Source organism: Sander lucioperca, chromosome 16 (assembly GCF_008315115.2).
Source record: "Sander lucioperca isolate FBNREF2018 chromosome 16, SLUC_FBN_1.2, whole genome shotgun sequence".
Lineage (NCBI taxonomy): Eukaryota > Metazoa > Chordata > Actinopteri > Perciformes > Percidae > Sander > Sander lucioperca.
In genome coordinates this window covers 30,729,945-30,874,123 of record NC_050188.1, presented here as the reverse complement: position 1 = coordinate 30,874,123, position 144,179 = coordinate 30,729,945, and the positions used below count along the sequence as shown (strand labels likewise).

Sequence of the window (144,179 nt, the reverse complement as noted above, 5' to 3'; positions counted from 1 at the left end):
TTATCCGCAGGCTGTTCGCATGAACCATACATATATCAGCCTGTTCTCATGAACCACGAAAAGTTAATCACTATAATTTGTAATAAGTATTCAATGTTTTTTTCGCTGTATGCACCACATCGACTGCTGCTGTATAAGAACGTGGCTGGCCGCATGAGGAGGAGGTCGGAGTGGATGGGTGGGGGTTAAAACACAGGACTTTCATGCCAGGGAGCGGAGTTTGCTTCCTGGGGAAATGCACAATCTTTTTCCTAAACTTAACTAGTTGTTTTGGTGCCTGAACTTAACTTTCGTCGCGGCATAAAGCTCACTTTTTCTGGTCTAAACTTAACCATAATGTCCGCTGAAAGGACCGGCAGCTCGCAGTGTTCTGTACCCAGCTCAAAGTCACCAATTCTCAGGTAACTGAACCACCAACTACCGCTGATACAACGGTGCACCATGCGGAGCACCATACAGGGCACCATGCACCTAGCTGGCGTCGCAGATCTCTGTAGCGGCTAAACCAAGGGGGTAAGCCTCTCCTCGGACCGCGAACCTCCTATGGCGCCATTTTAATGCTACAAAGCCATCACCCCCCGTTAGCATTCCATTGACTGCCATTCATTTTGGCGCCACTTTGACAGCTAATAACTTTACATCTGAAGCGTTTAAAGACTCTATTTGTCCATTGTTTATTTCTAAAGAAACACGACAATGTATAAAAGGCTCCATTACCTTGTACTTCACGTTATGGCTCCGTAGCAGACGTTTTTATAAAAATAGGCTAACGATTGTGTCATAACCACGCGACTTACTGTCGCATAGTAGAGGAATTACCGTATAGTACAGGAGAAGCGCGCAGGCAGTTTCGTCTCACATTAGTTGTTTAAGTGTAATTACTAATGTTAACTAGCATTTTAGTTAGCAATAATTAGCTTGTGCCTATGTTATCTCCTTACATATACCTACGCTCTCCGTCTCTGCAATATTGGGAATGATTGAGATCTCTCTTGGCACAGCTACCAGAAGACTTACAACTTTCAGACACGTTGCTCACGGCACATTTACGTCGTCTCTCTCAGTTGGAGGCTGCGCAGTAACGCTCAGCGCTCACCGGAAAAGTGCTTCTAACGGCCTTCACTGGTCTCCGTCCAGAGCAGCGGGATCTGTTGGTCCAATCTTATATACAGTCTATGGGCTAAACACATCTACTAACTTCCGCTGATACGGCTGAGCTATGACGGCGGTCTGTGGCCGGCGTCATCGAGCTCATAGCCAGCCACTGTAGCCGGCGTCACGTGACCAGCCGGGAGTCTGATATTTTACGATTGGTGTGCATACGTACATATCATACGAACCCGTTCATGAGATTGCGTTGTATACATATACGTAGCTACGAAAAGTGAAGCACTAAAATAAGCAAGCATTCCAAGTTTTTTTTGCCACACCACAATACTGAAGCTGTGTAAGAACGCTATGGGCCGCGTAGGGAGGAAGTTGGGGTGGATGGGTGGGTCATAAAACACAGGGCTTTCAAGCTGGGAAGCTTTCAAGCCGGGGAACGGAGTTCGCTTCCCAGGGAAAACAAAGGACTTTCACCCAGGTTTATGAGGATAGGAAGATGGATAAACTCTGGATATATTCATAATTTAACCTCTTTCAAATCCTTAATAAGAAGTGAGACTCTCTCTCTTTCTCTCTCGCTTGCTCTCAATTTCTTATTCAATTTGCTTTATTGACATGACAAAATCAATACATGTGTTGCCAAAGCATAGGAAAAAACCAACAAGGAGTAAATACATCTGCAACTATTTATAACAATGATGATATCATTGAAGATAAACAAATACTGTGCATGTCCCTCAATAAGTAGCATGTTGACAAGAATAATAATAGTCAAAACACAAATTATAATGCTAATATAAACATATACAATTCTCAGTAATTATTTTTGCTGTAGCAGGAGAAGACGTATTTAGCTGCTAGCCATGCCATACGCCTCAGGGTATAAAGTGAAGCCAATATTTTCAAATCTTTGGAAATATTTGATTATGTGTTTGTATTTCGGACATGTACATATTACATTGATTTCTTATTCTCTCTCTCTCTCTCTCTCTCTCTCTCTCTCTCTCTCTCTCTCTCTCTCTCTCTCTCTCTCTCTCACTAACTCGCACAGACACTCATGCGCCTCGCCGTCAAAGGTAAGCTTTTATTGAATGATAAACTGATCAAAAATATGTATTAAACCGATATCAGTGTCAGAATCACACTGCTATATTTCATGCATTGACGACATCAACGTATCAATCGGACCGGCGTACGCATGCTTAGAGCTGGAGAGGAGCGCATGTACACATTGTACTATTGATGAAAATCATCTGGAAACGACCGCGCACCGCCTTGCATTGGTGTTCATGTAAAAAAAAAAAAAAAAAGTATATAAAAACCGCTTTTATCAAACAAAGCTGCAAATTGCAGAGCTAAGTGAAGAAGACATGAGTGTGTGACGACGCTTTGCAAGGTAAGGCAGCCCTTAGGGGAAACAAAAGATTAAATATGTGATCAATTCAAGAATGCAATTCCATGACAACGCTGTTTAGTGTTTGTGAAGATGTCAAAGGAACAGGAGATGCAAACATCACATAGGGCAACATGGTTACTATAAACTTATTACCACAGAAACTCAATGTATATGAATGATTATTACGCAGTGATTTTCCCTTGAGGAAATAATCAGAATAAATTATAACAACATCAACTTGACGAATATGTTTCAAATCTGTGCTGTCTTTTGTTAGAGGACTGTGGTAGTATGTGCAGAATCTGCTGTGCAGGCGGAAGGTACAGAGTGGGCTCCAGCCGGGAGTCTGGATTTAGATTTCTCTGACTGACTATTGAATATTTTTAAGGGGAAGCAAACTGATCCTGCTTCCTAACTATTCAGCTTCCCTTTGCTCCAGCTGGTGTTTGTGCACAATATCAATATATTTGATTCACAACAAAAAAAGATGAACTACTCTCTTTCTCAACATCCCTTTTACTTTAATACGCATGTTAATGTGTAGCCAAATAACACAGAAAGGTGTGTCTTTGTCCTATTGTGTATTGTATAGTTTAAAGGGAACACAAGGCACACAAAAATCTTTATAATGGTCCCATAATACTCCTGCAAAATCCGTTTATCTGTGAAACTCAATATTCTACTAAAATGTTTTCATAAAACATTATGTATCCCTTAAAATCCTTTATATTTAAGTTATCAAAGTGTAGTATTGTTTATTCTAAACACAGAGAGAGAGAGAAATGGAGAACAAATCTTAAAATTGTCCTCATAATGTGGTTCTGTAAAGTGGCATCCATAAAATCTTTCAACATTTTCCTAAAAATAGACATTTTGTACAGTATGTATGGTATTATAGTGTAATAGTTTCTTGAACAAAGTACACAGGACCATACTATCACGCCTCTGATCTCTCGATAGACTTGGTGGCTTGATGGTGGCTCACCAATATGGTATGCACCTATTATAATCATCAGCAATGCTCCAACCGGCTCCTCCACAACGTCCGTGTTCTGCTGCTGCTCTGTATTCACGGCTGGATTCATACCGTTTGCTGAATTCATGATGCAAAGCATGGCTGATTTGTCCTTGAACTTTCATCCTCTGCATTGTGCATTTGTGCTGCCACTGGCGAGCCTTTCTGGCATGTGTTTGTTCCATGTTGTGCTACAGGAACCTGCCTCATACATCTACACTGTCAGCCTGAAAAGCAGGTTTATTTAGGGGGTTTGAGCACAACATGAGAGTGTCTGTCTGAGTTCCTGTTTTTGTATTGTTTGTTGTCACTGATTGCAGGCCCTCCCAGGGGTCCTGCAGGGCTTTCAAAAAGAAGCAATCAGACGAATGCTGAGTGTGAAATAACTTTTCCAGCAGCAGTCCCCTAATGACCACTAGATGGGCCGTCCAATAAAACTCTGCAGTGAGAAAAACTATGAAATTCTCTGGAAAAATGACATTTTTGTAGGCCAACATGGAAGTTAACATCGCTCTTGTTTACTCGATACTCGAACTCATTCCCACAGCACTTTATAAAGCTTTCCTGTAACAAATTGCCAAAATGATGAGGCATGTTGTATTTGACATGAACTGCTATAACTTTGGAACACGCAATGCAATACATATTAATTCAGAGCAAAGGTTTCTCACAATACATTTGAAAATAAAAAAATGTAATTCATTCTTGTCAAAACCCACAAAACTCCCTGACAGGATTTAGATTAGATTTTTTTTTTATTCATAAATCAGCGTTTAGTATCAGTTTGACATTGTTAGCGACAGTCTGTCTGTAGATACTGTCTGCAGTTGTATGGGTCTGAAATACTGTGTAAATATCTGATCTTAGAGCGATGCAGTTACCCTAAGGTTTTGTCACAATTTAGACTATTTCTGTAATATGCTACTGGGTAAGAGATGGAATTCAAAACATTCATCCACTGATGGCAAAAACATCCATAACCGTGCTTTCAGTAGTTTGCAATAATCACAAGCATTTTCACTTATAAAGATGTCTTTTAGATGTTAAAGAGCATGTTTGCTTAACTGACTAGAGTCTCAGCCTGTGACGCTGTGTTGCTTGCTCATCCCACATTTTACTCCATCTAGCCCGGAAACCAAAATCTAAACTTCAGCACTTCTCTTTAGAAACCCGACAGTGACATCACGGATGACACATCAGTGCTTTCTCTCTGTCTATGGGACCCAAACAAATGATATGTTTAAATGCTACATGAGCAAACTTCACACTTTGCCATTTTCACTGGGACATTTTTTCAAGTTTAAAGGGTTTAACCAGCCAAAAATCATGCAAGGCAACATTAAATTTCTTATTATTCTCTGGCGGGGGTGGAGGTGTTGAAGAGTTTCAGCCAGCGTTAGTGTGTGCTGTTTTCTCTGGATGGACTTGTTGCTCACTTGCTGCCATGAAAAGCTTTGATTTCTGCCTGTAATTTTGAGTCATTACGTTCTGTTCACTGAGAACAGTTCCTGTTAGTGACTCCACAACAGCAGAATCTGGAGTCTTATTTAAAAGGGATGCAATAGGAGACTCTTCTCTGTTGCAACCCCCCAGTTTGTGATTTCACATAATAAGCTGGGCGTGCTTTTACATAAAAAACTGAGTCCATCATCGCTGGTGATTTTTGTCGGGTTTTGTCTTTTTGAAAGATCATTTAATTGATTCCAGTGCATCCTAAGCATTTCTTAAACTATTCAAATCTAGTCATATTTTGCCTACAGGGGCGTCAGTGTTAATATTTCATCAAAGGAGAGGCAGCTGCATAGGCAGAGACTGTAACCATAAGTCACACCTTTCTTGCTGTTAATCTTTCACCAACAGTACAGACTGGAGGTCTTCATGGGTCCTTGTGGTTTTTATTGACCAAGACCCAAAGCGGAACCCAAGTGCGACCAGGTCCAAATTATTATCAATTATCTAATCATGTCCTTGGAGGTTTCCTGCTTGTCATGGGTCTTTTGTCTGTGTGTCAATTCCCATATGGCCATCAGCTTTGATCACATGAGTTGGCCTAATTATCCTTAAGTCTTTTTCGGACAGGTTCTGATGGTTCAGGGCCTTTTTGAACTAGATCGTAATTTATTCAGAATTTATGTAATTTGGTTTGTCGTCAAGTTTTCCACAGATCTGTTTTGTGTCGGTTCCAAACATTTTGGACAAAATGACAAAATGGGCAACAAGTCCTCGAAACTAAATGACAAGATAGGTTGTTTGTAATTGCCTTCCAGAGCGACCGGTAGCATTTTTTTGATCTGACACTTCCATCCGCAGGACAACAGTGCTTGACAAGGCTTTCCGAACACGGCCGGACTGGGATAATAATTCAGGCCAGGAATCTAACAGCAGTCCACGGCAATACCCAATGTCTGTAAAGGGAAGACTCGTGGGTACCCGTACCCTTAGAACCCATTTTCATTCAGATATAATGGCCTTGCTCGTTTTCCCTCGCCAAAATTTAGCATAACTTTGGAGTATTATTTAGCCCCATTCCCGGCAAGCTAGCATGACATGATTGGTACCAATGGATTTATTAGATCTTAGCTTAGCCAGCTTCCAAAACAGTTACCAAAGATCAATATTATATTTACTAATTTGACTATGAGGGTTATGGTTTGTTCAGGCTTTTGATTAAAAAACAACTCTGTTAAGTGTAGGAAAAGATCATGGCTTGGGGTTTAAGAAAATACTTATAATTATGGTAATGGTTAAAGGAAACAAACTTTGATCGTCCATAGGAAATTGAAGCCAGCAGCGGTCTCCCACGTCAAAGTTACACACTTCCTTAACCCCTTTTGCCACCCAAACTTTGTCTTAATGCAGATTTGTTGCTGTATAAACTCATCGCAGTAGTACAACAGTCATATCTCACAAATCTGGGAAAGGTCCTTAGTCAATGAAATGTTGACGTCTGTCGCATTTAGGCATTAAAAATGGAGTACTGATGCTGTCGTTTTTCTTGAGTCTCCAAAGGGAGTTTGTGGTCAGAAGTGCCTCTAGATTCGCTGTTGACGGAATCCCCTGCTGTGTTGCTGTTAACGCCTTTCATGTGGATTTTTGGTGCCCTGCAGTTTCGGCAACAGCTTGCAGAAAGAAAACGTAGCAAAGCCTGACCCTTTGTCAGTGCCGATAGGGATTTTCTCTTAAGGAAAAACTCTGCTTGTTGAAATGTGGTGTGTGGGTTCAGGCAGGAAAGCAGTCGCTCTGCTGAAATGCCTTAAGCAAGGCATCGACTTCCTACTTGCCCCGGACCTTCCAGCTTTGAGAAATCTGTACTGTGCATTTCAAAGCATAAAACGGTAATAAATGCTTGTGATTAAGCCATCGCACCAACAGGAAGAAAGTTGGATGGATGAAACGTGCCGAGACACTGTGACACAGTGCTAATGACTCACACGTCTGTCATCTCTCCTGTGAATGTTCATTCCTCGTGTACTGTATGCAACTGTGTACATCCTGAACATAAACCTGTGTGTGTGTGTGTGTGTGTGTGTGTGTGTAAATCCATCATCTTTTCTACACACCAATGAAATTCACATGCATTTTTTTTTTCAATCTCAGCAAAATTGTCTCAGCTGTTACATCCATCCCTCTACTCCCCCAACACGCACAAACACACACACAGGCACTCGCCAGCTCCACCATAGACTTTGGAATTCACTGTTGCCATGGCAATGGAATAGAGCACGCTCTCTTGCATCGCCTGTTCTTTTCTATTGGTTTATATCTCTCTCTCCCTCTCTCTGTAGAGGCGAACCAGCTTCTCTTGTTTGACAGGGGGCTCATTTTCTCCCATCGGCATCAGGTTTTTTATTTGTTTGTTTGTTTATTCAAAGACATATTGTCATCAAAAACATGTTTGTATGGGAGATGCTTCTGTCTGGTTTCAAGGCTCATGACACGTTCGTTAATCGAATGCATCCTTTTCCCCCCTTTATCTCCTCTTCTCATCTCTTCCTGTCACTCTTTCTTATCTCGTTCTCATCTTCTCCTTGTCTTTGGCTTCTCTCCCTCTCTTTCTGTCTTTCCTTTCACACTCTCATCTGCTCTTTACCCCCCTCCGCCTCTATCTTCCTTCTCTCAGTGGCTAAGATGACTGCCATGACAATTCAATGAGAGGAGAGGACACCAAGTGAAGTATCCCCCGCTTGCTGGAAAGGACACACAGAGTGTTCAAGGTAAAGAGAGGAGAGGGAGAAGAAGAGAGGAGGAGGAAGAAAGAAGGTATAAGAAAAGAAAGGAGAAGCAGAGGAGCGAGGGAAAGGGAGAGAAAGCGAAGGATAAACGGTGGATGGAGGCGGCTCGGACCGGGGCTACGGAGCGCTCTTCACCGACGAAGAAGAAGAACAGCAGCAGCATCAAGGGGGAGAAGAGATGGAGGCGAAAGGCAGAAACATGCCCTCAGGTAACACACACACACACACACACACACACACACACACACACACACACACACACACACACACACACACACACACACACACACAGAGGCACACGTGCATGTGCATACACAATCGACAAACCACCGGATGCACATGTGGATTCTTGTATGCACACGCATAAGTGACACATACAAACATGTTTATAGATATTCACATTGAAACACACACAAACAAGCATGGACAAACACGATTGTGCAGGAAACCACACACACACACACACACTGGAGTGCAGATGTTAACAGAGGTCTGGATTCAGAGGGCAAGTGGTTTTGATTAATCTGCGCTGGCATTTGTGTAACCAAGCTAAATGTTTCCTCTTATTTAGAATGGAGATGACTGAAGGGAGTGCTGCTGATACATAGTCAGTTAACAACATTCAGGGAACATGCTGTAAAGAACTGAATTAGTGGTGGTTTAATTGAACAGCTATTGCAATACTGAAACCTAAAATGTCAATCTGTTTTCATTATGTTGATTTTTACATGCAGTGTTACTCTGGACAACGGATTTTTTTTTTTTTTTTCAAATGCAAAAAGTAGCCTTGATTGGTTGGATCTCATACATTTTTTGACGAGGCTAACCAATCAGGATCAAGTAAAGCCAGGATACTAAGTGCTGTGTCACCCCTTTTATTGTCTACACTGGATGCAACTAGGTTTAGTTTTTTATATATAAGACCATACAATTTTAGGGTTGACCCTAAGCCTTTAAATTGAATTGCCTGAACTGGCTTTGTCACTGCAACTTAAAGCATATTGACACACTTAGTCCAGTTTTTGTAAAAACTATACAATTCAACATACCCATCTATGTTCATCAATGTTACAGCTTGTTGCAACGCAAAAAAAACAATGACTGACTAAAATTAAAGATTGGTGGAGAACAGTTAAGAAGATCTCAGTGCGGGCGCCTGGGTAGCTCACCTGGTAGAGTGCGCGCCCAGTTGTAGAGGTTTACTTCTCAACGCAGCGGCCACGGGTTCGACTCTGAACTGCGGCCCTTTGCTGCATGTCATTCCCCCTCTCTCTCCCCTTTTATGTCTTCAGCTGTCCTATAAAAATAAAGGCCTAAAATGCGCAAAAACAAAACAAAAGAAGACCTCAGTGTCTATTTAGAGGGTTGTACTTAATCAGAAGCCTTTGTTCGTATCCCAAAAAAGATGCAAAGATGTGACTGGACCAGTCCAGTGTAAACATGGAAGAAGCCCCTATTACTGCCATGTTGTCAGGTTAATGTGCTGCTCAAGTTTAGACTTCACTTTAACATAAAGCAGGGTGGTAAAAGAGTTTAATTTTGAAAAACGTGACACATTTTCATTGTGTCTCAGGACAGAGGGTGTCGTATGCTGTACGGAGATACAATGAAGTTGATCGCAAATGAAATTGACTTGATGTAATTTAGCTGATCACTCAAGCATGTTTGAAATCTGACATTATCGCCTTGACTGAAGTTCTGTAGACAAACAGAAAATGTAACTATTTAATGCCACTCTGTATAAATACTTATGATGGTTTTTCCAACTCAACTGTAATTTGAAATTTACATTTTTAATCTACAAAGTTTTTTGTTCAGAGACACTTTAGGAAGTTTCCGTGCTGCTGATGCCTCCTCTCACCATCTCGTTCACTGATGATAAATCAAATGAAACAAAGCAACATTTTGATACTGGATACAAACACCACCAAACAACAAGTTTAGGGTTTAGGTTTAGTTAATTTCCACAAATGATTACATTTATAGATACAGATAGGAATACAGATTCGGAAGTGAGAAATAGACGAACAAGCAACTTACAAAAAAGGTTTAAGTAAAGGAAAAATTAGAAACAGGTACCCAGCCCGTCCTTACCCGGAAAACGACCATGTGGGTCGTTTTTGCAAGCAGCTCAAAACGACCCACAAATACGTTTCTTGTTGGGCGGCGACGTCTCGTGGCTGCGTCGTCTCATGGCTGTAGTAATTATCGGAGCGCAAACCAGTAAGTGAGGTGACAAAGTATAAGAGCGCCAAATTCCGCGTGGGTGGTGGATGGGTCAAACAAAAAGTAAACTGTAATTTTGAAATGAACCGAGTTTCTGTGAAGTTACGTTACATCCTCATTTTAGTAGTTTCACATGACTCACCTAACCCTAACCCTGACCCAAGTATTTTGATGCCTAAACTTAACTAGTTCCGTTTCAAAACATGATTAAACCGCCACCGTGCGGCAGTAAATAGAACGGTCGTATGTGTCATTTTGGGAGTCTTTGGAAATCGACCTATAATGTCGTTTATGTATGAGGATGTGTTGCAGCTGTTATAATCAGCTGGCTACCCAGACCAAATTACACCATGAAAAAATGGTAGACAATACATCAACACAAGTATAGCATTAAGTGCATTACAATGAATTTAAAAAAGAAAAAATCAAACATAAAAAAATATATATATTTCTAGACTTAAAACTATTCATCCTCTGTCGGATTGGTGTCACTTTACCACCAAGCGCAATGATGTCTTTCTGCAGTCATTTTGGGACTTACCTGCAGCAGGCGGGTCAATTTCAGGGTCGGAATACCAGTGGTCTCTGTTATTTTGGGATTTGTGTTGCTATGGAAACACCCCTCAAGCCCGCAGAATAAGCCAAATAGTTTAAAAGGCTGGGATTGATATTCTTTGTGCGTTCAATTGTTTACATGTGTGGAACGGATGAACAGAACAGATATCACAGCCCATTTAAATGGTTTGAAATCCTATTGAGGCACTAAATGATTAAATGATGCAGATCCGCCCTCCCTCATCTCTTCCTTGAATGTTTTATTTGTTTCCTGAACTACAACAGACGTGTTGTATCTCAATTTCCCTCTTGTCATCCCTCTCACTGTTCATCTCTCAGCTTCGATGTATGTCTCGTCTCTCCTCTTTCCTCTCCTCTCCACTCGTCTCTTCTCGCCTCATCATCCACTCCTCTCTTGTCTATTTTACCTTCCTGTACATAAACCTCTGCACCCTGCTTCCTTTTCTTTCTTGCTCCTCTGCAGTTGCCCTGTGGTGTCTTTGTTCCTCTCCGTTTCACCTGAAGTCCTAATTGATCTTATCAGCAACTAAATTCCAAATGTTTCTTTTAAACCTGCAAACTCTGTTCATATTAACGTCTCTAAATCTAGGTTTTGACACAAAATGTGCCCTTCCTGCTGTGACAATCCACTGATCTATAAAGTAATGGATTTTCTAACTTTATTTAAATTTTCCTGGGGAAACTCATTGACAGACTTATCAGGGAGCATTTTATATGTCTCCCGGCAGCCCATCTTCCATCCTCCACTGTTCATTTCTATAATATTGGATTTTGTTTTTACTTTTGTTGATGCATGAGGTTGGCATTTTGTTCTTCTGCTGTGTGCTGCCAACATTTATTTACCGCTTCAGGCTGTGTACACTGTTTTTTTGATTTAAAAAGCGCTCCAGTGTGCTCACCAAGAATACAATGGAAAGACTCAACCCCTCCAGCAGCTCCCACCAGTCACCCATGGTAGCCCATGGGGGACAGTAGTTCTATTAATGCATAAATATTTGACAGTTCAATGCATAAATTGTGATCAGGGTGGACTGCAAAAGTGGTTACATGCCATACCTTTAGCATTTCATTGTTAATTTCAAACTCTGAGGGCATTTTTTTACTTTGTGGAAATAAATGACGTAAGTAAAAGTCTGAATATTGAAATGCATGGATTAATTAGCTATGTTAGTTACAGTCTTGAAATCAATAACCTGAAGGCAAACAGTGATTGATCCGTATAAGGTGACCATAACCTTAGTACAGGTTAAATAATCAATAACTTATTACAGTAGAGACCTGAGACTGACATAACACACTGTAAAAAATAATAAAAATAATAATCCATAGAAAAACAGATAATGTCCTGGCAGAAAATTACCAGTACCTTTTCCGTTAAGTTTACGGACATTTCTGTCAATCCAAAAACGGAAAATTTTGTGATTTACAGTATATCCTCTGTACCTTTAAACGGACATTCATGTTAATCCAAAAATTCAAAATACATAAAAACACCTCATTACAGATAATTCCTTCATATTAACACTGTATATTAGCCCCTATTTCTACGGACTTTTCTAACAGTGCAGAATCTCTCCTGACACCACAGCTGGAACCGACAATAAGATCTCAACAATAAACTTACTTTTGTCCATGTGGAAAACATTTTAAAAAAGGCCTTTCCTGTAACTTGTTTGACATGTTACAGGAATGTTTTTTAAATTTTCTTCAGCATCAAACATAATCGTAATCACATCATGTGGTTAATTGTTGTCAGCACATCCATGATTACTGTGCAAACAGGACTTAAAATTATTCAAGCCAATGTACTTTTTAAGACACTCTGTATCCTCCACCCCACCTGTGGCATCTGCCATCTGGTGTCCAGTGTCACAGCACATTTAAAATGTCAAAGTAAAAAATACTCAAGACAGAAAATGTTTTTATGTCGTGATCGACCTCTGAAGACCTTTCTTTTGGAGGTTATGCTGCAGTAAATCAAGAGTTATTGGTGGATAAAAGGGTCGAGAAGGAGAAATGTTCAGGTGCTTGTGATGCAACTCCTGCTAGACACAGGGTGATAAAGATAATAGATTATGTAACAGCATCTTTTTTCTCAGAGTTGACAATGCACCTCTAAATTGTTGATGAAAATTTAACATCAATAGTTGGGTGACTCTAGATGACTTATAGAGATGTTCCAATACCATTTTTTTCTTCCCAATACCGAGTCTGATACCTGAACTACACATTCCTTTTAAGCAGCTGTATATACTACTAACCCTGTATGGATGCGATGTAATTGCTATCATGAACAAATACACACAGAATGAATGCCATACAAATGAATTGTATTATGTATCCGATACTGGTAACTAGTGACTTATGTTATCCTGTAGAAGCAGCATTATGGGAACGTGTTTCAGCTCTCTATGTAGATTGATAGATGTAGATGGATCATGAATGATACATCTAATAAAACCAAACAGAAATCTACTATAAAAGACTACAGCTGTGGTATACAGATATAATAAACAGTTGATTAGTAATGGACCACTAATGATGAAGATTCTTTAAGTAAACATACTGTAAAGAAGAAAAACAGCACTAACCTTGAATCATCAAAAAATGATATTAATTCTAGTCACCAACGGTTACTTGGCATTAGTCTCACATTGCCAGACCTTCCTCCACAGCGCTGAGAAGGAGGGTCAGGCTAATCCAAACAGCATTCTGGGATGGGAGAAAAACGTGCTCTGGTTTATTGGCATTTTTTTAAACCAATCCTAATTGTGTTGGGCAGTGCTAAGCGCCGGACGGAGCAACGGTGCCGCTGAAAAACAGCCTCAGGAAGGAACTTGTTTTGGTGGAACGTGTTCGTTCAAATATTGTTTTAGTCGTGCAACAGAAAACTCAGATTGGACAGATAGTCTAGCTAGCTGTCTGGATTTATCCTGCAGAGATCTGAGGAGCAGTTAACCATAGTCCACCGGAGTTTAGAATGCCAACACAAAGAAAGAGGAAGGTGACAGACATCCGGCCAAAATGAGGGACATTAGGCGGAATTTCCAGCAGCACCTGAACAATCCCGGAAATGAAACCGGAAATATACTGCTTGGCATAGTTTGAACCAAAGCTTTCTCATGTGTTGTATGTACTTTAGACATCTGATTTCCGTGTCTGTTGTCTTGTCAGATATCAGTTTCCTTCCGCGCCCAGCGATGGTGTGGTGTGAGCGGGGCATCCAGGTGCTGCTGACCACCATGGGAGCGTTCGCGGCCTTTGCCCTAATGACGGTAGCTATTGGTACAGACTACTGGCTGTACGCCCGCGCCTTCATCTGCAACAGCACAGCCAACTCTTCCCAGGAGGACTCCAACAACAAGGACAAGAAAGACCCTGGGGCACTTACCCACTCCGGCCTCTGGAGGATCTGCTGCCTGGAAGGTACAGCTGGTCGTATGTACTGTATGTTCATGCATGTGAATCTGTGGGAGGCTGTGGAAACCTTTGGATACGTTGGGGGTTGTGTGTGTGGGCGTGCGTTTTCTCTTGTGCTGGTCACTGGAGGGTCTTGTTGAGGTCAGTGTGCTCATCAGTGTAATCAGAACAGACATTAATAGGTGTTCTCTTTGCACATAAACGCACACACAATCTATTGTTCTCCTTTTGTTTATTCCTCTGTTTTGTTGATCTGCTCTTTAACCTTTTTAATTCGTTATGAAGGTCAGTTATGAGAATGATTGGTAAGGTGCAGGTTTTAAAATGTCGCTGTCAAATAAGCTAATGCCTGTGGAACTAAGTTTATTTTATTTATATAGCACTTGCACGAACACGTTTGCACCAAAGTGCTTTACAAAGACGAAAACATATGTATACAAGCATAAAACACACATATAAACATAGATAATAGGAAATACAAGAAGATTCTAATAGAAACAACACGTATTGAAACCCATGAAATCCGACAAAAAAGAAAAAAGATTAGAAACCAGGTTAAACAAAATGAAAAGCCAGAAAATAAAAGTGTGTCTTAAGGCGTGTCTTAAAAACATTAATTCTAGCTTGAAGATCATGTGAAAGGTGAGAATAAAATCTGATGTGATCCCCTGTGTTTACATTACTGCTCTATTTTGGCATTGTTGCAAAATCCCGATTAGAGGAATTCAGGCTGTGTGCATCTGAGCTTTACCTCATTGTCCCCTGCTGCACTTGTTCTTTTACTTGCATGCAAGGACACAAACACTTACAGGTATACACTCATGCTATACATTCAACATGAAGCTCATCACAATGCCCCAGAGCTCAGATATGAGTGGTGACTCATCCAGTGACTGATCAAGTAGTTTTCCTGCCTTGCTGCAGCTGACAGGCAGGTTTTAATAGGACAGGACAGATACAACACTCTAACACATATACAAGATGAGGTTTCCAGGCCGCAGCGTTCTCTTAAAAAGGTTCTTGTGTGTTTAAGGTGCGACAAGTTGCATTTTAACACCAGTGAATTACCACAATTATGTTGAGGCATATAATCATCATAAACAAGACAGCAGCAGCCTTTACACTGCGTTTGTTTCCTCTGTGTGCAATCAAAACTGACACGAAAAGAAATCTGTTGTTTTTTTAGCTTCAAAAGTTTTTTTTAGATGTATTTATTAGTAGGATAACCCCTTGAGATGAATCATCTCATTTTTGAGTTGGTCCTTAAAACAATGAAACAGTAAATACAAAACACAAAATACATTCACAAATACATACATCACTCCCAAGCCTAACTGCTCCAACAACAACTGATCTCCCCCTCCCCCATATACACACAAGTAAAAACACAGTAAATGTGCATGCATCCCAAATATGCTGCTATTTTAGTAGACGCACAAACAGGAGCCAACTCATAAAATAAATAAATAAATCAACAGAATGAGTTCATCACGTTTAATAGTTAGTTTGTATGGAAAGACCTCTTGTTGTTTGTGGTGTGACATGCATTGCCAGGTTGTCATATACCTGTCTCATTGACTTTTGTTGTTGCCTGGCAGCTTCTTTACAAATCATCCAATGTGTTACTAGTACTTTGCCCTTTCATGCCAATCCACTGTCTACTGGTAGCCTGGTCCTATCAGACTCTCATACATTTCATTTGTACAGAGTGTGTGGCCACTCTCCATTGACAAGTGTTAACTTCCTAGAAGGCGGGTACTCTGTTGAAGTCAGATATTTGGCCGGAGAAAACCCAAAAATATACCGCAAACCCAGTACTGAAGGAAAATGAAAATTGAGCGGAAGTACTTAGGAGGGCGGAGCCAGGCTAGTCTACTGGGCCCATTTGTTGGATTTCTCTGGTCCTTTTAGATTAATTATTCGGTCCCATTGCGTCCATGATGTATGCTATAGTCTGTCTTGAAAAGATCAGATTTTGCTTCAGGTTTTCCTTGGCTGACTTTTGTTTGTTTGAGTGTGTGTACTCAAGTGTCCTTTCCACATTTTTTTTCATGTCTTTATTGCAAGAGAAATCTCTCTTTTCCTCTTGGTGGTTTTTTTTTGTCCATGAGATGCATAAATAGCTGTCATGGTAAACAAATAGTCCCTCTCAATAAAATGTAAGTGTGCAGATGCAGTTTCTGTCATGATTCACAAGACAAAACAGAATCAGGCTGCTGTTCTTCCAAGGCTAAAGCATTATGTATGTCTAGAAATGACACATGGTGGAAGGAGTGAAAAGCCATCTAACTGTACATTACAGAGAGGAGGAAATATTCGTTTAAAAGGAAATTACAGATTGTGATTGTTAATTTGATTCTAGCTTATTTGGGCGTCATGAAAGAATCATTTTATCTCCAAGTCAGGAGATAAAATTCCATAGATTCAAATAATTTGCCTTCGTATCCAATCACTGCCATTCTTATAAAGATTATATTTTTAAAGGTTTTGTATAGCTATGCTGGCGGCATGACTCAAGGGATAATAATGTTGGTCGGTCGGTCGGTCGGTCGGTCGGTCGGTCGGTATTTGACTTTGGCCCAGACTGAAATATCTCAACATGGATTAACATGAAATGTTATACATAGGTTCATGGTCCCCAGATGGTGAATCCTAATGACTTTGGTGATGCCCTGAAGTTTCCCCTAGCGCAACCATAAGGTTGACACTTGCGGTTTTGAGTGAAATATGCAACTATTGGCTAGACTGCCGTGAACTTTGGTACAGATAACTAGTCGCCCTCAGGGTGAATTCTCATAACTTTGGTGATCCGTTAAAGTAATGATCTCGAAGATCTCCGCTTCGTTCTTTTTGGCAGCACCTATGGCGATAACCAGCAATTGTAGGTGTGTTTTTTGGATCTCACTTTCACTTTCTTTTTTTTTTAAGTTTCATCAGTCTTTGCTCTTTTCTTTGTTTGTTTGGTCATAGTAACCGTTTACTGACAACGCTAGCAGGGACCAGAAAAAAACAGTAGGCCGCTTCACACGCAAGTGAGTTGAAAAGCGAGTCTGTTAGCTCTGCCTACCCTTTCTGGCGGACCAAACACTGCTTGGTGATAGAAAACTAGTGATTTTTCCCGGGAATGTTGCCACAGACACCCAGTTCAAAATACTTACAGTTCAAAATGTAAGGGCTTTCATCAGCAGGCCAAAGGCTCAACCACCATTGTGTGTTAACTCATTCGACAATAGATAGTGACTTAACAGGCATTTGTTTAAATGACGATTTTACAGATTATTAACTTTAACTTTTCATGCACCATCAGGTCAAAACTTTTATGTTTTCCAACACTTTGATCAAATACCTGAAAAAACTGCATTCAGTCCCAGCTGTACTTTTGTTAAATTAGCATGCTATCATGCTGAACATGGTAAACTTTAAACCCGCTAATCATCAGCGTGTTAACATTGTCAATGTGATTGTTAGCATTCTGACCCCTTACCCCTAACCTTAACCCACTCTTAATCAACAACTATTCATCAGCTATTTGTCTGATCGGGGGATGGTAATACCACCGAGGCATCTTAATGAATTCTGTTGTACAATCGCTCATTTTTTCTTACAGACCCTTAGAGCCCGGGTCTTTCTTGCTCTCTTAACCTTCCACTTTTTGTATCTTATTGTTTTGCTTTCTCGTCATTTGTTCATCTGACTGTCTTGTCACAGCGTAAACATCTGTTAGCTTGTTTACTGCTATCTTCATCTCCTTCATTTCTCTCTCTCTCAATCTCTATTTCTCTTTCTGTTCTCGTGCCATTTACCTTTCTTCCTCCTTTTTTTTCTCCCTCCCCTCTCACCATTTTTCCTTTTTCTTTCTGTAATTGTTGGTCGTTCCCATGTCTGTCTTCACTTTCTTCCCCATTATTTTCTCTCTGCCTCATTCTCCTCTTCTCAGTTGCTTTTTTACCATTTCTGCCATTTCTGTCTTTTACCGATCTTCCTCTCTTCCTCACCCTCTCCTCCTCTTCCTCTCTGTTGTGTTTCAGGCTTGAAGCGAGGTGTGTGTTCCCAGATCGATCATTTCCCAGACGACGCTGACTACGACCAAGATTCTGCAGAGTATCTGCTGCGTGAGTGACACACACGCATTTACAAATGAACGTCAGACACACACACACACACACACACACACACACACATTTTGCCTGCACTACACACGGTATGCATACACGCATCTGAACAGAACACAACACACATTCACACACTACAGGCTCCATCACATACGGATACAGGAAGGACAGAAGGGGATGGTGGGCGGACATCAATGCACAGATGTCAGATTCAAGCAAAGTGTTCGTGGAGGTGTGTGTGTGTGTGTGTGTGTGTGTGTGTGTGTGTGTGTGTGTGTGTGTGTGTGTGTGTGTGTGTGTGTGTGTGCTTAAATGCCCAGGTGCTTGGGGTTGGGAGTCTGGGGGTGTACAGAAAGCTTTTTTTTCACAGATGGATTGAAAGAACAGCCTTCACTAATGGATTATTCTCAGCTCAGGATTCAGGTTTCACATCCTGCCTCCATTGTGATAGCAAATTCTGTTCGTACAGCCCTTAACCTTTTGGTTTACAAAGTATATGTTCCATCGATATATTATATAAAGATATCTATTTCCGTGAAGGAGGCTGCAATGCTACTATAGATTTCCATGTCTGCTTTGCTGTTCAACATTGACTGAACATGAAGTATTTTACTAAACCAAAGGCTGCACAATCTTTTAGATTTCTTTTAGTAATAGAACATGTTTAAAGTCAGAGTAATGGACATCCTTGGGGTACATGCTCCAGATGTTTTCAATTTAAATGAGTCATAGCCAAGTTGATGGGGAAACAGTGAAAAGGTTAAATGACAAATGCCTTATCTCGCAATGTTAAGAAATCTTTTTAATAAAATTTAAAGCCTCTTCCATTGGTCCATCAACACACTTTCCACCAAAGCACACTGAAATCTATTAACGAGTTTTTGACATGCAACTAACAATTTTCATTTAAGGTTAATCTGCCATTTATTTTATGTATTAATAAAGAAATACAAGCATTGTTTTGTTCATGAAATGTCAAAAGATAGTGAAAAGAAATTCTCAGAGCCCAAAGTGACATCCTAAAATTGCTTGTTTGGCCTTAACAAAAGTCCAAAACCCCAAAATAGGACCTAAAGTTCGACCTCTTTGGAGGAGTTAATTATCACCTGACTTATTATTTGGGGTTTGTCCCCTGAGCAACCCAAAGTTCAGAAAATCACCACAACCCTCCTACAGCTCAGCAATCTTTCTTATCAGCTACTCATCTATAATCAATACATTGTGCTGAAGAGACAAACACCACCCACACAGTCCCTTTTCCTCTTAAACAACAACTTTAGAGAATAATTTGCAACCAGTGTTTGACATGTCTGACAGAAGCTTCTGTGAATATCTGCTTATCCCAGCATTATATTTCCCCTTCAGAGCCAAACGAAAGCTAACACAGCTTGAAAAGTCACCTTCAGAAGTTGAAGGCTCTGCGTTTCCACATGTCCCTGCCAGAGCTATTCAGCATTTTAATCTCCTATAATGTCTCTCTATGTTATCACTTCTGCTTAAATATTTGAGGTGTCTGCAGAGGAATATCAGGGGAGGGGTTTTAGGTGATGTAATGCAACCTTTTGCAGTCAAACTGAAGGTCCTGAATGGTCTTTGTGATGGTCATGCATCAGTGTTGTAGTCGAGACCACCTAAACCGAGACCAAGTTGTCACCAAGGCCAGAGTGTGTCGAGACCAAGACAAGACCAAGACTTTGGGGGGTTGAGACCGAGTCAAGTCCAAGACTAGATTTGTGCTAGACAGCCAGGGCTTCTTCTCCTGTCTCCTGCATTCACTTTTTTTTGGGAGCGTGTGTAAAGGGGGCAGAGAGGGGGGGGTTTACGGTAACAAATTTCAAACTAGATATGAGTCAAGTTATTGGTTGCATTTGCAAGTTTTAACACATAGGCCTAAATCAGACAATGCACAGGCAATTTAGCGAAATCCCTGCAGTTGTGGTTTTGACCGGTCTTGAAATAAAATCCAGAGACAAGACGAGACCTTCAAAAATGTATCTCGAGTATTACAACACTGTCATGCATCCAATCTAAAATGTATGGACTCAAACACTGAGTATTACAGCAGTTTAAAATTGCAATTATATAAAGTTTTGTGACTTGCAAGATGCAGTTCTTCAAAGAAATCAAAGTCAAGTCAAAGAAGCCAGGCTATTCTAACTTTGTGTCCCTAATATGGATCAATCTCCAAAAACACTGGATCCTACATTTCTAATGATTAAATCTAAGGGGTCATCCCTATGTTCCCCGGGTCCTATGCTCCCTGGGTTAGGTTTAGGGGGTTAGGGTTAGGGTTAGGCCTATATGGCAAACAGCCCGTAGGCCTACATAGGCCTATTTGCCATGGAATTTGGCAGTAATGGTGGAAAAAGTAACAGACCAGTGAACATAGGACCCTTTTTTTGAAAAAGGGTCCTATGTTCCCCAGTCTCATACAAAGAGGGGAACATAGGACCCAGGGAACATACGACCCGGGGAACATAGACATGCTCCCAAATCTAATACTGCATGTTCGTGAGACCCTCTTTGCCTGACAAACCCCCGACGTCTTTAAAACTCTATGCCCCAGTTTTTAATGCAAGCTGTTCACATGTGTTGTCCTCCAAAGCCACATTAGTTAATAAATATTTTGTAGGAGAGTGTTCCAGAGCCAAGTAGTAGTGTCAGCTATAGCACGTCTTGGTAACACTTTTTCTCTCCGGCGTGTCACAAGGCTGTTAACTTTGCACCTTCAAATGGTGTTGAACCTCAAAACACTCCTCACTAATTGTACTACATTAGAAAAATATAGACACAACCAGGTTGGTAATAACATTTCAGTGCACATGTCAATGTATCTGTGTCCTCATCTGCAGGTGTGGTGCGAGCCTCCAGCATCTTCCCCATCCTCAGCGCCATATTGCTCCTGCTGGGTGCAGTGTGTGTTGCTTCCAGTAGCTTCTACAAGAGCAAAAGAAACATCATTCTCGGTGGAGGGATCCTCTTTGTAGCTGCAGGTAAGACTGCAGCTTTGTTGTGGTTTTGAAAGAGACCTCTGTTCTTTGACTCACAGCTTGGAGATAAAGTTTCTTGTGGGTATTCTTGCCGTTAAGAGGGTTAGAATTCTATTAAAATGGGAGCTCATAATCTGCTTTAGTATTTTAGCTCTGCTTGGACCTGGTCCTCCGGTAACGTTAGCAGTTAGCGTGTCTTAGCATGGCGGCGTTAGCACCAGTCTGGATCACTTCACCGGCTGTGTCTCATTTTTATTGCAAGTAACTAACTTGAATACTTATTATAATTTAATGCGAGCACATGAATGTTGAAATGATTGAAAAATGCCCATCCCTACTACGTTAGCCATGATATAAATTAATGAAGCTCAACGCTTGCCTGTTTAGGAGGAAATTAGCCAAGTCGGCGTCTTTTTAGGCTCTAAGCTGTCTCCATCTTTTAAATGCATCTCCAATATTTACTCATGTTTTACCAACGTCTCTGGTAATGCAGCTGTTTAGAAAGATGCTGAGATTTTTTTAGGTGAGGTAGAATTAATCTATCTCCATTAATCCAGTTTGTTTGGTTGCTGCTACCATTGCTGCAGCCTGTTGGCAAAATCGACAGTTGACAATAACACACAGGTGAAAAATAAAAACAGACATTCCGTCCCGGAAGGGAAATTTCAAAGGAGCAAATACTGGCTTTAGCATTATTGTCAGAAAACATAGTATTACAACTTATGTTTCCTTAATATATGATGACATATTGTGATCATTTTCAATTAAATACAGTAATTGTTTTACATATTGGACCTCTAAATCTACCAGTCTAAGACAGACAGACTGATAGAAGAGGTTCTTATGTATGATATGCAGATTGATTTTCATATTGCGCCTGCCTCTTCTCTGTATAATTGTTGAAAACTGTTTTAGTATCCCTGCCTGGAAAACAATTTAATAAAGCTGCAGGTTAATGTGTCTCAGAGGAGCACTTACAGTAGAAGTCTTGTATATTTCCTCAGGCCTCAGTAACATCATCGGAGTGATCGTGTACATCTCAGCAGCACTGAGCGACATCTCCCCTAAGAAAGATGAGGACAAGAAGTGGCACTACTCCTACGGCTGGTCCTTCTATTTTGGTGGCCTGTCCTTCATCCTGGCCGAGATGGTGGGCGTCCTCGCTGTAAACATTTACATCGAGAAGAACAAGGAGCTGCGCTGCCGCTCTCGCACCGACCTCTTCAAGAGCACCACGCATGCCATGCTGCGATTGCCCAGCTACCGCTTCAGACGACGCTCTCGCTCCAGCTCGCGCTCCACCGACCCACCGCGCTCACAGGAGACCTCGCCCATTGGCACGTCCAAGACCTTCAGCCTGCCGCCCTCTGCTCCACCCTTCTCCGTGGCCACTCTGCCAAACCCGCACCATACCAGCAGCGGTGGAAGTGGAGGCGGCGACATCTCCATGTACACCCTAACGAGGGACTCCAAGATGGGCAGCCTGGGAGGCGGCGCTCCACCTCTCTACGGCACAGTGGACCGCGCCACACTGTACCAACTCCACAACTACTTTCCAAAAGATTCCAGCGGCAGTGGTGGAGGAGGAGGAGGGGCGATAAGCAGTGGCACACTCCCATCTCACTCCAAGTCCAATTTGGCGGCGGCGGCGGCTGTAGCCCAGAATGCAGCACCTCTGAATACCTCCACGTCCGCCGTCACACCGGCCCAGCCGGCTCCGATATCTACAGCCACCATGGAGAGGGACAGGGGCAACATGGGAACCCTGGACCGACTGACGGCCAAAAGAGACAGGGATAGCAACTCAGATACACTTAACAGGAAAACTACGCCAGTTTAAAACTAAACCTCAGAGAGGCGGGAGAGAGGGTTTAAGAGACGTTAGAGATATCTGAGTTGAGAGAGAGCAAGAGTAGGGCTGAAAATGTGTGGGTGACACTTCAAAGGTAATGTTTCTGTCCTTGAGCCTGGGGTATCTAGCTGCCATAATTACTTACCAATATCATTAACAGTCATAGAGCACCTGAGATTATGTGCAAATTCATGACAACTGCCTTAAAATGGTCATGACTTTAGCTACCAACACTTGTTTTTGAGTTAATTATACAGCAATGGTGCAGTGGAGGCTTCGGCATGAGGAAAATGGTTTTTCGTTGATGCACAAAATCACACACACACAACTGGGAGCTTCCCAGTAAAACCAGTCTCCTGCTGCTGGTTGGGGGTGAAGCGCCTTGCTGAGGAGGCGGGGGAGCTCAGTAGTTATTTACTCTCCCCTTCTACAATTTTTTTCAGCTGCTGTGGGGATTTAAAGCAACACTAAAGCACTATTCCTGCTTCGGTCCCCCTACAGGTTGGAAGCGGGATTGTCCATTACATTACATTATGCAAGTTTGCCAGATCGGGTAGCGAATCTGTATTTCGAATGAGACATAATGAGACATTACGACAGCGGTAATGGACAATTCCACTTCCAACCTGTAGGGGGACCGAAGAGGAAATGTGCTTCAGTGTTGCTTTAACTACAATTTCACATTAACAAGAAGGGACTACTGAGCTTTCATTTTGTGATTTGTAAGTCACCAGACATCTTGGTTCAAATTGAACTTGTTTAAAAGTGAAAGTTTTTACACATTTAGACGTCCAGTTTGAACCTGGAAACCACCAAATCTGGAGAAAAAAATGCTTTCTGTTATTCTAAAACTTTTAAACATAATAAATAATTATAAAAAAGTTGCCAGATGGCATAAGCCACAATTCTGTTACATTTCTGTTTTAAAGAGAACAGAAAGCCACAGACGGGTACATTCAGCCAAGGAACAATCTGCTCAGTGTGGAGCTAACTGCCATTTTAAGGTCAACAGTAGCTACCTAACCTCAGGTCCCAAGAGAGTGACCTCAGCCATAACCTACTGACACACACACACACACACACACATGCACACATCAGAAGAGGCTGACACACTGTGAGCCCATTTATTTTTCATTGTGTGTCAAAGGTAATTACAGCAACAGATGGGCATTCTCCTCACTCCTACAGAAAGGTACAGCCATAGACTTCAAGCTTCACCCTGTACGCCTCCATTACACCACTGCCAGTTGTCACAGTTTGGTCAAACACTGCTACAAATGTCCATCTGAACAAGTAACTTCGTCTGACATTAAATTCCTTGAGTCTTTGTTCCCATGTGTGAAATGTTTGCAGAATTCTTGCCAAATGGAAGTCGACTGCTCTTCTTGTTTCCGAGGATGATTTTACTAAACAATAGGAATTGCATGAACAAATGTTCAGCATTCAAATTTGCAGTCAGACTTAAATTAAGCCTGTTATTAATTAACCCTAAAGCCAGACGACAATGTCGATATTGGAGGCCTGTGACCTGAAGCCAGTTCTGGTCTTGTGTATTATAGTCGGATGTATACGGCCATCCACCGCCATGAACTCCGTGCCCTCATGTTCCACCCAACACATTCTCACTCCCAATGCGTCCCAGAGCTACGCTTGGTCAGGTGCCTTTGATGTTGTTACTGGCGCAAAAAGTTTCCTTTAGCGTCTAGCCCTATGGCGTCATTTTTCGATGCGCTTGGTCAGGACTCCTGGCGTCACTTTTTGACGCTCTGGGTTGGGACGTATGTTTAACTGACATGCGCCACAAGAACGGGACAGGTTTAGGAAAAGATTTTGGGTGGGGTTACAAAACGGACGTTTCATTGACAGGCGGGACAAGAACGGGATGCAAACCCCTGTTCTCCTGGGTGAAAGGCCTGTGTTGTTTAACCCATCCACCACCCCGACCTGCGTCCTTATGCAGATTTTCGGTCTTGTATTCTACTCGCTACCATTGGCGCTCTTAATACCACGTCATCTTACAGCGTCACGGTTGTGCTACTGCTATGCCAATATCAAGCGCCAGTATTTGGCGAGTTGGGAATAACAACTGGTTGTTCCACCTGACTAAGTAAAGAGCACTGGACATAAATCATGAGGTGCCTAATATGAAGTACGGTAAGTATATTAGAAGTTACGGTGGCCTGTAATGGACACAAACGTAACAGTAGCTACCTTTTTATTTTGAAAGAGCACAGTTAATAAATCATATTGCAAGATATCCCTCACTGGCTTGAAAACAAAATAAGCTGCAAAGCCAGTCACTTGTAAATCACACCAAACCTCATTTGTAAGCAGTGCAGCCAATAGTTGAGCTCCTGGGGTTAAAAAATGGTTTCAAACCCAGAAATGTCACTAGCTGACCAGGTAATTCTTTAATCACTGCTCATTAATTATGGTTATTTTGTGTCATCGGACAGTATAACTGTTGCTAAATGCACCTTTAAGGTTGATGGAAGTACTTGTAAAGATGGACTTGTGATGTTTATTTGCCAGATGTGATTCCAGGGTTTGTATGACTGTTTATGAAGATGTTTCGGTACCAAAGGCTACAAGGCAGCATTCATTAAGTGTTCCTACAAAGGGCTGCAACCACGGGTAAAAGGGTGGGGGTCAAATCAGTTTACACTCAGGGGGTGGACTTTTAGTTTGAACATAGATCAAAAGATAAACATGTAAATCCTGTTACTCTGATATAAAATATATTAACCATTTTATCAAACAGAGTTCCTGAATTAGTCCTGAAGTATAACACAAAGTTAAGCACATTATGGATTATTAACTGAGTGATAAATGATCTTAATATAATTTCTAACTAAACAATTTTGAGTGCAGTTTCTATTTTTGAGGACATTTCAAGGAGATGAAATTCTGTAATGGATGTACTGCAAAACATTTTGGACGGAAACCCTTCACATGTCCTAATTCTGATTATTGGACTAAAATACTGAACTCTGAATGCACTTCTGGATCAGCTGTGTTTGCAAAATGAATTCAACCCAACCCTGGTTGACGACAAGTTGGAGGAGGAGGGAAAGTGAAAAGAGCACATCAGCTGGCTTCAGTTCCCCTTCCCGCCGTCTCTCTTTTAGCTATAACTATATACTATTTCTCAAAATAGAAAATTAAATGTATTATTGAGTATATTATCGATCCATTTCCTTCAACAAAAGCACATAATGTCTGTACATGGTAATCTTTGGGTTGTTTTTTCATTCTGAGTGATTGATTATCATCTCTAGGTTACATGAGATTGTAACTCCTTGAGCATTAATATCATGTTGCTGGTGTTCCTATGATCGTAATGGTTATTGCAGGGTATTTATACATTTTGAAAACTTTTCTTTTTGTAATTTTTTTATATTCCTTTCGAGGGACTTTTAAATTTTCTTTCTCTTGCTTATGTACACTAATGTTAGTGGTGTCACGTGGGAAGCATGTGCACAAAAGTGATAACATTTATTTGAGCAGGGAGAGTTGACTGAGCGTGCATGCTCTTTATCAGCAACAACCTGCTTCACCTTTATTCAAACATTTAATGGCAACCGCCCAGTAAAACCAGTCTTCTGCTGGTTACTGAGCGGCTATCCTGGAACAGCTGGGGGCTACGTGCCTTGCTCAAGGGAATATTGATAGTTTGTCATTATATTTCCTCCATCTTGGTTGTTCTAATGGGCAGCTGTGTTGTCCATTTTGTTTTTCAAATCACTCTAAACGTTACTGTGTACATTATTCTTTACTGTGAATGATATGTGCGCTGATTTTCCTGTCTATTTTGTGTACTTGCTCTCGTACTTCTTTTTCATGAATCATTTCTTTTTCGTTCTTAGATTTTTTTTATTCAGAAAAATATTTTTTCTCTTTTCCTATTGTTTTTTTTCTTAAATCTTCTCTATTTCATAATTGTCCTTTAATTTATCCTTTTCCGTTTTTATTTCAGCTTTTTTTTTTGTTGTTGCTCTCAAGTTTTTTTAAATAGTTCTCTATGGTTGCTCTTCTATCATCATTTTGTCTTCATTTCTTTGCAGGCTATTGTTTTTTGTTTTTTTTCTACATTACATTACCAACGTAGCCTAATAATCAGTGTTTTTTAATGTTCTGACTAGTGTATAACTGTTGGCGATAGAATTTATATTAATTAATTTATTTTCGTGGTGGTATGTATAAATATTCTTAATGTTATATGACTTCCTTACACCTGTAACTTTGGGCTATGAAGGCTCCGCGCCTGCCTGTGACATATTGTTAGTAGCCTAAGTGCTGGGAAAGTGGGCTGAATGTGGTCTGTATTGGTGTTGTTAGTGGTTTTTCCATGGTAAACAATAAGTACAACAAAGTGCATCAGCCTCATGCTTCTGAGAAATATATGAATTGATATTAAACCACAAAACACATCCTAAACTTATAGTTTACCTTTTGTAAAGTGTTTGTGACAATAGGGTCCAAAGTGGACGTTCTGTTCCTTTGTTTTCAGTTCATATTCTGATGTGAAAGCCATGTTAAATCCAGCGTGAGTCGCCAGCTCCTTTTCCCAACACTTGGGCTACTGACAGGAGTCAAACCTGAACTCTTCAAAACGAAAAACTGGTATATTTCCACTCAACAGACCGATTCATGTAAAGGATAATACGGAATAGGGGAAGCAATACAATATACTGATCCTCGCTGGAAAAGACAAAAAAATATACTGTAAGGTATATATAGATATAAATATATAGATATATTCATTAAAGTTCTATATGAAAATTGGGTTGTGTCATGTGAATTATTGAGTTCTGTGTTGATGCACCAACAACTTCAAGGTGTCAGTTTCTCCTATGACTATAGGTGGAAATCAAGGGGGGGTTAGGACCCACCCCATCTGAGGGTTGTCCCCCCCTAATACAGATGATACTGTGTCATTTTAATTCATTATAAATTAAAAACTATGATTTTGAATCATGAATCCTCTATATTAGCGAATATAATGTTACCTAGCTTGTGTGGTAGCTAGGCATACTATGTAACTTTTCCCTCTTCGGTCCCCCTACAGGTTGTCTCATTGGAACTACAGCTCGCACGGCTGTAGTTACAATGAGACAACCTGTAGGGGGACCGAAGAGGGAAAAGTTACATAGTATGCCTTTAATAGCTTGTTGGATAGTTGGTTAGCTAACTTGCTAATTCCACCCAACATGCTTTCACTGGTTACAGAAAATGAGCCGGCTGGCTAGTTAGCTAGCTTTTTTGCTTGGGGGTTCAGTTCTCAGTTCAGCATCATCCGTATAACTGAAAAGAATCACTTCATCCGATGTTTGAAGTGGATTAAAAAGCCATGTCAGCCTACTTACTGGAGTTCCACAACTACACATATCCTCTACAACTGTATAATTGTGGTTGTATTGTGTGTGTCCTCTTCGAAAATTGCTCTTGAGAAATTTATGTTTATTGTCCCCCCCAACAGTTAGATGAGATTTATGCCCATGACCATTATAAAAATGATTCATATGAGTGTTTGAGATAGATAGATAGATACTGTGAAAAAGAATAATTTGAAAAATCTGACCTAAAAAAGGAAACGGAACAGACAGGCAATAATTAAGACTGTGCTGTGTCTTAATAATGCTGAGACGTCTTCTCTGGAGAAAAACACAGGGAGGGACTGTCCCAGGGGAAATGTAACCGTTTTTAATACCGCTGACAATAGATCTGGTGGCAGAGCACAGTGGAGACGGAGATGTGTTTGGTTGAAGCAGCGAGGAATGTAATTTTGGTGTCAAAGTTTTAATTAGTTGGCCTCTCTTTCTGGAATCCTCCTGATGCTACAGTGCTGTCTCCGTGTCTTTGTGCAGCAGGAACAGGCAGCTTCTACTGTACAAAGTGAACGTTTGCCCCTGCATTTCTGCACCATGCAAAGACACAATAATCCAAACGTTTCTGACTGCAGTGACTGACATTTTCCTATGAACACCTGCTTGTTCTTCTCAGTTCAACTACTCTGTTTCATGACTGAACAGAGACTACTGCAGTGAAGAAACTTGGTGAATCTGACATTATATAATACATCGAGGAAAGGGAGAGCATTTTATAGATTGTCTTCCTTTTTTTCACAGCCACATAAGGAAGCCATATGCCCAGGGAAAGCAGGTTGAAACTGATTTTTTTCTCTTAAACAGAAAGCTCAGATACAGCTGCATTTTTTAAATTGTGAGCATCATGTCAATGTGTTGATCATTAGGAATAGGTAATCACAACATCAGTGGTGTTTGATTGGAAAGCTATTTTGAGCATAATTAGGGATGAAGCGATGCAATCTTTGTCAACTCAGCTGTTTGGATACAGAGTCAAAGATCTAAGATGAAATGTTCCCTTCAGAGTAATGCAAAGTCATTAAACCAGAAAGATTAAGGTGGCTGATGGTTAGACTGGTTAAGTTGAACTGTTGGTCACGGGGCTAAGGTTAAGGTTGGGGTTCGTAACCATTAGCTGTGCTCTCATTAAAAAAGCTAATTTAAATGTTTAAAAAAAAACTGAAGAAGCTGAAAGTAATTAAATAGTTTAAAGTAAGCAAGCAGCTCATTGTGTGCAGGTTTAAACGAGCCGTCAGGACTTTCGTACGGTTGTGATGTCACAACTATACAATATACGTTATAGGTAAAAAGTGCCGCTACAGTGCCGTTACAGTCATTCCCCGGCTACAAGGAAGGTGCAGAGACACCAAGAGCACAGATGCAAAAGACTGGAAAACGCTGACCAATAAGAGACGACTGAGCTTTTTCAGGAGGAAGGCTGAAAAAGACAGGTGCTAAAACACGTTTCAGACTGTATGAGAATAATTATGTTGTTGTTAAAGTTCTGTTCTTTTTGAACATTAAAGCATGTAAACATGTTCTAGTAGAAACACAAAATACAAGCCTGAACCTGAAAATGAGCATAATATGGGACCTTTAAGAAAGCTAAACACGACATGGTGTACAGCTTTACTGCCAAATATGTCGATATATGAAACTGTTTTCAAACTGCAAACAAGGTCAAGTATTATCTTAATGTAAAGACTACGGAATGAGCAGGCTGGAACACTAATGAGCATGGACACGAGGAAGTAAACCTGGAAGAGAAAAAATAATCATTTCTTGATGTATGCATATGGTGAGCTACCTTTGATGGGCTCCATCTTGGAGTTATCCATGGCCCACATTGGTGGATATGTGCGAAACGAAGAACACATAATTGCGTGTTTCCCCAGACAGTAATCATATCACCATTGCGTGACCGATGTCCAGCATTTAATGAAACCCTTCACAGCGGAGCGATGTCTACACTGGGGTTCTCCCATGGTGCACCTGGCTCTTCTGTATTATTATGTCTGCACAGTTGTCGCACACACAGTACAATACGATAATAGCTACCACCTTGTGTCAGCTTTCATGAGTCAACAGGAATCTGCCACCTGTGAAGACATTCTGCATTTTAATTTCCTCTCTTCATTCAGTCTGATGCTCGCTGTCCGGCTGTCTCTCCTCCCAGGGCTCTTTGGTGGTAAAGAGTGCAGGCCTGTAGTCACTGATAACGGCTCCAAGCTCGCTGAAAGACGTCCATATGCCGGTGGGGAGGTCTGTCAGTCAAGATTACACTCTCATTTCCTCTTGTCCTCAAATCCTTCCTCACTCCCAGAGAAAGAGATCCCACGGCAGGAAACCTGGGCAACACTGTCTCTCATGAAGACTCAAACACACAACGAACTTCATATACAGGTTCACACATTATTTCTGTTTCAAATGATTTCAACATTCATCTTATAAATCTTGAAACTGCAGACTACAGGTATTTCTATTAGGATATGACATTTAACTGACAAATGCCATCTCGTGAATTCCAACAAATGTATTTCTTGTGTATTGCAGGAATTCTACTCTTATAAATTAAAACATAATGTGACATTAAACATTTCCATTTAAACAAACAAAATCACAATTTAAGGATACATTCATTCATGTGTAGAATCTGGATGTCATGGTTGTGGTTTTCAGTTGTGGTTTTATTTTGTCAATTCCCCTGTGTGGTACTGTTTCCCTGTTATTTGTTCATGGGTATGTTTTACCTGTGTTCTCTGTTTTGGTTTCCTAGTTCCATCCTTGTGTATGTTTTCATGCTTCAGTTTCCTGTTTTACTTTGTAGTCTCTTTTTCTCCTGTGTCATGCCTTGTTTTACTTCCTGCCTTGTGTGTTTTCCCACCTTTGTGATTGTCTGCCCCGCCCTGATGTGTTCCACCTGTTCATCAGCCCTCTTGTCACCTGTCCCTCGTTACTACCCCTGTTACCTTGTGGTAAGATACCAAATACTTGATTGCGCTCAAAATGGTACTACTGTTTCTTCTTAAATTATAATGAAATGTATAGAGAAAAACAGTAGCCCAATGTGCCCATGAAGATTAAATTTAGTATGATAGGAAAAAAAGTTTAAAAAAAATTCCACAGAACAGCTGAAGACATGAAAGGGGCGAGAGATGCAGCAAAGGGCCGGAGGTCAGAGTCAAACCCGCGGCCGCTGCGTCAAGGAGTAAACCTCTATATATGTGCGCCTGCTCTACCAACTGAGCTAACCCCGCCACGAGAAACAGTAACATTTTATGTTTACACCGATTTTGAAAATGTCTTCAAATTCGTGCTGAGGCAAGTCCAGAGAAAAGGGAAATTCACAATTTCAGTTGCGGCAACAAATGGATTAACACTGAATCACTAAGTAAGTAGCTTTTAGCAGTGGAGCCATTATGAGTTCAAAATCACAGTTTAATGTCTGTAATGCCTAATTTTACCATCAACAACAGTCTCTCTCTCTCTCTCTCTCTCTCTCTCTCTCTCATGATAAACTGTTTAGCTATATATACTACAGTGTGGTAGAGGCTGTGGGGAGGGGGGACATGGTGTGAGGTAGAGTCAGGTGTTTGGAGACATCAGTTCATGTTACAGTACTGTGTGATTTTAGACAGATCCAAAGAAGTGTGTCGAGGCATATCAAAGTTTTAGTTGAAAATGTTTTCATTGGTCAAACTACTGTAAATATAGGTGGGTAGCTAAAAAGTGGAGAAAAAGAAAAATAACGCTGAATTTGAGGTTTTAATCCTTCTTGCATTCCTGTCTGATTTTAATCAGTGAAGAGCAGCATATTCAAGTGTTTGAATACATCATGAAATATTTGCTCCTTTTTTGTTCTTTAGTAAATGTTCAAAAACAAATGTCTAAATATAACTTTCAGGGTGAGAGAAAATTTCAAGGCAGGAGATAATGGTGTAATAACAAGCTTTATTTTCCGAGCTGTAGCTGTGAGAACCTTTTGCTTAAATAGGTTGGAATAACACAACATTAACTTTTTATGAGCCAAGAAAAACACATTTGTTTTCAGCTTCGTGACAATGCTTTTTTTTTTTTTTTTTTTTTAAATGGTTTAGTTGGCTTTAGAAGTAAAAGATTTTTTACAACCCGGAAAAAAACAAAACATTTAATCTTTAAATTAAGAAATTCAAAATCTCCTAATTTGGAGATACTTTTTTTTTTTTTGGACAGCAGTTTGGAAGAGGGAAGTGAAACACGATGCGAATCAGGCACAACATTTAGAAAGCACAGGAAGATGATTGTATATGTTTATACGTTTACCTGTATTTGTGTGTACAACTCCTCAAACAGTCACATTGTGGGGACCTACCTGCAAGATAAGGATAAATATGTGGTCCCCACAAGGTTTAACTTTCAATTTCAGGGTTAGGGTTAAGCATGCAGTGGCCGGGGTAACGGTATGAGCTTCCAGGAACTCAAAGACTACACATTAAACAAAGTTTAATTAATTCATGTAGCATCAAGACTCTCATGCTCACCTAAAGCTACATGAAGATTAGCAAAATGACATGGATCATGCAAAAATAATAATACCAAAATTAGATAGATTACAGTGAAAGTTTGCCCTGACCTGTGTAAATACACTGTATGTTTGTTCTCTACTGTACTGTAGGTCTATGGTTGGAGCCCTGCCTTGTTTGTGAGTGTATTTATTTATAAAGACATCTGATATCCACTCACACATGAAGCTGTAGTTGTAGATGAGCTTTAAAAGGTGCAAGAAAATCTTTTTTTAGCTCACTACTTATTTTTTAATTTACGACGGATGTGTAGACGTGTGTGACAATACTAATTTAACTGCGTTGGACAGACGTGCAGTAATAGTGTCTTAGAGCTGGACGCTGTTTTGTTTGAGTTGGACCGTAATATCCATTTGGCTGTGTGTTCACTGGTGTAACTGTCAAGAGACCAGTTAGGAACGTCCAACTAACCTCCCCCACACACTTCTGTCCTGGGTTTAAGCCAATAAAGCTGCAAATAGTTAAGGGCTTAATATCAGTTTTCATACAGCCGTTCCTTGTCTGGTTCTCATATTTATAGGAGGAGTGTATTTTCTTTCCGGTGGATTGAATGACATTAAGTGTGTATTGCTTTTAGGAGCTGGCTCAAATCCAGGTCTGATTGTGCACACACTGTGCAGCATTAAAGTATTAAATAATCAAATTATGTAGAGCAAACTAGTGTAAACACTGAATAAAAAAGCATGTAACTCATGTAACTTTCAAACAGTGTTACTGTGCAGAGGTCACTGACATTCAGCCAGGTCAGTTAGGTCTGGCACTCAGCACCGTGATATGTGAGCAACATGAGACAGGTTACATAGCTCTAAAGAGAAAGATCGTCTATCCTCCATCATTCCAGTGGAAAATAAATGCTGATTCATTATTAGACATGACAAGGGGAAGGAGCTTTGTAACAGGAACCGCATATGTCTCAAAATATTTAGACTGTTCTTCTCATGGTGTTTCAACCTTTTTGCCAAAAAACAACATTGATATTGGAGAAAAAAAATTAAATCATCCAATATCTTGTTTGTTTGTTTTTTTTACTTCTTCGTTGTTTTGCACATGGTAACTATAGACTTTATATAAGTACAAACATAACAGATGACTATGACATAGTTTAGGAAAGCTTGTGGATATGGTAAATACATGATGGTTAAGGTGTGGCAAGGTTAGGGCAACTAAAACCCTTTGTTCAAGTGAAAGATCATGTTTACAGTTTGAATAAGTGAGAAGATTGTCAACTAACGTGTCTGTGACGCAAACTCCCCAGCATGAGTGTCGGATACGTCACATACCCATCTACCACCCTGGCCATGGACGCATTACTTACTACGCTGGCAGATCTAGGGACACTGGGCTTGGTATTTGCTACCATATGTTTTTATCCCACCAGTCATCAAGTTACTTACTAACACGACTTACTGTTGGATTATGTGGGTTGTATTTACAATATTTACACTATATTGGAACTTAGGCATTTACTCTAGCAGCAATTTTCTCCCACGCAAATTCTCTCTCTTTTGCAGCAGCCGCTGTGTTGCTTCTTTAACGAAATACATGTTCAAACTCGCTGTATGCTGCCTTTTTATAGTGGTGGTGCACACGCTTAACTCTTAGTGGACCTACTCCAAGTTGATTGAACCAACTGAAATCAGCTGTTCTGGAACCGAAAACTCAGAGTTTCCCATCTCAGGTTAAATCAACTCAGAGTTCAGGGTTAGACTCAGAATTTGTTAAACCTCCTTCCTGAAACGGGCCCCTGAACTTTATATTGATGTTTTGACAGGCAGCGGGACACTAACGTGTTTTCTTGGTGGCATCACAAGCAGACAAAATGGCTGACATAAAATGGCTGACGCAGTGATGGATTGTTTACTGATAGACCACTGGAACTAGCCAGTTTGAAAGATTTTATACTTAACAAGCTCACAGTGTCCAATTATCCCTCAGATCAACATGACAGCTGCTGTGAGTAAAAACACAGGGGGGAGGAGGAAGTGGGTTGGTAGCCCACTTTGCTGACACAAAACAAAAAGTTGTAGGTTCAACAATTTGAGATCTGTGCTCAATTAACTTTACTACTTCTCATATTAATTTCAGGAGGATCTTTTGATTCTCTGCGGTGCGTTGAAGTGGATTGGATGACGTTGGGAAGGTATGACGTCAGGGGTTCAGATAAAGCAGGTTCAAATTATGCTCACACACTGTGAACACACGCCGTGTGCCTTACCATATTTGTGCATTCCAGCACAAACAGGGAAGGTAGGCTACGTCACGTAAGTAAGCGGACACGTGTATTTGAACAAGTGAATTTGAGTGTGTTTGTGTGCACAGCTTGTCTCCAGGTTTGTGTTTCTCCTGCCACGTCAGTCCCTATTGGCCACGGTCTATATTTAGCCAGGAGGTCGCCGCCAAACAGCATGGGAGACGCTTCAGAGAGACGTGAGCCTGGAAGTAGGTCAGCATTGTGACTGAGATGTGCTGTGAGCAAGATATCAAGAACCCAACCAGTAGGAACGTTAGCACAAGAAAAGGAGGGTGGAAGAGGACCAGAAAACCCTGAGTCAGAGCAATTCAAACACATTTGCAATCTTCTGTGTCATACAACTATTCCACAAGTTGACCAAAGTCCATGAAATGGTTGATTGATATCAAAGTAACAATGATATTGATATATCACTGCATACCTGTAATTTACTTTTCATGCTGCCTTTGGATGTTGTTGGAAATATCAGACTTATGACTTGAGCGTTCATGACTTGTATTAAGAAGAAAATAAAAGGCCCATGCTGGTGGTCTGGCAGTCTAACTATGTACTGTATCATATAACGCAACATCCAGAGTTCAAATTTAGCTGGGACCTTTGTTGTATGTTCTCAGCCTCTTTCCCTCCTCTTATTTCCTCCTGCTCTTCACAGTTCACTCTCTTATGAAGGTGAAAATCTAATATTCAAAAGATTATCGTAAGGAAAGTTGGAATTTCCTATGATCATCAAGTAGCTGAGATGTGATCTTTAATTGGCAGAGAATAGATGGAAAATGTTTAAAAATGACTAATTGTTTTTTTTAGTTTTTTTCATCATAGTTTGAATTCAAATGGTTAATTTCTTTATAACTTAGAAACTTTATTTAAAAAGTATATGTTGCAAATATATTGGTATATAATAAGAAGTGGGTGTAGTGTATCTGAGTCTGGGCTTTATATTTAGTTGATATTTTTAATCCCAGTGTGACACACAGGTCTGGTGTTAGACGAAGAGTATTTGTTTCCTTGTTTCATTTAGCCTGTTAGGATTTATTACAAAGAAAACAGGAATTGTGCCAAGCCAGTTTGGCATCGTTTCCACTCCATTTCTTTATTAAACACATATTGTACGTAGCTCGTTGTGGCTAAATCCAGATGGTACTTTCTTTGCAAAAATGTTAAAGTTTACCACAGCTTCTCCACTACCTTGCCAGCTGATACATTATTAATGTCCCACCTGCTGTCATGGGTCAGCCAGAACAGAGATGGCAGCAAGGAGTAAAACTAACCAGCTGCACAGAGGACGGAGAACAAGTCCCTGCAGCACCTGAATCCAATCTGTTTTAGCCTTGTATTTAAAGCCCTGGGATGTTGTTGCTCAGTGCTTGTTTTTGATTTTTATTGATGACACTGTGTCACTCTGTCTGTCAAGTAGCCTTTTGGTTTTAGAGCCTTGCCTCTGTTTAGAAGTTTACCCTTTCATTTTGACTACCGATACAAACACCTGTCACTTTATATGCACCTAGCACCCCATTCAATTAGACTTTCCTGCACTTGCTGCTACATTAAAAGCTGCTCAACAACCATTAGGTTACATGGCACACATGGGCTGACGGGGAACTCCTTAATTGGGCAGCTTTGATAATGTGTTACTATAGCTGTGTTTAAAGAAGTTGAAAATAAGCATATGTCAGAACTGCTACTGGACTTTTTATGAGTTTGGGACTAGTTTACTTGCAGAGATTTGTGAATATTTCAGAAATACATAATGAAAATTCTATATGAAGACTAATTGTTCTGAGTACTGGTATTTTGTTAAGCTTCCTCAGATTTAAGACTTTTTAAGACTTTTTTTTTTGTAAGACCATTATGAATTAAATTTAGACCTATATCACAACATCAAAAAATTGGAAAAGTAAATGCAGAGTCACAAATTACTTGCAAGTAAATGAATTTATTCAAATCAAACATAGTGCTTGGACCAGGGCTGGAGTGCCAGATACTTGGCAGAAGTGGCTGATGGCTGTCGTTTGCTGGAGACCCTTCACAGCAGTTAGATGTTTCTCACTTTTTGCATGAGACTCCAGCGCCCGTAAACCCAACATTGCCAGTTTAATTGCTTTCTTGCATAAGAAGCAGTACATTAGGCTTTAAATACGTTGTTGGCAACTGGCTTTAACCAAGCCCTAAATTCAGTTTTTATAAGCCAGGTATCGCTTAACTTGCACTTCCCCATACCTGTATAATAGAATCCATTTTATGTCTGTGGGACAACCGGAAAGAGACTCGCGCCAATAACACAAAAGATGATTGGCTGCGATATAAGTTGCACGTTGTCTCATTTGTAGTCGTAATACAGCGAATTATATTTGGACGAGTGAAAGAACTACAACAGAATCAAAATCAAAGATTCTAAAGCGCTGCAGGAGCATTTCAATGAGCATCAGAGGTAGCGTTACAAAGAGGTAGGAAAATAAAGACCTGTTTAAAATTATTTAAGAACTAGAACACCAATACCAATACTTTGTAAGGCCAAACATTTTGATTTAGACATTTTCTACTTTTTTTATATTGTTTAAGACCCTGTGGAAAACCTGGTTTTACATTTAAAACTGATACAATTCCAACAAAAACCCAAAGAGGACGTTTCAAATATGTAGCAAATAGGTGAATTTTATCTTCTCAAAGTGGGACGGTTCTTAAAAAAACGCTTTTGAGAAGGCAGCGACTGTAAGCCGAGAACGTGTTGAGAGTGCAGAATAAGAGAGAAATGGAACCTGAGAGAGGATTACATTAAATATTCATGTCGTGTTTAATAATAAAATGAAGTCATTCATACTCAATCGATTCAGACCAAAAAGAAGTAGAGACGGTTCCCCTTCCATTCAGACATAGAGGCACTTTGTTCTAACATTACTCATCCAAGAAATATTGAAGATAAAAACATGGCAGCGTCTCACACTTTTAGCTAATTTAACACTGTTTACCTACTATCTAACATAAATCTTTACAATGATTTCTAGTTGTATCAATTTACACAATGTAGCACCTAAGTTACACTTAATTTAAAGGCCTCTTCTTGCAGCAGCCCTCTTACCCATAGATTACGTTCCCATACAGCTAAATTGCATTATCAATTCCGTTTCGAGGGAACCTTCTTTTGTCGTGCATTACGTTCGTCTTTCATGTATCAGGGAACCGCTGTTCTTGTACAGTGTGAAACCAAAAGTCAACGTTGACTTGTTTACGTAACATACTGAAACTTTTTTCACTTTTTGATGTCTGTTACATTCAAGCCATTGCCAAATGAGTTGCTACAAAGGTTATTAAGACTATCAGCTCCACACAACTCTATCTATATTTCTCAGTATGGCTACGTTCAGAAGATTGTGTCATCCGGCGACTCTTGAGTGAAGATAATTACCTCTTCGGAAGAGTCCATGTTTTTTTAATCCCCCGGATCCTCCTTGGCTACTAGCAACTGCGTGGAGGAGGGGTTGGGGGCGGTGCACGATCACGGAAGGCTTGTGTCGTGTGGACACGCCGACAGTTTTGTTATTACTTAGAATTCCTCATGGGGCGATAGAAACTATGCACTATAGCTTTAAAGAATAACTACAACTAGTGCTTCTACCCTGGAAATTCAAAAAATGCATCTCTGAAAAAGGAGCAAAAAAGATCTGCACCTGTAGTTACTTAAATTGTGTAAAAACGTTAACCAATCACTGCAACGCAGTCCACTTGAAAAGAACCAGTGAAATGCCTCCTTGCCCCGCTGTGCGTACTCTACCCCGCCCATGTACGATCCTGAGCTCAAGCATTGCTAACAGTAGTCATTTGTGTTCTGTATGATAATAGCAGGTGTTTGCTCACCAGTGAGACATGAAGTAAAATTGCGGTCCTTTCTCCGCTCTGAAGCAGGGACGCAGCGGTGCTCGTGCACGTCTGGGGGAGGGGTTGGACGGAGCCCCGAGGAGATGCTACTTTCAAATCTTAATAGCTTTTCAACATTACCAACCCTGCCTTTTAAATTAACTTGCGTACATAACTGAAATTACATGACATATATACTTATATATATATAATATATAATTAAAATTATAAAATTATAATTTTTTTTTCTAAACCTAACCAAGTAGTTTTGTTTCAATTCACTAAGTTAACCAAGTGTTTAAAACCGAGACCGTTTCACAACAAGCGCCAGTCGCTGGGAAATGTATCACATATTGTTGCATTTCGAACTACTAGATCATTTCCATTTTACTTGGAGGACCGTTTCACAACTTATGTCGGTCACTGGAAAATATGTTTTCCTCGAAACGTAATTGAGAATGCAGTTCTGTTTTATTGGAACGTCATTTTTAGGAGACATGGTTGCTTACAGTGAATGCTGTATCTACTACACAATGTATGTGAAATATGATAATGTTAAAAAAGACAAGTTGTGTTCATCATTACATTTATGACCAGACACATAATTAATATATAGCTTGAAATAAATGAATATAGATGATAAATGAAAATGTATTATACCATTACAAAGTTAGACTATGACTATGCAGGGATTGTATTTCTAATAACTATTTATCTCAATATACTGTAAATTTATGAACAAAACATCCATCAAACACAGTAGAAATGCAGCTCTGCAGAAAGGACATACATATTTATTTTTTCACACATCAGTGAGGAAAAAATTGTTTCTTTAACAAGGATCTCAGAATGGAGGTCAATAAACTGTTCGGTTCATTCAGTGTAGCTTTAATTACTGTTTAAGGTTCTTTTGGTAATGGTTTAAATTAACAGCAATAATAATAAATGTACTCTTTAAATATGGATAGAAAAATTAAGTAGCCAGCATTTTTATATTCATCATTATGACATGCTTCATAAACATATTAGCATTCAGGTTAGCCAAATGCTAGGTTCGCATTGCCAGACCTATTTCCACAGCGCTGTGGAGTAAGGTATGGCTCCTATACATTCCAGAATGGGAGAAAAAAAAAACGCTCTGGGTTGCAATACAGTAACGTGAGCTATTTAAATTAGCTGGATACATGGTTAAACCTCATTTGCTCATTGTTTATCACGTGTGTATTTTGTCCACAGCAATCCCCACCCATCGGTCCCAAAACGTGCCAGTTAGATAGTAAATGCCATAAACTTTGTAAATCTTAACAACCATTCCCCGAAAGAACAAAGCAGCCCTGCCTTGTTGCACGATTAAATATTTCTTCAAAACTTGCCATTTTCAGCGTGTGGCTTGCTAGCTTGAAGGTTGTTGTTGTTGTTGGAAAAGCTGTGTCGCTGTGGGACAGCGTGGGACATCCGGCGGAACATTCAGCAGTGCTGGACGTGAGGCAATTATCCTGTAAAAGTACTGTCGTTAATCCAGACTAGCCAAATGCTAACATGTTAGCTAGCCTTCGAGCAAATGACTAACATTCAAACTGTTGACTTGAAACTGCTTCTTTTAGCTGCTACACAATATAAAACATTGTTTTTGTTAATTATTGTTTGACAATGAATTCAAATCAAAGGAGTGGAAAAGCTAGTATTTCAAAAAAGTGAGCATTATGCAAGGACTTATCAATTTGTTGAATGAACGAAGAGTAAATTGCCTCCAAACCCTGCAGGATAGTAAGACAATACAGGACTGTTTCCCAACCACATCTGAGCAATAAAATCTCCATACTTGTTTCCACTTAAAGGGGTATTTTACTGTAGCTTTTAGCACCTAGCTGTCTCCATGTTGAGGAACAGGTTAAACATCAACAATATAATATAATATATAATATAATGTCTATAAGGTAAGGGGAGCCAGAATGATTTACTGGACTGGATTGATTTAACAAAAAAGATATTTCATACTAACAAGAATATTGTAATGACAAGATAGACAGCTAGGTGTTCTGTGCATTTCAGTGAATCTCCCATCACTCTCCCATAAACATGCTCGTGATTCCTTTAAGTTCACAGAAAATGCGATCTTTCTGCCAAGACGTCTTTGGGAAACACCCACGCCCCTCTGCACCCTCCCTCCCTCATAAACAGAAAGGGCAGATAAAGTGCAACACCACCTCCAGGTCACTAGCTGCTGCTGCTGTCCTTCTGAGGGAGACACCTCTGCCAGGGGCTGTAGGGCAGCGCCAGCAGCAGGAAGAGGATCCCTCCCACGATGAGGACAGCCGCCGCACAGCCAATGCACGACACCGACCAGGAGAGCTCGTGGTGGAGAGGAACCGTGTGGTCGCTGGCCAGGAAGGCCAGGACGGACAGATGGAAAACCAACAGAGAGAGAAGCACCAGGACACCTGTGAATGAGACATTGGACACTGTCCTAATATTTTCTAAACAAATGAGTCCACAATCGTCGGCCCCTGGCAACCTAAAGAGCTCATCTAAAAACAATGTGTGGAGTCTCTCATTGCCAGACCTTACTCCACAGCGCTGCGGAGTAAGGTCTGGCCCCTAAACAGATAAATATTAAATTAAGTTAACTGTTCACACAATAGCGTTACCTATTAAATTAACTGGATATATGGTTAAATGTCAATCGGTCCCAAAACGTCCCAGTTAAATAGAAAATGCCGTAAACATATTCTTTATAAATCTTTAAAATCATTCCCTGAAAGAACCAAGCAAGCAGGCCTGCCTTGTTGCATGATCCAATTTTCTTTAAAACTTGCCATTTTCAGCATGTAGCTTGCTAGCTCAAAGTTTTATGTTGTTTCCCGAAAAGCACAGAGTTTTGCAAAGCTAGGGGCATCCGGCAGAATATCCGGCGGTGTCGGATGTTCTGACAATTATCCAGTAAATGAACTGTCGTCGATCCAGACTACCATGTTTGTTGTTGCCACTACTGACCTGACAGAATAAAGCAGACAGACGCTGGCTTGAGGAAGAAGATGATATTTTTACTGAGACACATGACGATGCATATGGCCCCCATCACCATCAAGAACAGGCTGAACAGGGCCAACATGGCTGTTGCTACATTCAGATCTGCACAGGGAAGGAGAACAACAACAACAACAACAACACAATTCTCACATTATTAGGAACACGTGTGGTTTTTGGAACTGGACTGATGACTAATCAAAGGGCTTTTAAGTACTTCTGGGACAAATCATTTCATAGGCATTATAGAGAACAGATGTTACTATGTATAAACAGTTTTTTTGAAAGCCTGAAATTTCTCAAAACTCTGCAACCTGCCACAACGCAATGCCACATCAACCGTCGATGCATTGCATTAACAAATCAAATCTGTGCAAGTGCACATTCCTGGTAGACTAATTTGCAACATGAAGTGTTAATCTTACAATAGCATAGAAAGACTGTCTCAAATAATTATTAACATCTGAAACCTGCAAACTATTGGATATATTAACTTATGGATTGTATTTCATCTTCACATGCCCCCTTTCTTTCCCACGCAGTAATATTTTCAGTCTGAAAGTGGTTAATTGCGGGCATGATACTTCTACAAAGATACATGTAAACATATCTGTGGATCTACGCAGAGAAGGGGGTTATGGGTAAAGAAGAGCTGATGCACAAACCTCCCAAATCTCAACAATCAAAATTGGTTAATCCGGCTAATATAAAAGTATAAACGAAATATCCCTTAGTGACACCCATGCCCGTTTGCTTACGCTCAAGTCAAGTCAATTTTATTTATATAGCTCAGAGTTGAGGATCAAAAGATTTTGTGATTGTTCAGGTTTTTGAGAAGGTCATCCTCCTCAATAGATTTTTGAAGATCATTCAACGCAAGAAAATGTATATCAACTTGGTTTTCGTGGATGTGATACGGTAAAAGTGTCTCTTCATGATTCCCCTTAATTCCTCATTTTTATCACAAACGATTTACATTAAGTGAGATATTTGTGATCTCAAATCACAACAAACAACTCTAGTATGTATTTGATACACTTGTATACTGTATTTATTAAATCACTACAGTGTGATAGTGATGTGGCACCGGCAAACAATGAGATTTAAATGTACGTCTGTCTTTCTTCATTCAGCGTATGGCACTGTGTGATCTTAATACATTATGAAGCTGCCAGTGAAATGAGAGGTTAGACGGCAGCTCGGAGACACTTGAACGCAGAGTAGGCGGAATAGATTTCAACCACTCACAGAGCAGACAATGGCCAACCTGAAAGAGTGTGGCGAGGAGGTGAAGGGAGACCCGAGAGAAAAGGAAAGGACAGAGAAAGGCAGAGATAAATCGTGGGAGAGATGACAGACAGGGGACTGAAGAATAAAGAAAAGAGCATCAGAAGAGGAAGATGAAGGGGCAAAGAGCAAGGCAGAGAGTGAGAGAGAGAGAGAGAGAGAGGTGGAGAAGAAGAAAAGAGGTAAAGAAAGGAGGGAGTGGGCGGATAAGGTAGGAAGGTGAGAGGCCACGAGAGCCGAAAGAGGTTTGTGACTCACTCTTCTGTGTCGTCTTCTGAAACATCACAGCATTTTCCCCCGTGGTAAAAAACTTGAAGTAGGTGCAGTTTGATTCTGAAGAAGAAAAAGATGGGAGGAAGAGAAACAGCTACTGTAAATAAGAGTAATCTGCTGGAGTTGCACACAATCTTTATCAGGTCAAGTCAACTTTATTTTCAGTTCTGCAATATGTGCCAGACATTCAGAGCAATGGAAAATCTGTTTCTCTCCGACCCACGGTGCAATAAGGACAGGTACAAGTATAATATAAAAGTAATATATCCAAATAAAAAATAAAAAAGATAAGTAATACTGTATATACAATTTAAAAAAGGTAAAAAAAAAAAAATTGTAGTATATACAATGAAATAATAAATTCTAAATAGTGCAAATGTATGGCAAAACCGAAACAGTACAGAAAACTAAAGACATGATGAACAACTTATTGACATTCAAGCAGCCACATCTCTCTCAGCCCTTTACACTTTAGGTTCAGCAATTCTCTATCAAACATAATCAGCCGTGAACGACAATAACGAACTCAAGGTGACAATCCAATGCTTCCTGCTCAATTAGCATTCTGCCGTCCTGATGATGTGTTACAGTAATTAGAGTTTGGTCGTCAAATAGAATGTGACACCTCTGTCTGTTCCCTTGCACATTTGCGCACACGAGCAAGCAAAACACGCACACACATCACTCCTAATTAGTGTGATCAAAGCCGCATCCTCAGAGTATTCTGGTTTTTTTTCTTTCCCACGATAGCTATCAGCATTACATTATTTGATACAGGTCATGTAAACAGCATATTCTGGTTGGCTATTCCGAATGAGGCCTTTTTCCGAATATAGCATTTTCTGGTTAAGACGTGGGATATGCCGGTATTATTCAAGGTTTTAGAGGCCTTCTTTGGACTGCAGCGCATTCAGAATATGCGTCTCAATCAGAGTTTTTACTGCATGCTTATGGTCAGCTCTGTGCGTTGCTGTAGTTGCTGTGGTTGCTGTACACAAACCAACCAACCAACAGTTTGCAAGGCTGCAGACCCGATAAGAAGGAGAAACACAGCTTCTTTTAAACGTTATCAAAGACATGGATATCAACAGCTTTTTGGATATGCGCACACATTGCTACGTCGACCTTTTCAAGAAGCTGGTTAAAGAAATGAAAGAGGGAGGCTGTGTTCGCACTTTCAAACAAGTCTGCCGTCACGGGTAAACTTTGAAAAAAATCTTATTTTGCATGGCTACATGTAAACAGGATTATTAGTGGAATATTTACTTTCATTCGCCATGTAAACACCTTAGTTGGAATATCGTCTTTTTCGGAATAAGGGCAAAAACCGGAATATTATGTGCATGTAACTGTGTAACATTTATCATTCCTATGTCACTTTATAGAACAATGTTTAATGATGTACTCTGTACACACTGGTGGTGGGTGGTGATGGCACAGTGGATGTGACACATGCCTTTGGTGTGGAAGATCTGGGTTCAATTCCCACTGCGATACATCAAACAATGTGTCCCTGAGCAAGACACTTAACCCATATTTGCTCCAGAGGCGTGTAACCTCTGACATATAGAGCAATTGTAAGTTGCTTTGGATAAAAGCGTCAGCTAAATGACACATAATGTAATAACGTAATACTCAATGCAGTTACCACTATGGAGTGGCAGAATTATAAAAGTCCAGTCACTACAGTACAAACATGTACTACTTTAATCCGGTAAGAAGAGGCCTCTTGGTATTTCATCCCAACACTGACATTTAAAACTGGGCACTTTTTATCCAACCATGCAAATAGTTTTTCCTTATATATCCTTTTCATCAATGTTGGATATACTGGACTGTCTCCCAAAGGCCCACTATTGCATTGCGCTACTTGGCCATTGCGAGATTTATCCTACAGTACAACCAATCTACTACTATCTACTGTACAGTATGTCTATTTTTTTAAATGTTAAAAAGTCCTTGGGCACACTGCAACCTCATTAACTACTAAGCCAGTAACCCTGTGAATCTTTCTCACTTGTTTTGCTGAAAGTCAAACGGGTATCTTTGACTGAAATCAATGACGAACACACACAGAGAGCTCTTGGTGGACTTTTCTGTCTGTCTCTGTTATGTGAGTCATTCTTCAAAAGGGTGCTCATACAGGTGAGTCATGGAAAAGGGGTGGAAATACTGCAAATAGCTTTAATAATCGTTTTCCACACTCTACCACAGTTAGACATCCAACTGTCATTTTCAACCCATAGTCCTTTGTTATTTCCATTAGCTGTTCTTGCACCTGTAATGAGAAACCTATAAAAACTTAAGAGTTAAATGGTATAGTTCGGAAGTGGGATTGTATGAGGTAGCCTACTTATCCATCTACAGTCAGTGTATTACCTACAGCAGAACACAGGAGTTGCTGGTCTGCCGCTGCCTCCATCGGCTAGTTAGTTTGTGTTATTGTGTCACTTTGGTGTTCTAAAAGGGTTAGAAAAATAACAAACTACCAGCAACTCCCGTGTTCTGCGAAGAAAGAAATTAGCACATGGGTGAAATTAGCCTTCAGGGTTTTCTTCCAGAAAGGGTGTATTTAAACCCAAACCACTATTTTATTCTTAAACCAAGTAGTTTTGTTGCCTAAACCTTAAGAGATTTCTGGCAGAAAGCCCTGAAGTCTAACTGCCCCCATGTGCGTCTGGAGGCTTTGACGAGAGCATAGATAAAAGCTTCAGGTCCCCCTGCTGAAACTTAATCAGCACTGAAAATATTCTTAATATAGCGTACACTTCAACCAATATTGATCTTTCTAGGTGGGCCTTTTTTAAGGTGTCTGAAATACTTGTAGCTGCTGCCCCCGTCCACAGCAGTACATTGCTTTGCATCTGTCGGTCCTCCTGCCTGCTTCTCCAAACTGAGGGCATGCCGACTTCCATCTACAAAGACTATGGAGAAGAAGCTCATACAGTACACCAGAGTTCAAAACATCTGAACTATCCCTTTAAACGAGACTAACAACCTACAACTCGAATAAGATGGTGTACAGCAGCAGAACTGGGCTTTTTCTTAACTTAGTTAATTACATTTTCATATTTTTTTGTAGTATTCTATAGTATAAGCAATTTTCTTTGTTGCATATCTGAATATTGCTTTGTGTGTCTGGTTTAGCAAATGTATTTAGTGGGCTATACTGCTGTCTTGGCCAGTTCTCCTTTATCAGGGTCTTATTTTTTCATGTAAAATAAAAATAAGATGGATAAATAAATGGTTAGCGAAACCTTGGCAACTCTGAATACAAATTAAAAATCACTTATTTAGACACCCAAAACAAAATGATGGGTATTTTTGCCCAAGAGCTGAGGACTTCCAAAATCCAAATGATGTTTCCCTTCACCCAAAAGCAACTTGTGGACTTGTGTTCACTCAGACTATGTAACAATGATTCAGGCAGTTAGTCAGCCAGAGCATTCATCCAGCCAGCCATCAAACAGGGAGCCAAGCATCATTTGTCTAGCCAAAGAATCAGGTAGACCTCTCATTCATGCTAACTCACTCCCTCAAACTGAGCTGTCCAACAAGTTTGACAAACGTCCAGTCGGCCAGCTGATATGTCAATCATCAGCTTATAACTCCCTTCCTCACACAGACCAGCTAGTCTGGCTATCACCAGACCAAGCTCAATCTTTTAAGATTGAACATTAGTCTGGGGAGTCTGCTCTGTATTTTCTACTGCACAAGAGGTGTGATCAACTGACATAGTTCAAATGACTCTTGGCAATGACAATGGGATAGTCCTTCAACCAATCACACCAACGATCCGGGTGACGTAGCAGCGACAGCGGCATCAGCGGTTTGCTGCACTTCGGTGGCCACTATGTTGAATGTAAACAAGAAGCTGCTTGGTCACTTCTCTATCGTCATCGTGTTAAACCCGCCAATAGCGCGCCAGGTGGATAAGCCAGTTTGTGATTGGTCCCCGCAAAATTGTAACGGAAGCAGGATAGATAAACGTACAGGTTTCCAGCCTGAGCTGCAGGGCGAAATCAAATCGCCGGCAGATCGGGCTGGGTTTACCCAGTCTACAGACCAGCCAGCCGCCATCATAAAAGTTAGACAGCCATCCACCCAGCGGGTCAGTAGATTTATGAGTCACCTCCGGGTAGATCAGCAGGTCCACAGCTCTCTCTCTCTGGGTCAATATCAGACACCCACAATGTCTTTGTGCAGCCCTTCCACAGGCCGTAGTGAGCTGTCAGGCAAGTCTGCAACATCAAAATCAGAGAGGTTTGTTTTAAGACAACATCAGCATCAACATTCTTTTATACATCACAGTGTTTAGCTTTATACACCAAAAAGTGATTTATGTCTAACAGGAAATTACTCTTTAGTTGTGGTTTTTGTCCTTGTGTTTCTTTCATGTCAGTGAAAAGAATTAAGTCACACACAGAAGTTCCAGTTTATTGTTATTTCCAATATTTCACCTGGTTGTTATAGAAACTCTTTGACGGTGCCAGCTCCACCCAGAACTCTGTCCCCACCCCAAGGACTGTCAGGACTACGCCCACGATGGCCACGAAGAATGCCAACTTGATCTGGTGACAACACAATAGATAAAAGTATGCTAATGTTAAGAGGAAATCTGAAATTACAAAACTGAATCACAAAGAAATTGAAAGAGCTGGCAAGAGCAAGTCTACATGCCCATAGTAGTAAGCACCATGTCTAGCTTTTTATATATATGTATACATTTTATTTGAATTTACTCCCTCTGACATTTCTTTTTACAGCTTTTAGTCCCCTTGCACCCTCCTTTTCTCAGGCACTTACAACAATCATGCTCTTGCCGTCATTTATTGTCTGTGGGAGTTCAGTGCATAGGGGATGGACATTGGAACTGGTCCATAAAGTGCTGTGATACACACAAAGAAAACAAGAGATCTAATTAATCAAGATGAGCTTAGAGTAGATATCCTACAGTAATGTGCAGTGAGGAAGTAACAATACTGAAGGGAAAGAACAATCTCTGAATGTTTAATGTCCTCAGCAGATGAATATCAACCCCCAAACAAGCAGTTGAGATGTGTGGGTGGCTCTTGTACTTCTGTGTGGAGAAACAGTAAGGACTTTTTGGCTGGTTATTTCAGGTATGCATTATCTTTAGAATACTAGAGTAGGGAATTAAGGACCTCTAAACTATTTATATACAGTATGTGTGGGAAAAATGTCAAAGTGAAACAGAAGAGCTTGACATCTCAGCTGACTAAGTCAACTTAGAGCAATTTAACGCATTCTCATTACCGACTTTATACGATATCGTACGAAAAGTTAAGCACACCAATTCGTATGATATGCTACGAAATTAGGCGACCACCGGCAACAGAGCAGTTGCTAGTTGAGTTAAGCCGACAAAAGGTGACTTTGAGCCAGGTACAGAGCACCGCGAGATGACGGACATCACAGTTATGTATGAAAAAGTGAGTTAAGGTTAGGCACTAAAACGACTAGTTAAGTTTAGGTAAAAGGTCGTGGTTTGGATTAAAACACTCCCGAGGAACAAACACACGTTTCCTGGGTGTTCTCCCCAGGAAGCGAACTCCGCTCCCCTGCTTGAAAGCGCTATGTTTTATAACCCACCCATCCCCCTGACCTCGTTCTTATACAGCAGCAGTCAATGTGGTGCATACAGCAAAAAATACATGGAATACATACGAATTACAGTGCATTACTTTTCATAGCTATATGTACGAATGGTTCATGAGAACAGCCTAAGCATTTATATCCCTCCTGCAGATTACTCACATGGTTTTTACAACATTTTATCTCCGTAATGTCAAAGACCTGCATTTGACATTTTGTAAGTACTTATTTTCTAACAACAGAAGTCCTTCAACTGCTCTTGTGGAGTGTTCCCTGCCCTTTGGACGAGCCTGATTTCAGTTGAAAAAGCAGCTGAATGACTGATGGGTTCCATTAGCTCCAAAGTATTTTCATACAGCCTAAGGGGGAACACACATTCACACAATATGAAAACAGTCACCTTCCCTTCCTGGGCCTCACTCATGGCGTGTCCTGCTGACGTCGTCCTGCGGCGCTTGTTCCCCCCACCGCGTCCAGTCATGAGGCCGGACAGACCTCCTCCAGCACCCTGGGGTGCTCCTACTGTTGCAAGCGCCGTTCCTGGCGGTGCCATGCGGCCGTCATCATCGGCCATAGAAAAGGCAGACCACATGTTGTGATGAAATAGAAAACAACTAAGACAGCTGAGTGGTGTTTAGTTTAGCAGCTAAGTTTGCCTTGTGCTTTGCCCTCGACAGGGATGGTTAAAAAAGAACAAAAACAGAGGAAAACTGTTGTCAGTTTGTGCCCATTTAAAAAAAAAAACAGGACAAATACCTGAGACAGTATAAAAGTAAAATAATGTCCAACAGGTGTATCTGACAGAAAGGAAGGAAAAGCACAGGAAGAGGTAGAAATATGAACCTTAAAAGAAAACAATGTGATAAGAACAGCGGAAAAAAACGGTATACAAAAGCAGAATAAAAAAGTTGAAATCCAAAGAGTCTTCTTGGTATCAAAAACTAAACATACTTCTGTGAAAAACGTTCTTAGACAAAGGCAGGAATCAGCCTTCTCTTGAGAAAAAGCCCCAGAAAAAATGGCGGTTTTGACGACGGATGCAAAACTGATAAATGAATCATAATGAAAAAAGAAAAAAATGACAGAAAATGTGTGTAGAAAAATGCAGCCGCTGAGAGTCTGTAGAGGTAGAAGTCAGGAGTGGATGAAGTGATGTAACCTGGTGATGGAAATGGAAAGAAAAAAAAAGGAGAAAGTAAAAGTAACTAGAAGGCATTTATATACATAATGCCCTTAGACAGATGTTCTGGTCTTTTGCACAAACTTCAGTTTATAAAGAACAGATATGTATAGATGGAGGAATTATGCAGGCGTAGACATTGCTGCACATTTAATGGTACAAAAATAAACCAAGAAGCAGTATCAATCAATGCTAGCAGTATTAGCACTGTGCTTTCTCCACTGATATACCACGTCAATCAGAATTAGCTTTGTAGAGATAAAGTAGAGAATCATACTGTGTCTGTGTACACGTACGTGTTTCACATGTGTAGACACACTTGCATTTATAGGTGCATAAAATCTCTTTAGGCCAGAATTTTGGACCCATGTGGATGTGAGCGATATGGAAAATAACTTCACTTCTTTGGGAATTTCCATCTTAAATTTGTTATGAGAACTGTAACATTCATTTTTCAACAGGAAAAAAAACATAGGTGTGAGGAAAACAACATGAAAGACAAACAGAGACACAGACACAGTTGTTTAACTCCAATAAGGGTTGCACGCTGGCCGGGGGCAAGTAAAACGCCACGTCGGGCAAGTAAATATAACATCCCGTAACTGCCACGATCTCACTTAAAACTGGACCGATTTCAAAGATTGTTGTTCCCTTCAGTCACTTAGACACAAAACATAGTAAAGTAGGGTCCAGGTTGAAAAAAACGGTAGTTACCCTTTATCTATGTACGTGCCTCGCATTTTGATTTTGGATCACAAGGTGAAAGGTCACCTAGCTACTGCACCATTTCTTTCATAGACCTGGGAAGGTGCTGTGTTTCTTAAAAAAAAAAACAGTTGCATATTGAGATACCATCACACTGCAGGCAAAATTTGAGATAAGAACATATTAAAATACAGACTGCAAAAACATATCACTAAATACCCTCTTAGTTGCTGGTTTGGGATATATCCGTTTACAATCTTTGATGACATCCATCTCTTGTTCTTATGCCAAATGAATGTAATGTAATGGAGTGCATGGGGCAAATGGGGTGTGGACCCCTTGCTGCCAAAATCATCAAAATGTCAAAGACTGACAGGTTGCCAGAACTCTAATGGGTCCAGTAACTTTAGAGTAAAAGCATTTGTTCCTCTGTAATTGGGCAGTGTGAAAACAAACAAGTCAGATCTAAAAAATGTAAGAAAATAAGTCTTTCTATTTTAGTCTATGTAAACCAAAGACAGTAACTGTACGTATCATCCAGAATTCGGAAACTTCCTCAGTTGAAGCTTCTGATAGAAGACAAGCTTCCTCCAATCACAAATAATTATCTGTGCTGTCTGTTCTGCTTTTTTCTATCAGAACAGAAAAGCAATGTAAAAGCACTTGCAGCATAGTGGAATCACAATCAGTTGTCTATTTTGAGATGTTATGTGACCGCAAAACACAACAGAAAAAACACTCAGCGTACTGTATCATAACCTGCTGTCTATTCTGAGACGCTTTGTGGTACCTCAGCGCACACAAAAACACTCATCATGTTCAAGCCATAGCCAATTATCTATTCCGAGAAGCTCTGTGATGGAGAAGTCACGCAGATACGCTGCCGATGAATTGAATCTTAAGTCCTTTATGTCTGTAGGGTGAATGAAGCAGCTGTCCCGCTGCATTCCACCAGGATGTGGTGACAACAGACATGACATGCCGTCCTCCCTCTTGTTAGCAAAAATGAAACACATTCCCTGGGGAGAGCACATAACTTTGCTTTCCCATCACAGTCTGTCTTGTTAACAAGCTAACAAGCTACAGAGTGGAAGTTTAGGATCGTTTTCCGGCAATGTTCTCCATGGAATACAGGTAATAAGACAAAACGGCACAGTGTAATACATAAAAAAATACACTTTCACACATATTTAACTCATACCCTGTTAGTAACTCACACCTTATCAGTTCAAACACTGACACGGCTATTTAGATTCAGTCACCAAGTACCTCATTAAGAGAATCTGCAGGTACATTTATGCTGCAGTAGTGCACCAGTAAGAAATGTACCAAATCCCAACTGGTTGTTAATAATAAACAAGATGCTTCATGTACAGTAGTACAGTGGTTCTCAAGCTTTTTTCAATAATGTACCCCCTTTGAACAGTTTTTTTAAGCCATGTACCCCCTAACCAGTGCGAATAATTTTTGGTAGAAAAAAAAAAGTCTCTATAAAGAGGAACAATACAGCGATGTCAACGACAGATTTACTAAACAACAGCCTTGTATCTGGAAAACATTTAAATGCTGATGAAAAAAGGCGACAAAAACGTAAAAAAAAAAAAAAAAAAAAGAAAAAACGACAAAACCACGATAAAAAGACGGTACAAAGAAGGAAGTAAGGCAAGAATAGGTCGAAAATAGTAATAAAAACTTCAAAAACAAAACACAGTAGAAAGAAGGAAGGCAACACTAGGGCGACAAAAGTGACAAAAAATTCAAAAAAGCGACAAAAACTTTTAAAAAAGCAGAAAAAAACTTTGAAGAAAATAAGACATTAGAATAAGACATTAGAAAAAAAAAACTTCAAAAAAAGGTGACAAACTTTGAAAAAAGCAACAAACTTGGAGAAAAGAAGACAGTAGAAGTAACTACAGCCTTGCAACTGAAAAACATTTGGCAAAAAAATGTCACGTACCCCCTTCAGTCCTCCAAAGTACCCCTAGGGGTACACGTACTCCTATTTGAGAACCACTGGTGTAGTCTATGCAGTAACCCCAAAAGAAATTACTTAAGTCATCATTCTATTTAAGCCTAAAAGAAAGTCTTTTTGTCACAAATACTGTGTAAATGTAAAAAAGTTTTTTTAAGTCCTTTGTCTTGACCCCTGAGTGTAGACATTCAGTTTTACCATTTGAAAATATTAGGGCTGTCAATCGATTAAAAAATGTAATCTAATTAATTACATACTCTGTGATTAATTAATCGAAATTAATCGCATACATAATTAATGGTGCATGAACCGATACTTTTTAAGAAAGTAAAAAAAGAAAAGAAAAAAAAGGGTACTAAACAACAGTTGGTGACATTAAAGAACGGCTTGTTTATTGCTAAGGCCATATGGTCAAAATTAAATGATTTAATAATAATGTATAACAGTAACATTAACTTATTTCACTAGTAAATTGCTGTTGAACGACAAAAACAACAACCAGATAGGAAAAGGACATTTACAACAACTTCAAATGCACCACGAGGCTGTAGTTTACCAGTTTCATTGAGCGCACCGTCTGTGTTGTTTTTCCGACGGTCGCTGCAGATTGTTACATACCGGTGTTGAATCCTCTACAGTAAAACACAGTCACACTTTACACCGTTTAGCGTTAGCTGTCAGCATTGTAACCGTGTTTAATCCAGCTACTAGCTAGCGGTAGGCTAACGTTAGCTGCTGTCGAGTGTAGTGTTAACTAGCTAGCGGTAGGCTAACATTAGCTGCTGTTGAGGATAGTGTTAACTAGCGTCACAGGCAGCGGTGTTTGTGTTGCCTGTAACGTCTTCAGAGCACCAGAGAGAAGTGCAGACATATCAGTGGCACCAGATTTTCGTCTGTATGCAAACGTCAATATGGAATGGATTAATCTGCGTTAATTTTTTTAATGCGTTATTTTTTCTCTGATTAATTAATCGAAATTAACGCGTTATTTTGACAGCCCTAGAAAATATTCAAATTGAATAAAAGGAAGAAGGCTTATATTTCAGTTGGGTAAATGTTAAATTAATCTACAAATATTTGAGATATTTAGACAAACTGAAATCATTAGATTTGACAAAAGAGAATTAAGAACTTATCCACTCAAAGCAGTTGACAGCATGTCAATAAAAGATTAATTGTTGCTTAATCTTCACTCAAAATGGTCATTGCAGTACAAATTTTAAACATAACTGAGTAATTGATTTTTTTTTTTTTTTATTCTAAGGATATTAGGATAATATTATTAGCCTACTAGTAGTAGAAGAAGAAGAAGTTATACAGGTAGTGTCGTAGTGATAGTAAAACACATTCTCACTCCCAACTTGTCGCATACAGATGCTTTGGTGTAATTTTTCAACACACAGAGTAGGGCTAGGTTTAGGTAGTGGTAGTAGGTGCCGCCAGAAATTCCGCCGGATGTCCTTCTTTTCGGCCAGATGTCCGTTACCTTCCGCTTCTTTGTGTTGGAATTTTAAACTCAATTTATGACTGAGGACTATCAACTGCTCCTCAGATCTCTGCAGGGTAAATCCAGACAGCTAGCTAGACTATCTGTCCAATCTGAGTTTTCTGTTGCATGACTAAAACAACTTTTAAACGTACACGTTCCACCAAAACAAGTTCCTTCCCGAGGCTATTTGCAGTGGCACTGGGGCTCCATCCGGTGCTTAGCAACGCCCAAGACCATTGTGATTGGTTTAAAGAAATGCCAATAAACCACAGCACGTTTTTCTCCCATCCCGAAGTACTGTGTGGACTAGCCAGACCTTCCTCCACAGCGCTGTGGAGGAATTGTAGGTCAATGCTGTTTTCCAAAGAGATATGCAATGAATGAGGTAGGCACTGAGCATCTTGTTCAAACGCACTTTGGCAGGCACATCAAACCTGCAACCTTTCTGTTAGAGACAGCATGAACTACTCTTCAACTGGAACAAACAACTGCAATACTGATGTTAACAATACTACTGTCTGTATTTTTCACTACTGGGTTATTATGTGCTGTATTGAATTTATTAGCATACTGTTCCTGATAAGTCCAACACTAAAACCAGGGTTGTATATATTAATAAATAAATTGGAATATGTCAAGGAACAAATATATTTCTACTTAATACATATATAAAACCACAGTAAACAACCAAGCAACATTCACATCTGTCATTACAGAACAAGTTAGTTAAAGTATAAAGTTAGTGGTCAAGAATATGAAAGCATTTAGTAAATGTTGCTGTCCTTACTCATGACATCTGACCATGGCTTTCTTTATAAGGCATCCAATTGGCCTCACTGGAAAAGTAGCATTGAAGCATGAGGAAGGAACTCATTACAGCGGCTGTCGCCAGCGACAAACACTCTTTAAAAAGTTCACTCTCTTCTCACTGTCTCCAAGAATATGTCAAAATGGAATTTTGCTCTGAGGAGAAAGTTCCTGCGTTATGTCAAAGCAAACTGGACTCCATTAACACTTGCAACGTTTGAAGAAGAAGCCATTTCAGCTTTATTCACCCCACTAGCTCAACCCCCCCTCCCCCCAAACAGTTTAGCAGACAAACAATATCATGCTAAAATTAGACACATTAGTTTTATTTTTTCCCTCTTTAAGAGGTGCTGCACGCGCGCTCCACAACGCTCGCCGCCACTTCACACATATCACAACAATGGTATTAACAAGTTGCTGACCTGGTTTTTGTGTGTGTGCTTCTGCTCGGAGTGACTGAGGGCAAGGCGAGGAGAGGGAGTGAGCGAGGGAGAGAGAGGTGGGCGGGTGAGGGGGGGAGGGCAAAAGAGGGTGGAGGTCCAAGTAGGAGTCGGTGTTACGTCCGAGGGAGGATGGGGGGTTTATTTAAGAGTGCACGTGTGTGTGTGTGGAGGTGAAAAAGAGGATCAGCTTATACCCTAAGTGTATGTGTGTGTGTGGGTCTGTCTGTCTGTCTGTCTGTCTGTCTGTCTGTCTGTGTGTGTGTGTGTGTGTGTGTGTGTGTGTGTGTGTGTGTGTGTGTGTGTGTGTGTGTGAGGAATGCAGTAGCTTCTGAAAGTGAATCTGTTTGTTTATGCTAACGTGGACAGTTGTGCTGGACAAGTCTCATGGCTTGAAAATGTACTTGTGTAGAAATGTGTCACACCACACCGACACACACACACACACACACACACACACACACACACACACACACACACACACACACAGACAACACCAACACCTTATCTGTGTGTGTACGTGCATGTTATGCCTCCCTTCTATCTATTTTTGCCCCCCACCTGTTAATGACATTAAAGCCGACCCAGGGGAAAAGGCTGCAGCAGGGGGGCTTGTGTCAGCTCGACTCTGGCTGGGAGGCTCGTGTCTGCGGCCACCGCTACGATCCTGCTGATTGAAGAAGTAATTGTAGATTCATCACCTCGAAAACAAGTTACACTGTCAGGTTGGCTGCCGGTTGGCTCGCATGGTCAGATGTCGGAGCTGTGAGATCGATTCCAACCGGACAGTGAAACCCTCACACCATCACAGCCTGCTGACAAATGCAATGCAGCAGTTTATCCTCATTTTGTTACTAAAAGAAGATGTCTTTAAAAAATGTTGTAACAATCTAAAACTTAACTTTATAATGTTTACAGTGCTGTGCTCCATTAAGTGGACTATTCAGATGACACTTAAAGAAGATACATTATGGAAAACTAAAAATGTCTATTCTAGGGGTGGATTGGTGTGATGAAACTAGATGCTCTAAATATGCTATTTTGACCTGCCACGTCATATTAGGGGGGAAATGGCAGTTCCAGTACTATTCACATACAACAAAACTGCATTCTCAATTCTGACATATCACAAATATGTTTCTAATCAAGTCTGCTAAGAAAGGACGTTGGGGTGGATGGATGCGTCAAACAAAGACAGGACTTTTACCCAGGAGGCCGCTGTTTTTGTAGCCTGGAAATCCAGACCCAAATCCGAAAGATTAAGGGTCTGGCATTGAATAATGAAAATGGCCCAACTTGAGGGGCGGCACCAAGCATGCATTTTAAAATCTCACTGCACTGCAATTGGATAACACTACGACCAATCACAACAATACACAGGGTGACGTATCCAGAGCCCAGCTCGGCTACAAGGGCATAGTTAATGAGCATCATTACTGAATGCCAGAGTGACTCGCTGAGCAAATTCAAAATGTGCTCTCGCGAGAACTCTGGATTTCCAGGGTACCGTTTGTGTTCAGCATGAAACCAAAAGTCAACGTTGACTTGCTTATGTAACAAACTTAACCTACGTAACATACCTAACATGCTTAACTTATGTACGTATCTTAAAGTGGCTATAAGTAACTTTCAATTTGTGTTGATTCTAGCGGCCCCTTTGGACAAAAGCGGTAGTGTTTTTACCAAACCTGCTGCCGTAAAGCTCCATTCTTCACGGTGCTGTATTGCCCACTGTAGATTACTGAGTTAGTGTTACTGGCGGGCCAAATAGTCACAATGAATGCTTTGCTCAACCAGAAAATCTGTCATTTACAATAAGAAAATAAGTTACAGATGCTAATGGTGCATACGATAACTTTATTTACTTAGGATGTCTCGTGAGCTAAACCGGGTGTCACTGTCACTGTGGCACGAGAAAGAGATTGTTGTAGCAACCAATGTAATAATAACTTAGCGCATTTCATGAAACCCACGGACGGTCGTTACAGGGGGGACAAGGAAAAAGAAAATAGTAGGCCAACACAAACATGGACGAAATAAAACAAAATAAAACAAAATAAAACGAAATAAAACGGAATAAAATGTCCGTGCTAAATGGAAGGGGACGTCATTTAATGTTGTCTACTGGCATACAACCACATCCCGTACTGTAACGTTTTTTTATGACTGAAATAGACATATTACATACCTGAGGGGCCAATTCAAGGTGGGTTTTGAATATTTACAATCCCATAATTGTCTCCATCTGTTGAAAGCCTGACCGAAGTTGATTCACGTTATCGCCTGTTGTCTTTCACTTTCCCTTTTTAGCTTTTAGTTGTTCTTTGTTTAATTTCCTTCTTTCCTGTGATGGCCCTGCCCCAGTATCAGCCATAACTACAACAGATAGCTTCTAAAATAACATTAAAATACAATTAGGCCTATATAAAGAAATCTCCTGCTTCCTTTTACCTGGCTCTGCTGGCTGGATACGCTAACACAGGCTTTTTCGGTGTTGACCCGTCAGAATGTGTTACAGTAGCGCCATCTACCTGCCACAAATCATTCTGTCACTTTGCGGGAAAAATGGGACCCGGGCAGATGCCTTACTAAAAACTATATAAATATAGCATTCTTTTCACTGTTAGTCTCGTTTGCTGTTACAGGTCATTTAGAACCATTGTATGAAAAATGACAGAGCTTCAGAAACATTAAAAAGTTACATATAGTCACTTCAAATGACGTAACAAATGTACTTTTTCTAACCCTAACCCAAGTATTTGCATTTATATTCACAATGTTAACCAAGTGTTTAAAACAGCAACAGTTTCGCAACATGCGCCGGTCGCTGGAAAATACATGATGTGTTTTGTGTGGGTGTGGCAATCCTGGTGCGAGTGATAAGTATGCTCAAAATTGAAGAGCTTAAGTAATACATTAATGCTCTTCACATTCATATTCAACAACCAGATTATCAGGACCTCTGGGTAGAACTCAAACACAATGGACAAGAAAAAATGCAATAAAATCCAGTAAGAATGCTCCTATACAAACCAAGCAGTCACTTCAACTAATTTGATATTGATATTATAACATATATACTCTAGTAGTCTACACTAAGTATTCATTCAGTAGTTTTTACCTCCATCTAATCAAAGGGTCATTACATGGTCCTTCTGCTGCCTTGGAGAGAGAGAGAGAGGGAGAGAGAGCGAGAGAATACTGCAGTCAGATGTGCCTGGCATTGTGATAAATGGTGTGTGTGCAAACAAGAAGGCCAGACAGACAAAGACAGACAGAGTTGGAGGACTGAATGGAAGCGAGAGACAGATTTAGAAAAGAACAGAGAGGAAAGAGAAGAACCGAAGAATGATGGATACGAAGACGAGACAGGATCAGACAGTTACCTCACCGCTGAGCCTGAGCAGCCACATTAAAATGCACAGCATGCCGAGGTGGACGGTGGAGGCTGGTTTGGAGCAGCTCAGAGTTACGACTGATTACATGTTTTTTTTTTTTTTTTCATTAATAGTCAGCCCTGAAGCTACTGGTTCAAGACCAGTTAAAACTTTTTTGAATGGTTTAATATTTTGACTGGTGAATACAAAAAGGTTTCACCAAAGTGATTTAACATGGCAAAAATGTTGGCATTTCAATCTTCCACCTTCTGTTTTGTCCCATAAAGCATGCATTGATAGCTGTATTTATTGATGATCTATTGATGCTGAAATCTGTTTTAATGCACTAGGGAACTCATACATGGAACAAAAATATAGGGGTTTGTGAACTGATTGAAGAAAAATCAACATGTATTGATTTAATGCTTTCTTTTGTACCACTGCAATGTGTGTATTGCTACTTCACTATGACCCCTAACTGTTTAAAAATCCCCATAGAATACACTTTTTTTTAATTTTACCCTTTATTCCTTAGACAGGAAAAGGTGACTTTACACCAGACTTTACAGCTATTGGTCTAAAGGAGCGACTGAAGGTTGGGTGCTTTGTTCAAGGACAATTGGACTTTAAGTGTTCAGGGAAAAGAGAGTACTATTTATTCACTTTCTCCTCCCAGCTCACTCAGCCAATCAGGCGATACATGAAGCAGTAACCTAAAGGTGTGCTGACTCCTTATCAGCATAACATTAGTTCTCAACAAACGTAGGTGTTAAAAACATGTTGTGATGTATTTTGATTTTGACTTAATCCACCTGTGCATCAATCCCCCGTGCAGTAGTGAGTGCTAACCATAAGATGGCACTCCCTGGCAGGGAGGGAGGGGTGGTGGAGGGTGTGATACTGAGCTGCTCTGATCCTTCAGACATGCAGAGAGTCAGGAGCCTGAACCCTGAACTCGTGTGTTGCAGGGAGGTCTGATGGGATTACAACAACTCAGAGGGGCAAGAGGATTGATTGTGATGTATGACCTGTTGGGGAAGATGCCCCCCTTCAGTTCAGGTTCATGTTTACAGACTGACAATCTGCACTATTGCAATTCTTGTCACATCTTGTCATAAACATACTGTATCAGATGGACAGTCTGATCAGCAACACAGCACAGTTCAGGCTGAAATGAACACTGGCACATTTACAGAAATGTTGATTAATGTGTGTTGTCCTTTATAAAATAAAGAATAAGAATAAGAATGTAAACCCATAATGAATGATTAGGAATGAGGATGTCATGTTCCTATAGCTAATGTGTCACAACATAACCAACTCTTGGGAAATTTGATTACTCTGGTTATGTCTAGGATTATACCAGAGCTTGGTTTTACTCGTGCATTTGAAAATTAGAAAAGCTAACCACTTAGCCGCACGACTAAGGGTAAGGGTTAAAGGCCTACCTGGCAGCCTTTGGCTCGGCGTGTCTTCAGCTTCAACGCTGGCCAGCCCTACTCCTCTTGACACTCAGTTGACGGTTCATTTGTTTGACATTCAAAAACGCGGACATAACATTAACACAAACCACGGGGGGATATGTCACGTGACACTAACTAGCTTACTAGCTAGTTCCATAAAAAATAGCAACAAAGAAATGGCCACAGTGCTACAAGCGTGAATGAGATTGATGCACAAAGCATGCCTGTTCAGAACGACTCGATTGCATGGCCTCTGGTGTCGCTGCATGGAGCTTTCTTGAAAACTACGCATACAGACAACTTCACACACGCTGCGTTTCCTTGAATCCTGACATGACAGTTTCGTCCCTTAGCAGTGCTAGAGTATGTGTGACGCCCAGCAATGTGTGGTCACATTATGTGGTTTAATAATGTATATTTTAAATAGTTGGCATATGTATATTGCTTTATAAGGGCCTCATTTCTTTCATTTGGTGTAAATTCATATTGTAAGCTGTATTCCAAATTTCCACCACAAGGGGGCCTCGCCTCCCAGTGAGACGGCATATTGTGGCTGTAGCCGACTCTCGTCTTTAGTCTGGCAGAAGCGAGAGAAGGAAACGCAATACCTGTTGCCGGTCTCATCATTTTCCTGTTCTTTTCAGGTTAGTTGCTAGCAAAAAAAAAGTAGTCAGTACCCAGTATGAATGCTTTTCCGTGTTTTATACTGGATGAAGATTGTAGTTAGAAGGTATTTAGTTGAACACAGAGTAACGTGGTCGGAATGCTACAGCTAAAGCCGAGCAAGCTAGCTTCACTTACAGAATGTGTGCGTCACGTCGGGTATATTGTCCTATTTTGAGGCCCCTATGTGATTTTATTTTGCATGTTAAATGCTGTTTAAGCAAATAAAAATAAAAATTTGAAATACTGTTAAGATGTATAGAGTTAACTTTTGCTTGTGTAATGTCTCACGCCAGCTGGACTATTTTGTTAATAGAATTAACAGCATTCTGCTAATATGTTAGCATTCAGCCTGTGCGTCTGGAATCTTATTTGTAAGGAGTAATGTTGTAGTTATTAGTTATTAGTACAGTTATGAAAGCAGCAGACCAAAGAAGTTTGGGAAAAAGTGTATTTTACTTTCATTTGGATATGAAGACAAACAGCACCCATGGATTCTGAAAATTATGTTTATTTGGGGAACTGAATTCAAGTTATGTAGTGATTATGGTAATTTGATGATGTTCTTATGAGAAGGAATGTGAAATTGAGAACATATTTACATGTACATGTTTATGTGTAAAAGAAGGAAGAAGGAAACGCAATACCAGTTGCCGGTCTCATCATTTTCCTGTTCTTTTCAGAATGACATTTTAATCTGACCACATTACGTTACATATGCATGTCATTTGCTTACAGCTAGCTATTTGGGACCAGACTATTTCCGGGAACAAAAGCACTCATTCTGAATGTTACATCGCCGATGATTGAAATGTGAAAAGTTAGTTTTGTACAATGTAACACCTCTGGTCTCTCCTTCCTCATCTGTTCTTGAATGTACTGTAGCGAGCGACGGAGAGCTAACTGTACCCAGCATGCCATTTGGCGGAGTGACAGTAAATAGGGATCCCCTCTCAATACGCTGCACAGTGTGTACATACTGCAACGCACTACTAATAAATATGTCCTGTAGATCAGAGATCTTCAACAGGGGGTCTGTGACACATAGGGGGACCTCAGAGTTAAGCTTGATTTATAATTCTAACTTCACGAAAAATGTAACTACGCGTTGCGGTGACACACGTGGCTCGACCGTGGCTTGGTAGCGTTGCATTTCCCCCGACTCATTTCCTGGTTCTCCTTCTCCATAAACAACATGAAATCAAGGAGAGAGTTAACTTTTCCTGCTACAGATTTCCCACCGTGGTCAGAAAGAACAGGGGAGACACTTTATTTCTCTCACTATGACTCTAAAGTTGCTACTCGCTCCGAAGCTAATCGCCATCACTCTCATTTTCTCCCTCGCTCTACCACACACTCCCCACACTTCAGGCCACTTACGTAGGCTACGGCGAAAGCTCTGCGTGCAGAACCATAAATCAGGCTCAACTCCAGGGGGACCGCCACATTATTGTTTATTTATTTATTATTGTTATTGTTTGCTAATTTTATGAAAGTTCTTTATTTTTAAATTAAAATGTCTGAAAATATACATTAACATGAAACACTTTCCCCATATATGTTTAACATTAACATGTGATGTATAAATATTGTATAAATATCCATCCATCCACCCAGTTTAATATGCAGCTCAGTTTAATACAATATTAAACTGTATATATATATATATATATATATATATAGTAGGGGGTCCCAGCTCTGTCTCTCTTTCAGCGACGGGGTCCTTGGCCTAAAAAACGTTGAAGACCCCTGCTGATCAAAGGTTAACACTCGACACTGCCTGCCCAGATGTTAATTGGATGAACAGATGAATGAAAGACAGAGACTCCTTTCATTTTAGTTAGATGTTATACAACAGCTCAGTTATCTTGGTGCAAGTGGAGTTGGTATATTTTATATATGTAGGCTATTCATGTATTTTCCAAAGAAGTAAGATCATCGCGTTACCACAGTGAGAGCAGAGCTGTGTCAGCTACTTTTCTTGTGGCTCTCTGTCTGACTTCAAGCAGTTGCTGAGGCAGAGAGAGAAAAGGAGATTGCCATCAAAGGACAGAATTGGTAAAGATATAATAAAAAAAGCAACAGAAACAAAGTTTGGAAAGCAGAAAAGAGGGGCTTTGAAGAAACAAACGGAGATAATGGCAGCCTTCTGGTGTGTCAAATCAAGCTCATCTCTCCTTCCTGATCTGTCGTTCTCAATCTGTGACTCAAACTGTACAGATGTAGGCAGAAGCACACAGAGACAAACGTTTCTGCACACAGTTCTTTCTGTTTGTTCTTTCATTTTCTCTGTGACCTTGTTATTCATCCGTACACTCCCTCCATCAGCAGCTCTCCTCGGTCTTTAGTTGTTATTGTACAAAAGACAATTAGAAATAATTATCCACCTGCGTCAGCGATGACTCGCAGGTCACGGTCCAAATAACCATATGTATGAAGTGTTCAGTGTCTTGATGATGTGTTACGGTAATAATGGCAGAAAAAAACACAGAGGGAGCATTTTTTTTCTGAACTGAACTCTCTCTAAACACAGTAGAGATAAAGTTGTCAAAGTGTGGAGCATCTTCAATTGTTTGTATAACTCGGGGGAACAAAAAGCCTCATTAGTCTCACTGTGGATACCAGCAGTCCAAAGTCTTGAGAATCCTATAACGGAAAAGTCTGGACACACCGGTGTTTCCTCACTCCTCTAGAAGCCTCTTCTCTCCTTGTCTCCTCGGTGTGCATTTAAGGGATTGGAAGATCCTCCATGATGGCGGATGGCGAGCAATTTCCGGGTCACGGGAGGCAAGAGGAAGCATAAGGTAGCGTAATGGAAAGCACCCCATGTCTTTGCCAGATTGTCTACAGGCTTCCGCCTAGCTTACCAGCCTTCATCCTGCCTGCCGTTTGATGATTCTGTCGAGCCCCTTATTGGATTTGTTTGCCTGATCTGACGTTTCGATCCTTGCCTGCATTTGGCCAAAGTAAACTTGGACTTCTAGCTTAACCTGCCTGTCTGTGAGTCGTGCTTTTGGGGTTCAAGCTTGGTTTCTTTCTGAGCCGTTACAACATGAACTAAAATACTTGTGTGCACAACACAAATGCACACCAAGTTGTATATTTCTTCTTGTTATTTTTTGTTTTCTTCATCTCCAAGCTGCAGCATTGATACTAAATCATTATATACTGTGTGAGCAAAAAAAGGTGACTCTGGCCTATTCCTATAATTCATCATTGTTTGACAGCTTTTGTGACCTCAACCTGTGGTGATGATGACCCAGATAATGTAATTCACAAAATGAGATGTTGGCTGAGAAATGATGCCACACTCATGCCTCGCCCTCGATAACATCATTAAAACAGGCACAGGTGTCAGTGGTCAAATTATAAGTTTGAATGTCAATTCAAGAAGCAAGGAAAAGTTTTTTTTCCATATCATGAAATTGATGCATTTAGTTTGTGGAAATAGGAACACAAATATACCAGTGCTTGATTTCATGCAAATATCTTGCACATAAATGTGTACTTTCAAGGAATATCAACAAAACAAAAAATCAGACGCTCAACAAATCTTTTCTGAACTTGTTTTTGTGAGGCTGAAACAAAATATGTGAACAGCAGAAGGAGGTGCAAATCATCATTATGGAAACAATGGTATTCAAAAGCAACAAAAGCTCTTCTTTTTTTTTACAACTTTGCTATCAAAAGGTTTAAATCGGTTCTAAAATCATGTTTTAGCGGTTACATAAGGCCATTTGTAATAGCACTGCAGCTTGTATGAGCTGTCAATCAAAATGACAGATCAGACGATAAAGTTTTCTATTCCACAGTTCGAACAGAAATATTCAAATTTATTCATAGTTTCATTCCTGTGTGGTTGTATTTAAAATGTGCTAATCTCGCTCTGAAAACTATAATGCATCTGTCAGTCCTACACCGAGTGAAGAGCTTTGTTTCATTCTGGCATGAATACATTTGGGGATTAAAATGATTTCCTGACATCTATCATTCAACAGCACTAGAAAGAGGAGCTGGTCTGTAAAAATAGCATCAACGTACCTGCTGTCTGTTGGACAACCTGTTTGATTACCCCTACATGGACAATCTATCAGCCCTCAAAACTCATTTCATTTGTACATGTACAGTACATGAAAAGCAAATTGGGACATTTTCTGGTTTCATAGGATTTCTTTCCTGGATACAGTTTAGAGTGTGAGACCCTCAACTTAAAGGGGAAAAGTTCATTTATTTTGAAGTAAAGGCTTCTGCAGTATGGGGCCTATTTTCCCCCTGATACTAACCCATTCTCACTCCCATCGCGTAAAATACGAACACTTGGTCAAGTGTCTTTAGGGTTGGTAGTGACGCTAAAAGTCTCCTTTAGTGTCAGATCTAAACGCGCTTGGTTGGGACTATTGGCATCACTTTTGACGCAGTTAGGTTTAGGAAAAGATCGTGGGTGGGCTTATAAAAGGGACATTTACGTGACACGCAGGACAAGAACGGGACAGTTGGGTTTAGGAAAAGATCGTTGGTGGTGTTGCAAGTTTCTGTGACACGCGGGGCACAAACTTATTTGACCCATCCACCACGCCAACCAACCTCCCCACGTAGAATTTCGGGCTTTCGTACTTCTCGCTACCGTTGTCGCTCTTGATACGACGTCATCATCACGCGTCGCGGAGCGGCTGCTCTGCCCATTGCGTTCCAGGGGTGCTGAGAGCCACTGACCAAGCATCCGTATTTTACGGGTTGCTGATACATACCAGTAGCGGAATATTAAGAAGTACATTTACTTAAGTACTGTACTTAAGTACACATTTGAGGTGCTTGTACTTTACTTGAGTCTTTTCTTTTCATGCCACTTTCTACTTCTACTCCGGTACATTTCAGAGAGAAATATTGTACTTTTTACTCCACTACATTATTCTGACAGCTTTAGTTTCTTTACAAATTAAGATTTTTACTATAAATGAAACTACCAACAACTGATTGAACAGGAACACCAACATACGTTTACTTAAATAACATCTCTGACTTGTTGTGTACTCATCATTAGTAGGTCTGTCACCTGGGCCAATCAGGTGTGTGGGACTTCTCTAGTCGTAATCTCGAATCGTGAAGCACCTAAAATTGTAAATAGGTGAGCGTGGTTACATTGGCTAAAAGCTCAACCCTAATCTTCAATTAAAGGACGCCAGATGCCACAGTGATTACAGTGATTTCAAATAGAGTTTGACCCAGCCCTGGGATTTCACAGCGAGCACTTACAGCCTGTGTAACACATTGAAATCGAAAAATTGAAAAAAAAAACAGTTTAAACATGAAAAATTTAAAAGTAGTATTTTACATTGTTTGTTAACTAGTGTAATGTACAGTAGAAGAAAAGTTATGATGATCTATTAATCTAAAGACCTCTTGTTGCTTAAATTTGGTTTTTAAGTTACTGATGTATCACTACCCTGCACAGATCTTCAACTTTCTCTCAACGGTTGAGTAAGGAATTATTAGTTTCTGAATACAGTACTGCAGGTCGCATGCAAAAGCGGGAAAACCTGACACAAAATGGCAGTTGGGAGCTAGTTATGAGCTAGGGTGAAGGAACATACAGAGGTGTGTGTGTGTGTGTGTGTGTGTGTGTGTGTGTGTGTGTGTGTGTGTGTGTGTGTGTGTGTGTGTGAGAGAGAGAGAGAGAGAGAGAGAGAGAGAGAGAGAGAGAGATAAAATTATCTACCTAAAGCCAATCCTCCTCAAGCTGATCAGTGTGCTGAAGGGACTAACCAGCTTGGGAACTTCAAACTTGCACGCAGGTAAGAAAACTTTTTGTTTCTTTCTCACAAAGTTATTTGTTATTTCTTAAAAGCAAAACCTCTGGTATTTTAAACATATATAAACAAGTGTTAATCCTCTCGTTTGAGCTACTCGATCAGGCAATGCTGGAACACAAAGTTAAAACTGAACTCTCTGATGATGCGAATTATGCTCCCGCAGACTGAATGAGATGTTGATGTTATGTGTTTAATCATCTGCACTTTTTAGGGAAACCTGTTTGTCTCATTTTCAATATTGCAAGTATAAGGTGTGATTCATTAAGTTATGTAATACACTTATAAGGATTTTCTATATGGGGCCAGAAGACTATAAGCTGTAAGCTTATGTGCTATATGTACATACTGCACAAATAGCACAGCAGCGCAAGAGTAATTGATTGAGTAATTTAGTTTCTGCCAAAAATATATCTGAACTTGTTCTGAAATTTAAAAAACACACACTTAAAATCACTTAGTTTTCTGAATGAACCTTTGGCAAGATATTTCCTGGTGCAGGAACGTGATGTTGGAAAATGCAGTTTTGCTTATTTGCATTTCTTTTTTTGCTCTATGATTCTCCGTAAAAGTCTGCGTGCATCTTTGTTATAAACTAAAAGGCCTTTGGTGACTGAAAATGATTCGTTTTGTGGTGTTTTAGTGTTTGTTTTTGTACCTTGTTGGAGTACCTTAACCGGTGCAAGAAAATATTTTGGTGCCGATATTTTCCGGCTAAATTAATCACCACCACCCCATTCCCAACTGTCCCCATCTCTGTATGTGCCACATCTTCAGCCACGTCTAATATTCAGCGCCGGTTTGATGAGCTTTAGCTTATGTTCAGCTAAGATCTTGAGGTGTTTGACCCCTCGTCTTTAGCCTCCATGCAATCGCCTTATGTGTTTACAGCTGGAGTTTACAAGTATAAATACATCCAGTTAAATCATAATCAAATTGTATAAGCAAAGACATTCAAATACAGACAGTACTGTAGCAGCTGTATCTCATTCGGTGATCATTTGCTGTGCTATTATTCCATTAGCATAGTGTTGATGTTTGTTTAGATGTGTCATATTTGTCTTATATCTGTTTTGCAAAGGAAGTGTTGTGGTTATTAAGTTCATAAATTATTTCAATTGAAATGTTTCTTCCAACTTAACATCAGCAATATGCGTCAAACAGACATACAATACAGTGGAGTCTTTAGTTGTTGTGGCCTTGGCATTCTCTTCAGTCCCTTCCTGTGTATCCTGTGGAGCGCTTGGCCCAGTCTGTGCAGTGCTGATGGGCTAGAGGCCACATGCAGCACTGAGACCTTGGTTTGATTCCTCTTCATTAGTTGCAGCGAGGCCAGAGACAGCTTACAGAAGCCAAACAAAATGTGAGGAGATCCATCACCCCTCAGATCACAAATCCACTTCTTGACAAGCGAGACGCCGTCTCTCACTTAATCACTCGACGGCCAAGAATTAAGATAAATGATAGTATTATTTCAAAGATTGAACAGGGACTTAAATCATCGGGTGGTGGGAAGACAGACAACTTTAAGAAGAAAAATGAAATGCCTTTAATAGTTCCACCGAAACGCGTTGAAGTTGGTTTTCAACTTAATCTATTGAGAATGTGCCAGATGAATTAAAGGCATTTCAATTTTTTCTTAAGACGAGTACCTTGGGCTTTTCTTTGATGTCTATTGGATTTATTCTTGCCCCCAACCAAAGAGCACCGTCTTTTGTTCACTAACACTAGTTCCAAGAAGCTCTCCAGCTCTTCCGTTATTCATCGATCGACAACCTTATAGTGGAAAAGTATTACCTAAAGTTCAACATCGAGATCCAGTCTGTAAGAGGTTAAAGTTCGGGCCAAACTTTTAACTTTGCCATCTAATTTTGGGACTGCAGAGGGAACCATGTTACTACTGTCATCGTTTCTGTTGTAGTCCTCACATTAAGCAGCTTTTACTGACCTACTGTTATTTGTGGTTTACTCTTTCTCAACACACTTTCCTGCAACACAAGAGTGCTTCACAGACCAAACAAAATCAAAATCAAATAGCACAGAGGAGGTCTCAACTTCACATCAAGTGGCTGTTGAATTAAAGTCAGAGTGCTTCACAGAATGATACAATGGAAAGAACATCACAATCTGTGCCTCATTAGTGTCCAGAGTATAAAAGAAAACAGGGAATCAGAGTCTGTGTTTCTTTAATGCTTTTGACTTTTAACACTTCTGGGATAATGTGTGATGGAAGTCTCTCTGTTTTTACAATAGGCAGTCCAGACATTTGTTGAGAAACCTGAGCTCCTTGCACTAATCCAGTGTAGATATGGGTCAATTATGCAAGCAGGTCACAACGACAGACAATTGCGTTTTTTGTTACCCACCAACTCTCACGGCTGTAGTAATTATCGCGAGAGCAAATGAGGTTGTGGTGTTGGATGTGTCAAACAAACATATGACTTTCTCTCACGAGACCAGGGTTCGTGTCCCGTGTAAAAGCAAATGTCAACTTTCATTTTGAAATTATCCGAGTATTACCGACCTTAGTCTGTGATGCAATAGTGTCGCATTGCCAGACCTATCTCCACAGCACTACGGAGTAAAGTTTGGCTCCAGCACAGATACATTACAAGATAGGAGAAACAAACACTCTGGGTTGTTTGTATATCTTTAAACCAATCACTGTCGTCTTGGGCAGCACTAAGCTCTGGTCGCAGCGACAGTGGCTCTGCAAAATAGTTTCGGGAAGGAACTTGTTTTGGTGGAACATTTGCACCCCTCAAAAGAAAACACCACATACAATATTAAGTGAAGTTAACACAAGTTCACACAATACAGTAACATAAGCTATTTGAATTAGCTGGACACATGGTTAAATGTTGTTGTCTTTTACAAGTGTATCGCCGTGTGTACTTCATCCACAGCAATCCCACCAATTGGCCCCAAAACGTCCCAGTTAGAGAGTAAATGTCGTAATCATTTTTTGTTTGGTGTTCTGTGAGGGACAGCCGCCAATTATCCTGGATATGTACTTCCGTTGATCCAGACTAGTGGCGCAATGACATCTGTGACGTCACGTTACGTCCTCATTTTAGTAGTTTTATGTGACTCGTTTTAAACCACTCCCTGTTGTAAGTATTTTTGTCGCCTAAACTTAACTAGTTGGGTTTCACAATGTTTACTACGTGTTTAAAACTGCACCTGTTAGCTGTTAGACCTAGAGCGGTCACATTACTACAGTCACATTAAACTTTCACCATGCGGTTTTAGGTGTTTTGGTGATCGACCTATAATGTTGTTTAGGTACGAGGATTTGTTGTTCCACAGCATTACATCTATTACCAGTCGGCCTGGTGAGGCAGGACAGTCTGTGTTGAAGCTGTCCCTGTTTAGACTCAGGCCGTGTTTTAACCTCAGGGGGAAGGCTTGGCGCTTGCCTCTGAGCAGCACGGGTTAGCCTGAGTTCACTTCGGCCCACGTTCACACAAGTTTTTTTCCACTCTTAATGCTGTTGTGGGAAACATAGTCTATATCCACGACTTTCCACTTCCGGGATTGCTCTCGTTCTGTCAGAAATTCCGCTGGATGTCACTCTTTTCGGATGTCCGTTTTCGGATGTCCCGTTACCTTACGCTTTCTTTGTGTTGGAATTTTAAACTCTGGTGGATTTATGAGGACTATGGTTAACTACTCCTCAGATCTCTGCAGGGTAAATCCAGACAGCTAGCTAGACTATCTGTCCAATCTGAGTTTTCTGTTGTTGTTGTTGTTGTTGTTGTTGTTGTTGTTGTTGTTGATGTTGTAAACTTGACAATAAGTAAAATTGCAGCTGTAAAAGTTTTCTTATATTATTATTTTTACAGCATATCTACATTGCTATTGACCTTATTATGCAAGTCAATAGCAAAAAAAAAACAGAGAACCTGAATTATTGGACATTGTTTTGTTTATCACATTACAATGTTTGGTAATGGTAATGTTTAAGGTGAGGGTTAGCGTCGGATTACTTTGGCTTTGTCTCACTTTGCTCGTTTTCATCTAACTTAAAGGTACAATATGTAATACTGACAGCTAGTGTTTAAAATAGTTACTGCAGTACAAATTCAAAATACTGGAGAAAGTCGTCTCCCCCCGCCCCCTCCTCCCCAGACTCGAAGTTCACGAACGTTGCCAGGCTGAGACCGCAGCATCTACAACAATGTTGCTAGACGCTTGTCTCACATAGGACATTACTGCATCAGCACAGCGCAGTAGATAACGTCAGATGCTGGTTATATTGACAGTCCATAAAAGCCTGTGCTCTCGCGGAGCTCTGTACTCAACTGTCCTTTTGGGCTCTAAGCTGTCTCCATCTTTCTAATACATTTACAATATTTACCCAGGGTTTGTTATGTCTATGGTCAAGCAACTGTTAGAAACATGGCGGTTTTTTTTTTAGGTCAGGTAGAATCTATCACAGTTGATCCTGTTCGTTTATTTGCTGCTTTCATGGCTGTCCTAACATTACAGCTGTAGCGCGCTGGGTTTACGTTTTTAAAGATATATCTGGCAACCCGGCCTGGCTGTCAAACTGGGTAGTTAATAACAACAGACAGGCCAAAACACAAACAGAAATTCCGTCACGGAACGGAAATTTCAAAAGGAGAAAATACTGGCATTAGCATCGTTGTCAGAAAAGATAGTATTTCAACTTAGCATGTTTCCTTAATATCTGATGACGCATTATTACAGTAAATGTATTGCATATTGGACCTTTAAGGAAGCCGTCGATGGGTGGCCTTTGTTTAGTGATTCTAAAAAGAAAGGAGAAATGTAAGCATTCGCTATCATAGTTAGACGTGTTGCCACCGGGTTTCGTTGCTTTTGCAGACACAATCTGTTCAGGGTAATGGAAGTGAAGTGAATGTCTATACTTTTGTGAAAATTACAAAAGACTAAATTACTGACAAAAGTGCAAAGGTTTAGTAAAACCACTCAGCAGTTGCAGCACTTAGCGGCTCCACAGCAGAAGGCTGTTGACCCTTGTAGAGCTCTAAACTGTAATCATACGTGGCTGTGTGGATGTGAGGTGGGACTGCATTCAAAAGGGGAGTCAGTAACTCGTCTTTAGCCCTTTTTGATTTTAATTAAGCTTGTTCTGGTTTGCAGTGACAGGAAGATAGATAGATCTTTGTTTTAGTCTGATTGGTCATATTTACACACAGTTCTTCAGAACAGTTCTTATAGAAATCTGTTGTTGTCATCCTTGATTGTGTTTGTTTGTCTGTCAGCAACTACGCGATTTTAACCCCTGATTTTCAACTCAACGGAAGTTTTTGGAGATGGCCGACAAAAGCCCCAGATCAGAGGCATGAGACAGCCGAGAGACATCTAGCAGGTTAAATATCTGGTCTTGTCTACGAGTTCAAATCTTGGAGTGTGAAAATTGTTTTTCCCAGCAATAACAGCAGCGACGACCTAAAGCCAGTCAGAGCGCAAGATACGGGGTGAGGGAAATATCAGCTCAAACATGTCGTTATTGACCCACAACATGAGCAGACCGCTACCTGCATTCATTGCAAAATTATTTATTTACTTCCAACTCTCTCTTCAGAACAGACAATCCTTGCTGCCCGTGTCTCCCCAACCATTCTCTCCATATTCTTTTCTTTTTCTTCCTTGTTTTTTTGCTGCAAATCAGCACACAAACGACTAGGATCGCTAGCTTTTATTCCCGTGTGTTTTGGAGACCAAACAGACTTAATAATGTGTGACCCCCCTGTCGCCGATCACTCGTGTAATGTGCAAACCACAACAACTTGAAGATACTCCATTTTAAGACAGACAGTCGTCTAATGTGATCAGTACAGCAATCTGAAGACATTGAAAGTCATACAGTCTGTAGTTGCCTTCATCAGAGATAGCAGAGATATAAGTTACAGTATGTTTGCAGGGTCAGGAAATCAGTATAACCCCAATTTAGATTGAGAGAGTAATATCTGTGGAAACAAGAACACTTTTTAAATATACTGAATGTATTTGCCTATGTGCCAAAACACTGTGAAAGAAACTAATAGTAGAAATACAGTAGGAGTTATATTTAGATAGCCAGGTTAGACCAGTGGTTGTTTTATAATAACTTGGAACATTTTAGTTGTAGTATTTCTACCCGAAGAATAAGATTTACCAGGATTAATGGCATTTCTTTGAGCTTTTGTTAGGTTGCAGAAATATAGAAATAGAAACAGGAGCTTGGGAACTTCAATCCATTAAAATGATGCATATGACCATTTTTTAAATGAGGTCATATTTCATCACCCTCCTAACTTTGATTGATGCATGGGACCGGTGGTTATTACAGATTACAGAAGACAAGTAGTGACATTTTCAATAGATGGGGTCTTTTTTCCATATGGACAAATTCCTGAACACTGATAAGACATGTCCAATGTAGTATGCATTAAAATGTGAATAACACAGGAAGAAGGATGACATAATGAAGTTGAAATACCCTCAAAACTAAATTTCCTCACAACTGAAATAAAAGACCTCACAAGCAAAGGTTTTGCTAGGGGAAAGCCCTTGCAAAAAAGACCTCATAACAAAAAGTCCTTAGCAATGAAATGTTCTCACCACTGCAAGTTATCATAACAAAAAGTCCTCATGACTAAAAGATCTCATGATGAAAAGTCCTTACAGTGTCCTCAAAAGTCCCCACATATTACAAGTCCGCATAACAAAAAGTCTTCACAACTTAACAATGTTACAACAAAGTCCTCCTGCCAATGTTCTTACAATCAAAAGTTCCCACAGAGAAAAGCCATCGTACTGAGGAGGAAGGTCTGGCAAAGCGAGACTAGTGTGAAAAAAATGGTTTGGACTTTGTCTGATTTAACAAAGGCTTCAACACTCAAATAGCTTGTTTATAATGCAGAGAGATCAGGATGTACAGACAGATAGACTGCTGAGAGGATATTAAAGAGAGTAACAGTCTCGGGTTTTTTTACTCAAACTTTCCCATTATGCACTCTAATGCATTTCTTTTGCATAACATACTGAAAATCAGCATGTTTGATAAAAGCATACTAATGATAATAAGAGTCTACATACTGTACCAAAAGGCTTTTATGTTTCTAATTACATTAAGTTACATTTTGATTGAATTTATGGCAGTCCATTATCGCCCATGAAATCTCAGAAGTGATACAGCAGCTTGTTGTCTCATGCTGTTTGTCTGAAAAGAGATTTTGAATCATAACGAGGCTTTTACTGGTTTAATAAATGTAATACAGTAAGTTAGAGTGGTGCTAAAAGTTCACTCAGAACTATGAGCTTTTTCCTTGGATTCCTTTGATGAAGATGGAGCTTCTGTGGGAAACACTTTGTCTGTTTAGCCATGCTACTCAAAGTTATTAAGTACTGAAAACAAATCCAGACTTAAAAGTATGTGACGTGCTATACCCAAGAATTAGAAGAAGAAAGGCTTATATAGTTTGCTTGTAAGAAGAGAATATTTTAAGTGTTTCTGAATGGAAAGTCTGATTGTTTAAAATTTCTCATGTGGAGGAAATATGGGAGGAGCTGCTTCACATACTTCACTATAAAGTTCACTTTTTACATGATGTTTTAATTGTTACACATTGTTTCATAACAGAAATCTGAGAAATAATACTTTTGAATTGCTGCTATGCGGAGAAAAACAAAACATTTTAGTTGCTGAACTGATCCAAAAGTTATCTAAAATTTCAAAATCTATTCAACAACAAAATGTCTCAAATGAAGCTATCTCCCTTTGTCTACTTTTCCCTCAATGACAGCGGTGTTTTTTCAACACAGTTTCCCATATCTGTACTTGTAATTAAATGGTAGAAATGAATGTCCATCCAGGCGTTGGAACGCTCCCCCAGCCTGTCACCTTACAGTTTAAAGAGATTAAGACTGTTGGCTATGACACATGGTGTCACAACACCTCCTGCACCTTCAGTCCTCAAAGTGCCACTTGGCTGTTGTGTTGTGTTTTGGCCAGTCACGTTCAGACAGACATTACTCTCCTCCACACCGAGTTTACCATCCAGCCGGAGCTCCTGACGGGGAGGGAGGGTGCACTTGTGTAATGAGTTCATGAGGCAACGAGGTCAGCTCAGAGGCCTGCACAGGAAGAGGAGGAGGAGGAGGAGGAGGAGGAGGAGGAGGAGGAGGAGGAGCGCCTTTAAGCTGGAGTAAAGTAAGGCCATGCCAAGGCCACATATATCCAGTGAACCTGGATAACTGATCCATTCGGCTGGGATTGGCTTGAGAAGCTGAACATGTACATGTCCGGACACTGTACATGTTAACATCGCACAATGGCAAGCAGAGATGTAGTGGAAGGATTTTTTAATAAACCATAAGGTTTATACATCCTGAGAAAGGCTCAAGCCGACAAGCATTGTTGTATTTTTAATGTCTTTCCCTGTTTAATAAAGGCCTTTTTATCACTTTTTGTAACCAATCTTGAGTGCCTGGGCATGTTTTTTTATGACTTTCTTGGTCATAATTCTTCTTCCTTTCTGTAAAACTTTTTTTATTGGAATTTTTAGAGCTCTTATAGTGTACATCATAGTAAGAACAAATCATAGATAGATAGATTATATTAATCCCAATCTGGGAAATGACTGTTACAGCAGTAAATCACAGGGACATACACACATACTCACTTACACACATACAGAAAATACAATAAATATACTAGTATAATAAATAAGATTAAAAATAAGATCAAATAAAATAAGATCAAAATTCCAGAACAACTATTAAAAAAATATATACTCAGAGGAATGAAAAGAATGTATATGTATGTACAAGTGTAGTAAGGTAGTAAAGTGTTATTGAAATAAAAGAAATAATATGACATATATAAACACTTTTAACCTCCAAATGATTCTCACTAAAAAATCTAATCTTGAACGCTCGGAAATATTCATTGTAGTAATAAAATTTAGACATAATGCAAACTTCCTATGAAAACGTGATTTTTTTTGTTCATTGTGGCTGTTGATGGCCTCATAATGTTAACCGGCTGCCTGTCACTCACGTTTTTCTTCTGCATCGACACGTGTGACAACAATGGCTTGACTTTGTGGGTGGGCGGGCAAGTTGCTCTGGCAGAACCAGGACCCTGCAGCCAATCCCTCATTAGCATTAAATCCAACCAATCCTATTAGTCTGTCACCCTTGAGGGGAGGAGGTGAGGCGAGGAGACGCGTTCCTGTAGCCTGAAATGTCTCCGCTGAGGGAAACGTGAACAGATCGACCGGATGCACTGCACCTTTAAAGGAGAACTCCAGCCGATTTTTACCTGAATCTTGATCACCCTAATTGGGAGCTCTGGTCATTAGCTGCAGCAACTCCAGTTTGCTAGCACTGATTTTGGTTGTTTTTTTTTCCTATCGACAGTACTCTGAGATATCTAACAATCAAGATTCAGGTAAAAATTCTCCTTTAAGAGCCACTGTGAGCCGTTGTTACTTTGTACTGAAAGACAGAAAAGTACAGAAAAAAAAAGAGTACAAATAATGATTTGAAAGAAAGAAACATTTAAAAGAAATAATTGTCATCCATAAAAACTGGAGAAAATGAGATAAAATAAAGAAACTATGTCTGATAGGCTATTGTTCTCACTGCCCACTCAGTGTCATTAGCCTTGGCGATGCTGTATGGGCTTATGTGTGATGCTTCGTGAAATATCATGTCTCTTTAATCTCACATATGTTGTCTTTAAGTATCAGACAGCTCACTGTCAGGTTAAAGCCTTCATCTTTCACTTGATTCACTCAGTGAACCGACTTTAAAGTGATCATGTTAATTGTTAGATAGCAAGTGGTTACGAAATCAATACTGGTATAAAAGTGAAACTTATAAGCCACGTTCCTTCATTTTCTATTTTAATATGGTGCTGACTATGATGTCACAAAGGTCCTATATATTTCCTGTTAGTATCTCACTTCTGGTTGAGCCAACAAGCCTTGAGGAGGGGAAACATAGACACAGTTATTAAATGATCAAAAACAGAAGGAGAGAGCATTGTGTGGAAAAGTGGCAACAGCACTGGGAACAACAACAAAAGGGAAGACATTTATATAACATCCAAAATAGTGTTGGTAATGTAAGGAGAGGAGGAGGAAATAGGAAAGAGGAGACAATCATCACCAGACTGAGAATTGGGCCTACTTATTTAAATAGTACGCTTTTCATCATGGGGAAACATCCAACAGGGTGGTGAAATAGATGTCAAAAACCAGAAACTGTGCAACATGTTTTAACTGAAAGTAGGAAATATATGTTAGAGAGAAGGATCATGATGGAGGGAATGAGAAGAGCAGGATTGAGGGGAACTGGATTGGGAAACATACTGGAATGTGGAGGAGGTGAACTAGGCAGGAGGTATCTGATTAGTTTTTAAATGGTAGCTGAGTTGTTGTACAGAATCTGAGTAACTAGCTGGAAACTGTTGGTGAAATGTGACACCAGTAGTTGGCGGTAGTGCAACGCAATGGATGCAAACCGCCGTTAAAATATACAGAAGAAGTGGCCGGGTTGGCTCAGTTGGTAGAGCATGCGCCCATATTCACGGAGGTTTATGCCTCGACACAGAGGTCTAGGGTTCGAGTCCGACCTGTGATGATTTCCTGCATGTCTCCCCTTTCTCACCTAGCTGTCCTGTCCATTAAAGGTGGAAAAGCCCCAAACAATTTATCTTTAAAAAAAAATACACAGAAAAAGACATTACATGTCATTTAGCTGACGCTTTTATCCAAAGTGACTTACAATAGCTATATATCAGAGGTCGTACACCTCTGGAGCAACTAGTGGTTAAGCGTCTTGCTCAGGGACACACTGGTTTATGTATCACAGTGGGAATCGAACCCAGATCTTCCACACCAAAGGCATGTGTCATAGCCACTGTGCCATCACCGCCAAGGAACTTCCAGTTAGTCAACCTGAAGAAGGCCTGTGCGCCTTGTGTTGGTGCATATTTTTTACTCTTTGCTATGCGTTAGCCGCATCAATAAAGGCTTTTCAACTTTTTTGTCAACAAGACTGCCTTGGTTTGCACACTGTTCTGATGTTATTTTGTCACCCCTGCACCAAAGAGCATCTTGTTGGACCAACAAAATGAAAACACTCTTTTCCTCTGTCTTCCTAGCCAAGTTCCTTGCGCATAACTGTTATAAAGCCTTTAGGGGTGTCAGGGTGAAGATAAATCTCAAACGGAGGGCAACAAGTTGTCATATCTTAATGAGAAAATGGGAAATTTCCTCCCTCAAAAAAGAAAAAATATGAGATCTGGTCTTTGTTGTTGCGTTGAGGTTATCGGGCAACCAGTGAAAAATTTCAGGAAGTCACTGGTCCTGCCCAAAGAAATAGTTCAGCACATAACCCCCCATGAAATCACAACTTTCTACTCTTACACTTTTTTTTGTACAGATTAAACAAACAAGATAAAACTTGATTTAGTGACATTTAGAGTTGCTTGCAGGGGTGTCAGACTGGGGGTGGAAATGGGACTGCGTACCCAGGGCCTTCATTTGAGGTGGGCCCAAAAAGATGCTAGAATGAATAGCTGTGAATGCGGAGAGGCCCATAGAGAATTCCTTTCTACAGGGCTCAGAATGTTGTGCTTGTAGGTGGATTTTGTCACCTTTGTACAAAGCCAGGCTAGCTGTTTCGTCTTGTCGCCAGTCTTTATGCTAAGCTAAGCTAACAGGTTGCTGGCTGCGGCTTCATATTAAACATACAGATGTGAGAGTGGTATCAATCTGCTCATCTAACTCTCTGCAAGAAAGCTAATTGCCTACGTGTATTTCTCACAATGTTAAACTATTGCTTGAACAAAAACCATTGCACACAGGAGGACGGTGTCACAGAGAGTGCAGTGCCTGAGACTCGGCGGTTTGTACTTAATGCTGTGGGTGTTTGAACTGGTGATAGGCTACGGAGATAAAGAGCTTAGAGAGAACAGCATCCTGCGTGTTCATTTTTGCTTTTTGGCTGACCCAACAGCCTTATGACACAGATCGAATGTTTTTGACTTTTTAGCTGGAAACATGTAAATAGATTAGATAAAAAATATTGTCGACCGTAGCTGCATTGTTTCTCACCTTAAACTTTCTAAAACCTGTTCCCCTCACGAATGTGAATTGTATACAACAGTCACACCTGCACAAAACAAATTGATTTCCTTTATTACTAACAAGCAACCAATGGCAAAATAAATATGGAGTTTCTGAAATTAGGCAGAGTGATGTGGTTAGAAACACAGATAGATATTTTGGACTGCATACATCCAAAGCTGGTGAGCAAGAATTTAACAGATGGGGGTGTGCAAATGGGCAAAGTTTAACATAACAGCATTTGCACATCCCCATCTGTTAAATATATTTATATAAAATATTCATGGGAACTGTTAGAACTCCGAAACACATTCAGTTACTGATACCTATAATTAAACAACACAGCTATGTACCGACTAGGGACATAGGATAATTTTGGTTCTAGGTTCGTCATCCCTCCCAGTTGATCCTTCCCCTCTTACACTCTGACTTTGTCTCTCCTGCTAGGCAAGTCAAGGCAAGGCAGCTTTATTTATATAGCACATTTCAGCAGCAAGGCAATTTATATTGTTTTACATAAAACATTGAAGAGCAGTTAAAAGCAATTAAAAACATTTGTTAAAGAGATTATAAAAACAGCTTGAATAGAATAAGACGGGAATAAAATACAAGAATAAAAGTTACAGTGACTTTTTATACTTGATTTAAAAGAGTCTTTAAATAGCCAATAAACATGCTGGCCGAGGGTGGGCGAGCTCTGGCACTGATTCATACGGCCCTGGTGTGAGTGGCTGGGCACAACAGGCCCGCAAATGTTTCAACTCAAACCCAGCTTTCATTACATGAATTGCTGGGCTCTGGTTTCGGGGGCAGGTTAATTGGCTGTAATCTTATCACACTGTGGCCTGCTGCACTCTTGACGACCCCCCAGTGTCAGGCTCAGTGCAGACAGGAAATTCTGGCGGGCTGAAGGAGCGATTTGATAATTGGAAATGAAGTGTTTACCATGCAGATCACCTTTCACTTACCCATACTCATACTGTTATCTAGTGCTACATTTCTCCTAATTCAGTCGTGACCCAGATTCCCGTCTTTTACATCTCATTCTGTCCACTTTAAGTTTCAATTTTAAGTTTTAAGTCTCCTTTAATGAAAGATCTTGAAAATTATATATGTAACGTGGTCTTTAGTTTTTTTTTTGTTGTTCTATTTGGTTGCGATTTAAATAGTTTATGCTTCAAACTGAAAATTACACAAACAAAAACATCAATATACTCCATTTTGAAACAGAGTCAATCAAAGTTCCTGTTAGTCACTTATTTGCCATTATATCAACACATATCTTGTTTTTCTTGTCCTATAGGTTGGATACCCTCTGGGATCTGATGGGTGGTTAGAAGCCAAAGTTAAAGGGATTACTCTTGGCTGTCAAACACAGGAGGTTCTTGGAGTCAAGAGGGATCACCTGACTAGCGGTGGCCTAACACCTCTTCCCAGAGACAGCAGGTTCAGCCTAGCTTAACTCGCCATGGAGCCAAGAAATCTCAAGTGATATTGCACGGTTATATTGAAGCAACAAACAGCTGAAGACTTCAGCAGCACCCTTTGTGTGCTTTGGGAATACTGCCTTGGAGTTTGTACTGCTTGTCGTTCAAAAGGACTTTATGTGGTCTGGGAGGAGTTTCCAGCAGCAATTTTATGGTTGACATGCGTTACCCCACCACCTTTCAATCCAGCACATATAACCTCTATTCATGGTGTTCGTCGCAACAAAGCTAAGGCCTAGGAGGACTGTCATTTGTCGAGGAATAACTTGGACTCAGGCCAAACATGGCCAGAGACGTCAGTCCTCTGAGCCTCATGCCTCTGTCTGCAAAACACCACCAATGGGTTGGAGCCTCTCTGGGGTCTATCCTTCCCTTCTCCCCCTTACGTTCTCTAATTTTTTACTACTTCCTGTCATGTGCAGCAGCAGCAGGAAGTTTGCCTGGCATAGAATATGACTATGGCATTAGCCCTAAATTTGTTTGCACCCCAATTCCCCCAGAAGCAGACCCCAGCTGCTATTCTCCACCCAGTGTGCCCCATGGACCGAGCAGTAACGGCCACACAAATGGTCACAACGGCAGTAGCCGGCGAGGCATGATGTCCGAAGAGGCCAAAGCCACCATCTTGCACCTGCGCGAGAGCCTTGTGAGGCAAAAGGAGACCATCCTGGACCAGCGGGAGACCATCAGGGAGCTGACCGCCAAGCTCACCTTGTGCGAGGGCTTCGGTGGTGGTCACCATGGCACTGATCACCATGACAACCACCACGACAACCATCACGATACCCATCATGACAATCATCACGACGGCCACCGCAACGACCACCACGGGCAGCACGGCAGCCACCACACGCCCTCATCGTCACACCATGGTTCTTCGCCGTATCACAGCAGCGATCACCACTACTCCCACGGCGGCCACAGGTCCGACCCCCACCACAGGAATCCCTCAACATACGGAAAACACAGCTCCTTCTCCCCTGAACAGACAGGCAAAACCCTGCAAACACTGAAGGAGAGGCTCGAGAACTTGCAGGTGAGTGCAAAAATTTGCAATACACGCTCAGAGAAGAGGCATGTTTTTGCATCACCAGTGGGGATTAACCACTAAACAACAAAGATTTGGAAGTTTTGACCAGTGCCAGGAAAGATATGCACTGATAGATGGACGTTTCTGAAGTTCAGTTCAAGACACAGCAGGGGGTAAAATGCAGCTAGTTTGTAGCCTGTTTGATATCTTGTACCACAAGCCTCTGCTTTATGACAACCAGCTTCTTGCCCCACAATTGAGGAAAAACGGCTCCTAAAAGCAGTTTGTTGAAGTAGCAATTACAATTCATATTTACATTTATATGGGGGGTGCCCTCTAGTGGCCATAGTAATTATTACAGGAGCAAAGCAGGAAGTAAGGTGTCCAAGTATAAGAGCGCCAAATTACGCGTAGGAGATAGGTGGATGGGTCACACACAGGAATTTCACCCAGAAGACGGGTTTGTGTCCCATTTGAAAATAAAAAGGAAATGGTGAGGGGTTTTTTTTTACTTTACGTAACAAGCGTAACAAAGAAAATTACGCCACGTTCTGCGTCACGTGCATAACGGGAAGTGAAGTAACATAACAGATGAACTGATTTTAACCCAAACCACAATATTTTTCTAAACTTAAAGGCATACTATGCAGTTTGTCAAACAGCGACCCCTAGAGTTGCTGTGGAGTACTTGTATTTAACGTCAATGCACTCACGGCCTGATCCCCTCCCCCCTTTTTCGCGAGATTTGGTGGGGCGCCACCTATCAAACTTGCATTGCTGGTTTTGCCAGCGGCGTTCCCCCCCTGCTTTGCTATCGGAATGATTCGCCCTGCTACGAGTTCATTTACCATCGAAATGACTTTGAAGCTGTTATATTAAGGTACAAATCTTGCATAGTGTGCCTTTAACCAAGTAGTTTTGATGCCTAAACCTAACCAAACTGTGACTGTTTCACAACGTTAGGACAGAAAGCGCTTCTGTGGGTCGTATTGAGAGTTGGAGCTCCAACTCTAGTCCATGGTAGCTTGTACAGGTAGACTTGCAGTATTGACTTTCTGGCTTGTAGCTTCAGCCACTACTGCCTTTTGTCTTCCAGCCCCAGGAATGTAAGAGGGGCTGTAGAGCTTGTAATCACAGCATACAAATAATTAGTTAAAGTTAGTGTTAAATGTTACTGATATGAATTGCTGAACATGTTAAAAGCAGCCGGGTGCGTTTTTGATGTTTATTGTTAACGGCTAAATGTAAGAGCTGGGTTGGAACTTACCACTCCAGGCTAATATACAGGACATTTTGGAAAAAAATATAATAATAATTATAAACTTAGTTTGAATTCAAAAGAATACATGTGTTACAGATAACGTGTTTAGTGTTTCAGAGGGAGCCAGCCATTAAAAGGCAAAAAAGATATTTGAAAACAGCATGTGGGACTCCATTTAAAGCACGCACATTGTAAGAAGTGGTTCTAGAAAAAAGGCCGGTTAAGAGACATGTTTTAAAGTGCAGTTTAAACATTTCAGCAGTGCCTACCTCTCTAATATCTCTGGGTAGGCTGTTCCACAGTTTGTGAGCATGGCTGAAAAAAAAGCTGCATCTGCAATCAATCTTTTGAGTATCTAGTGAACCAGCAGTAAAACATTAAAGGGCTTACGAAGGAGCATAAGACGACAGGGAATCTCTCTCTCAATGATGTAGGCCAGTCCTAAGCCGTTGAGAGCTTTGTATAAAAGTAGAAGGACTTTAAAATGACTTACAGCTGTTGACAACCGAATGTTAATGAAACACAAACCAAGGGACCACAGAGAGTTGAAGCAGGTAGAAAGTTCCACAAGTAAATAAACTATAAGAAAACAATCTCAGGTCTGCAGCAAGGTTATGTTTATTGTTAACTTATTTAACTTGTGTAGACTACAGTATTTAAAGAAGACAAATGGTTCATGCATTTTCATTAAAATTATCCCAAGTTCAGTGATCCAAAGTGACTCCTACAGAAGCTGTTACATTACATTTTTAAATAATTAAAGAATCTAATTAAAGAATCCAAGAGTTTCTTCTCTTAACTATACAAAAACGCTGCAGGGCTAGCAAGGCACAGCGCTGTCTCCTGCCTAAAAAATATTTGTTATATGGCTGCAATTAAAGCTTTGATATTTCAGGTGAAAGAGGTAAACATTCTGTAAAAGCTCCTGACAGACTTATTTCTCCTCACCGTACGAACATTTTGAGATGCTTAGTAATGTGTCTGTGAGGAGAGGCAAAACAGACTGCAGGGAGACGGAAGCCTATCAAAGGTTTGACATAATTGGGGTCATATCTAATGTCATTAAGGGTCACAAGCTCAGCCGCCGAATCATCTGCCACTGCTGTCCGCTGCCAAAGTACTGTAGGAAGGATGTGTTTCATGAAGACATGGTAACCCACAGGATATCGTTTGTGTTCCCTGCATTAAAAGGCCTTTTCCTGATTAATTACATACTCAGTTTTTTAAAAAAGTGATGACACTTTTAGTGGCATAAATCTGTAGTTTTGGAATAAACGCAAACATTTTAAGTAAGAGTCAAAGGTTGGAGGAGATACTTCTCACATTAAGAACTAGAGATGGTCCAATACAATTTTTTGCTTTCCGATACCGATTCTGATACCTGAAATTGCGAATCGGCCAATACCGAGTACTGATCCGATACCAGTGTGTCATATATTTTATTATGTTTTAACAACTGTATACTACTATCCCTGTATAGATGTGATATGATTTCTATCTTTGTTGTCAGTCTGGCTCAGGTTAAACTCATATGTGTGTGTGAAACATGAACAAACACAAACAATTAATGCCACAGAACTTTCTTTTATTATCCAGTTTGACAGTCAGTTATAACAGAAAAAGAACATAAATAAACTACTTCAACGTAGATTTTCTTTAGGGCTTATTTATTTTTATACGCTTTATTACGTGGTATCGGATCGGTGCATAAACTCCAGTACTTCCCGATACCAGCGCTTTAGGCAGTATCGGAGGCGATACCGATACTGGTATCGGTATCGGAACATCTCTATTAAGAACCACTCATCAGTCTTTGTGAGACACATAACCTACAAAGCAAAATATCAAAATCAAAATATCACAGCTGGTTGTCCTGTTGTCTCTGGACGCTAATGTCCTCTCAGAGTTGTTCCACCTCTCGATCTCTCTGCTGGATATCAGTGGCCAAGACTGAGCTCAAACAGGAAGCTGCTCTAAGTTGATTAGCCCTCACCCCTAAACAACCTTTGCGTCAAACCATCACATGTTGACGAGTGAAGCTTAGGAGGAGCAAGAGGGAAGGTACTAGTTTCTGAGAAAGATCTCCACAACATCAGTATTGTTAACGTTACTGTTTATTCATCCTGGAGAATCGCATTGAGATTAACCTGGGGAAACCAGGCCAAGTAAGTCAACTTTGTCTCGTTTTAAAGCGTCACAAGCCAAAAAGGTTTGGAACCACTGATCCGAATGTCTAAAAAAATCTTCATTTTTTACTTTAAATTTAATTCAGTGGGAGCCCAATGAATCACTAAATTAGTGCTCACTGGGAACTGTTTTAGCTGTTGTCATGGCTCGCTCCGAATTTTGTCGCACAGCAAGTGATACATTCTCTAAATTGTGTTTCAGCACCTAAAACAAATCTGCTGTCTGACTTACTTACAATTTTTAATGATGCTGGTGTCACATTGCGAGACTAAAACCCTACTGCCCACTGGCCTGTGAAAGCCTCCTTATCAGTGCAGGTGATCTCAGGCCATGTTCAGGGAAAGTGTTGAAATCCCCTTCAATCTCTCTCAAAGTTGTGAAAATAACCAGAAGCCAAGCCAGGATTTATGTTCCGTCACTCCTTTCTCTAACAGGATGTCTACACCACCAGCCTCTGGCCACGCGCCGAAGGGCACAAGCCAGCCTCACCTTCAATTAGCTTCATCCTCCCTGACGAGGCTATTAATCGTGGCGTGCGCTGGCAGGGAACAAAGCCGGATTTGCTGGTGAAAAAGACAAGGATGAGCAAGGGAGACGAGGGAGGGGCAGAAATTATTCCCCTGCAACTTTAAATGTCATTCCACAATTCGTCTTTATTTACTGCACATAACTAAATTCACTGCAAAGAACTTCTGACTCTTAGTTATTTCTAAATTTAGTCATTTTCTTCAAGCTCACAGCTTGTTAGTTTTGACATTTTTTGAAGACTGAAAGTGTATTCTTGACCTTGGAAAGTAGTAGTTAACAGAACAATCCCAACTCATGGTCCACTTACTAGCTTTTTCAGTAGCCCACATCTTCATCAGCATATCGTGTCTGCTCAGTTTCGCTCACTTTATTTTAAGAAGATAATAAATAATTGTTAATGAGGACCCCTTAAGGATCTTTGCAGGATGTTGATAATAATTATTTTTGATGTAATGATGGTGGTGATGATTTTAATGATGGTAAAAGTATTCCTGTCATAGGAACGGTCTACTGCATTATACAAACCCCACAGTGTAGAGGTTTCAGGGCAGAGTAAGATAATAGCACTTGGTTATAAAATTAAAATGTAGATTAAACAAATAGATGGAACATGCATGCCATTGGCATTAGAGATAAATCCAACAAGTCCTTCAAACTATACAATATCGGCAGTATATTCCTACCCTCTAATACGACTCACAGGGAATTTCATAAATTAACGTCCCTAGCGCTGACAGGAAATACGACCCACTGTAGTGTTTACCGTCCTCATATCTAAACCAGAGAACGTAACGCCTGCGGTTTTAAACATGTTAACGTTGTTAAACGGTCACAGTTTGGTTAGGTTTAGGCACCAAAACTACTTAGTTAAGTTTAGAAAAAGATCGTGGTTTGGGTTGAAATCATTTATGTTACTTCACGTGACCTAGTTCCATTTGTTCTGTAAAGTAAAAAAAAAGAAAATGCGTGACAATTCCGTGACAGGAACCCTGGTGTTTGTTTGATCCATCCACCACCTTAACCTGCCTCCTTGTGCCTAAATAGGAGCTCTTATACTATATATTCATGCTTTGCTCTCATCATAATTATTACGGCCACTAGAGGGCGCAGCCACTATAAACATAATGAGTTATAATTGCTGCTTGAACAAACTACCAATGGGAGCATTTTTGGGAGGGGAGGACAGTCTCGATAAATCATAAACCTCGAAATCTCAAGCTAGGAGCTATTCAGGTTTTGTTCAATGTTTGACCAGAGGACATACTTCTAAAGCCATATTTCATATATTTTATGATATTCAAGTGGAAACTGAATCCCACAGAGCAGAACTCATGACTGATGTGTTTTTGTTGGTTCTGCAGGCCAGGAACTCCTCCAGCTCCTACTCCAGCTCGCTGAGAGAACTCCTCCAGCGGAAGATCACCGCCCTGGAGGAGCAGCTGCACAGCTACTACAGAGATACCCGTGACTACGGTCACCACAACGACCACCATGATGATCACCACGACGATCACCCCGACAACCACCACGGCAGCAGCCACCCCGATAACCACCACGACGACCACCATGGTACCGGTCACCGGGACGACCACCACGACAGCCATCACAGCAGCCACCACGGCAGCCACAGGAACAACCATCGTGGCGGTTACCATAATCGCCACCACGACTACCACTACGACCGGCACAACAGCCGGCAGCGTGGTCACTATGGCACCCATCACAGCACCCACCACTACGATGACCACCACGACGATCACCCCGACGATCACCACGACTATCACCCCGAGGATCACCACGACGATCACCACGACTATCACCACGGGCCTGGATACCACGATGACCACCACGATGACCACCATGATAATCACCACGGCAATGATCACCATGACAGCCGCCACGGGATCGATCACAGCCCACGGCGGGTGCCTTCTAGCGGCAAAGAGACAAATCTGCGCGGTGCGGGGCACGGCAAGCTGGAAACAGTGCTCAGCCAGCTGCACCACGGCAACACTGACACTGGTACACACACCAGGCTGTTCTTATGAAACAATCGTACATATCGCTACGAAAAGTAATACACCATAATTCGTATTTATTCCACGTATTTATTGGTGTATGCACCACATTGACTGTCGCTGCATAAGAGCCTGAATCCCCGTTGGGAGGAGGTCGGGGTGGATGTTTGTGTCCTAAAATACCGGGCTTTCAAGCAAGGGAGCTAGAGTCTAATCTTGACTAGTCATTTTGGTGGCTAAACTTAACTGTTGTCGCTGCAGCACAGTCACCTTTTGTCGGCTAAACGCAACAGCCGCTGAAATGACCGTAACCTCACGGTATCCTGTACTTGGTTCACAGTCACCTTTTCTGGGCTAAATTTAACTGTAAAGACCACTAAACTTAACGTTCATGTGACAGGTTGTCACATGACTGGCCAGCGGTCGTAATACGAATTGTTGTGCATACGTTTTTGTACGATACTATACAAAGCCGTTCATGAGAATGCATTGCACACACACACACACACACACACACACACACTCTCACACAGCTTCTGTACAGTTTAGCCTCAATTTTTTTTTACATTTCAAACCTGTGTAAGCCAACATTTAACCTATATTCTGCACATATTCTGTCTCACCAGGAAACCACAAGAAACTGAAGAGTCCCAACGCTTTCCTGCTTGACTTCCCCATGAAGACCAACTACATGTACGCCAGGATGAAGCGGTCAGTGGTCAACGAAATCTTCGCAATGACCATCTGCCTGCGGCTGAAGGCCGGAGCAGGTCCTGGCCTCGGTACTCCCTTCTCCTACGCTGTACCTGGACAAGCCAATGAGCTAGTGCTCATCGAATGGGGCAGCAACCCCATGGAGCTGCTAATCAACGACAAGGTAAAAGCAATGCAATCAAAAATGTATTGTACAGTCAAGGGCCAGGAAATGTTAAGAAACCCAGATTTGGACTTTCATAGGTTTGCAACCTGGACCCTATTTTCCCATGCATTGGTGTCTAAGTGACTAATGTGAACAAAAATCTTTGTAATTGGTCCAGTATTGAGCGAAAACGCTGTAACCGGCAGCCAGCCGCGAACCGGGCTACAATGTAATTGTGAGGGCAAATGTGCACCGTCAATTTCTGTCCACTAAACGTGCTGTTTTTGCAGTTGACTGCCTCATATTATCATGCTAAGTGTCTGACAACATTATGGAAAGGATTCCTACAGAGATAGATCTTTTTGTTAAAGAGTAAGATCCTTTTCGTTTAACCAGAAACGGCCCCAAAATCACCATCGCCAAACTCGCCACACTACAGCTAAATAAACAATACTTTTAGCCGGCATATTTCCACATGTAAATGGATGAGGATGAGGTTTATTTCAACCAAACCAGAGAGCTGATTGTTGGAACATTTGAAGGACGAACAAAGACAACTTTTGGTAGTTTTAATTTGTTTGTGTCGACTTTGAATGAAGTGTGTTTTACGTTGATAAATTTACTGTTTATTTAAATTGAGTCTGGTGGGATTAGCAATATCGGTATTGGGTCTTTTCAAAAAAAGGATCCTACTCATAATGTTGTCAGACACTTATTAATAATATTCTGAGCCTGTCAGTGGTAAAACAAGCACTTTTGCAGCTTGTTTCGCCGCATACTGCAGCGGTCTTGCTTAATAATGGGCCAGTGTCAAAAAATGGTTGTTCTCATCAGTCACTTAGACACAAAAACAGGAAAATAGGGCCCAGGTTGGAAAATGTAGATGATACCCCTTAAAACTATTTGTTGAAGCTTTTACAAATGAAATTGTTAAGTTGCCACATAGCTCCAATTTGTGTGGTGACCCCTGCTGATATTGCTTAAGAAAATACTGGTGCTACTGTATATTAAAGGATTAAGGATATGAAGTTCTTATAGAGGGATTTTCCAGTCAGGGCTTTAGGAGACCAATGTTGATAGGTAACACTGCTGTTCTCACACTTCCATGCCCCAGAGTGTTGCTAATCTTGCGCACAGTGAGGTGTGATAGTCACAGCTCAGACTGACAGGACAGCATCACCTCCCAAGTGGAGGTCAGAGCTATTAGGAGAGCCAGCAATGACCTCAGACTCAGGACCCAATATTTGCCATGTCATGCTCTCAGTCAGTGGTTAGTCAGATGAACTTGTCAGGTGGCAGTGACGTGCACAGACTGAAGAGCAATGGAAAGAGGCATGTTTTGTGTGCGCAGGATTAAGAGCAAAGCACACCCACCACGTCTTTGTCGGTACCACACACCAGATGTGCCATGCAGACAGAAGGAGTACTCAAGGCAACCAAAATGTTTCAATTAACTTTGATTAGGTGAAAACACAGTTAGAGATGCCCCTTCATTGTAAAGCTTGAGCAACTCCTGACTTAGACCATTTTGTGTAATAGATTTAATTTTATATATTTATATTTTATATATCTCAGTTTGAATGACGTTAACTTGTACACAGATTGTTGACTTGCAAATTATTCAATTATTCCATTAGGCTTCTAATCTTTTCTTCTCTGAAAAAACTGATCTTCCTTGCCCCAGTACTGTGAGCAGTGAGCTCGAATCAAACACAACAACACAGCAATTAATCTGATTATCCTAATTGATTGGCCTAATTGTCTGTCGGAGTGACATCAGGAGGGATGAACTGTCATGTTTGCTTTCTTCTCGTCACACACTTGACAGTCATCAAACTGATCAATGACAAAGTATGCAAATTAATCTCAGTCTGTAATCAGTTTTAAGAGTTTATGAAGATAAACAGAGTGGAGATTCTCATATTATACTGATCCACTTCCCCTACATTAGTAATCTGTCTAAAGCTATCATCCAATAGACGTTTGTCATGGAATTTTATTTTACAATGTTACAGTGATTTTTGGGAAAGATAGCTTTAATGGTATGTCTGTCCCTGTCTTCCCATCTGTCTCTCTCCACCTGTGAGTTTAGGCGGTGACAATGCCAATAACCATGACAGATGGGAAGTGGCATCATGTGTGCATGACGTGGACTACACGAGACGGTGTCTGGGAGGCCTACCAGGACGGGGTGAAGAAAGGCTCGGGACAAAACCTGTCAGCCTGGCACCCCATTAAACCAGGAGGGACCTTCATCCTGGGCCAGGAGCAGGTAAGACATACGGCATGCTTTTTGGCAGAGATCCAGTATGTGCAAAAAATGAAGATTGTAGAAAGTAAGACTTTAAAACACATTGCTGTAGGACAAGGCTTCTCAAAGTCCGGACCAAGGTCCGCATCCAGACCAAAGTCTATCCGTACCTTGTGTTATGAATACTATACCTTATAAAGTGTAAAGTTTTCTATTTTTAAATACATTTTCTATTGACCAATAAATTGTTAGTGACGTTGAATGTACAGTAGTGGTGTGACGGACCAGAGTTGATCTGTAGGGATTTTGTGTGGTGTGTAAAATGTTATAAATAAATGACAAAATGTAAATAGTTAGTTAATAGACTTATTGTTCCAACTGAAATTAATATTTTATTATTACAGAGAAAGAGTAGGCTACCAAAATAAATGTGGTACCAATGGGTACTGGTACACAATTCCAGGTACTGGTATTGGTACAACAATTGACCAAGACAATTACTCAACTTGAATGTATGTTGCTTAGAAGTTATAAGTGAGTTGATTAAATGTTATTTTGTTGGGGTTAGGTTTGGGTTAAAACCTAGCGCCCGAGATGGGTATTACGAGGGGCAAAGGCACAAGGGTTAGGGTTATTCCCAGGGTTAGAGTTAGGGTTAGGGTTATTGCCAATCGTTCTGGACTTCTTTTTTGTTTGTTTTTTTTGAAAATATGTTTATAGCAGATCAACATTGGGTTCAGACTGCATTTGTTCATACAAGCAAATTTTTTTTTACATTTTCTTATTCGTACAATAACATCAATAACAATAAGCAGCAACCAAGAACTTACAATTGTAGTTATTTGGCGGATTCTGAATACAATTGTGATGAGGCACCATAGCAAATATCAAGACTAAGAGACCAAAAAGTAAAACCAGGAGTCAAAAGAGATAAGAAAAATTCCCTTTGAAACCGCTAATGCTACATTATCAATATATGTGACCCCTCATCACTCAGTTTCCTCCCTCAGACCTAAATGTTCCAAGACCGGTCCCCATGCCCTATCAAACGCATTCTCCCTCCCTGCAATCATGAATCTGATCTTCTTTAAATGGAGAACTTCACCCAGCTCTCTCAACCACATCTCAAATGAAGGGGAAGCATCTGACTTCCAAAATCGCAATATGAGTTTTTTAGCCAGTACCGTTCGTTCTGGACTTCTGTCCTTGAATAAAAATCAGATGTGGACCTTTGAGTAATACGTTTGAGAACCTCTGGTGTAGGATGTAACAATCACTGCCATAGTGTCAGTTGAATTTAGCTATGATCTTTGTTTTATGACTTTCAAAAGCTCACAGATCATCGGTCAGTAATCCCTGTGTTCAGTCTCTAACATTTTAAACCTGTTCCTAACTGGTCCTCACAGGACACAGTGGGAGGCCGCTTCGACGTCACTCAGTCCTTCATGGGAGAGTTGTCTGATCTCCAGTTCTGGTCCAGAGTCCTGACGCCCAACGAGATCTACAGCCAGGCGACCTGCGGAGGCCACCTCATTGGTGATGTCATGTCCTGGTTGGAGGAATCAGTGGAGCTCCACGGAGGGCTCACCGAGGTGCCCTTTGACCCCTGCCACTAAGGACTGACACTGGACCCCAACACCGAGAGCCATAGCATCATCATCCCAATATAGTTCAATTACATGCCCCCCCTCCCCTTCAAAAATAGTTGAAGAGTGGGAAAATGTTATTTTGTCACGGATCAAAGATGGGGGAATGATTAATTTCATTGCTTGCTCTGGTTGCAAGCTCAGCCACGGGCAACAGGCAGAGCAGGAGGAGTTCTTTAGCTTTTTCTATATATTTTTGCCATTCCTGTCCGATCTTTCTGCCTTCTCCACCTACACCCTCACTTCTTTGCTCTGACGCTCTCAGCAGGACGACTTTGAAGGCTCCAAAGAGCGCAGGGCTTTGGATTTACTGGGTGTGTGGTCATGACTACGGCTGAATCTCAGGCATCCGACACACATAATAGGATTTCATTCCATCAGAACAGGTCCAAAGGTTGCTTGTTGTCATCAGCTCCCCCATGCACTAGCTTGTTTTGTTTGGTATGTGAGCAACATGAGGTGAAAGAGTGGCGAAAAGCCCCAGAATACAAATGAAGCCACATTGAGACCTGAACCGTGATGATTCATACATGTTGGTAGAGTACTGACTATCGAATATCTGCTTATTGTTTTGTCGAGACAAAGGAATAATGTTGTGTCGGGTTTTTTTTACAATGTCGGTCAAATTTGGCACAAGCTACTGTTGTTGATTTTGCACGTTGAGATTGTTGACTGTTTTGTACTAGTATTTCATATTGAAAACTTTTTTGTAGACAGAAAACTGCTTTCGTGGCATTCAGAAAAAGAATTAATCCATGTATGATGTGTTCTTTATGACCGTGAGATTGCATTTTGTCGATTCAGGACTGAGAATGATGTTTTCTTTCTTTGTTCAAAAGTCGGCCATTGCAAAAGAGCACCGCGGCTCAATGTCAGACATGACATGCCACCTGGCTGCACGGACGCAGTGTTAACCGTCCCTCAATATGTCACCGTGGTAATGCTGATGTCTCCTCTGCAGCCGGTGGCTTACAGCAGGATTTACCTATGGACAACTGATCTGATCCTGCCTATTTCGGACCAGCTCAAAACACATGGCAGAGTCAGACACACTCACACACACTCTGCATACACTTAGAGAAGAAAAAGAGGTGAAAGGAGACTTTGTTGATCTCTGTTTATAGCGGCGCCTTTAAGTTTTTTTAACAAGAGGCTTTTTGTACATGTAAATTATATCAGATAGTCTGTTTTTAATTACTAAAAACATGTATTGTGGCATTTCTCACATTGTAAATAAGTAAATAAGTACATAGCACTTTCTTAACCCAGTGTTAACCCTGAGGTTGTTTAAGAGCAACTTTTTGGAAGTAAACTGTTTATTATTCGTTTATCATAATCCTATCCCCTCTGAGTTAAACTCAAAGGGGTTGAACTCTTGTTATTGATAGTCAAAACAAAATGGGGTATTTGTTGTTACCATGGTAATGGAATCTCTCAGCATCCGGACCACATCATCGCACTACAGCTGTGAATATCTGCAAAATGTTTCTTCGACTGTAACGCCAAGACAAGCAGCATTTTAAAAACATGCTCCTGTTTTCCTCTCATGATAGTTGGCCAAATGCATGTGACATTTGTTTCATACTGTATGTTGCTTCTTCTGTCTTCGTTCTATAGACATCGGTTTAAACACCTCCTCCTTCAACCGAACTGTGTAGTGTTAGGCTGAATGAAAAAATAACATAAACAACTTTATGCATAAAGACTTGCTTATCGCCTTTGGTGTACACTTTAATGTTTATTAGTTGTTGTTGTTGTTGTTGTTGTTTTTTTATGTTTATTCTTGTGTCTTTGGCTGTAAATATTCAAAGTATTGCAGTGTGTTCAGTCAACAGTCCCTCCCTCATGTGTAAGCCAAAACTATAAACTGAATTGTAAAACTTGAAAGAGGAAGAAAATGCATTGTAAATGTTGTCAAATATTTGTAAAGATGTGAGGATTTTGATTAAAACTATTTAAAATATTTTATGAATTCAAACTGGACCACAAACTCATTTCTTTTGACATTTTGCACAATGTGCATGTTGCGGGAGCAGCCTTCCTGGAAGCCGTGCAGCTGAAAGCTGTTGTTAACTCCGCTCATACAGCTGACAAATTCACGTGACGCTTCAGAGAAAAGGACATCTTATCCCTCTAAAAACACATTTCCTTGTTTCCTCTCTCCTCGCATGATTTCCTTGCGTCTCTCCCATGCTTCCTCGGTGGGACAGACTAAGATGTGAAAAAAGGGAAGCAAGTGAAGGAAACGTGAATGCAATTGAAGGACCTGTGACATACCCACTGAGTCACATGGGAGTCCTAGGCAGTCATAGGGAGTCGTTGGGAGCTGTTGGGAGTCGTTGGGTCGTTGGGAGTCACATGGGAGTCGTTGGCACATCGGGTCAAGGTGGTGTCACATGGGAGTCGTTGGGAGCCGTTGGGTCGTTGGGAGTCACATGGGAGTAACATGGGAGTTATTGGCACATCCATTCAAGGTGGTCTCACATGGGAGTCGTAGGGAGCCGTTGGGAGTCACATGGGAGTCAATGGTGTCAAAGGTGGATTGTTCACCCACCTTGTTGTCATGTGAGTCACCTGAGTCAAGGTGTGGCTGTCTTTTGAGCTGGCTTGGGAGGGAGCTCAGGACTGCGTCTTCAAGAATTTCTGCAAGACCAGTTGCCTTTGCTTACCACAGAGAACTACCATGACCTGGATGACTGAGAACCTTCACAGACATTGTCTTGTGATGCATTTCAAATAGCAGGTCTGGTTGATCCAGCCATGATTAAAAACCCCAAAAAAGGGCAGCTCTGCGACAGGTAGTTAAGGTGTGAATGTCTCTGTATTACATTGACTGACTTCCATGGTGGTTACAGCTGTACATCAGCTGCTGAACTCTTTGGGCTTGTTTGGTTATCAGACCCAGCTCTGCTTTGCATACGGCTGCAGAGGAGCCAGTATTTTCATATTAGATATACTGTATAATTCTACATTAGGAACACTGGGCTGTTCTTGTGTTCCTGCTTTGGGGAAACGAAGATTTTAGGTATTAAAACACTATAAGAAAAACAGCTACCACAGAGCTATTATGCATTAATACAGTTACTAAAATAAAACCTTCATGCCAGCTGGAGCTTTGTCGGGTGAAACTATGGGAGTGAACAATGGATCGGTTCTGCTGGAGGAAGAACAACAGGAGACATCTACAGACAAAAGTAATTTCTTTTTCTTTTTTGCCAAATGTTTCTTGCTGTAGCCACATGTACGTATACATTTAAACATCAAATGTTTATCATTTTAAGATACATTTTAACATTAATTAATACAACATTAACATTTCCTGTATAAAGTTGTGATATCAATACATCAAATTAAAGGCTTTTTACTTTACACAGAGAACAAGGGCATTAAGTGGATTTTAGAAGTGCTTGCAATTTGTTTTATATTTTATGCTGTTTTACTTTCAAATCAATTACCTGCGTGGACTGTGTCAAGTGGGTTTTAGGAGAATAATGTTGAGTGTAACTCATTATTACTTTAGCTGATGAGTTGTTAATGAGCTGCTCTTTCTGCTTTGAGGATGCAATGATTAGTTTAATTGGTTCTCTTCCAAAAACAATAATAGCTATAACATATTAACAGCTAACAATACAAAATAGTGATGTCTGGCCATGCAGATAGTTTCAGCTTCATCTGCTGCAGTTTTGTGAAGTGCCACTCCCCTTAGAATTAAAGTTTAAAGCATCAAAATGACATTTGGAAACTAAATATGAATGTTTCTTTCCAGAAACAATATCCAAGTTTCTTACAATAATCTACAAACCTCGCTGCACAGGGGCCGCTGCAGTCTCGGCAGCAACCTACTCAGCACTTCAGCAAATAAAACTGAAACTATCAGCGTGGCCGGATGCCATTAGAGGTAAGAAAATACAATCTGCACGCGTATTTAGGTACACCTGCAGAATCTCATGCAACAAGCTTATCAATAGGATTCTATATATGTATAAGAATCACTTTTCAATATAATGTAGTCTACTGCATCCAGGACCGGCCCGTGAAATAGGCAGTACAGGCGAATGCAAAGAGTGCTATCCAGGGTGCGATTTGTGAAAAAAGCAGAGGGGGGGGGGATGTTTTTGATCATGCACAACAAAACAAAACATGCAAGAATTAATCTCTTTTGCAATAACAATAAATGACCAGGCATGCCAAACACTTAAATATGCACTTCAATATTCAATGGAAAACACAGATCTTTTTCCTAAACTTAACTAGTCGTTTTGGTACCTAAACTTAACTGTCAGCGCAGCATGACGCTCACTTTTTCTGGCTAAACTCCACTACCACGGCCCCTGGAAGGACCGTCATCTGGCGGTGCCTGTAGCCAGCTCACAGTTACCTATTGGCAGCTAAACAACTGCCGCAGGTAGCCGGCGTCCCGGAGCTCTGTAGCGGTTAATTACAACTAGATACAACTCAGATTTTATTGTTCTATGGCATTATAGACTGTTCACGTTACAGCGATTTACTTAGTTTAAACTTCTATTTTAGGTGTATAATGATCTATTGGTGAATTAGCATTGATCCCTTTGAGGGGGTGATACAGTTTGTCCCCACCGGGAATAAAACTAATTCAGCAGAGGAAGGGATGTGTAGACCAGAAAGGGGGAAATCCCACGCACCTGCTGTTTGGACTAGCCAGACCCTCCTCCGCAGCGCTGGGAAGAAAGGTCTGGCAATGTGAGACTACAGTCTATGTGACGTGTTGTTTTGTTGTTGTCTCTCAGGCTGGCTGGGTCAGTACAGACAGCTGGCTCATTACTTCTCTCTGCTCTGCTTTCTGCTCATCATCATCACTCTGCTCCAGACTCTCTGCTGTGAGTACTTCCTGACAGTTTCACTTTTTAATATTAACCCATCAGTGGAAAGTTTTTAATTGTTCATTTTTGGTACAAGGATTTCAAGGCAAGGCCGATTTCATTACATGTAAAGTCTGTAAACTGTACTTAAAAATGCATACACCGTACAAAAAGTAAAATATAGGCTACAGAATAATTTAATAAATAAAATACAAGATTTTACATAATTTACAGTGAATAATGTATAATTCCGAAATGGATGTAGCCAACATTACAATGACGATTAATTTAGGATAGGGCTGATATTTTTCTATATTTGCCTTGTCAATAAATCCAATGAAAAGACCAAAACCGACATTGTGTTAGTCCGTCTCTTCATACTTTGTGACTTCTCGTCTGCTGCTCTCAGCTCCAAGCCCATAGGTTCCTACTAAAGGTGTAAATCTTTTAAAAAAAGGCTCAGAAATATGTATTATTTCCTAAATCAGCTGATTACTGTAGTTTTTAGGTTTAAGTCACTTAAACCGGAGGAAATAGTGCATTTGTTGGTGACTATATTTATGCACATTTGGTGCTGTAGTGAGTATTTGTGGCAGCAGGATGGTGTATGTTAGCCTGGTCCTACCAGACTGGTACATTTCATTTGTACAGAGAGTCTAGCCACTCTCCATTGACAAGTGTTAACTTCCTTGAAGGCGGGTACTCTGTTGAAGTTTAAAACTGTTGGATCTGCCCAGAGCCACTCTGGTAGCCTGGCTCCGCTCTCCTACGTACTGTCTGGTAGGACCAGGCTAACAAGGGGGGAGACAACAACAACTATCGGCTTAGCATCGCTAGCGTTAGCCTTAGCCAACTCCTTCACCACTAACTGAGCGAGCTGGAAAATCAAACTTTTCCCGAACCCCGTGGGGAGGAGGGCCACAACATCATGGCGACCAACAAAACTCAGCAAAGATTGTTCTTGCTCGGGCTTTAACTTCTGGATCTACGGACCGCATCTTCCTCCGCCGCCATTACGAAACTACAACTCAAACTAGCGCACGTCACGGCCTCAACGTCATCGTTCTCAGCCATTCCCTCTGTTCGCTGATTGGACCGTCAAATATTTGGTCAGAGAAAACCCAAGAATATACCGCAAACCCAGACGGAGTACTGAAGGAAAATTATTTATTTTTTTAAAAACTTCCACTTTGTGTCATTTCTCCTCAGTCTCTCTGACTGGACTGGAAAATCAATGGAGCAAAAGTGCTATCCCTGGGGAAATATCACCCTTCATTCTGTGACCTCTACTCCAGCATAGTATAACAAAAATATGTTTCGAAATTAGTAATGCTGTTTACGCCAAATTCCTACCCTACCTATGTTATGTAGCCTTATGGTCCTGACGCACCAACCCGATAATCGGCCGTCAGACAGTCTGGCGAGGTCGGCGACTCGAGTCTGTTCGGTGTGTTCCGTGCCGTCGTCCGTCGGAGGAGCTGTCGGACTTCATTTCGGCCGACCTGACTTGCTGGGTCAGAGGGCGGGCAGTCGGGCTCGTGACTCAAATCTGACGAAAATTTTTAAACTGACCTTTGTCGATCTGAAATGAAGACAGATTCAGCAACTGCTTGGCCTATTTCTCGCTTAAAATGTTTTCAGAAACACGTTTCAGTGAACTATTTTAGTAAAATAAGAGATCGTATTTCAAACAAGCCGCCATTACTATTGGCTGGAGAAGCCAGACCCACGTGACGCATAGTCATTTCCGGTTTGAATTTTTTGTATTACGTCTTGCGCGCGCGCAGAACGTACGCTCAAGACGGCGTCGCTTCGTTGTGTTCCGAGGCACTTTTTGGACCTCGGGGAGCCGACTGATCAGTCCGACTGCCTTTTCTGCCGACGGTCAGCCGCCATGTTGGTGTGTCAGGGGCTTTAAAGATAGTAATATCAGACAATTTTGTCTCTTTTAAGGTCGCAGGAGTGAAAATGAGTCATCCTCAACATGTTGTGTTCTGGTTTCAGAATGATGAAGACAGTTGGAGAACAATTAGATACCAAATAAGATGTAGGCTCTACAGGATGTTTTTTTTCCTTGGCAACTATGATGTTTTTCCCAAATGATTATTTATAAAATGGCTTGAAAGACGCATAAAGAAAGATGCATATAGCTGCCGTAAATGGAGAGGAAGAAATCTCCCCTGCAGGGAGCATTGCCCCCCTAGGTTTGGGCTGAGAATGTTTCCAACATCTGGCTCCACCCCTGCCCAATGCAACAGTGTGGCTCATTGATGTTTTTTAAGACAACAATGGTGCTCTATGGCACAGAAGATATATCAGGCTTTGACTAACCAGACAATATTTATTAGTAGGATCGCATCTTGAACATAGTGCGGATATACTGTTTATATTTTAAAAGGCTAAAACTTCACAGCAGTCATAAGCGGATCATTTTTATCATCTTTGCTTTAAGAAATTCCGAATATTCTTTACAGTCGTGCCAGCAGCTGACATTTTGCCAAAAAATGAAGACGTCACTCTTTTCACGTCTTATTTTAGCCTGAATGTCTTCATTTGAAGGTTTACAGAGATTGACTCTTTATAATTCTTCTGAATGGTGTCCTCTTTTTATTATTTTTTTTTACCTCTGAGTTTTTCTCTCCCCGACACATCCTTTATTATCCTGTATCCATGGTAACAGGTAATGGGACATTGGTTATGTAATTTTTTGTCTTTCTGGTGTGTATGTGTGTGTGTGTGTGTGTGTGTGTGTGTGTGTGTGTGTGTGTGTGTGTGTGTGTGTGTGTTTGATATCACAGTGGTTCAGATCACCTTGGTGTCACAGTCACAGTCTACCCTGCAGGAAAGCAAACTGAGAGATGTGACACACAGACTGGAGAAGCTCAACCAGTCATATCGCCTCCTGTTCTCCCAGTATCCAGCTCTGAACCAGTACTGTCCAGTCAGCAACGCCACCACCGGTGGTAAGTGCTGTGTGGGTGGACTCTTTGGGTCAGGGTTGATGAGGAGCCTAGATTTAGAGGACATTTATGTAAAGTAAAGCTGTCCAGTCCTCAGTTCTTCAAAGGGGATGCAGATTGTCATTAGGGGCCATCACAAGTATGTATGCATAGACAGATAGATAGATAGATAGATAGATAGATAGATAGATAGATAGATAGATAGATAGATAGATGTTTGCAATCTACTAAAGGGGAAACAGCTGAGGCATTTACTATCTAACTGGGACGTTTTGGGACAATAATAGAGGATTACTGTGGACAAAGTACACACAGCGATACACTGGTAAGAGCAAATGAAGTTTAACCATGTATCCAGCTAATTTAAATAGCTCACGTTACTGTATTGCATGAACAGTTAACTTCACTTAATATTGTATGTGGCAAATTTCTTTTGCGGGGTGCAAATGTTCTACCAAAACAACTTCCTTCCCGAGACTATTTAGCGGAGCCCAAGACAATTGTGATTGGTTGAAAGGATTGCAAACAACCCAGAGCGTTTTTTTTTCTCCTATCCCAGAACGTATCTGTGGTGTAGCCAGACCTTACTCCACAGCGCTGTGGTGATAGGCCGGGCAATGCGAAACTAACCGACAATCGGTCACATCTGCTTTACCTCATGAACTACTTGGTTTAGCTCTTTTATACTGCATCAAAGAAAGAAAGAGAAAGTTCTGTAAAAGTACCAAGATGTCCACAACTGAAAATCAGTTTGGTGTTTTTGGTCAATGTTGACTGAACACGAGGAGTGTATTTGCAGAAAAAACGTTTGAGCCAGCAGCTCTGATTTGCATAGTGATTTGCAAAGTATTAGTACACAAACCACAAACAGCTCAAGCATGACCATGTTTCATATTGGAATCAGATAACACAAATTCTGTCTGCTTTTGTTTCTGTACCTGAAACTATAACCGTCCACTTTAGTGGACATCAAGCATTCATTGCATTGAACAAAATATTTTTCAATTCACCCCTGAAATAGGTTTTTGGAAACTACATACATTAGACAACATTTTGCAAGATTGTTGCAATTCTGCCTAATGTACAGCAGTTTATTCCCCTCAAACTCAATTTAAACTTGTTCAAAACTCAGTGGAAAACATTTGGATATGATTTTAGTCTTGTTTTTTTTATATACATATATATATATATATATATATATATATATATTATGACTCTTTTGACACTTTTGAATTAGAACAAGCGCTTTGTTATTTTGTAATTCATGCATGAAAGGGCACCAAACAACATGAGGATGTTTTCACAGCTGGAAATGTACCCAGTCTTGACATTTCTGTTGTGAAAAGGTCATTTGCAGCTTGAAGCAGATTAAAACACAATCAAAGGATAAGTCATTGCATGCGTCCTCTTTCTTTTCTTTTTTTTTTTCCACCCAGAGAGAGTGTGCAGACCATGTCCAGCCGGCTGGACGCTTCAGGGAGAGAAATGTTTCCTGTTCAGTCAGGACAGGGCCGACTGGATCAGCAGCCAGTACCGCTGCATGGCACTGGGTGGCGCTGTGGCCACAGTCAGGACAGAGGAAGAACAGGTAAACACACACACACACACACACACACACACACACACACACACATACACACACACTTTGTTTCTGCTCCGTCCATAGGTGTCATTCACACTGCCTACACTGAGGACATGAGGACACCATCACTTTTTAAATGCAAATTTGTTGAAAATGTTCTAAAATATAGAATATGTAATATGGGATATGTTTTTGAACGTGGAGAACATTTTTAACATGAGCAGAAATCTTGCTGAAACACACAGTCTAGCAGTTTACAAAATGATTTTAAATGCATTCATGTATCATTGATCACCTCAATTTATTAAGAAGAGACACTACAGGCAAAACCATCATTTTTCAATTTTGAGTTGTTGGGCTATATTGTTTCCATATTATGGCTTCTTTCAGACTATTGGGGGGAGTAAAAATACACATGTAGATGTTTATTTTACTACACTTGTCTCTTTGCGCCTGTAAAATTCTCCTAAATTCCCCCATTAGATAATGTCTCATTTGCATATTTCAAAAAAGATTGTAATTCAAAAAGATGTCTTAATGTAAGTAATCAACTGGGGAAGGTTCATGTTCATGTAATTAATATTCACTGTATTCCTCTGTAATGTCTTGCAAAATGTAAATGCATAAAATGTCGTTTTGAAAATGGGTTTAGGCCATTGAGCATTTGGTTCAGAGAATGGGGTTTAGTGTTTTAGTAATTCAGAAAAACTGTAAGACATTTCCGTCTCTCTTTCAGTTTAGGGACCCTTGGCTTAAAAATGTTGAATTTAGATGTTGTCCTCTGTGTGCTCAAGCAAAATATAAGACGTGTGGATCTTTATTGCTCTGAGAGAGAGAAACAATGGCCATGTTGCAGCAACACTTAAAAACACTTAAAACTGTACTTAACCTTCGTATTGTCTTCATGTCGACCATGCACCTGTTGTCCTTCTGTGTTTGCCTGTTTATAACGCATAACGTATAAATAACCTATATTATAAATTATCACATTATCATGTTCCATCTTCTTTTTTTTCTTTCTTTTTTTAACCTTTATTTATCCAGGTAAGTCGATTGAGAACAACTTCTCATTTGCATCGACGACCTGTCACATTACACAGTTCCACATTCATACCTGGAAGCTGCCCGGTACAACCACAGTCTGATCTGCTGGCCACTGAGCAGTTCCACTGGAGCAGTTGGGGTTAAGGGCTTTGCTCAAGGGCACCTCAGTGGTGGTGATGAGGGAGGGACAAGCGTTGCCCTTTCACTTTCCCCACCCAGATTTTATCCTGCCGGTCTGGGGATTGAACCAGCGACCCCCCTCGCTTCTTAACCTCTAGGCCACCACTGCCACCTTCTTAGCCATCTTCATCCCAACTTATTTAATTTTGCACTTCTTTTTGGAATTCATGGTCAATAAACCTAATTTACATATTAGAAAAAAAACTGAAATTATGAATTATTTTCATTTAAAGTTAAGATTAGAGGAATTTATGTTGATGGGTTAACGCAGACGGGTACTGTACATGTCAAAGTTTCGTCGCGATACTGTCTCGAAACCATTTCAATTTCCTTAATGGCAACACCCAAATTTAATGAAAGTAAGATTAATTTTACTTGCAAAGAGCATTAGATGGAACCATCCATGTTATTTTGTTAGGCAATTTGGTTGAAAGAAACCCATATTTCTAATATAGAAACTTTGAAAACGGATCAAATATGATCCGAGGATAACAGGAGGGTTAATAGATCCGGAATCGTCTCATCATTTGTCTCTCATCATCACTTCTACCCCTTCCACCCTATTTTTTCTCAGTTGTTTCTGTGGAAAACGGCCCAGAGTCTGAGCCAGGGAGACTCCTACTGGCTGGGCCTGAGGATCAGTGGTGATGGCAAGGGCTGGCAGTGGAGTAACGGCTCCCCGGTGGAGAAGGGACTAGGGTGAGTGATGCCAGGCGGGAGGAGGAGGAGGAGGAGGAGGAAGAGGGGGAGGAGGGTTGTACAAGGATGAACGGGGCTCCTGAAGTGACGAACCACCAGAAACTGATTTCCATTCCTGTAGCTTGACAGTCACATGCGAGATGAGCCACTCCATGTGAAGATATTCAAATGTTTATGATACCCTGAGTGAAGTATTTCGAAACATCGGCTAAAGTATATACACAAAAGAGGCTTCTAAGTTAAATCTACTGAGTCTGTATAGTACGGCAGACTTTTACATATACATTTACATATAAAAATATATTTTTAAATAAGAACTGAAAGCAGTTTACGAATTTGCAGACATTGAAGGAAAAAATAATAAAAAACACAACGAAGATGTGGAAATAAGATGCAACAGCAAGAAAAATGTCTTTTAATAAGAAACAACCCAGTAGCACATATTTTATGGGATTTTTGATCAGTATATTTGTTTTGATATTATTTAGGCTACTTGGTAGTAAATAATAGACCTACTTTATCTGTAAAGTATCCTGAGATAACGTCCGTTATGATTTGACACTATAAATAAAATGTAATTGAATTGAATGCAATTTAAAAGGCAGCTAATATCTTTTATTTTTGATTAACTGGCTTGACTGTTGTCTTCTATTTTAATCATGAATTTAGACCGACAGCATCCTCTCACTTTGCATAATGCTGTGATTGCATTTGCCTGAACCGGGAGAGGGTTGAAAGAGGGTGGGCAGCTGTTTTAATTTCATGATGCATTTTCATATGGAGGAGTAGCGGTTGCCATGGTAACATATTACAGTAAACCGTGTGTTTTGGTTTGTTTTTCCTCTCTGCGTGCGTCTCCCTGCAGGTTTTGGGAGCGTGAGCCCGATAAAACAGACAGCAGGGAGCTGTGTGGTCGGCTCACACCCAGAGACAACTACAGGAAGAGCTGGTACACCTACAGATGCTCCAACCTGCTGAGGAGGATCTGTGAGAGGAGACAAGCTACTCTACAGTGAGAGGAGAGGAGAGGAGAGGAGAGGAGAGGAGAGGAGAGGAGAGGAGATGAGAAGAGAGGAGAGGAGATGAGAGGAGAGGAAAGGAGAGGAGAGGAGAGTAGAGGAAACGAGAGGAAAGGAAATGAGAGGAGATGAGACGAGACAAGATGAGACGAGAGGAGACGAGACAAGAGGAGAGGAAATTAAAGGAGAGGAGAGGAAATGAGAGGAGAGGTAACGAGAGGAGAGGGAATGAAAGGAGAGGAGAGGAAATCAAAGGAGAGGAGAGGAAACGAGAGGAAACAAGAGGAATTGAGATGAAAGGGAATGAGAGGAATTGAGACAAAAGGGAATGAGAGGAGAGGAGAAGAGACGAGACGAGAGGAGACAAGAGAAGAGGAAATGAAAGGAGAGGAGAGGAAACGAGAAGAGAGGAAATGAGAGGAATTGAGAGGAGAGGAGAGGAGAGGAGAGGAGAGGAAACACAAGGAAACGAGACGACGAGAGGAGACGAGAGGAAACGAGAGAAGAGGAAATGAAAGGAGGGGAGAGGATAGGAAAACTAGAGGAGAGGAAACACGAGGAGAGGAGAGGAACTGATATAACATTAAGCCTATATATGCCGTTGATTTAAACGTATGAGCTGTTCTAATAATTATAACAATAATAAAATACACAACTCACTCAAATTAGTCTTATTTGTTTTATTTATTTGTTTGTTCATTTTTAATTTTTTTTATTTTACTTTTTTTGTAGTTTTGATATTTCTTTTAAGAATCCGACTTCACTAATCCTTATTCAAACTCCACCGAGGGTTATTAATATTTAATTAATCCTTCTGGAAATTTGGCTTTCCACAAGTCCTAAATTAAAATGACCATTTTGCATTTTAAAAAGAAACCGTAACAATAATAGTATTAGACAACCAGATAAACTCCAAACTACATTTTGTTATTTTTAATTTAAGTTTTCTTTTCAATGGGATTGCAAAAAAATTAAATAATGATATATAGGCAATATAAGTGTTGAGGTGATGTATGACATTACATATGACATGTATCTTGATTATACAAGAAAATAAAAAACATACAATAATAATGTCAACACTTAGGTCCACTTACTAACTTTTTACAGTCAATAGTTTAGTCGACCTTGCATTAAGATTTTCTGTCAGACTAATTTGCATTGGGCCACATTCACCATCACGATTATGATCCTCATCATTAGAATATCTTGTCAACAAGTTGTCCTGTCTATACTGTTTCCAATTGTACCTCCTCAAAGTGTCCACCAGGGGGCGGTGCTTTCATAACAAACATTACTTCAAGCGTCATTCACGTTTCCCGGCATGCCCGGCGAGCGAGCAGCCCTTCAGACCAAAGGACACTGGGCGTTAAGATCACAGCGGAATTTCTCTGTGAAAGGTGAACAGTTTTTCTTAAGAATGACATGCTTTCTGCTCCATCAGTACTATGTTAGTTATTGTTTTGAGAGTATTTATCTTCAGTCATTTATGTGTTTATCTCTGGCAAACAGGTTGAATGTAAAAAGGCGTCCAGTAAATTACTAACAAACGTTCAGTGACACCTGACCAGGCTTAACGTTAATTTGCCTATATTTATCTCTAAAGGTTAACGTCAGTGAACGGGCTTAACATTGTAACGCGTGTTGTTATTTTTAATACTAGGTATTTCTGAACCAGCATTAAGGTTATTATTCACAAGCTAATTGTTAGCTTAAACAGTCGCTGTCACTGAATAATTACAGACTCGAGGCTAACGTTAGCCAAACATGCTTCGCATTGCATTGGAACTCCATTTGTTTTTCCAGTGTTTTTTAATATTTCCTGCGTTTGTGCTAAATACATACCTCGTAGAGCACAATTAAAGGTCTCTTTCCAGTCAGTAGAGTCATCTGGTAAATTCGGCACTCGACAGTTTTAACCAAGACGTGCTTAAAATGAGCAAATGATAAAGTTTACCATTTGGTGCTCAGTGCTATCCTCTGCCATTGACTGTGTGTTTTGGGGGAAAAACATGCCCTCCCTCTCTTGTTCTGCAGACTCACTGTCTTTTTGTTATGTCCATAGACTGTATGGTTATGTCTAATAAATGTGGCCCACTGTCTTTGTACTATGTCATTATGGTCTCAGTGGCTCACATCCTGTTAGTCAGGGTTCAAAATTAGCACCATCCACCAGCCAAATGCTGGTAACATAATGCAAGTGGCTGGTAGATTTGCTTCACTCATCAGCCTAAAAGACAATGGCAATCTATTGAGTGGCTGGTAGAATTTTAAACATGTACTAGCCATTTGGCTGGTGGACGAAAAAAAGTAAATGTTGAACCCTGCTGTTGGTCTGCAGCTCATCTTTTAACAGGAGCACATAGGCGAGATCACACGTCACCCCCGTACTGACCTTCCTTCACTGGCTCCCTATGGAATTGATTTCAAGATAGTATTGTTTACGTACAAAGCACTTATTGGGCTAGCTCCAACCTATCTCTCCGACCTATTGAAACCATATGTCGTCCCCCCCCCCCCCCTCCCCCTAAGGTCACTCAGGTCAGCTGACCAGTCGCTCCTTGTGGTCCCAAGAACAAGGTTGAAGAACAGGGGAGGCCGCGCCTTTGCAGTATAGAGCCTCAACCTCTGGAATCAATTGCTTCTACATATCAGGCTGGCTCCTCTACTGTCTGTTTTTAAATCCTGTCTAAAAACAAATTTTTATTCTCAGGGTTTTAACACATTACAATAGTTGCCTTTTGATATTACTATAATTTTTGCTGTTAAACTGTTGTCCTTTTGTTGTTTTGCGTTCATTGTGTTCTTTCTATGTTTTTCTGATTGTACAGCCCTTTTGTCAACTGTTGTTGTTTTTAAATGTGTTCCATAAATACATTTTGGATTGGATTGGTCCTCTGCAGAAATCCAGCAGCTTGAAGATGTCTGACCATTTCGATGAGAAGATCAAGAACTACAGGACGGCTCCGTTCGACGCCCGCTTCCCCAACACCAACCAGACCCGCAACTGTTTCCAGAACTATCTGGGTAAACAAGAGCTGTGCCAAGAGCTGCAAAGATGAATCGATTAGTTGTCAACTATTAAATTAATCTGCAACTATTTAGGGTGTTTGGTGTTTTAAGCCCCCAGTGTCGTCTTCCAGGCAGTGCTGCCTGGAAGGCACTAGGATTAGGCAATGGTTAGGTGCCTTGAAGTCGACTTTGGGGGCTTAAAACATCATCGAGCACTATTTTGATAATCGGTTTGAGTCATTTTAGAAATTCTCTGATTCCAGCTCCTTAAATGTGAATATTTTCTAGTTTCTTCACTCTTCTGTAACAGTAAACTGAATAGCTTTTGAGTTGTATGAAGAAAAAAAAAACTTTTTGAGGACGTCATCTTGGGCTTTAGGAAACGCTGATCGACATTTTTCACCATTTTCTGACATTTTATAGACCAAACAACTAATCGCTTAATCGAGAAAATAATCAACAGATTAAAGGACAATTCCGGCGCAAAGTGAACCTAGGGGTTAATAACACATGTGTACCAAGTCGACTGTTCTCTGGGATATGTTTTCATGCTAATTGAATGTGACCAGTTTTAGCGCAAAACGGTAATTAGCTTATAACGCTAGTTGTCAGGGCACGGGTAAAGTAAAAATAAATCGCTATTTCTCCACCACTAACAAGGCTCAAAATAGCACCACACTTCCACGGTAGCATAATGAGGGTCTCTACATGTAAACCGAAGCATTGAGAACTTTGTAAGCGTACAGACAGTTTATTAAAAAGATCTTGGGAAAGGCCAGTCATCTTGGGAAAACAGTCACGACCAGTTGAACGATGAACGCCGTGCTTGAGCTATGTCACTGGTTACACGTCGTTCGACTGATATAATATACTGATATTTATAAACTATTTTTTTCATAAAGTTCTCAATGCTTCGGTTTACATGTAGGGACCCTCATTATGCTACCGTGGAAGTGTGGTGCTATTTTGAGCCTTGTTAGTGGTGTAGAAATAGAGATTTCTTTTTACTTTAACATGCCCTGATGACTAGCGACGATTATCAATACTTTTAGTAATATAATATACTATTTGTAGAATTAGATTCCCGTGGTGGAGGATTGTTTCCAAATCGTTTTGATGCAAACATTTCCAATAACTCCGGAGCGTTGCTTCTTCTGTAGCATAATCTTGCTAACAGTAAGAGTTGAAATAAAAAAAAAAAACACTCAATTTTTTTTAAATTTAAGGGATTTTGTTGGAGGTTTTCTTTTTTTATAGGGTGACATCATAAAGTGTGGCAGACGTTTGAAGCTTCATTGGAAAACCTCAATAGAAGTTGAATGTATTAAAAAAAAAAAAAAAAATTCGGTACAGCCCTATTCATTTCCAGCATGACAATCGTCCATATTATGTCAGCCTCTTTGATGGCTGAGTGGTTTGTTCACTCATTTACTGTAATGCTCCCCTGCTGATTTTCAAAGTAAAAGTAGCTATAGACAGCGCTTTGTGAAACTACACTCTACACAAACATAGAGACTAAACTGAATTCCAAACAGGCACAATCGCAACCCAAAGTATGTTGTTAAAGTGCCCATGTTATGAAAAAATCACTTTTTCTGGGATTTGGGCTGTTATTTTGTGTCTCTGGTGCTTCCACACGCATACAAACTTTGAAATAAACCATCCATGCTGTTTTGAGTGAGATACGGGTTTCTGAATGTGTCCTGCCTTTAGTCTCCAGGTGAGCTGTTCAAAATCTGCACAGCTTTCTATGTCCCTAGCCGAAACAAGAGGGTTAGGCTGCTAACCGTTAGCTTGCTAGCATGCTAGCTCGTTCTCAATGGCAAAACACTGCTACAACACACACAAATTCACCCTATCTACAAAATAAATTACTCATACTTGCATGTCCCTCGTCTGCAGGTATTCAACGCAAAGTTGGAAGTGCGCCCTCGTTTAGAAGAAGTCTCCGGTCTAATCCTGACTTGTACAGGCCGAAGTTGGAGAAACAGCTAACTAGCAATTGTGAGCTTACCTAGCTACTGTGGATGTGCGACTGACAACAAAGATCTTACAGAAGTTGAGAGGTCTCACTCTGTAGCTAAAACAGAGACCTGCAGCAATGTGCAGTACAACAAAAATATGGTGTTTTTTGAAAATTAAACCATGTAAACCTATTCTGATACAACCTCAAATTACAATTATGAACCTGAAAATGAGCATAATATGGCCACTTTAATTCAAAAAATGTTATCCTCAAAGTGTATTAGGGGTTTTTTTTGTTTGTTTTTTATCAACTGACTGAATATTTCATATGGAATTACATTGTCATGGCAACTGTATTTAAGTTATAGAAAGTGTTGATTCTTCGGACTTTAAGCTGCGTCAGACTAATGGCTCCCTCTGATTAGCAGCCCTGTCCGGGATGCGTATTTACGAATCCTATTGTGGCCACGCCAAGACCCGCCCTTCAGTAGCATTCACACACTATTGGCCAGTCGTCCATGCTTACGCAAGGTAACGTAACCCGATTTGTTCAGGTCCTATCCCCTGACCAATCGGCTATCCTAACCTCAACCACTCGAGGTCAATGCCTAACCCCAACCAATCGAGCTGCTTCGTAGGGGCGGGTCTCGGCGTGGCCATAGTAGGATTCGTAAATCGGCGTCCGGAATCACTGCCGGCTGTTTACTTCCTGCTCTGACGTTTCTTCTTCCGCTCTGTGTTCTCTGCAGATTTCCACAGATGTAACAAAGCTCTGTCCGCCAAAGACCAGGACACGGCTCCCTGTGATTGGTACCAGAGGGTCTACAAGAGCCTCTGCCCCATGAGCTGGGTACGTTACACCAAACACTGACTGTTTTCACCATTTTAAAGCTTTAGTGCGTATACGTCTTTTATAGTCATGAACGTCCGTTACATTCAAGCCGTTGCCAAATGAGTTGATACCAAGCTAAGTAAGACTATCAGCTCCACACAACTCTCTCTGTGTTTCTCAGTATGACTGTGTTTACAAAATGATGTCCTCAGAAGCTCAGAAGATTGTGTCGTCCGGCGACTTTCCCGCGCAGAAATTCGAATGAAGATAATGACCTCTTCTGAAGAGTCCATCATGTTTTTTTTAATCCTCCGTGTCCTCCTTGGCTACTAGCGCGATCACGGAAGGCTTGTATTATGTGGATGCAACAACAGCGCTGCCGTCATTACTTAGAATTCCTCATGGGGGAGACCGAAACTACGCACTGTAGCTTTAACAACTGCTGTAATCATCACCCATAACTACACAAGTGTCTCTTATTTTATTTTATCAGCTGCATATTAGAAACTAGAAATGTTTGGTGCATTAAGATAATATTATAAAATAAGCATGATATCTTTGTCCTTTTTTTGAGTGTCTCTTTATTTCTCTTACTTTCTCTACTGCAGGTTCAGAAATGGGACGAGCAGTTGGAGGCGGGAACTTTTCCCGGAAAGATCTGAACGGCCACATTCCTCTGTCTTTATCTCGGTATCCTAATGTGAAACATCTGCTCTTTCTGTACAGAAGCAACTAAATAAATTATTATACAATGTTACTGTGAACCTTTGCTGTAGTCGTGCTGCTTTGTATTTGATATTAATTTCTCTATTCAAACTGGTGTGGAGACCCTTTACATCAGCCAGAAATAATAACATTTAAGAATAGAAGCCTAGAATATGTGCATTAAATCTTATTACAAACGAGAGAAGCTTTTCTTTTGCAACATGATAGCAGTGTAACACTTAATAGGTCCAAGAGTTTAAAGATATTAAATATTAATGTCTTTTTATCACACTGGCAGAGTGCCACGACATAAAACGCCCTAATGAAGATGTATGGGATAGTGTTGAATCAGTAAACCCTAAATTATGTCATTTCTGAAATAGTAAAGTAGGAGAGGTATCAGTGAGGCGGACAGGTAAGGAGAAACCACAACACCATTTTTTTGGATTGTTTCTTTAATCTTACTGTGTAAATGTAAATTTGTCGAAGAGTAAAAAGAAAGTGAAGAATCTGAGGAATAGAGTTTGGCAGATTTTGCTTTTTATATACCCAACGTGAGATGGAAGATGGCAAACATGAGGGAGAAATTAAAAATGTAAATCGAGTGAATTTCATTTATGTAGCTTAAAATAAAATCACAAAGTTGCGTCAGAGGTCTTCGTAATATGTGCAATACACAAAACGCTTTTTCCCTGGACTCTCCGTTTGTTTGAGAACAAGTTTAGCATTTAAGCAGAAGTTAAAAAAATAAATAAAAAATCTTAACGTTGAAAACAGCTGTTTAAAAAACAACTTAATGCACGAAAGGAGCTAAACCGTTAGTTTTTTTCAAACTCATTCCGTCAAAACTGGATTATGCTAAATTCAATGCATCATTTTTACGCAAGCCTCCATGATGCACCATCAGCTGACTTTTTAAAGTCTCTGTGTCACGAGCAGATCATAAGACTGGGAGAACTGCATCGTTTGATAGGCTATAGCTGGGATCATTTCACATTCATATGGACAGTTGCCTCGTGTGCTGGCTGTTCACAAACTATCAATGTCTGCAAAAAGTAATAATTTCTACAACTGGAGCGTCATCTGACACGTTGCCTCAGTAACGGACCGCGTTGCATCAGCATCCGCAGCATCAGCATCAGCATCAGTCACCCAACAGCTGCTGTCAAGGTCGCCCGCGAGAGGCATCATGGGAAGGCGAGTGGGACAGCAGAGCACGAGGGATGGAGCGGAGGGGGAGGGGGGGGTCCATAATAATTATCCCCTCACGGGCCCTCAGGAAGCACCCTACCGCGCATGCGCCCACGCTTTGCGTCCCCCTAAGCTGAAGCAACCGAATTAAAAAAAAAAAAGGCTGCCACCATAATAGGACATGGTCGCCTCTCCTCACGGGACGGGGTGATGATGCACAAGAGTCACGGATTTCTGCACGTAGAAGCGGAGGGGCGTGGCTAAGTCACGGCATCGCAGTATGCCAGTTTTTCATAGGTTGATGGAGTAGACGTAAAGAAGTAATAGAAACATCTGCGTGCGGCTACGTGCGGTTCTCCTCGCAGCTCACGTACGAGACGAATTCCAAGAGAAAAAGAGGGAGGCACCGGCTGAAAAAAAAAAAAAACAAACGACTGCTGCAGCTCACCGAGGGTCATATTTGACCGGGTCGGTACACACGACAGGTGAGTGACACTTTATTGTCCGGTTTGGGCTGCTTTTGCACAGATTTGGGTTTCTTTGGTGAAACATCTACTGCTAGCTCCAGTTTGACCGACACCACAGAGACAGAAAGAGGTTACCGGACAAAATATTCATCTCCATTTTATTTCCTGTACTGTATATCTTCATGTGTGAATTACTGTGTGTGTGGTTACTGATGGGGAAGGGACGGGAAAGCGGTCGTGTCCTGCCTGCCAGAACGGGCTGGTACCACGGTCAGCGCCTAAAGAGGTGTGTTCCTTTTCCCGCAGCTCATAGCACCGGCGGGCGGGTTCTGCAAAGCTTATTTTACCACCACCTGAAGATCTCCTCTCTGCATCCTTCAATTGGAGAAAAAGACATTTCATCCAGCTAGACATCAGAAGATGGAAGGCCAGGCAAGTGATTTTCTTTCTTCTTAGTTTCTTTTGGACACATTTTCAGAAAATAGTGCTTGTCACCCTATAAGTCAAAATCGCATTGCCTGAATCTCTCATTTTCAAAAGTTATTGATACTACTGCATTTTGGAAAATGTCTGCTTTTCACATATCCGATTTCATTTGTGAAACCACGTCACCTTTGTAGTAATGGCCCTGCGGCTCTGCATTAAAGTACTGTAAGTTCTCAGAATCGTTGTGGTGTCTTTCTAGTTACATAATGCAGTGTTCTCCCTATCGTGATTGTCCAAGATGATGTTAAAATGCACCGTTATCACAGTAGAATAACGTTCAAAAAGGGGGGGGGGGGGTCTTTACAACTCAGAGATCAGTGGAGTAGTGGTGCATGTGTAAGGAGTGATTCTATATATAAAGTGAGTGTCTAAGCAGAGCTGTGTGGTGAGCCTGTATGTGCCATCATAACTCTGAGTCATCCAGGAATACTGCAGATATGTGTTAAGTATCCATGGGAGACACGTCATGCATGGGCTGTAGCCTTTATGTTTGTGATGTTTTTTTTTTTTTAGTATGCATGCTTGCTTTCTTTTTGATATTGTGCGTAGGTCTGTGTTCAGTAGTATCGGTCGACTGAGTGTGAGAAACAGAGGTGTGTGTGTGGCTTTTGTTTTGTATTTATGAGGAGGAAAAAATGTCCTCATAGCAAGAGACAGAAAAGATTTATTTCAATTTTTTTTTATTTTCTATTTGTTGAAAACAGGTCATTTGGGATGAAGACTTAGCTTTAGGATTAGGTTTGTTTTAAAATGGGGATCGAGGTTAGTAAAGTAATGTTGGAAGTTGGAAGGAAATATCGGCTCAAAACTACCATTTCTTCTCCAAACATAGATTAAAATAACATTTTTTTTCTTTGGTCGTACAAAGAAGAACAATCATGAGATTAGCAAACATTTTAGCCATTTTTTTTTTTTTTTACTCGAAATGTGACTTAAAAGTGATGTTAGCAATGCTTTAAAAGTCCAGTTTAGTCTGTAAAACAATCAAGAGCATAGTGCACACAAGCAAAGACTGATGCTAAGTTTGTGTTAGGGCTGCTCCATTATGGAAAATAATCACAATTAGTGGGGTGCCTGGGTAGCTCACCTGGTAGAGCGTGCGCCCCATGTACAGAGGCTTCGTCCTCTCCGCAGTGGCCACGTGTTCAATTCCGACCTGCGACCCTTTGCTGCATGTCATCCCCCCTCTCTCAACCCCTTTCAAGTCTAAGCTGTCCTGTCAAATAAAGGCCTAAAATGCCCCAACAAATAATCACAATTAGTTTGGTCACACTATTACTCATTGACTTTTGGAAAATCTGTTGCATTTATTGAACTTTAAAAGAAAACGTGAAACATTTTAAACAAATCAACAGTTAAAACACCTTGAACTGTGAAATTTCCCTTCATACTTTTCCCGTTGAAGTTTTTTTAAATTCCTCTTCAGAAGACAAGACAAAGTAAGAGTTCACTTGCAAAATGTAATGTGCAAAATAATCGTTTTTTTCTCGATTACATTGTCTTTGTGATCATTAGAAGCCAAAATGGAAAAAAAACATCAAAATTGGGGTGGGGGGTAGTGTGCAGAAGGGAGGGGGAGGGGACGGGATGAGGAGGAGGGAGGGGCGAGCTAGCCTCCTTTTGTTTGACGTTTGAATACTTCGAACGTCAACAAGAAGTGACATCACCCAACATCGCTTCGAGTACCTTTACGCCCAAATTCAATGGGAAGCAAAATCACAAACATGACCGTAGACTCCTCTGAATATAGTCTGGTGGTAAGCTTAGTTGCACAAATGTGTGTCATTGTGTGTAAATATATATATATGTGCAATCTTCAGGGCCATTCTGCCCCCTTGGCTCGTGCCAAATATTGACAATCTCATCAATACACGATCCTTCACACTAAAATCCAGCCTGAAACGTTATTGAATTCATCCTCATAAACAGCTCGATACATTCGCCCTTCCTCCTGATCTCACTCAAAAGTCAAGCTTTTATTGATTAAGTTTATTTTGAATATGTTTTTTTAAAAAAGAAGATAATTAAGAACATACATTAACGTAACAAACGTACATTTGAGTGCAGGCAAGAAAACCAACACAAACAAAATCCACACCAACAGCGGTGGGGGGTTGTGTGTGTGTGTGTGTGTGTGTGTGGGTGGGTGGTCACTTTCGGCCTGTGTCAATAAAACGGTCCTCTCCAGGCTGTTGCCACGGAGACGTAGAAAGGAGGGAGGGGGCGGGGGAGCGATATGGGCCCTCTCGGTTGGATGGAGGAAGAGAGTTAAAGAGATAGAGCTTAAATGAGGCCAAAAGAAGGATGATAAGATCAGATGTGAGTCGTGTGAATCTTGCGTACAGTAGTTGTACTTGAAACAGGTTTGTGAAGCAAATCCTATTTGTTTTTTTTCCCGTCAAATCTGACCTCACACACGAGGTAACAGGTGGTATTTGTTTTGCACACATCATCATGAAACTGGTTACCACAGTAACGCAGCATCTGTTCAACATAATTATGTGTGTGCTGCATCAGGCTGCTAGCACAGATGTTTGTCCGGAGCGTAAAGACATGCCTTATGAAACACTGGGTGCTGGGATGTGACCAATAATTATTACCGAGTCACTGTGACTTGACAAAAAACCAGAGACAGACACGGTCGATGAGGGAGACAGAGAGAAAAGACGAAGGTGAACATCAGAGAAAATATAGCAGCCTGTGCGCGTTGGTGCTTGTGTGTGAGTGAGTGAGTGAGTGAGTGAGTGAGTGAGTGAGTGAGTGTGTGTGTGTGTGTGTGTGTGTGTGTGTGCGTGTGTGCGCGTGTGCGCGTGTGTGCTTGTTTTACTATATTCGTGGGGTCCAAAAACTGGGGAATACAGTATACTTGTGGGGTCTGCACAGCCTTGTGGGTCCCAAAATGCTGGACCCCACAAGGTTAAAGGGCTGTTTGAGGGTTAAGACTTGGTTTTAGGATTAGGGTCAGAATTAGGTTAGGGTTAGGGTGAGGGTAAGGGTTAAGGTTAGGCATTTAGTTGTGATGGTTAAGGTTAGGGTAAGAGGCTAGGGAATGCATTATGTCAATGACGGGTCCCCACAAAGATAGTGAAACAAACGTGTGTGTGTGTGTGTGTGTGTGTGTGTGTGTGTGTGTGTGTGTGTGTGTGTGTGTGTGTGTGTGTGTGTGTGTGTGTGTGTGTGTGAGACAGCTTCTGTTTGCAGTATTCTTAGACAACATAATGAGTTGCATTTGGCTCCCGTTACGCGCTCCGGGCTCTTTTCTTTCCATCTCCTTTAATTAACTTTTAACTTCTAAATGAGACGCATGATGAAGGATCAGTTCAAAGTTTGTCGAAGTGTCTAAGTCAAAAATGTGAACTTCATTACATGTTAAAAAAAATAAAAATAAAAAACAATGTCTCAACGTTTAGCACATCTACTACAATCATTTTACCTTCCAAACGCCAAAAGAAGAAGAAAAAAGCTAACTCTTCAATTCAGCCCGGCAGTTAAAGGTGCAATCCATTGATTTTTACTCATCATGAGAAGTACGACTCTGTGAAAGCAGTTGTATAATGTCTTCTGTGGCTCTGGTGGGAAGTCTGAGGAAATAATCCTGATGATGTCTTTTTATTTTGGGTTTAGAGACTACACATTTCTAACAGTGAGCCTGCGTTACAAAGACACGGGCATTTACCAGATGGGAAGTAACGAAAGATGCCATTGAGTTATATTATGGAAATTATAGCACATAGCGTCTTTGGACCCATACTGGGGATTAAAAATTGGAATCTACATAATCTGTTTTTTCAGATAACTTTGGTACCAGTATGACATATATAATTCACAGTCTTTTTTTTAAAATGGCATTGTAGTTTGTCTTAACTGAATGTTATCCGGTCATTTATTTCACTGAATAAGAGCATGATTCACTCAATGAATGCAAAGAAATTGTTGTTCTTATTATATCTTTTTAAGAGGACAGTGTACATTAGCCTAATCAACATTCTTTAGGGCAAAAAAAATTGCAAATGCATCCGAGTTAGTTTAAAAGCTAGTTTTCATCGGCAGTTCCTTCGCCCGTTGTCAGTGGTGGAATGTAACGAAGTACAAATACATTGTTACTTAAGTACATATTTCACGTATCTGTATTTTACTTAAGTACAATCAATAGTGTATACTTTTGACTTTTACTTCGTTACATTTTGCAGCAATTAGCTATACTTTCTACTCCACTACATTTCTACAACGTTCCGTTACATTTTCGTTACATTTTCTGATCAGTTTTTCCCCCTGCCAAAACGTCTTCCTGACCGTCACACGTTTGCAGTCCGCAGGGAAGCCTTCAGCAGCGGCCGTCCAGCTGCCGGTGCCGCTCGCGATATTACGAATCCCACTATGGCCACGCCAAGACCCGCCCTTCAATAGTATTTATTGGCCAGGCACGTACCGCTCCCGGTACTACCGCTGCTCCTGTTACTGCTGCTGCTCCCGATACTCTGCTGGGTCATTATGTGAAGCATCCGTTCACATAGGGTTAATATACAACCCGTATATTTATCTTAAAGTGCCCATATTATGAAAAAAACACTTTTTCTGGGATTTGGGGTGTTATGTTGTGTCTCTGGTACATCCACACACATACAAACTTTGAAAAAAATCCATCCATGCTGTTTAGAGTGAGATACAGTTTCTGAATGTGTCCTGCCTTCAGTCTCTGGGTGAGCTGTTCAAAATCGGCACGGCTTGTGACGTCACAAGCCGAAACGAGCAGGCTAACCGCAACCATTAGCTCATAGCGTTAGCATTAGCATGCTACCTCGTTCTCAATAGCAAAGCACTGCTACAACACCACACAAGTTCACCATAATCTACAAAAGAACTACTTACATGTGCGCCCTCATTTAGAAGTCTCCTAGCTACTCCTGCCTTGTAACTGACCAAAGTTGTAGAAACAGCCTTTATTTTACTGTCTATGGAGCTAGCTAGCTGACATGATCTACATCTGAGCTACTGGGCATGTGCAGTGCAATCAAAGATGGTACAGAAGAAGAAGAAGAAAAGAGGTCTCACTCTGTAGCTAAAACAGAGACCAGCTGAAAAGAGGATCTGCAGCAGTGAGAGAGAGCACTGCAGTACAACAAAAATATGGTGTTTTTTGAAAATTAAACCATGTAAACCTATTCTGGTGCAACATTAAGATACAATTATGAACCTGAAAATGAGCATAATATGGCTGCTTTAAAAACACTCCCGGTCCTCCTCAGCTGTTAAGCCACGTACTTGTTGTCCAAGCCCGTGTGTTCTTGCTAAATAAATATGTGCAGCATTCACTGTCCCGTGGGAAATAATGCAAAGTCGAGCTTCATGCAGATCACCCTGTGACCAGAATTGTAAGTCAGAATGTAAACTGGGCCACAGATGGTAAGCACAATTACATTAACCTAAAACTAACATAATTAAAATGCCACAGCCCTACTGGTTTTTTTTAATTATTAGAATATAGACATTAAGAGAATAAATGCAATGTACTTTTACTTTTAATACTTAAAGTACATTTAAAATCAGGTACTTTTTACTTTTACTTAAGTAGGGTTTTCATTGTTGTACTTCTACTTTTACTAAAGTAAATATATCTCTGGTTATTTGTACTTTTACTTAAGTACTGAGATTCAGTACTTCCTCCACCACTGCCCGTTGTTAATAGGCACCATAAGGTGAAAACAAGGTTCAAAGAAGAAGACGGTGGATATTGTTGGCTGCAGCCAGGGAAAGGGCTGGGTGGATGTTTGTCGGACGAAAAACCTTTAAGGTTTTGTGAGCAGACTTCTTAATAAGTTTGGTCGATGTAGAAACTACAAGTCAGTCTGAATACTTCTGCTAAACTGCAACTATTTCAAAGCAACATTATGGAAAAATTGGTATTTTTTGCGATTTGGTGCCTCTAAAGTTTCAGAGTGTAATACTAGAGCTGGGCAATATATCAATATTATATCGATATATCGAGATATGAGACTAGACATTGTCTTAGATTTTGGCGTAATAACGGGATATGGCATAAGTGTAGCCTGGATGCCAGTCGAACTTAGCCAACATTTGAGGTCAGGAAGTTCGGTCTGAACTTGATCCGTTGTGGAGCAGTTATGCTCAAACCAGAGCTGTTCGGACCAATCAAATTGTCAGGGCGGGCTTTATACACTGATGGACATATGATCAACAGTAACGTAATCAACCACGTCACCAAAGAGCGCTTGGGTTGAATTTGTTTACAACAAACATGGCTGCCGCTGGAGAATTGAGATGTGTAGATTCCGCCATCGCGTCTGTTATAGAAGATATCGACAGTGCATTCATTTTAAAAGAGGAACAGAGAACCACGATCAAGGCATTTGTCGATCGGAAAGATGTTTTTGCCGTCCTTCCTACAGGATTCATCACATACTCCGTTGCTCTGATTGGTTGTAGGTCTATCCAATTGAGTGCAGAGGCATTTTCTTTCCATCATAATCACAGCCCAATGGAGCAGCATCAGACTCATATTCTGACTAGAATCTGAGTATGACGATGTCAGGCTAGCATAAGTGTGGTCTTTTTCTGGTTTTATGGCCGCATTAAGGTACATTGATGTTATTTTCTTAACTTACCAGACTGTTCTGGCTGTTCTATTATTTGCCTTTACCCACTTTGTCATTTTATGCACATTGTTGATGATTATTTATCTAAAATCTAATTGTGAAAATATTTTTTTAAAGCAACAATTGTCAAGCCTACAATATCACCGCAACATCAACATCGATGTATTTGGTCAAAAATATTGTTATATCTGATTTTCCCCATATCGCCCGGCCCTATGTAATACACACATGTCGCTGTCGTAAATATGGACAGCTGTGCACGTGCATTTGTTATGATTGCCAAACATCAAGCAAGTGCAAGAACACAAGACATAGCAAGCTAATGTTGTTTAACAGTCCAATAGCAAGAAGGCCAGCCGGGCGTCTGTCTTGCAGCCTTTCATTTTGAGAAATAAACTAAATTGTCTGAGGTGAAAAAATGCTGTTTCTTCCTCCTCATCATCTGTCATTGTTATACATCAGGACGCCTCCTCGTGTGTTGTCACTTACTCAAAAGGCGGCATGATTCATCTCATGGCTCGTTGGTTCACTTCAAGGCTTAAACGGCGGTTTTCTGAGACGTTTGTAGAGAAATGAAATGGGCCATTGTCACAACCAAAGTCACTGGGGAAAAAAAGTGTTTCCATATTACGTCTATCTTCTTGCTTACATAGTTTTATTTCCTTATTCGAAAAAGATATTCGCAGCTGCTGATCCAGGGCCTGAACTGAGGCCATTAGCTTCATTCTTAGACTGAAAAATGTAAGATAAATCATTCTAAGCTTCTTAGCTGTTTTTAAATTGCTCTTTTTGAATAATTCCACTTTGCCCTTCAGATCATTTTGCATACATATTTCTCCCTCTCGTCGTCTGATTGGTCCAGTGTGGCCAACACCCATCTGACTACAATGAACCCTGAGAAGTGCAATCTATGCCGATATTACCTGACCTCGCTCGGATGTTTTTGTACCAAGGGCGGTGGATCACCTGAGGCCTCTCCAGGTCTGTACCGTCTCATATAACAGCCGCACATTCTGCCCCGTCAGCAGCGAGTCTCTTTATTGCTGACTGCTGTGTTACAGACATCAGCAGAGACAAAGACACAGTGGCCTAATTTCTACTGCTGTGACCCGGCATTACCTGCCAGGAATTTAATATGTGGGATCAATCGTGAAGCGTTTAATAATCTTTGACGTTTATTTACCTCTCAATGCTGTCCAGTAACAACACTTAAAGAAGACGTTTTGAGTAATTATGATGCCTCTGGAGTGTACCCTGCATCCCGCCCGTTGCATGCTGGGATAGACTTCCGCTCCCCATGACCTTGAACAGGATGAGCAGTTTAGAAATTGGAGGAATGAGGCTTCCTCTACTTCTAGCGCTCTTGCTCGGACCACACCCATCTATCAAACTCTGCCTTTATTTTTAGCTCAACTACACACCTGTAAAGTTTCGTGACTGCATCTTGGACAGACAGACAAGACATAAACATACACACAGACAGACAGATAGATAGACACAAACACACAGACGGACAGATAGACATAAACATATACACAGACAGACAAACAGACAGACAGACTGAGAAACAGACAATACATACACACACAGACAGACAGACAAGACATACACAAACACACATACAGACAGACAGATAGACAGGTACAAGCACACAGACAGATAGACAGACACAAGCACACAGACAGACACAAATACACAGACAGACAGACAGACCGACCGACAGACAGACACAAAACAGACACACAGACCAAACAGACATTTAACCCACTAACAAAATACTCAAAACTGACTCTGTGGTAGTTCCCGCTAAAGTAGGTGTGTCCAGGAGCATATCTTGCAATGATGACACACACACGCACACACACACATACACAGACTCACAAGCTGAAAACAATACCAACGTCACTGTCGTGGCTGGCAACAAATGAATAGAGAAATAATAAACTAAATAATAATGAAAATAGCGAGCTCCCAAATCTTAGTCACAGTGTATCTGGTGACAAAAACAAACAAAAACTCCAGCAGGTAAGACATTCATCGATAAGTGATCTTCTTATTCAATGAGGGCAAAAAACAAAATGCGTTTCAGCTAGAAGACATCATCAGATATGAATAACCTGATTTTTTTTTTTTTTTTAAATACCACAAACTTATTATTATTTCCTTCATGAGTGGATCTTATGGAGGCTTGATGAGGGCCAGACCAGACCTTATAACATCTGACCGTCATGGCGCCAGTAATCCTGTAATGCTCCCTCTGATTTCGTTACCGAGATGAATCGATGGCATTATGGGAGCCGGCTCAGACGCAGGAACAGGTGGACGGCTTCAGTTTTGAATTTCATCTGCATTGAGCTGATTATGTTTGAGAAAGAAAAACATAAAAACAATTGATCACAGAGATAGGTGATTTAACTTGGCGTGTAGGGCCTCCGAGAGTTCATACAAATATAGTACATTATATAGTACATTTCAGGTTTTATTTGTAGGTTTTAAAGTTTTTTTTCTGAATACTCTGATGTTTACATGAATTACATGAAGTCGTGTTGATTTCAGTAGAAATATGATGAGTGATCTTGTGTGGCTGCATGTGTGGTGTGTTTTTGTGTACTCTGAGCATGATTTCACGGTTTGATACCTGATATTGTTATTATTATATTGATGCGTCACTGACCTGTCTGCCATCAACATCTCAGTTTTATTGCATCAGTATACCCGCTGCAATTACTGGAAATATCATTATGAGCTCAGATTTCATGTTTATTATGTCTATCTCTCTCTCTCTCTCTCTCTCTCTCTCTCTCTCTCTCTCTCTCTCTCTCTCTTGTTGTTTCCTTCTTCCACCCTTCCATTTATTTCCACATCCTTCTTTTCCTCTTTTTCGTGGCATTTTCTCCTCCTGTTCTCCCCCGTTCTTTCTCACTGCAGCAAAAGCAGGTGACAGGTTATCTCCTGTTCTCTCTCGGCACCGCCGTCATCGGCTCTCTGCAGTTTGGTTACAACACAGGAGTCATCAATGCTCCCGAGCAGGTTGGTGATTAGCTGGTAACATCAGAGTGGGTTTGTTGCTAAGATCTGAGACTCCATAGTCTATATCCATGACATTCTACTTCCGGGATTGCTCCGTTGCCGCCGGAAATTCCGCCGGATGTCCCTCTTTTTGGCCAGATGTCCCGTTACCTTCCACTTTCTTTGTAGTGTAATTCTAAACTCCAGATGATTTCTGAGGACTATGGTTAACTGCTCCTCAGATCTCTGCAGGGTAAATCCAGACAGCTAGCTAGACTATCTGTCCAATCTGAGTTTTCTGTTGCACGACTAAAACAACTTTTAAACGTACACGTTCCACCAAAACAAGTTCCTTCCTGAGACTATTTTGCAGAGGCACCGTTGCTCAGTCCGGCAGGCACTTAGCACCGCCCAAGACGATTGTGATTGGTTTAAACAAATGCCAATAAACCAGAGCACGTTTTTCTCCCATCCCGGAATGCGGTGTGGACTAGCCAGACCCTCCTCCGCAGCGCTGTGAAGGAAGGTCTGGCAATGCGAGACTACTCATTTTTAATCTCTTGACAGAGCCGAGCTAGCTGTTTCCCCCTGCTTTCAGTCTGTATGCTAAGCTACGCTAATCAACCTCTGGCTTAAGCTCTGTACTTGAGAGTTGTACCACTCTTCCCAAAATATTCCTTTAGCTGACCATTACTGAAACTATTCCAATTATAGCAGTGTATTTCTATCTTTAAATACAGGCTAGATGTATTGTAGACGATGTTTAAATTATTTATCTCTTTCCTGCCATCAGAAACTACGATCTTTCTTCAACGATACCTGGGTTGAGCGGTATGGCAAGCCCATCAGTCCGGGGGTGTGTACCATCGTCTGGAGCATCGCCGTCGCCATCTTCAGTGTCGGCGGCATGGTGGGCTCCTTCAGCGTAGGCGTCATGGCAAACCGATTTGGCAGGTAAGAATTAAATATAAAGTGTATGATACTAGTGCGTTCCATTTACCTTTGGAACTGGAGCTGGGAATGACATCACACCCGAGTTGAATGCGTTCCATTTACAAGTTGGATTTTCATTGTTTTCATTAGCTCTAGCCAGGTAAGCCATTGTTAGCAAATGCCAGTAGCCTGGTTGACACCAGACCCTTCTCAGTTGTAACTGAGAGTGGGTCTGGGGAAGGTCCATTCACAGCCCATTTCCAAACGGGCGTCACCAACGGACGCCGCTCAAATGCCTCTGGGCGCAATTGGATAGTCCTTCAACCAATCAGACCAACGATCCGGGTGACGTAGCAGCGACAGCGGCATCAACGGGTTGCTGCGCTTCGGTAGCCGCCATGTTGAATGTAAACAAAAAGCTGCTTGCCGTCGCTGCTCTATCGTCATCGTGTAAAGCCCGCCTCAACGGTTGTGATTGGTGCCTCGATTTGGTAAAAATTGGAAATGGGCTTGAATGGGCTCTTGGCCAGACTGACTTGCAGAGCAAATCTCAAATTTGCCGGAAGTTCGTCAGGGTTTTCCCAGGCTAAAATGCCAGTTTATAACAATGCAATATGCTGTTTTTTTGTGCATACAAACAGCGTAACAACATGTCCACAGATATAAGATGGACAGGACTGTGTGTACGACACAAATAAGACAGTGTCTCACCAACAAGTGCTAACAACTGTAAGTTACTACAGCTTTCACTACTGTTGTATGTTGGATTTTGAGCTTGGGGTACTCGGTGGTTGTCTGATTTCCGAGCTCGGAAATCCGAGGTCAGGGGGCGTGTTTCTGACTTTGACCTCGGAATATCCGACTTCTGAGTACAAATGGAACGCGCTCTATAACCAGCTGGAGTGTAAACTTGTGTAATGAGAACCTAAACCTCATTTTGTCTAAATAATGCACAGGTAGAGATGTATCTTTTGTATTTTAATTATCAGTTGTTGTTTTTTTAGACATATTTAATGTCAATATCAAGTATTTCTTTGCTTTGGTTGGAGTTTTGTTTTTCCTTTAGTGTATTTCCTGTGTGATTCAGCTGGATTGTCACAAACCATTGCTCCTAATGGAGCTTATGAAGCGTGTCTGTCTTGAGCCCACTGCTCGACTCTAATGTTCCCCAGAGTTGTTCTTTCATTCCTCCATTTGCCTCTGTTTTTTACCCTGAGCATCAATCCGCAATCCTTTTTTCTTTCTGTTGTCTTAACCACTGCCATAAAAGTATTTTTTCACATACAGTTTAAGAATGTTTGGGTTCACACTGGACGCAACATTTTCCTTTTTTACACTGTTCTTTTCACACTTAAAATGGTATGAACGTGTCAATGAATTGAGATTTAAAAATGTATTTGAAAAGGAACAAGGCATTTTGGGGAAATACTTTTCTCTACAATTAGCTTAGCTTAGCATAAAGACTGAAAGCAGGGGGAAACGACTAGCCTGGCTTCATTCAAAGTTCATTTCTGTTTGTGTCAGATTAAACAAACGCGATGCAGCCTGTTAAAGTAAGCTTTAGATGAATTGATAGGCATATTTTTTTTTTTTTTTACCTTGGAGAGTCAGGCTAGCTGTTTCCCTCTGCTTCCAGCCTTTATGCTAAGCTAAGCTAAGCTAATTGCCTCCTACTCTAGCTCCATACTTAACACACAGACTTGAAATTTGTATTGGTGGTCTCATCTAATTCTCTAAAACAGAGTAAATAAACGGAATTCCCAAAATGTTAAAGTATCCTTATAATAGACGAAGCTAATAAAACCTAACATGCGACGCACAAAAGACAAAAATACATTTGACAGAAAACAAAAGAAATAAAAAAGAGATTTTCTGATATCTTTTATCTTGTCACAAAAAGGTCAAGCACTCACACAGGAACACATGAACACACACATGTTTGCCCTGTAACACCTATCTGTCAATAATCTAATTAGACAGGAAAACAACTGACCTTTACATTGGCTCAGGCAGGTCAATCAGTCCTGACACATTTATGGTAATCCCTCAGTTAATCGATGGACTTGTCAATCTTCCTAAACCACAAACCTCTCAGCTGCTCTCCCCACCACCAACCCTCTAAGGTGAATTACCAGCGGTGGAAGAAGTATTCAGATCATTTACTTAAGTAAAAGTATGACACTGTAATAATAATCTGTTACAAGTAAAACCCCTGCCTTGGAAATTTTACTTAAGTAAAAGTATGTAAGCATCATCAGAAAACTGTACTTATAAAAGTAAAAGTACTCAAAGCAGAGAAATCCTCACATTTTAGAAACTGGAAACGATCCAAACAGTTGTGTGTTTAATGGTCTAATCATTTCAGCTGTACTTGCAGGCCTGTATATTGTTGGGTAGTTTAATTTATAATAAAAATCTTAATTTGTAAAGTAACTAGTAGCTAAAGCTGTCAGATTAATGAAGTGGAGTAAAAAGTACAATATTTCTCTCTGAGATGTAGCGGAGTAGAAGTAGAAAGTGGCATGAAAAGAAAAGACTCAAGTAAAGTACAGGTACCTCAAATTTGTACTTAAGTACAGTACTTGAATAAATGTACTTAGTTACATTCTACCACTGCTAATCACTAATCTACCAAACTATATTAAAATTAACATGTTGCATGTTTAAAACAAGGTGATAATAGTTTAGAATTTCAATTAGTTTTATTTAGTTCATTTTAGTTTTGACTTTTGGATTTCATTTTAGTTTTAGTTAGTTTTCAGAGTGTGTTTCCTAGTTTTGGTTTAGTTTCAGTTTTTCAGAAGGGTTTAGTTTTTATATATTTAATTAGTTTGAGTTTTTCAGAAGGGTTTAGTTTTTACATATTTAGTTTTAGTTTGTTTTTGTCAGGGCTTGGTATAATGTCTCAGATGTGTGTAGCTACACATACAAACAAAATCCATGGTTGAAGAATGTGGTGGAATGTCCAGAAACACCATGTAGTGGTATGATGAGACTTAAGGGAAAGTGTAGACATCACAGGACAGGGGACGAGAGGATTCATCCAGTCTCTGATATCCAAACCTGTTCTGCCCTTGCCTCCCTGTCCCAATCAGGGAGCCTATGCAGACATCTGCATGATAAGGGAATGTTTGTCTCAGGGCTGTCTCCTAGTATCTGTGTTAACCTCCCCCTCCTCCCCTTCAGGCGCCGCTCCATGTTCCTGGTGAACTCTCTGGCGGTGATCGGCGGCCTCCTCATGGGCTTCTCCACCATCTGCTCCTCCTATGAGATGGTGATCGCCGGGCGCCTGGTCATCGGCCTGTTCTGCGGCCTCTTTACCGGCCTGACTCCCATGTATGTGGGCGAGGTGTCGCCCACTCCCCTCCGAGGTGCCTTCGGCACTCTTCACCAGCTCGGTGTGGTGGTGGGCATCCTGATCGCTCAGGTCAGCAGGAGGCTTCCTAACAAACCTCAAATGTATATGACATAACAGCTGTTGATTTATACCAGAAATCTTAAGGTCAGCAATTTGAATTTCTCAGGGAAGTTAAAGGGAGACGTTTGTATTTTTCAAGCTGGACCCTATTTTCCCATGTGTTTGTGTCTAAGTGACTGATGGAAACAACATTTTTTGAAATTTTTTTTCAAAGTTTAGTCCAGTATAGAGCAAGACCACTGCAGTCGGCAGGCATTATACAGGCTGAAATGTAACCTCTCAAGGGATTTGTGCATCGTCAAAAAGTGCTGTTTTTGCCATTAATAATAATAATAATGTATACTTTATTAATCCCGCAAGGGAAATTACACTCTTTTGTTAGAATACACATTACACACAGGCCTGAAATACTCACACATGCTCAGTACCTATACATGCACTAATAGAGAGATGGATCTGCAACTGTCGATGGACAGGCACCCCGAGCAGTTGGGGGTTCGGTGACTTGCTCAAGAGCACCTTGGCCGTGCCAATGGGGTGAACTGGCACCTCTCCAGCTACCAGTCTACCACCATATTTTGGTCCGTATGAACCAGCAACCAACTCCCTACAGACTGAGCTACTGCCACCCTAAAAGGCTTTGATTATCATGCTAAGTGTCTGACAACATTATGGAAAGGATCCCTACAGAGACAAACCTTTTGTTAATGAGTAAGATCCTTTTTGTTTAACCAGAAACAGCCCCGAAACTGCCATCGCCAAACTCCATTTCGATAAACAGTAACTGTGGCGTATAGAGCCAGCAATATTTTCACTTGTAAATGGGTGAATTAAGGGTTTATTTCAACCAAACCAGAGTGGTGATTGTTGGAACAGTAGGATGGCTTTTGATTTTTTGGAAGATTTTGTCCCTGTTGACTTTGAATGAAGTGTATTTAACGATATGGGTGTGTCGATAAAATTACTGTTTATTCAAATGGTCTGGTGGGTTTGGCGATAGCGTTGTTTCATGTTAAACAAAAAGGATCTCACTCTTTCAAAAAAAAGATGTTGTTCCCATCAGTCACTTCGACACATAAACATGGGAAAACAGGGTCCAGGTCTTTAAGTTACAGTTACTCTATAATAAAGTTTAGAGCTGCAAAGATTAATCGATTAATCGATTAGTTGTAAATGAATCGGCAACTATATTTATAATCGATAAATCGGTTTGAGTCATTTTTTATGGAAAAAGTCAAATTCTCTGAATCAAGCTTTTAAATGTCAATATTTTCTAGCTTCTCCTTTGAGTTGTGGACACAACAAGACATTTGAGGACGTCATCTTGGGTTTTGGGAAACACCATTCGACATTTTTGACCATTTTCTGACATTTTATCAACTGAAGAACAGCACAAATTATTATTTAGCTTTGCATTAACTCTGACCAAGCTGTTGTGTTGTGGCCTTGGTGTTTAGATCTTTGGTCTGGAGGCTCTGCTGGGCTCAGCCAAGATGTGGCCCCTGCTGCTGGCCCTCACAGTGGCCCCTGCTGTGCTGCAGTGCATCCTGCTTCCCTTCTGTCCTGAGAGCCCTCGCTTCCTGCTCATCAACCTGAAAAAGGAGGAGCAGGCACGCAAAGGTACACACTAATACAGATCAGAATCAGAATCAGAAATACTTTAATAATCCCAGGGGGAAATTATTTTTGTTACCACTCCAGGTATACAAACAACATATACAAACAACATATACAATGTTACAATACCTCTGCATATACAATGTTACAATACCTCTGCATATACAATGTTACAATACCTCTGCCTCTCCTCAAAATAATACCATCTGGGGCGACCTCTAGCTCACCCGGTATTTCTCTTCTCTTTCCTGTCTTCAAGCTGTCCTGTCCATAAAGGCCATAAAAGGCCAAAAAAATAATCTTAAAAAAAATACTATTGGCAATACCTTTACTGCTATACCACTGACAGTCCTGCTGCTATGCCTGCTGCTTCTACTGACAACAACAATACTACTGTTACTGCTATCAGTGTGGTAGCCGAGTACCAATATTACCACAGCTGCTCCCATTACTGCTGCAGTTATACAGAAACTGTAACATGAAGGAACTGCATGTGAGTCAGAGGAGATGGAAGGAAGGAAGAAAGGAAGGAAGGAGACAAATTGAGAAGAACAAAGTGTGGGAAAAAAGAGCCGATGAAAGTGAGAAAAAAAGAGAGAAAGATCAAGGAGAAAGAAAGAAAATAGAGAGAAGTCAGGAGATATCAGTAGTTACAGGTACACAGGAGTGAGATGAGGTGAGTCAGGGCGATGCTTTAGCCTGGAGAGAAGAGTCCTTGAACAGGCAGAAGGTTCTGGCATATCTGTTCAACACGCAGCCTGTCGGGGTCGACTCCGAGGCACTGACCTACTTCTCCTTCACAGGAGAGGGTTGGCATTTGTGGTGTTCGCAGCAAAAAGCTCTTTCTGGCGAAGATAAAGAATCGGCTCTGCCTCTTATGTTTTACAGCTGAACATAAAAAAGTAACCAGCAGGTCACTCTGAGCTGTTTGTGTCTCCAGAGAGAGCAACTTTAAAGCCACTGTGTGTAGGATTTTATGTTTTATTTATAATTATAGCGTCTTTAACTCTAATGGCATTAAGTGTTTGTAGGAAAATGAGACAATCCTGCTGAAAACTGGTATAGTCTGTGTGCTTTCAACCAATTCATGTCAGTGTCCCAGGTCAGAGTCATGGGGGTTGGAGGGGGTCTGTCTACTACATTGTCTTCTCTGGTGCTACAACTGGAGGGTGCCATAGTTTAGGATTTTATTTTTGGGCATTTCTTTTTTTTTTTTTACCTTTATTGGATCATATACAGTGGAGAGCGGCGAAGAAATGAGGAGAGAGAGAGTTAAAGGGGGATTCCCACCTGAACTCAAAAGTTTTCAACCACTATGCAACAAGGATGCCCCCATATAATGGCTTTAAAGTGCCCATATTATGAAAAAATCACATTTTCTGGGATTTGGGGTGTTATTTTGTGTCTCTGGTGCTTCCACACACATACAAACTTAGAAAAAAATCCATCCATGGTGTTTTGAGTGAGATACAGTTTCTGAATGTGTCCTGCCTTCAGTCTCTGGGTGAGCTGTTCAAAATCGGCACGGCTTGTGACGTCACAAGCCGAAACGAGCAGGCTAACCGCAACCATTAGCTCGTAGTTAGCGTTAGCGTTAGCATGCTAACGCTAACGCTAGCATGCTACCTCGTTCTCAATAGCAAAGCACTGCTACAACACACACAAGTTCACCATAATCTCCAAAAGAACTACTTCCATGTGCGCCCTCATTTAGAAGTCTCCCAGCTAATCCTGCCTTGTAACTGACCAAAGTTGTAGAAACAGCCTTTATTTTACTGTCTATGGAGCTAGCTAGCTGACATGATATACATCTGAGCTACTGTTCATGTGCAAGTGCAATCAAAGATAGTACAGAAGAAGAAAAGAGGTCTCACTCTGTAGCTAAAACAGAGACCAGGTGAAAAGAGGATCTGCAGCAGTGAGAGAGAGCACTGCAGTACAACAAAAATATGGTGTTTTTTGAAAATTAAACTATGTAAACCTATTCTGGTACAACCTTAAAATACAATTATCAACCTGAAAATGAGCATAATATGGCTGCTTTAAGGGTACCACTAAATATTTCAAATGCAATATTTGGATCTGCAGATTCCCTTTGGGTCTGCCAATAACCCCTGAAAACAGTCATTCAATGGAGTGCAAACATTCGAAATGGGTGGAAAGCCCTACTCTCTTGTTGCTATGTTAAAGCCAAAATGGCCGTAGAAGTCCCACAACATAGTCTCAACATGAGGTTAAGCTTCTACCCGCTTTTTCCAGAGCTTTTATAGGTGCTTTAAGCGATGTCACGCGTTTGTTAGGCTACAACATTTTTTGTCACATACAGCAAACATCTCCTCACTATCCACCAGCTGCCTGTCCCCTGAACACACTGTAAAAAAACGGTCTCTGTAGACAGCCCAGGCTCCACAAACAGCAACAAAAACAAATTGTGCCAACCTGCACCACCAAACATAACAAACAGTCTTCCAGCGTTCCAGCCAATAACCGACAAGAAGGATTTTGGGGTGGGGGTTGGGGGGTTAGTGCGCGGAAGCACGGAAGGGAGGGGGAGGGGACGGGATGAGGAGGAGGGAGGGGCGAGCTAGAATCCGTTTTGTTTGATAATACTTCAAACGTCAACAAGAAGTGCCGTCACCCAACATCGCTTAGAGCACCTTTAACAAAATCTCATGGCCTTCATCAGTGACTGGAATTTGCTTAGCAGTCATGGAGATGGCTACCGGAGTTACAATGAAAAAGGGAATTAGTGGACCTTGTGTTAATATGTTTTCAAACTATTTCCAAGATTAATAGTTATAATCCAATCCTCATAAATGGTTTTGGTCTCCCACTGTTTTACTATCGCTGCTTGTTTATTTACACCGGTGTATTAGTGCATTGACTCAGCATCACCGACCTGTTAGCACAACAGAGCATTTTTCTATTCTAAAGTAAAGGCACTACACCTCTGTCAAAGACAAAGACACATTGTGCATCTGTGCTGTTGACAGTGCTGGTGCGTCTGCGTGGCAGTGAGGATGTGAGTAAGGACATGCAGGAGATGAAGGAGGAGAGCGCTAAGATGGCCATGGAGAAGAAGGTGACCATCCCCGAGCTTTTCCGCGTTGCGGCGTATCGTCAGCCCCTCCTCATCGCCGTCATGCTGCAGCTCTCCCAGCAGCTGTCAGGGATCAACGCTGTGAGTCCTCAACAGGCAGCCTGTACACACACACACGCACACATACACACACACACACACACACACACACACACACACACATAGGGCTACATACAGACACACGCTTTTAAACACACACTTTTATTTGGATCCCTATTAGTTGTTACCCTGGCAACATCTACTCGTACTGTGGTCTATTTTAAGAAGAATACCATTCAATCAACACATACACTGCATACAGTACATATTATAGTTAAAGCAGTGTTGGAAAGTAACTAAGTACATTTACTTAAGTACAATTTGAGGTACTTGTACTTTACCTGAGTTTTTCCATTTTCTGGTACTTCCCCCACTACATTTATTTGATACATTTAGTTGCTAGTTACTTTGCAGATTCAGATTATTAATACAGATTATCACACAGCCTTGTGATATACTTGATTCTGATTGGTCAATCACGGCATTCAATTTCAATTCATTTTTAAACAATATATCTTTAAACAAATATAAACAAGTATGCCAATTTCACATCTCTCCTCAATTCAAAGCAACTGCCATTTGTCTACCCGGACGGGATTTTTGTGTTAGACGTCACAGTGATTCGGTTTATAGGCTATAAAACTGTGACAGACATTGACAGAATTCCAGATCTTTTTTTCTGTAGAAAAAAAAACTGTTGATATGAAAGCTTTGTCTCCGCTCTCTGTGCCCCCCCCCCAGGTGTTCTACTACTCGACAGGCATCTTTGAGTCAGCCGGTGTGAAACAGCCCATCTACGCCACCATCGGAGCCGGCATCGTCAACACCATCTTCACTGTTGTTTCTGTGAGTGACATCAGTGTGTTTGTCTTTGCTCCTGCGTGTGTGTGTGTGTGTGTGTGTGTGTGTGTGAGATATGTGTGTGTGTGTGTGTGTGTGTGTGTGTGTGTGTGTGTGTGTGTGTGTGTGTGTGTGAGATGTGTGTGTGTGTGTGTGTGTGTGTGTGTGTGTGTGTGTGTGTGTGTGTGTGTGTGTGTGTGCGTCCAGCAGCGAATCACTGCCTCCTGTGTCTGTCTTCCAGCTCTTCCTGGTGGAGAAGGCGGGACGGAGGACTCTGCACCTCCTGGGATTGGGTGGAATGGCGATCAGCGCCGTGCTCATGACCATCTCCCTCCTGCTGGTGAGTTTTAGCACTGTCACGGCGTTAACCCTTTGAACTCTTTGTCCACCAGTGCCTACATTGGTATTCATCAACAGATGCTGTCAATAAACATTAGATATAATAAGAAAACTCATTTAATCAAAATGTCATTGTCTGATGTTTTCTCTCCCTCTTTCTGAGCAGAAGGACATTCCCGTTATGAGCTACATGGCCATCGTCGCCGTCATGCTGTTTGTGGCTATGTTTGAGCTGGGCCCCGGTCCAATCCCATGGTTCATTGTGGCCGAGCTGTTCTCCCAGGGGCCCCGCCCGGCCGCCATGGCTGTGGCCGGCTGCTGCAACTGGACGGCCAACTTCCTGGTTGGAGTGAGCTTCCCCAAACTAGTGGTAAGGGGGAGGCATTCACCCTGGTTTTAAATTTGTTTTGGGAATTTGTTTTAGTTTTTTTTGTTTTTGCTTTGTCTATGTTTATTAAAAAAAGATATATATATTGTGTGGTTCTTTGCTGCATGTCATTCCCCCTCTCTCTCTTCCCTTTCATATCTACAGCTGTCCTATATATTAAAGGCCTAAAATGGCCAAAAAAAATAATCTTGGAAAAAAAAAAATTAGGTCACATTAGATTATTTTTTCAAAATATATTTGTCTTTCCTTTTTGTCTTTTCTCCCTTCTCTGTTATATATTATATATCTATTATTATATACATTTATTTTTTAAAGATTATATTTAAATAAAACGTGAGAACATCTAAAATCAAGTATTTCGATAAAACTCGGACTCCCCTCTGTTGGGAATTGGTTTGAGCATCTTTCTTTTTTTTCTTCTTTTTTTTGGCTTTGTCTTCGTTTATTATAACTTTTTATTTATTTATTATGTGGTTGTTTTGGTTTGATTTCACCTTCTGTGATCTTTTGTGTTATATAAAATCTTCAAATTAGATCTCATTAGACTTTTTTCTATATATTTCTGTATTTCCTGTTCTCTTTTCTCTTTTGTATTTACTTTTTTCCTTCTCTATTATATATATATATATATATTTTTTTTTTTTTTAATCGTTTCACTATATACAGTGTATATGGTTGAAAAGACAATAAATCGCACTTGACTTGATATATATAAAAATATATATTTTTAAAGACGTGAGAACTCTGAAGATGTAAATTCAAGTGTTTCGATAAAAGTCTGACTCGCCTCTGTTCTTCTCCCCTTTAGGAGTGGTGCGGGCCTTGGGTCTTCCTCATCTTCACCGCCTTCCTCATCTTCTTTTTCATCTTCACCTTCATCAAAGTCCCAGAGACGAGGGGCAAGACCTTCGACGAGATCGCCCGCAGCTTCGGCGGCGTCCCGCCTCCAACCTCCTCGTCTGCGGAGGACCCTCCCGCCGGCGCCAGCGCCGCCACCACACTCCCCGCCTCGCCGGTGAAGGAGAAGGTCCCGCTGGTGGTGGCGCCGGCAGCAGCTCCGCCTCCTGCAGCTGAAAACACGCCCCTGGAAGACAAATCCCAATCGACAGCGCAGGAGAGTTTGTAGAGCCGCTGTAGATAAGAGTTTAATGGCTGAAGGGGGTTATAAATGAAGGAAGAATCACAGAGATTACAAAGATTTGCTGTAAATTGTAGTCAATTATCACACCTTGGAACTATTAGAAGCGATATAATTTTTATAACAGACCTACCAAGAACAACAGCGTTATCAACTTGTAGGCTTTGGCCTTTTAAAGGTCATGCTTTCTGCTGTCACGGTAACTCCTTCAACTTGTTATTTTTCTGTGACATTTCCTCCACTTCCTTCTTTTAAATCCTCCCTTCCTTAACTGTAAAAGGGAAGCAGTCACTATATAATACTACAAATAATATCTACTGTACATTCCTAGGAATTAAGCTACATTCATTGAAAGGGTAGGTAGTCCAGGTAGACTAGAGGCAGACTGTGTTGACAATGGCACAGCCTTTGTGCAGGTGTTTCCAGACAAGTCCATTCACTTCTGAGTTCAGGTCCATGAAGTGTGAGATAGACATGGATAGCAATGATGCACATTTTCTTTCTCATTCCTTTTTTAAGTTTAGACAGGTGTTACAGTGGATATTTTAGCGCAATATAACTTTGTAGTTTTATCCTGTATTTTTTTTGATTTGGTGTTTTATCTGTTAGATCTTGTGGATGTTTCCAGAAGTGTTCTCAAATCACGGGTCTGTGTTCACACTTGGTGTCTTTTTTGAAGCTGCCAGCGTCTGTTTGTTTTTTTTCTGCTGCTCAGGGCGTCTTTTTGAAGTTGAAAAAAGTTCAACTTTTCTGAAAAAAAAACACCCAACATCAAGCGCTTTTTTGACAGCCAACCAATGACACGCGGAGTAGCATAGATATAAAACAATTGAGTAGCGAGACCTGTTGTTTCCATAACAACAAGAAAAAATGGAGTCGGAGCACAGCGAGTTATATGATATGACCAAGTGTTCCCTGTACAGGGAAGTCGCTTTGTTTTATGTAACCTTAGCAGCACCACTCTCTCTATTCTTTCTCTAGCTCGCTACACCTCTTTGTGTTAGCTAACGTTAGCATTAGCAACGCTCCTCATAGCGTTCTAGGATACTGTAGCAGTAGCTGTTGTTATAGCAACAAAAGACGCTCTCGGGCTGCTTTTTGGAATCAAAACGCTGCCGAATACGAAACTACAAAAGCGCTCCAGTCAACCTTTTCTTGTTAAAAAAGACGCCAAGTGTGAACATTGCCTAAGAAGGGAGATGCTCTGCCTTCATCTGTTGACTACGAGCTGACAGACTGGAGAGCTTTTTAGCAAATGCCAAAGTACTGAACTTTAATTGCCACCTAGTCAGCACATGTAACCTCAAACGTGTTGTCTTCTGGTTGTCAGGGTGGGAAATTAGCAGGAGCCACAGGTCTCAAGTTCATTCATTCTAAGAGCTAAATTGGTGGTCAAAGCTGTGAGCCCCCAGTTTATTTAACTTTCTTTAGTTTAGGCGACCCTTGCTCTCGTTTAGAGGTCTTGTCCTGCTCGTTCTTAGATTTTCGGTAAATGAGGTTGGTGCTCAGTTCTACATTTACGTTAACAAAATTGACTCAAAAAAAACTCGTCATTGGCTAAATTTTTATTCTGATTTGTGAATAGGAAAAAAATATAGTGCGAAAGATGTTCATTTGTTGTTAAATCGTATGTATTAGTGCTTTACTGTATTGGAAAATTATTACAATCTGGTCGAATCATGACCGTTGCTAATGAGTGTGAACTGTGAAGAATAACATGTTGGCTGAATTGTTTTGTGTAGATTACAGTAGGGTAATGTGCAATGTATATTTTATTTTGTCAAGAAAAGAATTAGTATTTATTACCTTAGAAATAGATTTTTGTATGAAGTATATAGTTATAATACACTAAAGCAAATTTAGAAATGTAATGCTTTCTTCCAGACTAGTCCCGAGTAAATGACAGCTGAATGAGTCTGTAGTGATCTTTACCTGCTGTGGTAGAGTGCAACACTGTAAATCTCATTTGTTACTCTCTATTTAGATGCACTTTATCAACCTAATAAGCAGCGAAGCGAGCATTAGTGCCACAATCACTAATGTAGAAGTCATTGAGCCTAACAACGCTTTATGTCAAAATAACAGAATAATAGAATATTTACCTGAGCAACTGCGTATATCTGGCCAAGCTGTTATTAGAATAGATAGGAGTCATAATAAAATGTGCAATCTGCAACCTAATGTCTGAGCTGATAATGAAACAGGAAACTAAAGAGCAAGTCCTATTACTGTAAAGGGACTGGTAAACAACAATTTAGTGGAAGACTATGGTTCCTGCTGTTTGATTAGAATGACTAATCTGGTTTATTTATTATTTTCTCTTTATAATTTCCCATTTTCACAAAGGGGGAAATGAGGACTATGACTACCTTATTGTGTTGATCTCTATGACAATCTGAGAAAATAATTAGTTTGTTCAATCAAAACAAAGAGTGTCATTCCAAAATGAGATATCCACCATTTTGAAAACCAGACTCCTTTTATTAAATGAATGGCAGCACGACATTAGGTTATGGGAGTTTCATACGATTCATAAGATCTATTGGGCCATTTAAAGCACCTTGAATGTAACAGATTGACGTTTTAGCTTTTCAAACAGTATGCAAAAGCAGAGCTGCTGTGGATGGAGGAAAAATTATCATTTTCTTTCATCTTAAAGCCTGGTTCACACGGCAGGATAATTAGGCCGATTTTAGCCCCGATTCACCCCTTCCGACAATCTTAAGGATGCTCCGATTATCGTAAAATAATCTGATCAGATATTCCTGCCGTGTGTGGTGTGTTAAGACTGCTCTCGTCTGCTCGGAAGGACGTCGGGACCGCTCCGATCTCAAATCGGGGATATCCAACATGTTGGATTTATTTGGCCCGATTTCTCCTCGTGTGTGGTGTCCCCCGGGTACAAACGAGCATGCGGCCTGTGGACTGTGGCGTGTAGCCAATCAGAAAGCGAGGTGACGAGGCGGCGAGGAAAGCACCGGGAAACAAAATCAAAACAGCCGGCGGCATGGCGCACCAGAAAGTCCGGTGGACGTCGGAGATAAGTATAGCAAGTATAGTCCATGCTCGCGTTGTCTCCACTTCTTTGACCATCGCCTTTTTTTTTGATAACGTTTTTTTTTTTTGGTTAAAAACAAACTACAAATTATCGCCACTGCATCCTCTTCGTCCGCCATGATTGTTTACTCTGAAGTCACGTTTGATCTCGAGGGATTTTGCGAGATTTCCCGTCTGACCTGGGAATGCTCGGGAGTCAAATCGGTTTGTGTGTGATGTGTTGATTTTGCCGTGTGCTGCGCACCACACACTGTACGACCAAAACTGTTAGACCCGTGATTTTTTATCGCCGTGTGTGGGGTCTCTCAGGATTGGAAAATCGGCCGACAATTTTAAAATCGTCCCGTGTGAACCAGGCTTAAGTCATTTAAAAAGCCAAAACTATGAGAGAGACACTGATATAATGAAGTTTGGTGTTCTTGCTGCCAACTGAATGCTAAGTTATGTAAGTTAGCCGATTTATAGACCTATACCTGTATAGGCTGCAGGTGATTTGAGGGGGGGGATGCCAAATGACCATAGTGCATCCCCTTTGTTAACCTGCCAACCCCCCTCTCCATCTCCTAGTAGCAGAGAGAGTGGAGGGGCAGAGAGGTTGAATTAGTTAGTCTAGTCTGCCTGACTCATTGGTCCTTTAACTGACTGAGGTTTGTGCAAGTTAGAATCTACGGCCCCGACCATGGCTCTGAAACATCAGCAGCCTAACTCAGCAGTTTTGATAAATCCATGGCCCTGTCCGTGGTGCTGAAGTAGCAGACGGATTTTTAATTGCATCTTTTTCTCTGAGTCCAGCCCTTCTGTCAGTTTCGACTTGGATTTATATAATTCTTTAAACTTTTTCAACTTAAAAAAAAATAAAAAACCAAAAGCGTCGTTAGTCCGTCCCCCCTGTTAAGATAGCTACAAAGGGACAACCTGTGTGGTGTTGAATTTACCACACCATTGCCAAATTTGTTATTATTTATTTACCAAAACCTTTTTTTGTCTGTTGGATGTAACCTATCGTGCTCCAAATACTTATTCATTTGGGTGTTTCACCATGGTGATATTCAGAGAACAGAGGGTACAGGAAACGTAATCTCAAGCTCTGAAGTTGCACCCTCTGGTCTTTAACTCAACCAAATGAGATTCTGCCTCCAGTGCAAACTGCAGAAAATCTTGGAAATTGTTGTTGAACTGAAATTACAATCTGCCCTCAGGTCAAAATTGTTAAAAGTTATTTTTCTTGAAAATGAAAATTGCATTTTGGTCTTAAACTTTCAGATGTGCTAACTTGTTCCACGTGTTTCAGGATGCCAACATGCAGATTGTGTTCACACTTTGAACATCTGTATAACATCCAAAGCCCAAACGCACTGAATGCGGCTTTTAACACATTATTATAGTGAGTAACATATAAATGATGTATCCCAACATGGAAATACCTATATAGATAATAAAATTAACAATTTGTCCTCCATATACCACCAAAATATATGTGTTTGTTGTCTGTAGGCATTTAAAATTAGACACACACCAGTGTGTTTCTGGCTTTATTTGTCGGGTCTGTCTACGTTGTGACGCTTTTTCTGAAAAGTCAGCCGTGTGTGTAGCATTGTCAACCTTTTACATATGTATACATTACTAACATTGTACAGTATGTTTGGTGTATAAGTGTATGACACAAAGTATATTTTTTACATAGTGACTCTAGTTGTGAAAATGGCTTTTTCAACTACAGTAATTCATGCTGCACTTTGAGAACATTATTTATTTATTTATGTAGCCTATTTATTGTTTTGGCTACACTGGGAAGATATTTCTCTTGACAAGTATTTCAAATAATTTATACTGAAGTGTAACATTTGATTGGATCTGCCTTGTTTTGAAATACTGACTGATACGCTGATTTGAAAACAACTCTATGGATAGTTTTCACTTCTTATGAGACTCATTTGATGCGATGTAAGCTGACTTGTTAAGATGAATATTTCTTACAGTGATGGGATAGATAGATAGATAATTGTCCGAGTCATGGCTTCGTTGTGCATTGCTGTATTTGTGGGTGATAGTGACGTGCTGTGTTTGCGCTGGGGGAGGTGCGCCGTGCACTCCTCTCATGGTAGTGTTCAGTGTTGTATTCAACCTCTCCTTGCAAGGTCCCACTTCTGTCCGTGGCTACTCCTACACTGCTCCTGCAATAGGGCACTAACACTGAACTTTACCTAAAACCTGAGTCTAGTATGGTTTAAAAATGCTTTCTATTACTCAGCTTGCCCAGTCGGGTTTGCGTTTTGTGATATCGCAATTTCAAATACCTCCGAGATCTAAGCTTGTCTCTTTCATTCTTTTCTGAGGTGAAGAAAAGGTGTCTCAGAGGTAAAATGTGACATTTTAAAAGTGCAAAAGAGAGCCTAAATGTCTCTTTAGACCAGGAGGGATTTGGTTTTGGTGTGCCACATCCATCTATGAGAACTTTAAGTTTAAGGTGCAGGTCTGTGGCCGGCCGATGGCAGGGTGCATTCACATCTATAACTTGTTTTCTCTGGTTCAAACCATTGTGGAAATTATAACATTTTTTGTTTGTAGTTAAAACTGCCCAATTACAAGTGAATCAGGCATTGCAAATTAATCTCATATGACAGCAGTCTTGTTGGATAGATAGTTGGTAACTTGGTATCCAAGCAGATTAGATCTTTTTTGCAGTTTGGACAAATCGAGACAAATCCCCACAAAAAAAAAAAAAGAAGCTTTCATTGTTTTTCACCTGGCAATACAAACTAAACGAACAAGCCAAATGCTCCAGACTTCAAGCAAACTTGTCTGGTGTGCCTGCACTCTAAGAGACAGCTGAATTCAGCGAATCACAAAAGTACGTGAAAGGATTTGAAGCAAATATGTGGACCCAGGTGCACACACTGCTCCTAACCATAGCCATCTACTTTATGCACATGTACGAACTCAAAACGCTCCACTCACTGTACAAAGATAGGAGAGTATAAGTATTCATTTGTAAATATGTATTTTTTAAAAGAGTACTATTTATATGTTGACTTGCACGGTCATACATGTGTTTGGATTATTTTTCTCTTTGGGGTGCACGTGTTCATTTTGTTGAAGGAAGGAACAGACTCTAGCTGATTTTAGCTGAATATCTCTTTAAATAGGGGCACAGATAGCTGTTTTTCTGTGTGAACGTCAATCACTGACTAACACTTCTGTCTCCTCTCTTTCACCTCATGTATTTCTCATCCCTCAATCACAGCCATGTACGTTTATCTGTGTGCCTAATCAGAGTTTTACTCAGAGCTGCTGATAGTAGTTGAGTTTTGTCAGGTTGCCATATTTTCGTCCTTTATGTCATGCCATGGAGACTGCTGCCAACATGGTGAGCCAAGGAATAAATTCCAAACATGGTATATTTTACAGGCTAATAGGTTGCCTTTTACCTTTTAACTCAACAAAGAATTCAATTATTTCTCTGCCTTTTAACAAAAACAACATGTTATTCAGCTGGATCCGGCTGTTTGATTAAATCTGCAAAATAAACTGCACAATAACCAACACATTCTCACTCCCATCGTAGTAAAATACGGACGCTTGATCAGGTGCCTTTGGCGTTGTTATTGACGCTAAAAGTCTCCTTTACCGTCAGATCTAAACGCGCTTTATTAAATGCGCTTGGTCTGGACTATTGTCGTCACTTTTGACGCAGTTAGGTTTAGGACAAGATCGTGGGTGTGCTTATAAAAGGGACGTTAACGTGACACGCGGGACAAGAACAGGACAGTTGGGTTTAGGAAAAGAAGAACGGGACAGTTGGGTTTAGGAAATGAAGAACAGGACAGCTGGGTTTAGGAAAAGAAGAACCTGACAGTTAGGTTTAGGAAAAGAAGAATGTGACGGTTGGGTTTAGGAAAAGAACAACCTGACAGTTAGGTTTAGGAAAAGAAGAACGTGACAGTTGGGTTTAGGAAAAGAACAACCTGACAGTTAGGTTTAGGAAAAGAAGAACGTGACAGTTGGATTTAGGAAAAGAACAATCTGACAGTTAGGTTTAGGAAAAGAAGAACGTGACAGTTGGGTTTAGGAAAAGAACAACCTGACAGTTAGGTTTAGGAAAAGAAGAACGTGACAGTTGGATTTAGGAAAAGAACAACCTGACAGTTAGGTTTAGGAAAAGAAGAACGTGACAGTTGGGTTTAGGAAAAGAAGAACGTGACAATTTGGTTTAGGAAATGAAGAACAGGATAGTTGGGTTTAGGAAAAGAAGATCGGGTTAGGGTTAGGGTTATTGCGTCGTATGTGACGCTGCGAGCCAATGAACAAGCGTCCGTATTTTACGAGTTGGGAGTGAGAATAACACGGCTCTGAAATCAATGCTGCAGTGTCACAGATTTGACTCTAACTCTACTCTGCTGTGATCTTTGTTTTTCTATTATTTGTTTGGTCCTGATGTGTGTGAATAAATGTACCGACTGTACTGTCTGTATATGTTTGGGTGTCATGTACTGTAAGTTTGCTATTTGTGCCTCTCTGCAGCTCACGCATTCACAGACTGTTATTCAAAGTGTGTGACTGGAGGGATTTTAGACACATACAACCTTTGTCTGTATGCTTTGCTGTTTCAGTGGCAGCTGGTGACTAAGATAAGACTCCATTAAGTGATACTTACAGGATGTTTAGGGGTTCGGATGACTCTGTTAATGAGTTTTGGGAGATTAACCTCAGCTGTGGTGTCTGTAATATGATGGAAATGAACTGAGCAGGTGACATTGTGGCTTCAGTGTGTGAAGATTCAGGCTTTTTAACGTTTCTCTGTGCCACACCAGTTACGCCCTCCCCCCAACTGTTTTTGTTTCACTTGTGTTTGTACACATACCAGATATAATATTGTTAAATAAAATATTCATCATGTAACGAGACATGGTGTGAATGTGCACTGAGATCTTTTTATTCTCTTTCTAGGATTTTATATATCTGAATTTTGGGTGTGTTGTGAGTATAAATGACATATCAAGATACAGTAAGATAGGATAAGAAAAGACAGCCTTTATTAATCCCACAATGGGGAAATTAATAGAATAATATAGTTGTAAAATGCCTTCTGAGGCTTTGGAGGAAGTCTTAAAATATAATCATGGTCATTTTAACTTGGGCTTGGAGACTTAAACCTACACTAACTGGGCATATGGAGTTTAAAATATGTGTGTTGACCACAGTCTAACAAAAGATTATAGAGTTGCATTATGGGAAGTGTAGGATCCAGCATTTTTGGGGAGTTTGGAGACTAATAGTCAGAAGATCTCAGCCTCTGCAACATCAAATGTTTTAAAACTACAAACATTTAATGAAGCTGCAGGAGTACACCTGTGAATTAAGTAAAAGTTGTTATGTAAGTAATTTATTTATTAATTTTACAGTCCAGCTGCAAGATACAGTAAATGTGAAATCATTTAAATCTAGTACTGAAGATATAACATTAATAGCAAAGACATTTTTACCAAAAACAATAGGCTTATAGGCTGATGCCTATTTTAGCAACAAATATGACAAGTATGACAAACACTACTGTGTGACAATTGATTTGAAAGGCACTATCATGAAGTTTGAGATTTTGGGATTACAACAAATAGGCTAATTCCAAATTCAGGAAATTTGATGGCACTAAAAGGAAATTAGGGATCATTATGATTTAGCTAAAGATATTGTCGACGTGAATGAGACTGTAGAGACGGGGTATTGTATAAGTTGAACAGATTTATCTTCTTTCTGTGATTTTAATTTTCATAAAATGATGGTTAATATATTTTTAACCATCTTGGGGCCCATGTTGGAAAAATATTCACACTTTAAAACATGTAATCCCTTAGATAGATAGATAGATAGATAGATAGATAGATACTTTATTGATCCCCAAGGGGAAATTCAAGGTCCCAGTAGCTTAAAGACATCACACACAACATACACATACATCATAAACAGGATGATAAAATAACAAATAACAAACAAAAAAAACAAATCCAGATGAATAATATGGACAATAAAAGAAAAGCTACTAAATAAAAAATCCACATGAATGTAGGCTACTACGGGATGTATAAGCATGAGACGCTTGCAGTGACAGAACAGGTAAGGTGCTCTATGGTAAGGTGCTCTATGAGAGTGTGTGTCATGGTGGTAGTGCAAATAAGTCCAATAGTGCAAGGATAAAGTCTAGAGACCAGCATTAAATATGGGCAATATAAGAGAATAATATATACATATTAATATAAAAACGATATA

General features: G+C 40.6%; 6 protein-coding genes and 1 long non-coding RNA gene across 14 annotated transcripts; 6 read left to right on the top strand and 1 right to left on the bottom strand.

Moving 5' to 3' along the window:
* The first annotated feature begins 2,121 nt into the window (after positions 1–2,121).
* LOC116046390 (voltage-dependent calcium channel gamma-4 subunit-like) lies at positions 2,122–23,463 on the top strand. 3 transcript variants are annotated; one of them, XM_031294738.2, is made up of 6 exons: positions 2,122–2,183; positions 7,639–7,959; positions 13,727–13,978; positions 18,001–18,084; positions 20,937–21,077; positions 22,079–23,461. In XM_031294738.2, the coding sequence occupies exons 2-6, from the start codon at positions 7,929–7,931 to the stop codon at positions 22,912–22,914; spliced, it is 1,344 nt and encodes a 447-aa protein (XP_031150598.1). In that variant the 5' UTR covers positions 2,122–2,183; positions 7,639–7,928; the 3' UTR covers positions 22,915–23,461. The 3 variants fall into 3 exon arrangements, with proteins under 3 accessions (XP_031150598.1, XP_031150599.1, XP_035849159.1); XM_031294739.2 differs by lacking the exon at positions 2,122–2,183 and adding an exon at positions 2,247–2,503; XM_035993266.1 differs by lacking the exon at positions 2,122–2,183 and having other exon boundaries at positions 7,839–7,959; positions 22,079–23,463.
* A 16,750-nt stretch (positions 23,464–40,213) lies between these two features.
* Positions 40,214–55,837, bottom strand: LOC116046391 (voltage-dependent calcium channel gamma-6 subunit-like). 2 transcript variants are annotated; one of them, XM_031294741.2, is made up of 7 exons: positions 55,736–55,837; positions 49,561–50,319; positions 48,005–48,115; positions 47,677–47,785; positions 43,530–43,604; positions 41,952–42,089; positions 40,214–41,398 (listed from the first exon to the last, which is right to left on the bottom strand). In XM_031294741.2, the coding sequence occupies exons 2-7, from the start codon at positions 49,750–49,752 to the stop codon at positions 41,175–41,177; spliced, it is 849 nt and encodes a 282-aa protein (XP_031150601.1). In that variant the 5' UTR covers positions 49,753–50,319; positions 55,736–55,837; the 3' UTR covers positions 40,214–41,174. The 2 variants fall into 2 exon arrangements, with proteins under 2 accessions (XP_031150601.1, XP_031150602.1); XM_031294742.2 differs by lacking the exon at positions 55,736–55,837 and adding an exon at positions 55,294–55,545.
* Positions 55,838–66,936: 11,099 nt separating this feature from the next.
* LOC116046392 (filaggrin-2-like) lies at positions 66,937–94,421 on the top strand. Its single transcript, XM_031294743.2, has 6 exons — positions 66,937–67,048; positions 80,480–81,699; positions 87,031–87,691; positions 88,314–88,564; positions 90,639–90,818; positions 92,204–94,421. Exons 2-6 carry the CDS (start codon positions 80,947–80,949, stop codon positions 92,411–92,413), a joined length of 2,055 nt encoding a protein of 684 aa, XP_031150603.1. The 5' UTR covers positions 66,937–67,048; positions 80,480–80,946; the 3' UTR covers positions 92,414–94,421.
* An 888-nt stretch (positions 94,422–95,309) lies between these two features.
* LOC116046393 (lactose-binding lectin l-2-like) lies at positions 95,310–104,838 on the top strand. Of its 2 annotated transcripts, XM_031294744.2 has the most exons (6): positions 95,310–95,637; positions 97,210–97,299; positions 100,080–100,244; positions 101,678–101,829; positions 103,622–103,746; positions 104,612–104,838. In XM_031294744.2, the coding sequence occupies exons 1-6, from the start codon at positions 95,544–95,546 to the stop codon at positions 104,760–104,762; spliced, it is 777 nt and encodes a 258-aa protein (XP_031150604.1). In that variant the 5' UTR covers positions 95,310–95,543; the 3' UTR covers positions 104,763–104,838. The 2 variants fall into 2 exon arrangements, with proteins under 2 accessions (XP_031150604.1, XP_031150605.1); XM_031294745.2 differs by lacking the exon at positions 97,210–97,299 and having other exon boundaries at positions 95,314–95,637; positions 104,612–104,837.
* A 1,198-nt stretch (positions 104,839–106,036) lies between these two features.
* On the top strand, positions 106,037–111,342 carry LOC116046395 (cytochrome c oxidase subunit 6B1-like). Of its 4 annotated transcripts, none has more exons than XM_031294749.2 (4): positions 106,037–106,165; positions 107,669–107,792; positions 110,492–110,592; positions 111,183–111,342. In XM_031294749.2, exons 2-4 carry the CDS (start codon positions 107,687–107,689, stop codon positions 111,234–111,236), a joined length of 261 nt encoding a protein of 86 aa, XP_031150609.1. In that variant the 5' UTR covers positions 106,037–106,165; positions 107,669–107,686; the 3' UTR covers positions 111,237–111,342. The 4 variants fall into 4 exon arrangements, with proteins under 4 accessions (XP_031150609.1, XP_031150608.1, XP_035849218.1 ...); XM_031294748.2 differs by lacking the exon at positions 106,037–106,165 and adding an exon at positions 106,176–106,208; XM_035993325.1 differs by lacking the exon at positions 106,037–106,165 and adding an exon at positions 107,323–107,345.
* A 1,254-nt stretch (positions 111,343–112,596) lies between these two features.
* Positions 112,597–135,100, top strand: LOC116046394 (solute carrier family 2, facilitated glucose transporter member 1-like). Its single transcript, XM_031294747.2, has 11 exons — positions 112,597–112,955; positions 113,244–113,369; positions 122,966–123,067; positions 123,840–124,000; positions 127,166–127,406; positions 128,855–129,017; positions 132,008–132,195; positions 132,895–132,999; positions 133,235–133,333; positions 133,499–133,702; positions 134,529–135,100. The coding sequence occupies exons 2-11, from the start codon at positions 113,358–113,360 to the stop codon at positions 134,844–134,846; spliced, it is 1,593 nt and encodes a 530-aa protein (XP_031150607.1). The 5' UTR covers positions 112,597–112,955; positions 113,244–113,357; the 3' UTR covers positions 134,847–135,100.
* A 3,165-nt stretch (positions 135,101–138,265) lies between these two features.
* On the top strand, positions 138,266–142,834 carry LOC116046396. Its single transcript, XR_004104132.2, has 2 exons — positions 138,266–141,717; positions 142,066–142,834. It is a non-coding gene; the product is annotated as an uncharacterized LOC116046396 (long non-coding RNA).
* Positions 142,835–144,179: the final 1,345 nt, after the last annotated feature.

What these genes read in the sequence shown, in the direction of transcription:
- LOC116046390 (XM_035993266.1), top strand. Translation starts at nt 7,929, where the DNA reads ATGGAGGCGAAAGGCAGAAACATGCCCTCAG. An exon ending in AGGCAGAAACATGCCCTCAG is followed by an intron (nt 7,960 to 13,726) that starts GTAACACACACA and finishes TTGTCTTGTCAG; the next exon opens with ATATCAGTTTCCTTCCGCGC. An exon ending in GAGGATCTGCTGCCTGGAAG is followed by an intron (nt 13,979 to 18,000) that starts GTACAGCTGGTC and finishes GTTGTGTTTCAG; the next exon opens with GCTTGAAGCGAGGTGTGTGT.
- LOC116046394 (XM_031294747.2), top strand. An exon ending in CCATCTTCACTGTTGTTTCT is followed by an intron (nt 133,000 to 133,234) that starts GTGAGTGACATC and finishes TCTGTCTTCCAG; the next exon opens with CTCTTCCTGGTGGAGAAGGC. An exon ending in TGAGCTTCCCCAAACTAGTG is followed by an intron (nt 133,703 to 134,528) that starts GTAAGGGGGAGG and finishes TCTCCCCTTTAG; the next exon opens with GAGTGGTGCGGGCCTTGGGT.
- LOC116046393 (XM_031294744.2), top strand. Translation starts at nt 95,544, where the DNA reads ATGCCAGCTGGAGCTTTGTCGGGTGAAACTATGGGAGTGAACAATGGA. An exon ending in CAGCAACGCCACCACCGGTG is followed by an intron (nt 100,245 to 101,677) that starts GTAAGTGCTGTG and finishes TTTTCCACCCAG; the next exon opens with AGAGAGTGTGCAGACCATGT. An exon ending in TCAGGACAGAGGAAGAACAG is followed by an intron (nt 101,830 to 103,621) that starts GTAAACACACAC and finishes ATTTTTTCTCAG; the next exon opens with TTGTTTCTGTGGAAAACGGC.
- LOC116046391 (XM_031294741.2), bottom strand. Translation starts at nt 49,752, where the DNA reads ATGTGGTCTGCCTTTTCTATGGCCGATGATGACGGCCGCATGGCACCG. An exon ending in AGAGTTTCTATAACAACCAG is followed by an intron (nt 47,786 to 48,004) that starts GTGAAATATTGG and finishes TTGATGTTGCAG; the next exon opens with ACTTGCCTGACAGCTCACTA. An exon ending in TGTCTGCTTTATTCTGTCAG is followed by an intron (nt 41,399 to 41,951) that starts GTCAGTAGTGGC and finishes TCTCATTCACAG; the next exon opens with GTGTCCTGGTGCTTCTCTCT.
- LOC116046395 (XM_031294748.2), top strand. An exon ending in CTGTTTCCAGAACTATCTGG is followed by an intron (nt 107,793 to 110,491) that starts GTAAACAAGAGC and finishes TGTTCTCTGCAG; the next exon opens with ATTTCCACAGATGTAACAAA. An exon ending in GCCTCTGCCCCATGAGCTGG is followed by an intron (nt 110,593 to 111,182) that starts GTACGTTACACC and finishes TCTCTACTGCAG; the next exon opens with GTTCAGAAATGGGACGAGCA.
- LOC116046392 (XM_031294743.2), top strand. Translation starts at nt 80,947, where the DNA reads ATGGCCAGAGACGTCAGTCCTCTGAGCCTCATGCCTCTGTCTGCAAAA. An exon ending in AGAGGCTCGAGAACTTGCAG is followed by an intron (nt 81,700 to 87,030) that starts GTGAGTGCAAAA and finishes TTGGTTCTGCAG; the next exon opens with GCCAGGAACTCCTCCAGCTC. An exon ending in AGCTGCTAATCAACGACAAG is followed by an intron (nt 88,565 to 90,638) that starts GTAAAAGCAATG and finishes CTGTGAGTTTAG; the next exon opens with GCGGTGACAATGCCAATAAC.